General features: G+C 46.1%; 2 protein-coding genes across 2 annotated transcripts; both read right to left on the minus strand.

Moving 5' to 3' along the window:
- Positions 1–14,474: 14,474 nt before the first annotated feature.
- Positions 14,475–63,930, minus strand: LOC143929579 (vomeronasal type-2 receptor 26-like). The gene is made up of 7 exons (XM_077453459.1): positions 63,923–63,930; positions 63,529–63,663; positions 55,081–55,372; positions 50,734–51,543; positions 49,066–49,293; positions 17,522–17,645; positions 14,475–15,379 (listed from the first exon to the last, which is right to left on the minus strand). Exons 1-7 carry the CDS (start codon positions 63,928–63,930, stop codon positions 14,475–14,477), a joined length of 2,502 nt encoding a protein of 833 aa, XP_077309585.1.
- Positions 63,931–94,862: 30,932 nt separating this feature from the next.
- Positions 94,863–95,753, minus strand: LOC143929580 (vomeronasal type-2 receptor 26-like). Its single transcript, XM_077453460.1, has one exon. It carries the CDS (start codon positions 95,751–95,753, stop codon positions 94,863–94,865), a length of 891 nt encoding a protein of 296 aa, XP_077309586.1.
- Positions 95,754–144,179: the final 48,426 nt, after the last annotated feature.

The following is a 144,179-nucleotide window of genomic DNA, read 5'->3' on the forward strand; positions in this document are numbered from 1 at the left end:
TCCTGCTTCTCCTCCCTATCTGCTGGTCCATATCTCCCTCTGAACTCCCCTCCTCTTCCTATCTTGTGGGCACCCACGTGACATCACTAGACACGTCATCATCAACCTCACCTTCCCCACCGCTATAAGTAGGGATCTCGGAGTAGGCAGCAACACCAGGGAAGAACCTCCTCCTTGGGCTGATCTGGGTACTGTCGTCAGACTGCTGAGTAGCGGTTGTTGCTACCTCCTCTTCCTGATCCAATGCCAAGAGTGGCTGCGCATCAGAAATGTCCTCTTGATATGGATCGGAAAATAATTCCTGTGACTCAAGCGGAAGGTATGTGGTGGTGGTGGTGGTGGTGTTGTTGGTGGTAGTGTCTTTGGGGGTGCACATAGCAGAGAGTAAAGAAGAGGGTGCAGATCGAGAGGATGAGGAGGGTGCAGAAGAGTAAGGCTGAGCGAGACACTCAACCAAGTCTGGTGCTTCCTTTAAAGTAATTGAACGCACCGTCTGCAACTTCCCACTTTGGCTCAAGCCTGTTGCTCCTGCCCTACCCCTACCACCCCTGCAGAAGTGCCAGCCTCTTCCTCTGCCTGTCATTTTTTAAATGACCTTGTGACAAAACTCTCAGTCCCTATACCGATGAAGGACTGCTGCAGTATAGGGCAGCGGTCAGCAGTAGTGCACCTCAACCCTATGTATTGTGGACCTATACCAGTCCCTATAGAATAGCAGACTGTACCTCGCTCAACCCTATGTACTGTAGCACCCTACACCAGGTTACCAGTCCTTATAAGGACCTTTGAGGAACAAGTAGGTTGTGTGTGACTGATTAGCAGACTGTACGTCAGTCCCTATACTGCTGAAGGACTGCTGCAGTATAGGGCAGCGGTCAGCAGTAGTGCACCTCAACCCTATGTATTGTGGACCTATACCAGTCCTTATAGAATAGCAGACTGTACCTCACTCAACCCTATGTACTGTAGCGCCCTACACCAGGTTACCAGTCCTTATAAGGACCTTTGTGGAACAAGTAGGTTGTGTGTGACTGATTAGCAGACTGTACGTCAGTCCCTATACTGATGAAGGACTGCTGCAGTATAGGGCAGCGGTCAGCAGTAGTGCACCTAAACCCTATGTATTGTGGACCTATACCAGTCCTTATAGAATAGCAGACTGTACCTCACTCAACCCTATGTACTGTAGCACCCTACACCAGGTTACCAGCCCTTATAAGGACCTTTGTGGAACATATAGGTTGTGTGTGACTGATTAGCAGACTGTACGTCAGTCCCTATACTGATGAAGGACTGCTGCAGTATAGGGCAGCGGTCAGCAGTAGTGCACCTCAACCCTATGTATTGTGGACCTAAACCAGTCCTTATAGAATAGCAGACTGTGCCTCACTCAACCCTATGTACTGTAGCACCCTACACCAGGTTACCAGTCCTTATAAGGACCTTTGTGGAACAAGTAGGTTGTGAATGATTAAAATACTGTACGTCAGTCCCTCTACTGATGAAGGACTGCTGCAGTATATGGCAGCGGTCAGCAGTAGTGCACCTCAACCCTATGTATTGTGGACCTATACCAGTCCTTATAGAATAGCAGACTGTACCTCACTCAACCCTATGTACTGTAGCACCCTACACCAGGTTACCAGTCCTTATAAGGACCTTTGTGGAACAAGTAGGTTGTGTGTGACTGATTAGCAGACTGTACGTCAGTCCCTATACTGATGAAGGACTGCTGCAGTATAGGGCAGCGGTCAGCAGTAGTACACCTAAACCCTATGTATTGTGGACCTATACCAGTCCTTATAGAATAAAGACTGTACCTCACTCAACCCTATGTACTGTAGCAACCTACACCAGGTTACCAGTCCTTATAAGGACCTTTGAGGAACAAGTAGGTTGTGAATGATTAGCAGACTGTACGTCAGTCCCTATACCGATGAAGGACTGCTGCAGTATAGGGCAGCGGTCAGCAGTGTTGCACCTAAACCCTATGTATTTTGGACCTATACCAGTCCTTATAGAATAGCAGACTGTACCTCACTCAACCCTATGTACTGTAGCACCCTACACCAGGTTACCAGCCCTTATAAGGACCTTTGTGGAACATATAGGTTGTGTGTGACTGATTAGCAGACTGTACGTCAGTCCCTATACTGATGAAGGACTGCTGCAGTATAGGGCAGCGGTCAGCAGTAGTGCACCTCAACCCTATGTATTGTGGACCTAAACCAGTCCTTATAGAATAGCAGACTGTGCCTCACTCAACCCTATGTACTGTAGCACCCTACACCAGGTTACCAGTCCTTATAAGGACCTTTGTGGAACAAGTAGGTTGTGAATGATTAAAAGACTGTATGTCAGTCCCTCTACTGATGAAGGACTGCTGCAGTATAGGGCAGCGGTCAGCAGTAGTGCACCTCAACCCTATGTATTGTGGACCTATACCAGTCCTTATAGAATAGCAGACTGTACCTCACTCAACCCTATGTACTGTAGCAACCTACACCAGGTTACCAGTCCTTATAAGGACCTTTGTGGAACAAGTAGGTTGTGAATGATTAGCAGACTGTACGTCAGTCCCTATACCGATGAAGGACTGCTGCAGTATAGGGCAGCGGTCAGCAGTGTTGCACCTAAACCCTATGTATTTTGGACCTATACCAGTCCTTATAGAATGGCAGACTGTACCTCACTCGGTATTGGAAAGAACACACTGCTGACAAGAGCGAGAAGGGTGCTGCTCAACCCTATAAATCGAAAAGATTATAACAAATTCCCCCACCAACGGGGTTTTTAGGCAGCAATAAACAATAAGCGTAACGTGATATAAAAAAAGATTATTTTATTGTATGGTAAAAACATGAGCTTCACCCAGGTATTTAAAACAAAAAATATATAGAGCCAAGCTTTTGTATACAAAAAATACAATAACATCAATGGGCATACACTAAGCAGACCTAACTATAAATATACTGTATAAAATTAGTAACAGCAAAAAAGTATAGTGCTAACGCGTTTCAACGACTAGGGTCTTCTTCAGAGATAGTCTGTTGATAAAGAAACAAAATAAAACTTAATAAATCTATCGAAAGTATTAATATTAAAGATATTCTAAATTTGTTAGTGTAGTTACCCAATATAGTGTTGCCGAGAGGTTCACGTAAATTATAATGCTTAATGGTGGAGTTTACCCAGGTTCATGCTTAGACGTCCCTCACAAATTAAAGAAGGTACATGGTCCATACATGTCGCCACAGAATCCAGCAGAGGGGTGAGGGTCGGAAGCCCAGAAGCACGGCTCACGAGCGGTCACACGACGAACCCCTAAGCCCCACAAAGTTTGCAGGAAGTAGGTGCAAACGTAGGCAGCCTGCCCGTATGGTAAGCCACGCCTGTGATAGAAATCCCAACAGGATCGGAATTAGACATATATATTTCATATATAGACCCACATATGTGGTGTGAAGATATCATGCACATGATTTATGTGCATATAGAGGGAATATCCCCAGATATCTGCATCCATATCTACATCGGAAGAAAAAAAAAAAAAGGGGGGGGAAAAGACAGAACTCAAAAACCAACACACACTAAAAACTAAAAAGGAAGGACAAAATAATAAAATAATAAAACAAACGTAACTATAATCAAAAGAAAACAAGCGTGAAATGACATGTAATAGAGATAGTGTGTATAATGACATACCAAATACTAGGTGACTAGAGTGACTGAAGTGAGTGAATTGTGTGCACGGAAGGTGAACTGTAAGGTGAAAGGTGTGGGTGTTAATGTAGTGAAAGGAATTTGAAAGATGACATATAGGAAATCGGGGTGACAATGAAAAGAGTGCATTGAGGTGCTGGTGACGGGTAAAAATAAGAAGATTACATGAAGTGCTGATGGGGAACAAAAAATAAAAAATAAAAAAAATAAATAAAAAAAATTTTTTTTTTTACAATAACTATTCAGATGTAGTAAACCATGTTTGTACTGAGGGTAATAACAGTTACCTGGATAGCTAGGCTGGACAGAAGATTCCCAGAGTGGAAAAGGAGAGACAGTAGCTGGAAAACTATCCCGGGAAACTATGTCCGTGACCGTGTCTGGCACTCTTCCCGGGATAGTTTTCCAGCTACTGTCTCTCCTTTTCCACTCTGGGAATCTTCTGTCCAGCCTAGCTATCCAGGTAACTGTTATTACCCTCAGTACAAACATGGTTTACTACATCTGAATAGTTATTGTAAAAAATTTATTTTATTTTATTTATTTTTTTATTTTTTATTTTTTTGTTCCCCATCAGCACTTCATGTAATCTTCTTATTTTTACCCGTCACCAGCACCTCAATGCACTCTTTTCATTGTCACCCCGATTTCCTATATGTCATCTTTCAAATTCCTTTCACTACATTAACACCCACACCTTTCACCTTACAGTTCACCTTCCGTGCACACAATTCACTCACTTCAGTCACTCTAGTCACCTAGTATTTGGTATGTCATTATACACACTATCTCTATTACATGTCATTTCAGGCTTGTTTTCTTTTGATTATAGTTACGTTTGTTTTATTATTTTATTATTTTGTCCTTCCTTTTTAGTTTTTAGTGTGTGTTGGTTTTTGAGTTCTGTCTTTTCCCCCCCCTTTTTTTTTTTTTTTTTTTTCTTCCGATGTAGATATGGATGCAGATATCTGGGGATATTCCCTCTATATGCACATAAATCATGTGCATGATATCTTCACACCACATATGTGGGTCTATATATGAAATATATATGTCTAATTCCGATCCTGTTGGGATTTCTATCACAGGCGTGGCTTACCATACGGGCAGGCTGCCTACGTTTGCACCTACTTCCTGCAAACTTTGTGGGGCTTAGGGGTTCGTCGAGTGACCGCTCGTGAGCCGTGCTTCTGGGCTTCCGACCCTCACCCCTCTGCTGGATTCTGTGGCGACATGTATGGACCATGTACCTTCTTTAATTTGTGAGGGACGTCTAAGCATGAACCTGGGTAAACTCCACCATTAAGCATTATAATTTACGTGAACCTCTCGGCAACACTATATTGGGTAACTACACTAACAAATTTAGAATATCTTTAATATTAATACTTTCGATAGATTTATTAAGTTTTATTTTGTTTCTTTATCAACAGACTATCTCTGAAGAAGACCCTAGTGGTTGAAACGCGTTAGCACTATACTTTTTTGCTGTTACTAATTTTATACAGTATATTTATAGTTAGGTCTGCTTAGTGTATGCCCATTGATGTTATTGTATTTTTTGTATACAAAAGCTTGGCTCTATATATTTTTTGTTTTAAATACCTGGGTGAAGCTCATGTTTTTACCATACAATAAAATAATCTTTTTTTATATCACGTTACGCTTATTGCTTATTGCTGCCTAAAAACCCCGTTGGTGGGGGAATTTGTTATAATCTTTTCGACTGTACCTCACTCAACCCTATGTACTGTAGCACCCTACACCAGGTTACCAGTCCTTATAAGGACCTTTGTGGAACAAGTAGGTTGTGAATGATTAAAAGACTGTACGTCAGTCCCTCTACTGATGAAGGACTGCTGCAGTATATGGCAGCGGTCAGCAGTAGTGCACCTCAACCCTATGTATTGTGGACCTATACCAGTCCTTATAGAATAGCAGACTGTACCTCACTCAACCCTATGTACTGTAGCACCCTACACCAGGTTACCAGTCCTTATAAGGACCTTTGTGGAACAAGTAGGTTGTGTGTGACTGATTAGCAGACTGTACGTCAGTCCCTATACTGATGAAGGACTGCTGCAGTATAGGGCAGCGGTCAGCAGTAGTACACCTAAACCATATGTATTGTGGACCTATACCAGTCCTTATAGAATAACAGACTGTACCTCACTCAACCCTATGTACTGTAGCAACCTACACCAGGTTACCAGTCCTTATAAGGACCTTTGTGGAACAAATAGGTTGTGAATGATTAGCAGACTGTACGTCAGTCCCTATACCGATGAAGGACTGCTGCAGTATAGGGCAGGGGTCAGCAGTGTTGCACCTAAACCCTATGTATTTTGGACCTATACCAGTCCTTATAGAATAGCAGACTGTACCTCACTCAACCCTATGTACTGTAGCACCCTACACCAGGTTACCAGTCCTTATAAGAACCTTTGTGGAACAAGTAGGTTGTGAATGATTAGCAGACTGTACGTCAGTCCCTATACTGATGAAGGACTGCTGCAGTATAGGGCAGCGGTCAGCAGTAGTGCACCTCAACCCTATGTATTGTGGACCTATACCAGTCCTTATAGAATGGCAGACTGTACCTCACTCAACCCTATGTACTGTAGCACCCTACACCAGGTTACCAGTCCTTATAAGGACCTTTGTGGAACAAGTAGGTTGTGTGTGATTAATTAGCAGACTGTACGTCAGTCCCTATACTGATGAAGGACTGCTGCAGTATAGGGCAGCGGTCAGCAGTAGTGCACCTAAACCCTATGTATTGTGGACCTATACCAGTCCTTATAGAATAGCAGACTGTACCTCACTCAACCCTATGTACTGTAGCACCCTACACCAGGTTACCAGTCCTTATAAGGACCTTTGTGGAACAAGTAGGTTGTGAATGATTAGCAGACCGTACATAGGTCCCTACACTGATAAAGGACTGCTGCAGTATAGGGCAGCGGTCAGCAGTAGTGCACCTCAACCCTATGTATTGTGAACCTATACCAGTCCTTATACAATAGCAGACTGTACCTCACTCAACCCTATGTACTGTAGCACCCTACACCAGGTTACCAGTCCTTATAAGGACCTTTGTGGAACAAGTAGGTTGTGTGTGACTGATTAGCAGACTGTACGTCAGTCCCTATACTGATGAAGGACTGCTGCAGTATAGGGCAGCGGTCAGCAGTAGTACACCTAAACCCTATGTATTGTGGACCTATACCAGTCCTTATAGAATAGCAGACTGTACCTCACTCAACCCTATGTACTGTAGCAACCTACACCAGGTTACCAGTCCTTATAAGGACCTTTGTGGAGCAAGTAGGTTGTGAATGATTAGCAGACTGTACGTCAGTCCCTATACCGATGAAGGACTGCTGCAGTATAGGGCAGCGGTCAGCAGTGTTGCACCTAAACCCTATGTATTTTGGACCTATACCAGTCCTTATAGAATAGCAGACTGTACCTCACTCAACCCTATGTACTGTAGCACCCTACACCAGGTTACCAGTCCTTATAAGGACCTTTGTTGAACAAGTACGTTGTGAATGATTAGCAGACTGTACATCAGTCACTATACTGATGAAGGACTGCTGCAGTATAGGGCAGCGGTCAGCAGTAGTGCACCTCAACCCTATGTATTGTGGACCTATACCAGTCCTTATAGAATGGCAGACTGTACCTCACTCAACCCTATGTACTGTAGCACCCTACACCAGGTTACCAGTCCTTATAAGGACCTTTGTGGAACAAGTAGGTTGTGTGTGACTGATTAGCAGACTGTACGTCAGTCCCTATACTGATGAAGGACTGCTGCAGTATAGGGCAGCGGTCAGCAGTAGTGCACCTCAACCCCATGTATTGTGGACCTATACCAGTCCTTATAGAATAGCAGACTGTACCTCACTCAACCCTATGTACTGTAGCACCCTACACCAGGTTACCAGTCCTTATAAGGACCTTTGTGGAACAAGTAGGTTGTGTGTGACTGATTAGCAGACTGTACGTCAGTCCCTATACTGATGAAGGACTGCTGCAGTATAGGGCAGCGGTCAGCAGTAGTGCACCTCAACCCCATGTATTGTGGACCTATACCAGTCCTTATAGAATAGAAGACTGTACCTCACTCAACCCTATGTACTGTAGCACCCTACACCAGGTTACCAGTCCTTATAAGGACCTTTGTGGAACAAGTAGGTTGTGTGTGACTGATTAGCAGACTGTACGTCAGTCTCTATACTGATGAAGGACTGCTGCAGTGTAGGGCAGCGGTCAGCAGTAGTGCACCTCAACCCTATGTATTGTGGACCTATACCAGTCCCTATAGAATAGCAGACTGTACCTCACTCAACCCTATGTACTGTAGCACCCTACACCAGGTTACCAGTCCTTATAAGGACCTTTGTGGAACAAGTAGGTTGTGTGTGAGTGATTAGCAGACTGTACTTCAGTCCCTATACCGATGAAGGACTGCTGCAGTATAGGGCAGCGGTCAGCAGTAGTGCACCTCAACCCTATGTATTGTGGACCTATACCAGTCCTTATAGAATAACAGACTGTACCTCACTCAACCCTATGTACTGTAGCAACCTACACCAGGTTACCAGTCCTTATAAGGACCTTTGTGGAACAAGTAGGTTGTGAATGATTAGCAGACTGTACGTCAGTCCCTATACTGATGAAGGACTGCTGCAGTATAGGCCAGCGGTTAGCAGTGTTGCACCTAAACCCTATGTATTTTGGACCTATACCAGTCCTTATAGAATAGCAGACTGTACCTCACTCAACCCTATGTACTGTAGCACCCTACACCAGGTTACCAGTCCTTATAAGAACCTTTGTGGAACAAGTAGGTTGTGATTGATTAGCAGAATGTACGTCAGTCCCTATACTGATGAAGGACTGCTGCAGTATAGGGCAGCGGTCAGCAGTAGTGCACCTCAACCCTATGTATTGTGGACCTATACCAGTCCTTATAGAATGGCAGACTGTACCTCACTCAACCCTATGTACTGTAGCACCCTACACCAGGTTACCAGTCCTTATAAGGACCTTTGTGGAACAAGTAGGTTGTGTGTGACTGATTAGCAGACTGTACATCAGTCCCTATACCGATGAAGGACTGCTGCAGTATAGGGCAGCGGTCAGCAGTGTTGCACCTAAACCCTATGTATTTTGGACCTATACCAGTCCTTATAGAATAGCAGACTGTACCTCACTCAACCCTTTGTACTGTAGCACCCTACACCAGGTTACCAGTCCTTATAAGGACCTTTGTGGAACAAGTAGGTTGTGAATGATTAGCAGACTGTACGTCAGTCCCTATACCGATGAAGGACTGCTGCAGTATAGGGCAGCGGTCAGCAGTGTTGCACCTAAACCCTATGTATTTTGGACCTATACCAGTCCTTATAGAATAGCAGACTGTACCTCACTCAACCCTATGTACTGTAGCACCCTACACCAGGTTACCAGTCCTTATAAGGACCTTTGTGGAACAAGTAGGTTGTGTGTGACTGATTAGCAGACTGTACGTCAGTCGCTATACTGATGAAGGACTGCTGCAGTATAGGGCAGCGGTCAGCAGTAGTACACCTAAACCCTATGTATTGTGGACCTATACCAGTCCTTATAGAATAGCAGACTGTACCTCACTCAACCCTATGTACTGTAGCAACCTACACCAGGTTACCAGTCCTTATAAGGACCTTTGTGGAGCAAGTAGGTTGTGAATGAGTAGCAGACTGTACGTCAGTCCCTATACCGATGAAGGACTGCTGCAGTATAGGGCAGCGGTCAGCAGTGTTGCACCTAAACCCTATGTATTTGGACCTATACCAGTCCTTATAGAATAGCAGACTGTACCTCACTCAACCCTATGTACTGTAGCACCCTACACCAGGTTACCAGTCCTTATAAGGACCTTTGTTGAACAAGTACGTTGTGAATGATTAGCAGACTGTACATCAGTCGCTATACTGATGAAGGACTGCTGCAGTATAGGGCAGCGGTCAGCAGTAGTGCACCTCAACCCTATGTATTGTGGACCTATACCAGTCCTTATAGAATGGCAGACTGTACCTCACTCAACCCTATGTACTGTAGCACCCTACACTAGGTTACCAGCCCTTATAAGGACCTTTGTGGAACAAGTAGGTTGTGTGTGACTGATTAGCAGACTGTACGTCAGTCCCTATACTGATGAAGGACTGCTGCAGTATAGGGCAGCGGTCAGCAGTAGTGCACCTCAACCCCATGTATTGTGGACCTATACCAGTCCTTATAGAATAGCAGACTGTACCTCACTCAACCCTATGTACTGTAGCACCCTACACCAGGTTACCAGTCCTTATAAGGACCTTTGTGGAACAAGTAGGTTGTGTGTGACTGATTAGCAGACTGTACGTCAGTCCCTATACTGAAGAAGGACTGCTGCAGTATAGGGCAGCGGTCAGCAGTAGTGCACCTCAACCCCATGTATTGTGGACCTATACCAGTCCTTATAGAATAGCAGACTGTACCTCACTCAACCCTATGTACTGTAGCACCCTACACCAGGTTACCAGTCCTTATAAGGACCTTTGTGGAACAAGTAGGTTGTGTGTGACTGATTAGCAGACTGTACGTCAGTCTCTATACTGATGAAGGACTGCTGCAGTGTAGGGCAGCGGTCAGCAGTAGTGCACCTCAACCCTATGTATTGTGGACCTATACCAGTCCCTATAGAATAGCAGACTGTACCTCACTCAACCCTATGTACTGTAGCACCCTACACCAGGTTACCAGTCCTTATAAGGACCTTTGTGGAACAAGTAGGTTGTGTGTGAGTGATTAGCAGACTGTACTTCAGTCCCTATACCGATGAAGGACTGCTGCAGTATAGGGCAGCGGTCAGCAGTAGTGCACCTCAACCCTATGTATTGTGACTGATTAGCAGACTGCAGCCGAAGGGCCTCAGTCAAGTATAACATTCTTTCTATATTTGGAAGAAAGAATATTACACGTGTACAAACCTATTACCATACCAGTCCTGAAATGAACCTTTGTGGAACTAATAGTAACAGCTACTGATTAAACTGACCCTCACTGCCTGACACACTGCTTCCTGCCTGTCCCTATATAAACTGACAAAACAGAGGCTACTGGAACAATAACTGGTTACTGGAATAGCACTTTTGTGGACCTGATAGTAACAGCTAATGATTAAACTGACTCTCCCTGCAGCAGACACAGCTCTCTGTCCCTTTCTCTAAACTGACAAAAGACACTCAGGCTGCTGCAACAATCAGTAGCACAGCAAACCTATATACACCTAACACCTATACCAGTCCTGAAAAGAACTTTTTATGTACCAAATAGCTAGCGATTTGGGTCACTGAAATCTCTCCCTGCTTCACACAGCAACCTCTCCCTATAGTGACAGAAGAAAGAATGTAAAATGGCCGCCGGATCGGGTCTATATATAAGTTAGGGGTAATGTCCAAGTGTCCATGTGCTGTAATGTCTCAATTGGCTGTCCTGTATCCCATGATGGATGTGTCATCATAGGTCAAAGTTCTTTTTCACAGAAAACACGGAAGTCCGCGAAACGACCACCAGGCGAACTGTTCGGCCATCACTACAAGTGATCGCTTTGTCATTTGACGGAGCGATCACATGGTAAACGGCCACGATGATCGGATGCTCTAGAGTGCGCTCCCCAGGGGCGAGCGAGAGCGGAATTCTGGGAGGACGTCATATGACAGCCTTCCAGAGTTAAGCAACCGCCCTGTAGCCGTCATTCGGCTATGGGCCGGTTGTTAACTGGTTAATAAAGTAATTGTCCCAATGCATGTCTTGTCTTTTTTTATCTTTGTACCTGTTACCATTTCACATGGAGGTGCCAGGATCTGGGGGTCCCCTTGTTAAAGGGGGTTTCCAGATTCCGATAAGCCCCCGCCCACAGACCCCCACAACCTCCGGGCAAGGGTTGTGGGGATGAGGCTCTTCTCCCCATCAACATGGGGACAAGGTGCTTTGGGGGGCTACCCCAAAGCACCCTCCCAATGTTGAGGGCATGTGGCCTGGTACGATTTAGGAAGGGGGCGCTCTCTTATCTCCCCTCTTTTCCTGCGGCCTGCCAGGATGCGTGCTCAGATAAGGGTCTGGTATGGATTTTTGGGTGGACACCACGCCATTTTTTTTCAATTTTTGGCAGGAGGTTCCCCCTAAAATCCATACCAGACCTGAAGGGTCTGGTATGGATTTTGAGGGGGACCCCACTCCATTTGTTTTTAATTTTGGCGCAGGTTCCCCTTAATATCTATACCAGACGTGAAGGGCCTGGTATGGGATTTGGGGGGACCCCCACACATTTTTTTTTTATTTAGTTCGGGGTTCCCCTGTGGGGAAATTCTATGCCATTTTTATTAATGAACCTTTATGTGTATTACTTAACCGACCATTTATTATAGCCACGAGTAGTTTTAAAGCGGTTCTGCACCTAAAATAAAAATATTAAAAGCCAGCAGCTACTAATATTGCAGCTGCTGACTTTTAATAAAATCACACTTACCTGTCCCAGGGTCCAGCGATGTCGGCGGCAGATGACGAGCGATCGCTCATCTCGCTGCTGCCCCCGCCACCATCCTCTGTCAGGGAATCGGGAAGTGAAGCATTACAGCTTCACTGCCCGGTTCCCTACTGCGCATGCGCGAGTAGCGCTGCGTGTCTCTTATGGTCCCCCGCTGTGTCTCTGGGAACTGTGTGTTTCATAGAACACAACGGGGGGGCGGGGCGTCTGCGGCGGTCTGCCTGGAAGTGGGTGCAGATAACTGGATTATCCAGGTAACTGCACCCCCTCCCACCTGAAAGGTGCCGATTGTGGCACCGGAGGGGGGGAGGGATCAGATTAGCGGAACTTCCCCTTTAGGGTTAAGAACTGCTTTAAATTACTTTTTTCCTTTAGAAATGTAATTTTGCTCTCGGACTGTTCTAAACACGGGAAACATGCGCCCCTTTACAGGCATACTATAGACACCCCCCAGGTATGAAATTTAAAGGAATATTACACTTTTATTGTTTCACTTTAAGCATTCTTAACCCTTTCATGACTGGGCCTATTTTTGACATTTGGCGTTTACAAGTTAAAATCCGTATTTTTTGCTAGAAAATTACTTAGAACCCCCAAACATTTTATATATATGTATATATATATATATATATATATATATATATATATATATATTTTTTTTTTTCGAAGAGAATCTAGAGAATAAAATGTCGATTGTTGCAATATTTTATATCACACAGTATTTGTGCAGCCGTGTTTTAAACGCAACTTTTTGGGAAAAGGGACATTTTCATGAATTTTTAAAAAATGAAACAGTAAAGTTAGCCCAATTTTTTTTGTATAATGTGAAAGATGATGTCACACCGAGTAAATAGATACCAAACATGTCACGCTTTATAATTGCACGCAATCATGGAATGACGACAAACTATGGTACCTTGAACACCGTTTACATTGTGTTTTCTTTGCTGCGAGAGCTTGCAGCGACTGGGGTGCTTTAAACATTTTTTTCTTATTTATTTTATTTATTTTAAAATGAATAAATTTAAATAAAAAATTTGATCACTTTTATTGCTGTCACAAGGAATGTAAACATCCCTTGTGACAGTAATAGGTGGTGACAGGTACTCTTTATGGAGACCTCCAATCCCTCCTTTACACTTCAATGTATTCAGATCACCATTTTCGGTGATTCTGAATACTGTATATTTTTTTTAAACCGGCACCATTGGCAGCCGAGTAAACGAGAAGTAACGTCATGACGTCGCTTCCATGTTTACAATCAGGAGACTGGAATGAAGCCGCCAGTCTCTCCTTAGCCGCCAGAAGCGGCAGTTTGTTGATCAGTGGGAGGGGGGGCATCCCCTCCCGCTTCTCCGGTATAACAGCAGAGTGGGAAAGCCGATCGCCGGCTCTAAAAACGGTACGGGGATGATGCCTGCAGCTGCAGGCATCATCCCGGTATAACCCCCAAAAAGCCAAGTTCAAACATCTGCGTACGCTCGGCGGCAAGGGGTGAAAATCACTGCTCCCCCAAAACACTTTTTAACACAACAACTTGCATATAAGCCTATATAAGCACTTTTAATTTTTCATGTTCGTGTCCCATAGACTTTAACGGTGTTCATGAGTTCAAACAAAGTTTTTGCCTGTTTGCATGTTCACGGGGGGGGGGGTGGGGGGGGGTGTTTGACCCATCCCTAGTGAATAGTGAAAACAGAGATCCGTGTTTCTGCTCAGCAGAAACAAAACATCTCTATATCTTCTTCCCTGTCTATGTAAACAAGGCAGATCGCCGTTCTGACAGTGAAGAAGATATAGAGATCTTGTGTTTCTGCTGAGCAGAAACACGGATCTGTGTTTTCACTAGGAATGGATTGAACTGCCTCTCTGGGGAACAATCGCGGGTGGCCGGTGCACATCCGGTCCACCGGACCTGCTGATTGGCTCCTCCTCCATCCAATCAGCACACACGCCTCCGGCCCCCAGTGTCTATTGCACAAAATGACGTGCGGGTACGTAGTTTCGTGCAATAGAACTGACCTGCTGCAGTATATCTGTGGTAGGTGGTCGGCAAGTAGTTAAAGTAACATGTAATTGGGGGTTAGAGGGCCAGCAATGAAACCGACATTTCATTTTCATGACTTTAATCAGTAGGTACAAATCTTTAATGTCATCGTAAAAAAATTTTTTATTATTTGCATCTGTTGTCAAGCAAAATCTTCCTTGAATTTAAATCGGGATGACAAAGAATTATGTAACATTTTGAAAAAAATATACAAACTAGAAGTCCAGCATTGGAGGTCAGGATGGCGAAAATCTCCACAGCCACCATGTATTTCCCTTTGGTGCTCAGATAGGCCGGGATCATGGCAATCCAGACACTGCAGAACACCAGCATGCTGAAGGTGATGTATTTGGCTTCATTAAAACTGTCCGGTAATGTCCTTGCTAAAAACGCTGTACTAAAACTGACAGCAGCCAGGATCCCCATATATCCCAGGACAGAGTAGAACCCGATAACTGACCCTTCATTACACTGAATGATGATCTTTGATTGATATGATCGTTTGTCCAACTCCTGGAAGGGGGGAGAGATCGACAACCATGCAATGCAGATTAAAACTTGCAATGATGAGCAGATGAAGACAACAGAATTGGGCAGCTTTACTCCAACCCATTTCTTCCACACACTGCCCGGTTTGGTGGCTTTGAAAGCAAGCCAAACCATCACAGTCTTGCCCAACACAGAGGAGACCGCTATGGTAAAAAGAAATCCAAAAGATGTTTGGCGCAGCCAGCAGGTTGTATCCAAGGGACGACCCAGGAACAAGAACACACAGAGGAAACCCAACATGATGGAGACCAGGAGGACAAAGCTGAGGCTCTTGTTATTGGCTCTGACAATGGGGGTGTCTCCATATGAGATAAATACAATCATTATCAAAAATGTTAAAATGCAAAGGAATAAAGAGATAACCATGAAAAATAAAGACAAGTCATCGGTATAAGACAAAAACTCTATCTGCTTGGGATTACATTGAGTTTTGTTCTCATTTGGCCATTCGTGGTCCAGACACTTCATGCAGTTCTCACTTCCTGAAAAATAAAATCAACTTTGAACTTTTAGAACGTGTTCACAATTTTTTAAATACATAAATTAGAGTATATTGAAGAAACATTATAGAGGTCTACACAGTTTGTTCATTTGGAAAAAGGAAATGTAATAGACAGTAACCTCTTCCTAGCAGCCAAAAGCAGATATGCAACATCTCGGCGGGTGTACTTTACTGCCAAGAGGCCTCACATATGCCGCCCAGTGTAAAACACAAAACGATGGCCCTGTGCATTCTCAGCACAATCACTGGCGAGGACCTGAAAGCTTCTGATGCATACTTGCAATTGGGAGCTTTCTAATCATGTGACTGCTGTGACAGCCTCATCACAGCGGTCACATGACCCGAATGCCCGCCTCCACCTTCCGGCAACTAGAAGTTCTTCAAAGGTTGGGAGGTGGCAGCGGGAAGGGGTTAATAATTCTCTCCATTAGGTATAGTGTGGTGGAGTAATTTTATTATTTTCTGCCCATAGCAAAATACTGTAGACATGTGCAGTTAATTCTATTCTGAATTGAAATTCTGACAAATTTCTTGTTATTCGGAAATTTGGATGCCCCTGCTCTGTTTGCACATAGTGTCAGAGGCAGCAGAGGATTGTGTCTGTGTCCCGAATCCCAAATGAATGGAAGCAAGCAAACATTCATTGATGGGCACTGGTGAGGCTGCAGTGATGGGCACTGGTGAGTCTGCATTGATGGGCACTGGTGAGGCTGAATTGTTGGGCATTGGTGAGGCTGCATTGATGGGCACTGGTGAGGCTGCATTGATGGGCACTGGTGAGGCTGCATCGATGGGCATTGGTGAGGCTGCATTGATGGGCGTTGGTGAGGCTGCATTGATGGGGGCTGGTAAGGCTGCATTGATGGGCATTGGTGAGGCTGCATTGATGGGCGTTGCTGAGGCTGCATTGATGGGCGTTGGTGAGGCTGCATTGATGGGCACTAGTAGGCTGCATTTGATGGGCACTTCATTAAAAAAGGTGGGGCATACATGGTCAGGGCAAAGAGGGTGGAGCCTAAGGTGGAACCAGGGGGGGTGGCAAAATGAGGTTTCACCTAGGATGTCAAAAATCCTTGCACCAGCCCTGTATACATGTGACATCATCAAAGTAGGCTGACAACTGCAGGAAAAAATATAATAAAGGTATATGTTTTTAACCAGTTCCCGACCAGCGCACGTCAATGTACGTCGGCAGAATGGCATGGGCAGGCATATTGGCGTACAGGTATGTCCAATCTTTAATGCCGCCCTGCCATCGCAAGTGCACCACCGGCGGTGCGCTCACATGCTTGTCGGGACCCCCGTGAGTCCAGTCACGGATCCCGTGGACTCGATCGCCGCGGGCATACCTGCGATCGTCTCACGGGGCGGCTGAACGGAGAGATGCCGTTGTAAACAGCATCTCCCCGTTCTGCCTAGCAACAAGTGGTGCTGATCTCTGCTCCATGTGATTGGAGCAGAGATCAGTGTTCACTAAATGAAAGCCCAGCCCCCACCTACTGGTTAACCCCTTCACTGCCAGTGTCATTTACATAGGAATCACTGCATTTGTATAGCAGTGATTGCTGTATAAATGACAATGGTCCCAAAAATGTGTCAAAAATGTCCGATGTATCCGCCATAATGTTGCAGTCACAATAAAAATCGCTGATCGCCGCCATTACTAGTAAAAAAAAAATATTAATAAAAATGCCATAAAACTATCCCCTATTTTGTAAACGCTATAACTTTTGCGCAAACCAATCAATAATCGCTTATTGCGATTTTTTTTTTTTACCAAAAATATGTAGAAGAATACGTATCGGCCTATACTGAGTGACAAAAATGTTTTTTTATATATTTTTGGGGGATATTTATTATAACAAAAAGTAAAAAATAATGTGTTTTTTTTCAAAATTGTTGCTCTATTTTTGTTTATAGCGCAAAAAAAATAAAAAACGCAGGGGTGATCATGCACCTCCTTGGACTTAACTCATAGTGTGTCTTCACTTTTTATAAAGGAGCTGAATTCCTGGAATTCAGCTTTAATATAATAATGACTTTATTTCCAATGCCTGCTATGGGTTTCCTTGCATTGCTTTTACCACCAACAGAAGTTCTAGAAAGTAATAAGAAATTCCACCTGTTTCATTGGACATCTCTCCTTCTGAGCACGGGACACAACCATGACAGCATTCATGTCTATCTGAGCTCGGCACTTCTCTGTTTCCCGGTAAACAGTCTTCAGAACACTGCGATCTCGGGATCTAGACAAAAGATTTTTCAAGTAATATTTTTATGTAACAAGATGTTCCCTTGTACTTGGGCATGGAAAGTCATTTTAAATTTAACTGGGCAAACTGGGATAGATTTAACCACTTGCCGACCAGCCGCCACAGTTATACTGTGGAAAGGATGGCTCGGCTGTGTAAATCACTGTACCGGTACGGTGGTCCCTTTAATGGTTATAAAAGAAATGGGTGGTGGTGCGCCACTCTGAGTGTAGTATTAAAATTTAGACATTTATTGCACAAGATTAAAAACACAGAATGCAAGTTAAAGTCATGGTCATCGAAAGGTGTGCAGTCCTGGCAGTTCTAATGCATCCCAATGACTCCACACTAGGGATGAGCTTGGTGTTCGAGTCAAACGTATGTTCAACTTGAAAACCGGCTGTTCGCCCGTTCGGCAAAGCCAGAACTTTGTGGGCTGTTCGCGCCATATTCGTGTGGCGCTCATGGCCCACAATGCACTGCGCCATCGCAGTGCATTGCTGGCTCATGATTGGCCAAGCATGCACTGTGACCCCGCATGCTTGGCCAATCACAGCGCCGGTAGCGAGGAGAGCCATGATTGGCCACAGGCAGGAGGCCTGTTTCCAATTATAGCACAGGCTGTGTAGGACACGCCCCACACTATATAAGGCCGCCAGTGCGGTGGCCTTGTGTAGTGTTCCGGCGTCTGCAGGAGATAGAGGATGTTGTGTGTGTGCCTTCACCGCACAATACATCTGTATCTACCCTTCATTGCTGTTCTGAGTGTTCTCTAATTGAGCCATCTGCCATCTGCAGTAGTTAGTGAGCGACTGGGTGTTGTCTTTGTGCCAGCACCGCAGAATACACCTGTATCTACCCATTGTTGCTCTTCCCTAATTGAGCCATCTGCCATCTTCAGTAGTTAGTGGGCAACTGGGTGTTGTCTATGTGCCTGCACCGCAGAATACACCTGTATCTAGCCATTATTGCTGTTCTCTACCTCCAGATAGCAGCCCCCCACCCTATGTGAATGAGTATGCGGTACAATGTACCCCTACCCATTCACCTGTGAAAAAAATGTAAAAAAAACACAACACAGAAGGGTTAAAATAGTTTATTGCACAGCTCCGGGGGTCTTGTGTGACCCTTGTGTGTTGTGTTTTTATTTTTATTTTTTTCACAGGTGAATGGGTAAGGGTACATTGTACCCCATACTCGTTCACATAGGGTGGGGGGCCGCTATCCAGAGGCCCCCTTATTAAAGGGGGCTCCCGGATTCCGATAAGCCCCCCCGCCCACAGACCCTGACAACAAATGGCCAGGGTTGTCGGGAAGAGGCCCTTGTCCTCATCAACATGGGGACAAGGTGCTTTGGGGTGGGGGGCCGCGCGGCCCCCTTCCCCAAGGCACTCCCCATGTTGAGGGCATGCGGCCTGGTACGGCTCAGGAGGAGGGGGGCGCTCGCTCATCCCCACCCCCTTTCCTGACCGGCCGGGCTGCGTGCTCGAATAGAAGTCTGGTATGGATTTTGGGGGGACCCCACGCCGTTTTTTTCGGTGTGGGGGATTCCCCTTAAAATCCCTACCAGACCTAAGGGCCTGGTATGCCCCCGAGAAGGCATGCAGGCTTCATGAGTGAGGCGACATTATCGCCACTCTCCCGCTCTCGCTACTATAGGAAAATGACATTTTCCTATTGCAGCCAGAGCGAGAACCAGCGCAACGGGATTGCGCTGGTTAGAGAAGCCTGTCGCCGGGAACCAGCGCGACAGTATTGCGCTGGAAACACAATATCGGCGGCACCTACTGTATCTACCCATTGTTGCTGTTCTCTAATTGAGCCATCTGCCATCTGCAGGAGTTAGTTGGTGTTGTGTGCCTCCAGCACAGCACAGTATACACCTGTATCTGCCCTTTTTTGCTGGTGTTCTATAATAAAGGCATCTGCAGGAGTTAGTGGGTGTTTTGTGCCTCCAGCACAATATACATTACGCAATTGCTGGTTTTCCCATCTCCCTTCAGGCCATTACCATGTCTGGAAGGCCAACAAGGAGAGGCAGACAGGCACGAGCCAATAAAAGAGGGCAAGCAGGCTCTGTGTCTAGAGACAACAATGCTGGTCATGGACGCGGTGCATTGTCATCCGCACATGGCCATGGTACACGGTTGTCCTTGTTTTCAGAAGCTGGACGTGTTGAGCCGCATCATGCCGAAGACTTGGTAGAGTGGATGACCAAGCCCTCTTCATCCTCCTCATCCTCTCTCACCGAGGCTCAGGGTACTAGCAAAGCAGCTGCCAACGCATCCTCTTCCCTCGTCTCAATGTCATCATCCCTAGACCCACCACGTCCTCCTGAGGAGTCCCCCAAACTGTTTGAGCACAGTGTTGGGTACATGCTCCAGGAGGATGGCCAGTGTTTTGTAGGCTCTGATGATGATACTCAGCTAGAGGAAGGCAGTGGCGTGAGCACAGAGAGAGGGGATGCTCAAGAAGGACAGCAATCTAGCAGTCATGTTCCACAAGCTGCAGCATACTGCCAGGTTTGCTTCAGTGATGAAGAGGTAGGGGATGATGAGGGCACTGACTCCACGTGGGTGCCTGGTAGGAGGAGGCACATGTCCAACTAGGCAGGATGCCCTCCGGGGGCCAGCTTAGGGGCAGCACACCGACTGAATCACACTGCCTCTGCGCGTTATACTAAAAGTTCTTTGGTGTGGGCCTTTTTTGAGATGAGTGCATCAGATCGCACCACTGCTATTTGCAACATATGTCTCAAGCGTATCTCGCGTGGCCAAAACATCAGCCGCTTGGGCACCACATGCTTGACCAGACATATGTTGACCTGCCATGCAGCTCATTGGCAAGCATACCTCAAAGACCCACACCAAAGAACAAAGCGGACCTCTCCTTGCTCCTCATCAGCTGGCATCTCCAACCCCACTAGACCTTCAGTCCTCTCTAGACATGTGCAAAAGGAAAAAAATTGTTTAGTTTCATTTCGTTTTAATGCGTTAATTAATTTATTTTGTTTAGTTATATTCGTTAAATTCGTTAAATTCGTTTTCGGATTTAGTTTCTTTTTCTACCGAATTCGAAAAATCGGTCACATTCGAAAATATTTCAACCAAATTCGAAAATATTTCTACCGGATTCGAAATGATTTCAACATGATTCAAAATTATTTCAACCGCATTCAAAACTATTTCAAACGGATTCAAAAATATTTTGCGACCCGACTTTAGGGCCATGTATCTTGGGGTCACTTGGTGCTAGAAACCCCAAATGGAGATGTTGTAGTGCTAGGTCTATTGTGTTTGCATACCTAATTTGGGGTTTCGAGCTATAAGTGGCCCTGTGAAATTCAAATTTCAAATAGAATACATTTGAATTTCGAATAGTATGAATTCAATTCATTTTTTAATTAATTAATTTTAAATCTGGATAGAAAATATTATAATAAAATAGTAAATAGACTAGAAAAACGATAGAACAGAACAGAATAGAATATATTATATTTTATTCTGTTCTGTTCTATTGTTTTTCTAATCTATTCTTTTATATTCTATTAAAATCGTTTCTATTTAAATCAAAATCATTATACACTAAATTCGAATTTCGAAAGATGTCGGTTTTATAACATATATATAAATTTCTTTCCGACATTCAAATTTCATATAGAATTAATTCAAATTTGAATAGAAAAGATTAGAATAAAAATAGAGAATAGGCTAGAATAATAGCACAGAATAGAATATATTATATTTTATTCTATTCTGTTCTATTGTTTTTCTAGTCTATTCTTTTATATTCTATTAAAATCTTTTCGAAATCATTATATACTGTGAGTTTCGGAAGATATATATATATATATATATATATATATATATATATATATATATATATATATATATATATATATATATATATATATATATATATATATATATATATATATATATATATATATATATATATATATATATTATTATTATTTTTTTTTTCTATTCTATTAAATTATATTTTTTTTCTATTCTGTTCTAATCTTTTCTATTTGAATTAGAAGTTTTGGAAGATGGTTAGTTACTTATACTTACTTATATACATCTGTCACATCAACTTTTCATACTTACAGTGTACCAGTGCAAAAAAACCTCACACATCTTATTTCATTAATATTTATGGTATCAATGAAGTTGTCAGCATGCCTGATTGAAGAAGTCACGGATGTCGATCGCAAGGCAAGTGCATATGCTTTGTCATTGTCCACTTGCCACAAGTTGTGTATTGTATTTTTCCACTTGCCACGTCACCTGCCACAAGTTGTGTATTGTCCACTTGCCACGACACCTGCCACTAGTGCCACGTGGCCGGCCACGAGTGCCACGTGACGGTGACCAAGTTGTGGATTGCCCACTTGCCACGTCACCTGCCACCAAGTGACCCCAGATATGGGCAATATGCCAAGTACTTTTCTGCAGCAGAGAATGACATTTTGCGACCCGACTTTGGGGCCACGTATCTCGGGGCCACTTGTAGCTAGGAACCCCAAATATGGTATGCAAACACAGTAGAACTAGCACTACAAAATCACCATATTGAAATGATTGCAACATGATTCTAAATTATTTCAACCGCATTTGAAACTATTTCAACCAGATTCGAAAATATTTGGAGATGTTGTAGTGCTAGTTGAATTGTGTTTTCATACCAAATTTGGAGTTTCTAGCACCAAGTGACCCCGAGATACGTTTCCCCAAAGTCAGGTCGCAAAATGTCATTCTCTGCTGTAGAAAAGTGCTTGGCATTTTGCGACTCAAATTTGGGGCCTCGTAACTCGGGGTCACTTGGAGCTAAAAACCCCAAATTTGGAGATGTTGTAGTGCTAGTTCTACTGTGTTGGCATACCATATTTGGGGTTTTTAGCTACAAGTGGCCCCGAGATACGTGGCCCCAAATTCTGGTCGCAAAATGTCATTTTTGATTCAAATTTCGTCCGAATTCGGTTGAATTTGTTAGCATTGTAATTCGGTCATTCGGATACATCCGAATGTCCGAATAATGAAAATTCGTCCGAATCTCAATTCGGAACAAAACGGAATGCACATGTCTAGTCCTCTCTGAAACCTGTGCTGAGAGGAATGAAGGTGTAGAACTAGGTGTGTCACAGCAAAGTGCTTGCAGTCACTCTGCTAGCAGTACACCCACGTCCGATAGTAGCAGGCAAATTTCCCTGCCCCAGCTGCTGGACCGTAGAAAGAAGTTCACTCCCAGCCATCCACATGCCCAGCGGTTGAATGCTAGCTTGGCTAAATTGCTAGCACTTCAACTGCTGCCTTTTCAGTTGGTAGACTCGTCCCCCTTCCATGAGTTTTGTGTAATGTGTGGTTCCTCAGTGGCAGGTCCCAAAATGCCACTTTTTCTCACAAAAGGCGATTCCGGCTCTCTACCGGCATGTGGAAGGCAATGTCCTTGCCTCGCTGGACAGGGCGGTCAGCAGTAAGGTGCATATTACCGCTCACTCATGGTCCAGCAGGCATGGACAGGGACATTACCAGTCTTTCACGGCCCAATGGGTCACTCTTCTGGTAGCTGGAAAGGATGCAGGATAAGGTGCAGTAGTGTTGGAGGTTGTTCCACCAACACGCCTCCAAAATGCTACTACTGGTTGTGACACACCTCTCTCCTCCACCCCCTCCTCTTCTTTTTCCTCCATGGCCTCTTCCAGTGCTCTGTCCTCGGAACCAGCGGTGTTCCGTAGGTGTTCAAGGGGCTACGCAAGTACGCAGGCAAAACAGTGCCATGCCGTGCTTGCGCTGGTGGTTGATGCCAAGCCAGCTTAAGCTAGGATTGGTGGTTTGCAACAATGGCACCAACCTCCTCTCAACAGGGACAACTGACCCATGTGCCCTGTGTGGCTCATGTCCTTAACCTGGTGGTGCAGCGGTTCTTGGGCAGGTACCCGGGCTTACAGGATGTCCTGAAGCAGGCCAGGAAAGTCTGTGTGCATTTCCGCCGATCATTTAATGCCTGTGCTCGGCTGGCTGAGCTCCAAAAGGCGTTGAACCTGTCCAAGAACTGCCTTATATGTGACATGCCCACCAGGTGGAACTCAACGTTGGCCATGCTGCACCGGTTGCACATGCAGCAGAGGGCCATCAATGAGTACCTGTGCGACTAATGCACCAGGACAGGGTCAGGGGAGCTTGGTTTTTTCTCACCATGCCAGTGGAGCATGATCAGGGATGCATGCACTGTCCGTTTGAGGAGGCCAAAAGGATGTGAGCAGTGCATGCATCAGTGACACTGTACCTCTTGTCCACCTGTTGGAGCATACGCTGCGTGGAATAGTGTACAGGGCACTTGAGGCAGAACAGAGGCAGGAAGAGGAGGACTTCCTTGCCTCTCAAGGCCCCCTTTATCCAGACAATGTTCTTGCTGTCCCGCCCATCACACAGGAAGAGGACGAGGAGGAGGAGGATTGTCAGGGTCCCGCTTGCACTTTGCAAGCGGACCACCGTTCGCGCATGTGCACTCGCGCCGCTAGTCAGCCTGGGCATCGGCGCGATAGGCGCTAGTGGCCCTATTTAAAGGTACAGCCGCAGATGCTCTGTGCTGTTTGTCTGCAGCTAGTACCTGAAGAACCCCGTTTTCTGCCTGTTGATCCCGATTACTTGACCCGGCTCCCGTCTGACTTCGCTGATCTCTCCCACCCCGACCTAGGCTTGCCTGACCCTGTTTTGGACTGCTTACTGTTGCTGCCTGTTTTGGCGTTGCACTATCTGCCACCTGTCTGCTGGTTCCTGCCTGCCTGACCTGTCTTGCCTAGGAGGAGGTAGCTGCGGATCATGTTGTCCTTAGTGACCCAGAGAACTCCAAACCGAATGCCTCAGCTAACCTACGTTGCATGGTCCTGGACAACGTGTTGCTGAGGCATCGGTCAGAAGGAGTGGTGGAGAAGGTGGCCGTCTGACCGATGCGTTCAGACAATTTTTTAGTCCGCAGCCCCAAGGTATGATCAGTTCCAGCAACCATCGCCAGCGTCTGATTTACATGGTGCAGGAATACCTAGGGGCAAGGTCAGACTTGGACACCTTTCCCACCGAAAATCCTCTGGCTTACTGGGTCTTGAGGATGGATCACTGGCCAGAGCTTGCACAGTATGCAATTGAGCTACTGGCCTGTCCTGCATCCAGCGTTCTTTCGGAACGCACCTTCAGTGCTGCTGGTGGCTTTGTAACCAATCACAGGGTGCACCTGTCCACCGACTCGGTTGATCGACTTATCTTCATAAAGATGAATCAGTCTTGGATCACCACCCCCTACCAAGCACTTGAAGCTGATGTAACCGAATATTTTTTTTTAAATATCACATCCCTTCAAGACTGCCTATGCTGATGCTGAGTGACTGTCCTGTTATGTTGACTGCCATCTTCCTCCTCCGCTGATAACGTGGAAGAACATTTTTGGTTCTGGGTGATGCCACCAGCCCAATTTTTCAGCCCCTGTTTAACAGGGGCGTGTAATTAAAATTTTTGATGCAATGCTTTGCAGCAGGGCTCATTCCTGCACTACAAATAGAGTATATGGGAGAGGTTGCAGTATATAGGCCCAATTTTTCAGCCCCTGTTTAACAAATTTTGATGTAATGCTCTGCAGCAGGGATCATTCCTGCACTACAAATAGAGTATATGGGAGAGGTTGCAGTATATAGGCCCAATTTTTCAGCCCCTGTTTAACAATTTTTGATGCAATGCTTTGCAGCAGGGCTCATTCCTGCACTCCAACTAGAGTATCTGGGAGAGGTTGCAGTGTTGTGGCACCAGCAAGCAGTGCCTAAGGCCCAATTTTTCAGCCCATGTTTAACAATTCTTGATATAATATTTCAGAGCAGGGCCCATTCCTGCACCCACCGAGAGTAACTGTGAGGACTTACACTGTTGTGGCACCAGCACCACTACCACCACCACAACCACCAAAGGCCAAATTTTTCTACCACTGTTCAACAATGGCATTTAATTACAATTTTTGATACAATCATTCACAGCAGGGCGCTCCAGCACCCACCAAGTGTAACTTTGAGGGCTTACAGTGTTGTGGCAACACCAACACCTTGTTCCGCCATTTCTGCAGAGCATATAGTGCAGGCCCCTACTTTCAAACATCCAACTTACAAACGTCTCCTATTTGCAAACGAAAGGAGACAACAGGAAGTGAGATGAAAAAAGACGGACGGCAAAACAAATTATACAGGGGTGATTACCCTTCCCTATATTTTCCAAAAAGCTTAAAAATAGATTTTTTGAGTGGAGTAACACTTTAAAAATGTACCAGTTCAAAATTACAAACAGATTCTACTTAACACAACAAACCTACACAGTCCCTGTCCTGTTTTCACCGCCTGTATACTCCTGTTCTGAGTATATAGGGCCTGCGTGCCCCACACCTTTTCTTTTTTTAGGGGTACGGGGTTCCCCTTAATATCCGTACAAGACCCAAAGGGGCTGGTAATGGGCAGGGGGGGCTACCTATGCCATTTTTCTCAATGATTTTCATCCATATTGCCGGAACCAGATATTACATTAAAACCGCAAGCAGTTTTAAATTACTTTTTTTCCATTAAATGTCATTTTGTGCAGGGACTGTTCTAAACACAGGAAATACATGCCACTTCACAGGCATACTATAGACACCCCCCAGACCCGATATTTAAAGGAATATTTTACTTTACTATTTTACTATTTTTTTTTCACTTTAATCGTCATTAAAATCAGTGCTCCCGAAAAAACAGCCGTTTTTCATTTTAGGCATTGACCCATGTCCCCTGGGGCAGGAGTCAGGTCTCCAAACCCTTTTTAGGACAATATCTTGCATATTAGCCATTAAAATTAGCACTTTTTATTTTGAACATTCGAGTCCCGTAGACTTCAATTTTCGGTCCGTTCAAAAGTTCTGGTGCGAACCGAACCGGGGGGGGTGTTCGGCTCATCGCTACTCTACACATGTTCCAGTTTGCTGGTGGAAGGCGTCTGGTGGTTAATTTGCTGGATGTATAGGAACAGATTGAAAACTAAATAATTGCACTTTAAAGGCACACTGGTAGGTAATCTAAAAGGTATTAGAATTTATTCATTAAATGCAAAGATAAAATACAAAATTTGCTGGATGGCTGTGCTTCAGGAGAACCGGAAAGTCAGAAGCTCCTCGCTGACCAGCTTGAACCGCGGAAGCGGAAATGGCGTCACCAGCTCGGGGCAGGAGGAAGGGATCAGTGCTGTCTGTATGAAGAAAAGGCTTAGCTCTTTGAGCTCACAGCTCCTTCTACTGGCCAGAAGTGGAAGTGGAGGAGCCAGGAGAGCCATTGGGGGACCCCAGAAGAGGCGGATCTGGGCCTCTCTGTGCAAAACCAACTGCACAGAGGAGGTATGTATGATATGTTTGTTATTTGAAAACAAAACAAACTTTTACAACCCCATTAATGTGGATCTGAATTCAATAAGTAAAGATTTTCTGTTCTGTTAGAGAATAGTGATGGACTAAACTTCCGACGGGACGTTTCACGAACGCGAACCGTGAACGTGGCCAAAAGTTTGCGAACCGCAAGGTTCGTGGCGGGCCCTATTGACTTTAATGGCAGGCGAACCTTAAAAACCTCCAGGTCATATTTTCAGCCACAAAATACTTACTAGCTGTGTACACATAGTCCCACAACATTGACACTGACATAACAAAAATATTAAGTGAATCTGGGATCGACAACGACAAGCATTCTTTTTTTATCTGTGAAATTTTGACAATTCAGGAGCGCATGAGGGCCATGGAGGAGAGGCAAGGTCAGGGCAGGCTATGAAGGGGGTGCAGGAGATGATCAGTGCCACAGGCAGGGCAGCGCAGTCCTGTGCCAGTGTCCCAGTGTGCCACCCTGTGCTTGAGCCCCTCCCTCTGCCCGGCCCTTACCCCCACCTATGCAGGGCTCCCCTGCGGTGGTCCGGAGGTGCCAGTCCAGTGCTGATCCTCAACCATGGTGCTGGCACTGCCTGCTGATTGGCTTCTCTGCTGCTATCTCCCTCACTGTCTGAAACCAGCACCGCGATAGAGAGCATTGAGCACTGACACCAGCACCGTGATAGAGAGCACTGAAACCAGCACCGAGATAGAAAGCACTGACACCAGCACCGAGATAGAGAGCACTGACACCAGCACCGAGATAGAGAGCACTGACACCAGCACAGAGATAGAGAGCACTGACACTAGCACCGTGAGAGCACTGACACCAGCACCATGATAGAGAGCACTGACACCAGCACCGTGATAGAGAGCACTGACACCAGCACAGAGATAGAGAGCACTGACACCAGCACCAAGATAGAGAGCACTGAAACCAGCACCGAGATAGAGAGCACTGACACCAGCACTGAGATAGAGAGAGAGCACTGACACCAGCACCATGATAGAGAGCACTGACACCACACCAGCACCGAGATAGAGAGCAGTGACACCAGCACTGATACCAGCAACTCGCTGCGGGACCCAAAAATATGACACCACTCAACCTCTTCAAACAGGAGGGTACGGGCATACAGTACGGTGTGCTTTTTTTGTACAAGGAAGTGAGCCAAAGGTAGAAAAAAGGTCCGTGTGTTAGATTAAATAAATAGTTTATAGAGTTATGCATATACATGGTCTACTGGTCACATGTGTTGAATTCCTCTGAGATCCATGCCTCATTCATTTTTAGAAATGTGAGGTAGTTAACACTGTCGTGAGCTAGGCGAGTGTGCTTATCGGTCACGATCCCCCCTGCTGCGCTGAACGTCCTTTCGGACAGGACACTGGACGAGGGGCAAGCCAACAGTTCCATTGCAAATTGGGCAAGCTCTGGCCAGAGATCAAGCCTGCCCACCCAGTAGTCCAGGGGTTCATCACTTCTCAGAGCGTCCACATCGGCCGTTAACCCGATGTAGTCAGACACCTGTCGGTCTAGGCGTTCCCTGATACTGGATCCGGATGACACCTGTCGATGGGTCGGCTGAAAGAATGATCTCATATCAGGAGTCACCAACACATCTTCAAAACGCCTTCTTCTTGCAGGCGCTGTTGGACTCTTTCTCTGGGAGTGGGAATTCCTCCTCTGCCAGCGCACGCAAAAGCAGAATGCAGCATTTCTCGAAGCAAGACCTGTAAGTGCTCCATTCTGACAGCCCTCTGTGATGGTGGTAACATTTCCGCCATTTTGTGTTTTTACCGGGGGTCTAAGTATGTTGCCCCCCAGTACTGGTCCTTGACCTTTATGCTTTTTATACGGGGGTCCCTGTTAAAACACTGGAGCATGAAGGCCCCCATTTGCACTAAACTGGAAGCGGTGTGGTGGCCTGGCTCCTGCTCATCATCCAGGATAATTTCGTCCTCCTCGTTTTCCTCTCCCCATCCACGGACAACAACAGGGATCCCAGAAAGGTTTAAAGCATGAAAAAAAAAAACTCACGTCATGCGGTGCACGTGAGAGGGGAGGAGCCTGACTGCGGCTTCCACGCGAGCGGATGGAGGAGGACCCACCGTACCGATCGGAGCTGAGCGCGGTGAGAGAGCGCAGCGCTCCGTAATGAAGCCTGCATCAACCCCTTCGCCTGCAATTGAACGCTCGCACCTACGAGTCTGAGTACTCCCCCTGCGGGATTCGAGGCGCACCGCCGGCAGACGGAGCTGAGGATCTCGCTGGAGTGAACAGAGCCCCCGGGTCTCCCCCCCCCCCCCCCCGATCGTCCACCTGATGCTGTTAGTGTAGTAGTTTAAAAAACGGCAGGTAAATTTATTAAAAAGCAGTAAAGACTCTCACATTTTAATTGCAAAAACAAGCACAATCAGGAAGAGGGTATAATAAGGATCCCCATGAAGAAGTCACATGACGTAATGCGTAGGGATTGGCCAGAGGACGAACCGGAAGTAGAGTAAGGCGGGAGGAAGTTGTCATTATACCCTCTTCCTGATTGTGCTTGTTTTTGCAATTAAAATGTGAGAGTCTTTACTGCTTTTTAATAAATTTACCTGCCGTTTTTTAAACTACTACACTATGGAAGTCTCCTGTTTCTCTCTCTCCCCCTCCTCTCTCTTATTTTGAGCCATACACTGTGAAATAGAAGTGAAGATCCATTTCAGCTATTCTGGAAGCTGGGACTGGCCCTCTAGTGGCGGAATTGTATCATTGCATCCCTCCTTTGGATTTCCTGATGGCTATTATTTATTATTTATGAATGAAATAAGAGAATCCTGGAGTTTGTTTGATTTGCTTATTCACTTCGTTTAAAGGTGAGAGTTCTGGGAGCCTTGAGTAGCGGACATTTTATTATTGTTCTATCATTAAACCTTTTTTCCATTTTTTTATATATTTTTTATATATTTTTATGCGTGCTGTTTTTTGGACTATATTTTTTTCACGGCATTGTATGTATGCACATATTTATATTATTTTGAATTTGTGTATTTTATTTGAGTGGCACGATTTGCGCAGGACCCACCCCTTTATATTCATTATTTGATAGTTTGTGCTTACTATTTTGTCCTGCTGCATTTTTTAGTTAGCATTTGCACTTTATATCACTCAGGCTCTTTTTCACAGCATCTGTGTTTCATTATATCTGATTTTGGATTTTGTTCCACTTTAGTCACTTATTACCACTTAGCGGCGCAAAGGCTGACCACTTTTACAGATTAAACATGCCATCAGATAATCTTGGATGACTGAGGTAAAATTTTTGTCATACAATGTAAAAGGATTAAACTCTCCTAACAAAAGGTACAAAGTCTTAAAGGAACTGCAGCAATACAGTGCAGAAGTGGTATTTTTGCAGGAGACCCATTTAACCCAGGATACGAATATCAATTTATATTCAGATAGGTTTCCGATCTGATTCTATGGGGACTCCCCAATAAGGAGGGCGAAGGGAGTGGCGATTGGATTTGAGAAACATACAAGATTCACTCTGCTCGATAGGCTGACTGATCCCGAGGGCCAATATTTGTTCCTTAACCACTTGCCGACCGCCGCACGCCGATGTACGTCGGCAGAATGGCACGGGCAGGCATAAGGGCTTACATGTACGTCCTTGCCTGCCCGCCGGTCGGGGGCCCGATCGGGCGACCCCCCGGTGCCTGCGGCGGTCGGTAATCGTTCGGGAGCGATCCCGGACGAGGGGACGGCCATTCATTCATGGCCACCCCCTCGCGATCACTCCCGGCGAATGAAAATGTCCGGTGACATCACTTCCTCTCCTGTAATGTAAACACAGGAGAGGAAGTGATGTATTCTCTCCTCCGTGTCGGTAGTTTTCGTTCCGGCACCGAGGAGAGAGGTTCGGTGAGTTGCACCAACACACCCCACATACAGTAGAACATGCCAGGCACACTCACACCCCCCCTTTACCCCCCGATCACCCCCCAATTACCCCTGCCCCCCCAGTCACAGTGACACCAATTGCTTTTTTTTTTTTTTTTTTTTGCATTGGTGTCATTTGTGACTGTAATAACTGTTAGGGCAGTTAGGGTTAGCCCCCTTTAGTTCTAATGTGCCCCCCTAACCCCCCCAATAAAGGTTTAACCCCGTGATCACCCCCCGTCGCCAGTGTCACTAAGGCTGGGTTCACATTGCAGCGGTTTATGAGAACGAATGTGATTCGCACCGCACTGCAGTGCAAATCACATCCGATCTCTGTGCGATTCGAGTTCAGCCATACAGATAGTATGGCTGAATTCGTGTCGCACCCGCCGCACCCGCCGCAAATTCGCACGGGACCCTTTTTTTGGCCCGCAGCAGAATCGGATCGCATGGGTGTTCACACCATGCGATCCGGGTTTGCAGATCGCACTGCGATATGCGAACTGATCTGGGGGTGTCATTAACATTTCACTGACACTCCCAGCAGTTCGCATAGGGCAGTGTGAACTGCCGCCGGGAGGCATGCGATGCGGGAACCCGCCGCGGATTCATGGCGTTCCCGCATCGCTCCAGTGTGAACCCAGCCTAATAAGCGATCATTTTTCTGATCGCTGTATTAGTGTCACAGGTGACGCTAGTTAGGCAGGTAGGTATTTAGGTTCGCCGCAGCTTTTTATAGCGCCAGGGACCCCCATATACTACCGCATAAAGCCCCCTGATTGCCCCCTAGTTAACCCTTTCACCAGTGATCACCATATAACTGTTACAGGTGACGCTGGTTGGTTAGTTATTTTTTTATAGTTTCAGGGCACCCGCCATTTATTACCTAATAAAGGTTTAACCCCCTGATCACCCGGCGGGTGTCATTTGTGACTGTAATAACTGTTAGGGCAGTTAGGGTTAGCCCCCTTTAGTTCTAAGGTACCCCCCTAACCCCCCCAATAAAGGTTTAACCCCGTGATCACCCCCCGTCGCCAGTGTCACTAAGACTGGGTTCACATTGCAGCGGTTTATGAGAACGGATGTGATTCGCACCGCACTGCAGTGCAAATCACATCCGATCTCTGTGCGATTCGAGTTCAGCCATACAGATAGTATGGCTGAATTCGTGTCGCACCCGCCGCACCCGCCGCAAACTCGCACGGGACCCTTTTTTTGGTCCGCAGCAGAATCGGATCGCATGGGTGTTCACACCATGCGATCCGAGTTTGCAGATCGCACTGCGATATGCGAACTGATCTGGGGGTGTCATTAACATTTCACTGACACTCCCAGCAGTTCGCATAGGGCAGTGTGAACTGCTGCCGGGAGGCATGCGATGCGGTAACCCGCCGCGGATTCGTGGCGTTCCCGCATCACTCCAGTGGGAACCCAGCCTAATAAGCGATCGTTTTTCTGATCGCTGTATTAGTGTCACAGGTGACGCTAGTTAGGCAGGTAGGTATTTAGGTTCGCCGCAGCTTTTTATAGCGCCAGGGACCCCCATATACTACCGCATAAAGCCCCCTGATTGCCCCCTAGTTAACCCTTTCACCAGTGATCACCATATAACTGTTACAGGTGACGCTGATTGGTTAGTTATTTTTTTTATAGTTTCAGGGCACCCGCCATTTATTACCTAGTCTCACTAGTGTACCCCTAAATTTAGGGGTGTCTACTTTCCAAAATGGGGTCATTTGGGGGGGGTTTGTGCCATCTTGGCATTTTATGGCCTTCAAAACTGTAACGCCCTTAGAAAGCCTGAAGGCGGTGCTTGGTTTTCGGGGCCCCGTACGCGGCTAGGCTCCCAAAAAGTCCCACATATGTGGTATCCCCGTACTCAGGAGAAGCAGCAGAATTTATTTTGGGGTGTCATTTCACATATGCCTATGGCATGCGTGAGCAATATATCATTTAGTGACAACTTTGTGAAAAAAAAAAAAAAAAGTTTGTAATTTTCCCGCAACTTGTGGCAAAATATAAAATATTCCATGGACTCAACATGCCTCTCAGCAAATAGCTTGGGGTGTCTACTTTCTAAAATGGGGTCATTTGTGGGAGTTTTGTGCCATCTTGGCATTTTATGGCCTTCAAAACTGTAATAGGTAGTGAGGAGTGAAGTCAAATATTTACGCCCTTAGAAAACCTGAAGGCGGTTCTTGGCTTTCGGGGCCCCGTACGCGGCTAGGCTCCAAAAAAGTCCCACATATGTGGTATCCCCGTACTCAGGAGAAGCAGCAGAATTTATTTTGGGGTGTCATTTCACATATGCCCATAGCATGTGTGAGCAATATATCATTTAGTGACAACTTTGTGAAAAAAAAATAAAAAAAAATTAAAGTTTGTAATTTTCCCGCAACTTGTGGCAAAATATAAAATATTCCATGGACTCAAAATGCCTCTCAGCAAATAGCTTGGGGTGTCTACTTTCTAAAATGGGGTCATTTGTGGGGGTTTTGTGCCATCTTGGCATTTTATGGCCTTCAAAACTGTAATAGGTAGTGAGGCGTGAAATCAAAAATTTACGCCCTTAGAAAGCCTGAAGGCGGTGCTTGGTTTTCGGGGCCCCGTACGCGGCTAGGCTCCCAAAAAGTCCCACATATGTGGTATCCCCATACTCAGGAGAAGCAGTAGAATTTATTTTGGGGTGTCATTTCACATATGCCCATAGCATGTGTGAGCAATATATCATTTAGTGACAACTTTGTGTAAAAAAAAAAAAAAAACTTTTTTTTTGTCATTATTCAATCGCTTGAGGCAAAAAAATAAAATATTCAATGGGCTCAACATGCCACTTATCAATTTCCTTAGGGTGTCTACTTTCCAAAATGGGGTCATTTGGGGGGGTTTTGTACTGCCCTGCCATTTTAGCACCTCAAGAAATGAGATAGGCAGTCGTAAACTAAAAGCTGCGTAAATTCCAGAAAACGTACCTTAGTTTGTAGATGTGACAACTTTTGCGCAAACCAATAAATATACAATTATTGACTTTTTTTTTACCAAAGACATCTGGCTGAATACATTTTGGCCTAAATGTATGACTAAAATTGAGTTTATTGGATTTTTCTAATAACAAAAAGTAGAAAATATCATTTTTTTTCAAAATTTGCGGTCTTTTTACGTTTATATCGCAAAAAATAAAAGTCGCAGAGGCAATCAAATACCATCAAAAGAAAGCTCTATTTGTGGGAAGAAAAGGACGCAAATTTTGTTTGGGTACAACATTGCATGACCGCGCAATTACCAGTTAAAGCAGCGCAGTGCCAAATTGTAAAAAGACCTCTGGTCATTTACCAGCAAAATGGTCCGGTCTGAAGGTGGTTAAGGGAGAACTAGGAAATAGGGTGTTTACTCTTGCAAATGTATATTGTCCAAATAAAAACCCAGTAGGATACTTGAAACAAATATTACGGAGACAAGCAGACTTTAAATCAGGGGATGTAATTTTGGCAGGGGATTTAAATTTTTGTATGGATCCGGCCATGGATAGCACATCCCGTGCAAGGGGGACGAATGAGAGGACTCTGAAAATAATTAAACATCGCCTGAAACAACATCAAATGATGGATGCTTGGAGGATCCAACATGAAAAAATAAAAGATTATACTTTTTTTTCCCCCGTGCACGGGACGCACTCCAGGCTGGATTACATATTGGTGGATCATAGGCTGTTAGAAGAAGTCTCTGAAACAAGGATAGGAATAGTGTCTCTGTCAGATCACTCCCCAGTGATAATGAAGATGAGGATACCCGGAATACATAGAAAACCTTTTACATGGAGATTAAATGAAAATCTTTTACAGGATAAAGAAACCGTAGAGATAATTCGGAAAGAAATAGAATTCTACTTCTCGATGAATGATGTAGGGGAAATTTCGGGTGCCTCCCTATGGGAAGGACATAAAGCATACAACAGGGGTATCCTCATCTCCATAGGAGCAAAAAAGAAAAAAAGATAGAATAGAGAGAAGGGAGAATCTGATAAAAGAAGTTTATAGATTAGAGCAAGAGCATAAAAAACACAAGGGTCAAAAGCAGGAACCCTTTCATCTATTGATCAACATGAGAGAGGAACTCAAGGACTTGATGGATCAGGAAGCAAGGAGGGCATACGAGGGGAGAGCCAGAGAGAGATACTATGGGAAAAATAAAACAGGTAAATATCTAGCGAGACAGCTAAAAGGGAAGAGGGGGACTAACTTTATTGATAAAATTCAGGATAAGAATGGGAAGATGGTCCACACTACCAAGGAAATTGCGGAGGTATTCAGGCAATACTGCGAAGCCCTGTATAATGTAGGCCAAAAAGGGGGGCGAGGTAAAGGGGAAGAGGAAATCATTAAAGAATTTTTGTATGATACTAAATTACCGCACTTACATGAAAGCGACAGATATAATATAGATAGACCTATCACAGAAGAGGAAATTAAAGCGTTAAAGGATACGGCATCGGGTAAAAGTCCGGGACCTGATGGGTACACGACTTTTTACTTTAAAAAATTTAAGGAGATATTAGTTCCCAGATTATGTAAATATATGAACGGATTAGGTACAAAATATGAAATGAATGCAGAGGCTTTGCAGGCCTCCATCACGGTAATACCAAAGGAGGGAAAGGATCACTTGCTCTGCTCCAGTTATAGGCCGATAGCATTATTGAATGCTGATACAAAACTATTCGCCAAAATTCTGGCGTCTAGATTGAAGGAAAAGATGAATGAACTAGTGCATCCAGATCAGGTCGGATTTATACCCGAAAGAGAAGGTAGGGATAATGGAGTAAGGGCATTGCTCCTCCTCCAGGCTCTAAAAAATAGTGGGACCCCAGGTCTATTCCTGTCTATAGATGCGGAGAAAGCATTTGACAGGGTAGACTGGGGACTCATGATAGAAACGTTAGAAGTAATGGGTATAGGACAGAGAATGATCCAATGGATCCAGGTACTTTATAATCATCCGCAGGCCTCAGTAAAGATTAATGGAGAATCCTCCACCCAATTTCAAATGGGAAACGGCACCAGACAGGGGTGTCCGTTGTCCCCGCTCCTTTTTGCTTTATCCCTGGAGCCATTACTGACCTTTATCCGAAACAACCAAGACATAAAGGGGATCGAGATGGGAAGGGATGAACACAAACTCGCAGCCTATGCGGACGATGTGCTCTTTTTTATTACCAATCCTAGGATTACGATTCTGAACTTGCTGAGGACGTTGGAAAAATTCGGCAAAATATCGAATTTGAAAATAAACCTCGGCAAATCCGAAGTCTTGAATGTTAATATCAGCACCCAGGAAGAGGAGAAACTCCGGGCAGAATTCCGCTTCCCCTGGCGTAAGGCAATCAAATATTTGGGAGTCTATCTTACGGATACGATTAGGAAAATATACACGAATAATTATATCCCATTACTTGATGAAATAAAAAAAGAAATAAAAAAAATCTCAACATGTCCCCTCTCCTGGTTAGGACGGATTAACGCAGTCAAAATGTTTCTGGCCCCGAAGATTATATATAAGTTTCAAATGTTGCCCATCCCGCTCTCTCAGGCCTACTTTAGAACATTGAAAAATATAATCTCTAAATATATATGGCAATTTAAAAAGCCGAGAATTACTTTGGCGGTGTTAAGCAGGGGGAAAAGACAAGGGGGACTGGCAGTTCCGGATCTAAAAAGATACTACAATGCAGTAGTTTTGTCACGAGTGGTGGAATGGGCGAAAGAGGTTAATGAAAAGAGATGGGTGAGTTTAGAAAATGTAATGAGTCAAGCACTTTTAGGACGCGTAATATGGAATCCCCCACAGTACAGGTCAATAGGACTAAATGCACACGCGATAACACGTTTAGCATTTAAGATATGGGACCGCACTCATTCACAAAATAACTGGGGGTATAATTCACCTTTGATTTTTCTCAAAGAAAACGATTATTTTACACCGGGAAAACAGGAAGTAGGGGGTAATTGGATAATAAAAGGAAATGCTCAATTAAAAGATATACTAGTTAACGGTAAAATAATTTAATTTCAAGCACTGAGCGTACACACAGAACTTATGAAGATCGATGTATGGCGGTTCCTCCAGTTAAGTCACTTTATCTCAAAGTTACCTCAGCCAATCCGAAGTGAAGAGGATTTGAGACCTTTGGAGCGGCTATGTTTGAGAGAAAAATCAAAAAAAAATATAACTCGAATATATAAGATTCTCTCAGAGAGAGACGAGCGGGAGGACCCGCCATACATCGAAAAGTGGGAAAAGGACTTGGGGTCACAATGTAGCACTCAAATTCGCAAGAAGATTTTTAAGTTAATTCACACCGGGGTGGTAGATAATAAGCTGATAGAGACAAACTACAAGTGCTTATCAAGGTGGTACGCCACTCCTGACAAAACGGACAAATTTGTGGTAGCGCAATCTGCGGATTGTTGGCGCGGGTGTAAAAAAATTGGGACTATGGCCCATATTTGGTGGGACTGCCCCATTATTAAAAAATATTGGAGGAAGATCATAGAGATAATAAAGGTTGTAACTAAAAAGGAAATAAGAGAAGATCCTTGGACGGTTCTATTTCATGGGACAGATGAACCCATAAAGCAATACAAAACCTCGTTAATTCCCATTCTTCTAGACACCGCCAACAATTAATCCCAAAAAAATGGAGAGAGAACGAAAGCCCTAAAATATCGGAATGGATTTTTCGTGTAAACGAAATACAAAAAATAGAACACTATAAGGAAGGAGACGAAGACCTAATAGTAGAAGAGGGAGGCTTAGATAAATGGACTTCGTGGGAGGAATTTAAAAACTCTTGGAGATATGTAGAGGAAATCACACAATAAATATAAGAAAAAAAAAACAAAACTAATACCCGGTCAGAAATAATGGATACAACTATGGCACCCATGAGCAACCTGCAAGGAAAGGGGGGGGGGGGGGCGGGCGAAGGCAGAGGGGTATCTAACGTTTGGATGGCATAGGCCTAATTTATAAAGATTTCAAGAAATGTTAGTATTTATGTGTAATAAGGTTTTTTTTGTCTTTTTTTTCTCTTTTGTTAAATTGTTTTATATACTCTTTGCTGAAAAAAAAATTGAGATAAATAAAGAATAAAAAAAAAAAAATAAAGCATGAAAAGAAGAAGGAGTTTCTTGCTCCTCCTCATCCGCTCCGGCACTGTCCTCCTCTGACTCCTCTTCAGACTCCTGTTGTTGACTTGTTTCTGATAGAGTAGCCCCCCCTGGGAATTCATCCAGCATTGCGACTTCCTCATCTTCCTGCTCCTGCTCCTCCACGGCTTGATCAATGACATGATGCAATGCACGCTCCATAAAGAAGGCATAAGATGCAATGTCACTGATGGCGCCATGGCTGCGACTGACCAGTTTGGTGATCTCATCAAATGGCCGCAGAAGTCTGCATGCGTCGCGCATGAGCAGCCACTGGCGCGGTGAAAAAAACCAAGCTCCCAGAACCTGTTCTGCCGCAGAGTTCGTACAGGTAGTCATTAACTGCACGTTTCTGCTGGAGCAGCCTATCAAGCATATAGAAGTTTGAGTTCCATTGCGTCGGCAATCGCAAATAAGACGCCTGAACAACAGATTGTGTCGCCGCTGAATGTCAGTAAGGCGAGCCATGGCCGTGTAAGATCTTCTGAAATGGCCCGAGATTTTCCTTGCCTGCCACAAGATGTCCTGGACCCCAGGGTATTTGACAATGAATCGCTGCACGACCAAGTTTAAGACATGTGCCATGCATGGCACGTGCGTAATTTTGCCCTGTTTCAATGCGCTAAGCAGATTGGCACCGTTGTCACACACCACTTTACCAACTGTCAAATTGAGCGGTGTTAGCCACTGATCTGCCTGTGAACGCAAAGCTGAAAGGAGTGCAGGGCCAGTGTGGTTCTTGGCTTCCAGGCACAACAGACACAGCCCAGCATGGCAACGTCTCACCTGGCATGTCGAATAGGTTCTGGGGATCTTGGGCGGCGCAGCGGAAGAGACGCTAGCAGCGGAAAAGCTAGCAGAGTCAGCCGAGGAGGAGAGGGAGGACGGAGTAGGAGGAGAAGAAGAACCAGGCCTGCATGCAATCTGTGGTGGTAAAACCAAATCTACACAGGTGCCACGGGTTACATGCTTGACGGCCGTCAGAAGGTTCACCCAGTGGGCAGTAAAAGTTATATACCTTCCCTGCCCATGTTTGCTAGACCACGTGTCTGTGGTTAGATGTATCTTGGCACTGACACTGTGTGCCAGAGATACATTCACTTGCAGCTGAACATGGCCATATAGCTCTGGGATGCCCTTCTGTGAGAAATACTTCCTTCCTGGGACCTTCCATTGTGGTGTTCCAATGGCCACAAATTTTCGAAAGGCCTCCGAGTCCACCAGTTTATATGGCAGCTCATGTGCCTTCTGAAGGCGGTCGTCCCTAGGTGAGTGTTGGGCTTACCGTGACTTATGCATTGACTGCAAAGGCTGCAGATAGCAACACTATTGTCAGCAGCGGACACATTAAAAAAAGCCCACACTGCGGAGCCACGTGCCGGCGTCCTGGGGGCGCCAGATTGAGTAGGGCTTTATGAGTTCCGTTGCTCCCACTGGGCTCAGTGATGGCAGCTCATGTGCCTTCTTAAGGCGGTCATCCCTAGGTGAGTGTTGGGTTTAACGCGACTTATGCGTTGACTGCAAAGGCTGCAGATGGCAACACTATTGTCAGCAGCGGACACATTAAAAAAAGCCCACACTACGGAGCCACGTGCATCCTGGGGGGCCAGATGTGACCGTACATGGTTGATGCCTCGCTCCTGATACATTAGCAGTCTGCTTTGTCCCTCCTGTGCAATGTAAGTTTTGCCTGCTTCTCCTCCCTATCTGCTGGTCCATATCTCCCTCTGAACTCCCCTCCTCTTTCTCTCTTGTGGGCACCCACGTGACATCACTAGGCACGTCATCATCGACATCACCTTCCCCACTGCTATAATTAGAGATCTCAGAGTAGGCAGCAACACCGGGGATCAACCTCCTCCTTGGGCTGATCTGGGTACTGTCGTCAGACTGCTGAGTGGCGGTTGTTGCTACCTCCTCTTCCTGATCCAATGCCAAGAGTGGCTGGGCATCGGCAATGTCTTGTGATGGATCGGAAAATAATTCCTGTGACTCAAGCGGAGCGTATATGGTGGTGGTGGTGTTGGTGGTAGTGTCTTTGGGGGTGCACACAGCAGAGAGTGAAGAAGAGGGTGCAGATCGAGAGGATGAGGAGGGTGAAGAAGAGTAAGGCTGAGTGAGCCACTCAACCAAGTGTGGTGCATCCTTTGATGTAATCGAACGCATGTTCTGCAATTTGCCACTTTGGCTCAAGCCTGTTGCTCCTGCTCTACCCCTACCACCCCTGCGGAAGGGCCTGCCTCTTCCTCTGCCTATCATTTTTTAAATGACCCTGTGACAAAAGTCTCTAGAGAAGTGCAGTATGTATGTGGAAGAAGGTATATAACACCCTGCTTCAATCTGTCGTTTTGTGGGGCCACTGGTCTATCACACCAGTTATAATACTTTTTTCTAATTGCGTTTGTCACTCTTTGTAGTATCGCTGCTGAACCGCTCAGCAGTCACAATGCTGCACAGTGGGAATGCACTATACTATGCTTTCTATATGTGCAAGTATTTTATATGTGTATTACACCCCTATATACAGCACACCAAATAGTACAGCTATACCATTCCTTAAAAGGACCTTTGTGCACCTAATAGTAGCTAGCTAGTAGCTAGTGAATTGCAGACTGTCCCTGCTCCAAACACCAAACTGTCCCTACCTACACTGAGAAACGACAGCTTCAGAATCGGTCAGCAGCACAGCAGTGCACTATAATATGCTTTCTATATTTGAAAGAAAGTATATTATACGTGTATTACAACCCTATATACTGCACACCTATACCAGTCCTTAAAAGGACCTTTGTGGACCTAGTAGTAGCTAGTAGTGATGGCCCGAACCTCCGACGGGACATTTCGCGAACGCAGACCGCGAACGAGGCCGACCGTTCGCGAAACCGAACGTTCGCCGCGGGCCCCATTGACTTCAATGGGAGGCGAACGTTTCAAACCTTTAGGTCGAATTTGCAGCCACGAGGTAATTATTAGCAGGGAAAACATAGTCCCACCACCTGGCTAATGACATAATACATGTATGAGGTGAATTTGGGATCGATAACTACAAGCATTCTTTTCTTATTTGGGAAATTGTTCTGACAATTCAGGACTGTGGAGCGCATGAAGGCAATGGAGGAGAGGGAAGGTCAGGGACCAGGGTAGGCAAAGAAGAGGGTGCAGGAGATGATCACCAGCAGCGTGACATACAGCAATGACACATGCACCGTGATAGAGGCATCTGACAACAGCACCGTGATAGAGGGCACTGACATCAGAAGCGTGACATACAGCACTGATATCAGCACAGTGATATACAGCACTGACAGCAGTACCGTGATAGAGAGTACTGACATCAGAAGCGTGACATAAAGCATTAACACCAGCACCGTGACATACAGCATTGACAGCAACACCGTGATAGAGAGTACTGACATCAGAAGCGTGACATACAGCACTGACATCAGCACCGTGATATACAGCACTGACAGCAGCACCGTGATAGAGGGCACTGACATCAGAAGCGTGACATACAGCACTGACATCAGCACAGTGATATACAGCACTGACAGCAGCACCGTGATAGAGAGTACTCACATCAGAAGCGTGACATTAAGCATTAACACCAGCACCGTGACATACAGCATTGACAGCAACACCGTGATAGAGAGTACTGACATCAGAAGCGTGACATTAAGCACTGACATCAGCACCGTGATATACAGCACTGACAGCAGCACCGTGACATTAAGCACTCACACCAGCACCGTGATATACAGCAATGACAGCAGCACCGTAAGCAGCCCCAGGAGTAAGTCAGCACAGCACAGGGATGGTGTGATCCCCTCATAATAAGAACCCCCAGGAGGAAGTCAGCACAGCACAGGGATGGTGTGATCCCCTCATAATAAGAACCCCCAGGAGGAAGTCAGCACAGCACAGGGATGGTGTGATCCCCTCATAGTAAGCAGGCCCAGGAGAAAGTCAGCACAGCACAGGAATGGTGTGATCCCCTCATAATAAGAAACCCCCAGGAGGAAGTCAGCACAGCACAGAGATGGTGTGATCCCCTCATAGTAAGCAGGCCCAGGAGAAACTCAGCACAGCACAGGGATGGTGTGATCCCCTCATAATAAGAACCCCCAGGAGGAAGTCAGCACAGCACAGGGATATCATAAGCAGCCCCAGTAGAAATATGACACCGCTCAACCTCTTCAAAGAGGAGGGTAGGGGCATATAGTACGGTGTGCTTTTTTGGGAAAAGGAAGTGAGCCAAATGAAGAAAGAAGGTCTGTGTGCTTGATTAAAAAAATTGTTTATAGACATATACATGGTCTACTGGTCACATGTGTTGAATTCCTCCGAGATCCATGCCTCATTCATTTTTATAAATGTGAGGTAGTTAACACTGTCGTGAGCTAGGCGAGTACGCTTATCGGTCACGATCCCCCCTGCTGCGCTGAACGTCCTTTCGGACAGGACACTGGATGAGGGGCAAGCCAACAGTTCGATTGCAAATTGGGCAAGCTCTGGCCAGAGGTCAAGCCTGCCCACCCAGTAGTCCAGGGGTTCATCACTCCTCTGAGCGTCCACATCGGCCGTTAACCCAATGTAGTCGGACACCTGACGGTCTAGGCGTTCCCTGATGCTGGATCCGGATGACACCTGTCGATGGGTCAGCTGAAAGAATGACCTCATATCCGAAGTTACCAACACATCTTCAAACCGGCCTCTTCTTGCAGGCGCGGTTGGATTGGTACCCGCAAATCCTTCTCTGGGAGTGGGAATTGCTCCTCTGCCAGCGCACGCAAAAGCAGAATGCAGCATTTCTCGAAGCAAGGCCTGGAAGTGCTGCATTCTGACAGCCCTCTGCGACGGTGGTAACATTTCCGCCATTTTGTGTTTGTACCGGGGGTCTAAGTACGTTGCCACCCAGTACTGGTCCTTGACCCTTATGCTTTTTATACGGGGGTCCCTATTAAAACACTGGAGCATGAAGGCCCCCATTTGCACTAAAGTGGAAGCGGTGTGGTGGCCTGGCTCCTGCTCATCATCCAGGATAATGTCGTCCTCTTCATTCTCCTCTCCCCATCCACGCACAACAGGGATCCCAGAAAGGTTTAAAGCACGCTCTTCTTGCTCCTCCTCATCCGCCCCGGCACCATCCTCCTCTGACTCCTCTTCAGACTCCTGTTGTTGACTTGTCTCAGATAGAGTAGCCCCCCCTGGGAATTCATCCAGCATTGCGACTTCCTCATCTTCCCGCTCCTGCTCCTCCACAGCCTGATCAATGACACGAGGCAATGCACGCTCCATAAAGAAGGCATAAGGTACCATGTCACTGATGGCGCCATGGCTGCGACTGACCAGTTTGGTGATCTCCTCAAATGGCCGCAGAAGTCTGCATGCGTCGCGCATGAGCAGCCACTGGCGCGGTGAAAAAAAACCCAGCTCCCCAGAACCGTTTCTTTTGCAGAGTTCATACAGGTAGACGTTAACTGCACGTTTCTGCTGGAGCAGCCTATCAAGCATATAGAAGGTTGAGTTCCATCGCGTCGGGCAATCGCAAATAAGACGTCTGACCGGCAGATGGTGTCGCCGCTGAATGTCAGCAAGGCGAGCCATGGCCGTGTAAGATCTTCTGAAATGGGCCGAGATTTTCCTTGCCTGCCGCAAGATGTCCTGGACCCCAGGGTATTTGACAAGGAATCGCTGCACGACCAAGTTTAAGACGTGTGCCATGCATGGCACGTGCGTGATTTTGCCCTGTTTCAATGCGCTAAGCAGATTGGCACCGTTGTCACACACCGCTTTACCAACTGTCAAATTGAGCGGTGTTAGCCACTGATCTGCCTGTGAACGCAAAGCTGAAAGGAGTGCCGGCCCAGTGTGGCTCTTGGCTTCCAGGCACAACAGACGCAGCACGGCATGGCAACGTCTCACCTGGCATGTGGAATAGGTTCTGGGGAGCTTGGGCGGTGCAGCGGAAGAGACGCTAGCAGCGGAAAAGGAGGAGGCAGCTGAGGAGGAGAGGGAGGAGGATGGAGTAGGAGGAGGAGGAGAAGAAGAGTCAGGCCTGCATGCAATCCGTGGCGGTAAAACCAAATCTACACGGGTGCCACGGGTTACATGCTTGACGGCCGTCAGAAGGTTCACCCAGTGGGCAGTAAAAGTGATATACCTTCCCTGCCCGTTTTTGCTAGACCACGTGTCTGTGGTCAGATGTATCTTGGCACCGACACTGTGTGCCAGAGATACATTCACTTGCCGCTGAACATGGCCATATAGCTCTGGGATGCCCTTCTCTGAGAAATACTTCCTTCCTGGGACCTTCCATTGTGGTGTTCCAATGGCCACAAATTTGCGAAAGGCCTCAGAGTCCACCAGTTTATATGGCAGTAGTTGGCGGGCTATGAGTTCTGACAAGCCAGCCGTCAACCGTTGGGCAAGAGGGTTATCCGGCGTTTTCTTTTTTTTACGCTCGAACATTAGGCCCACGGAAGCCTGCCTTTTTGCAGAAAAACGTGAGCTTGGCGTGATGGAAGGTGGAGTGGAGGACAATTGTGAGGAGAGAGGAGAAGGAGAAGTAGAAGACGAGGCTGGACGGTGAGAGCCTGCAGTGTGGCTTTGTGTGTTCCGTTGCTCCCACTGGGCTCGGTGATGGCTGCTCATGTGCCTTCTTAAGGCGGTCGTCCCTAGGTGAGTGTTGGACTTACCGCGACTAATGCGTTGACTGCAAAGATTGCAGATGGCAACGCTATTGTCAGCAGCGGACACGTTAAAAAAAGCCCACACTGCAGAGCCATGTGCCGGTGTCCTGGGAGCGCCAGATGTGACCGTACATGGTCGATGACTCGCTCCTGATTCATTTGCAGTCTGCTTTGTCCCTCCTGTGCAATGTAAGTTATTCCTGCTTCTCCTCCCTATCTGCTGGTCCATATCTCCCTCTGAACTCCCCTCCTCTTCCTCTCTTGTGGGCACCCACGTGACATCACTAGACACGTCATCATCAACGTCACCTTCCCCACCGCTATAAGTAGAGATCTCGGAGTAGGCAGCAACACCGGGGACCAACCTCCTCCTTGGGCTGATCTGGGTACTGTCGTCAGACTGCTGAGTAGCGGTTGTTGCTACCTCCTCTTCCTGATCCAATACCAAGAGTGGCTGCGCATCAGAAATGTCCTCTTGATATGGATCGGAAAATAATTCCAGTGACTCAAGCGGAAGGTATGTGGTGGTGGTGGTGGTTGTGGTGGTGTTGTTGGTGGTAGTGTCTTTGGGGGTGCACATAGCAGAGAGTGAAGAAGAGGGTGCAGATCGAGAGGATGAGGAGGGTGCAGAAGAGTAAGGCTGAGCGAGCCATTCAACCAAGTCTGGTGCGTCCTTTAAAGTAATTGAACGCACCTTCTGCAACTTCCCACTTTGGCTCAAGCCTGTTGCTCCTGCCCTACCCCTACCACCCCTGCGGAAGGGCCTGCCTCTTCCTCTGCCTGTCATTTTTTAAATGACCCTGTGACAAAGCTCTCAGTCCCTATACCAATGAAGGACTGCTGCAGTATAGGGCAGCAGTCAGCAGTAGTGCACCTCAACCCTATCTATTGTGGACCGATAGCGGTCCTTACAGAACAGCAGACTGTACCGCACTCAACCCTATGTACTGTAGCACCCTAGACCAAGTTACCAGTCCTTATAAGAACTTTTGTGGACCAAGCAGGTTGTGTGTTAGTGATTAGCAGACTGTACGTCAGTCCCTATACCAATGAAGGACTGCTGCAGTATAGGGCAGCGGTCAGCAGTAGTGCACCTCAACCCTATCTATTGTGGACCGATAGCGGTCCTTACAGAACAGCAGACTGTACCGCACTCAACCCTATGTACTGTAGCACCCTAGACCAAGTTACCAGTCCTTATAAGAACTTTTGTGGACCAAGCAGGTTGTGTGTTAGTGATTAGCAGACTGTACGTCAGTCCCTATACCAATGAAGGACTGCTGCAGTATAGGGCAGCAGTCAGCAGTAGTGCACCTCAACCCTATCTATTGTGGACCGATAGCGGTCCTTACAGAACAGCAGACTGTACCGCACTCAACCCTATGTACTGTAGCACCCTAGACCAAGTTACCAGTCCTTATAAGAACTTTTGTGGACCAAGCAGGTTGTGTGTTAGTGATTAGCAGACTGTACGTCAGTCCCTATACCAATGAAGGACTGCTGCAGTATAGGGCAGCAGTCAGCAGTAGTGCACCTCAACCCTATCTATTGTGGACCGATAGCGGTCCTTACAGAACAGCAGACTGTACCGCACTCAACCCTATGTACTGTAGCACCCTAGACCAAGTTACCAGTCCTTATAGGAACTTTTGTGGACCAAGCAGGTTGTGTGTTAGTGATTAGCAGACTGTACTTCAGTCCCTATACCGCTGAAGGACTGCTGCAGTATAGGGCAGCAGTCAGCAGTGGTGCACCTCAACCCTATCTATTGTGGACCGATAGCGGTCCTTACAGAACAGCAGACTGTACCGCACTCAACCCTATGTACTGTAGCACCCTAGACCAAGTTACCAGTCCTTATAAGAACTTTTGTGGACCAAGCAGGTTGTGTGTTAGTGATTAGCAGACTGTACGTCAGCCCCTATACCAATGAAGGACTGCTGCAGTATAGGGCAGCAGTCAGCAGTAGTGCACCTCAACCCTATCTATTGTGGACCGATAGCTGTCCTTACAGAACAGCAGACTGTACTCAACCCTATGTACTGTAGCACCCTACACAGACCAAGTTACCAGTCCTGATAAAGAGCTTTGTGGAACAAGTGAGTTGTGAATGATTAGCAGACTGCAGCAGAAGGGCAGCAGTCAAGTATAATATTCTTTCTATATTTGGAAGAAAGAATATTATACGTGTACAAGCCTATTACCGTACCACTGATACCAGTCCTGAAAAGAACCTTTGTGGAACTAATAGTAACAGCAAGTCTTTAAACTGACCCTCACTGCCTGACACAATGCTTCCTTCCTGTCCCTATACAAAGTGGCAAAAAAGAGGAGCCTGGAACAATTAGTGGTTACTGGAATAGCTCTTTTGTGGACCTGATAGTAACAGCTAATGATGATGATGATGATGACGACTAATCTGGCTGTCCCTGTAGCACACACCGTCCTTTCCCTTTCTCTAAACTGACAAAAGACACTCAGGCTGCTGCAAGAATCAGTAGCACAGCAAACCTATATACACCTAACACCTATACCAGTCCTGAAAAGAACTTTTGTGTACCAAATAGCTAGCGTTTTATCTGTCCCTACTCCACACAGCAACCTTTCCCTATAGTGACAGAAGAAAGAATGTAAAATGGCCACCAGATCGGGTATATTTATAGGTTAGGGGGAATGTCCAAGTGTCCATGTGCTGTCATATCTCAATTGGCTGTCCTGTACCCCATGATGGATGTGTCATCATAGGTCAAAGTTCTTTTACACATTAAACACGTAAGTCCGCCGGCGCGAACGACGGGAAAAGGCGAGCGAACGAGCGGACCGCGAACCACCAAAATTCGCTGCGAAACGACCGCCGGGCGAACCGTTCGGCCATCACTAGTAGCTAGCTAGTGAATTGCAGACTGCCCCTGCTCCAAGAACCAAACTGTCCCTCCCTACATTGAGAAACAACAGCTGCAGAATCCGTCAGCACTCAGCAGCACAGCAGTCAGCAGTGCACCATAATATACTTTCTATATTTGAAAGAAAGTATATTATACATGTACAACCCTATATACTGTACACCTATACCAGTCCTTAAAGGGACTTTTGTGGACCTAATAGTAATAGCTAATTAGCTAGCCAGTGATTAGACTGACTGTCCCTGCTCCACACAGCGTCCTTTCCCTACACTGACAAAAGACAGAATGTAAAATGGCCGCCAGATCAGGTCTATTTATAAGGTAGGGGGTATGTCCATGTAATGAAATGTCTCAATTGGCTGTCCTGTACCCCATGATGGATGTGTCATGGGTCAAAGTTCTTCACAATGTAAACGAATATGGCCGCTGCGAACAGCGTCAGAAGGCTGCCGGTTTGGCAAATTGCGAATGAGCAAAGTTTGCCGCAAACCGACTGCCAGGTGAACCGCAAGGCCATCGCTATTAGAGAACATCTAGAAAGGTTAGTAGCACCTCAGTAGCTCCCTGAAAATTAAACTTTTGTCTCCTGTTTTTTTTTTGTTTTCAGAGCTGTATGTTTGCAGTGTGAGATCATCTAAGGAGCTGCGGCATCTGACTGATGATTTGGAGTGAGGTTTGGTGATGTCACTAATCCATCATGTCCCCTGTTAGAACGGGGATCTGCCTTATGTACATAGGCAGATTCCCATTCTGCCTTTGTATAACGCGATTGCAGGTCACATTAAGTCCGCTGGACCCGTGGACGAGCTCCCGCGTTGCACACCTGCTGTATCACATGCATGGACTGCCATACACCTATGGCGATTTCCGCTATCCAGCCACCTTGCCGCAGTATGACTGCAGCGGGTGGTCGGGAAGCGATTAAATATTTTCCCACTAGCCATCATTCATCAAGGGGTTAGCTCTGACATTTGAATGAAAAACCCTGCTCCTCTTGACCACCTTTACCGAGACATGACAAAGCATGATAGGCCATTACAAAAGAGAAATGGGTGGCCCCTGGAAGTTGCTCATCCAAGATATCCTAGAGAAGTGAAGAGAGTGGCAACCTCAGCCTGGATTCCAACCAGGCCATGCCCTAAACGCGTTTCACTCAGTGCCCCCCCCCCCCCAGAGATTAGTCATGGGGAGGCCAGTGATAGGGAAAAGATCAGCATCAAGAAGACCACAGGCATCTTCCTCAATACGGGTCCTTGTTACTCTCACCTCTTCCCGGTCATTCTTCCATTTTATTAAGCTTGCATTGATAAAAATGTTCTCATCACTAGAATTAGATTGCTCAAATAATCCAACATCGTTAGTGAGAATAACTTTGTTGACTAATAAATGGTTTTGAATAACATAATGCGACACAAATTCTCCATCTTCATTAAAGTATTTTTGTGAAGTGTTTTCTGAGAAGTAGTTTGAAGCTTGTATATATCGGTACAACTTCTGTGGGAGGACAAAAATTGAATTGAAGCTAAAATGCATTTTTCATGGACCCTTTTTTTCAATGATGGACCTCGTTTTTATGGAAGGCTGGACCTCTTCCATACCCTCACCATCAATGCTGCTACTATCTTTAATGCTGCCACCCATCTTGTCAGTATGCCTGGTATGTACTAAAATTGGCAAATTACTCTAAAGTCCAACCTAATATTTTAACTTTATGTAGACCTCAGTGGTTATTTGGGACAAGGGCCTCATCCTCACATATCTGTCCCAGTGGACATGGAGGTCTTTGGGGGGGGGGGACTTATCAGAAACTGGAAGCCCCATTAGAATAAGTAGACCCCAGATATCCAGGTCATTGCTTTTGAATAAATAAGGGGATTACTAAACAAAAATTTGGATTTGTCAAGTGCAACAAGAGTAGTGGCTGGAAGTTCTGTTGGGCATCTTGATATCATTGATCATGACGGATGTTGGATCTACATTCCTAGACAATGCAATTGAAGTTGGATTTCATAGATGGACAATGTTTTCCATTTATTTATTGTTTATTTATTTTTAATACAAGACTTTTCACATTATCTTTTTGTTAACTTTTTTTGTGAATAGGCAACAAGACGTACTATGCATTCCTTGCTTACTCACATGAGGGGGCAGGGCATCTGGAGGGACACCTTATTGTAAAGGGGGCTTTCAGATTCTGATAAGTCTCCTTCACAGCCCCTCACATCCACTGAACTAGGGAAGTAAGCATGAGGCCATTGTTACCATCAAAATGGAGACCAAGTGCCCTTACAGTGGGATCTTGGCAGGGAACCATTCTAATGGTGATAACATGTGGCCTGGTATGGCTCAATTCAAATTTGGATTGGTCAGAAAATAATCGGCCAATTCAAATTCTGAGTGAAGAATAGCTGGTTCTTAAGGAGCAGACCAGGAAGTTGGCCGCCATGTCCTTGACAACCGATGACTCATCAGCTGTCAATTGGCTTCCCCACTAACAGCTGAAATATAATCCAAAGAATGCCGGCAATTAATAATTCGGTAAAAAAAACAGCACGTTGTCCCCCCAATCCATATCAGGTCCTTATCTGAGCATGTAAGCTGGCAGGCCAGAAAAGAGGGAGGAAAATTAGTACCACCCTCTCCTAAACCATACCAGGCCACATGTCCTCAACATGGGGGAGTGATTTAGAACAGAAAGGGTTTATCTCCAACCCAAAGCACCTTGTCCCCATGTTAACCCTGTTCGGTGGTTGTAGGGCTATGCAAGAAAGGGGATTATTGCAATCTAGAAGCCCCCTTTAACAGGGTAGGGGGTATAGAGTAGTATAGCAGTGTGTTATTTACTGGATTACCAAGTAAGTTAAAATGAAAAAAAAAATGCATTCTTCACCTCTAAGGTTTAGATATGATTACTTTTATCTAGGATTCACTCACCTGGTGTTTAATGATAAATAACTGACTTCCAGATGTTGGTGTCTTCATGAATCCAAGCATATCATGTAAGGCGGCGGCCATAGAGTAAACCGCCAGATACACCTGGTGGGCATTACCGCCATGGAAGAAGTGTTGGATATCACTAATACGTTCTGTGCCATTGCACTCATGAAGTGTCCTTTTATATAAATATTCAAAGAGATCATTTCTTGTTTTATCTATAGTGGAACAACCAAATTCACTCATCCACAGATCTTCAAGTAATTTGTCTTTTGGTTTCTTATGAGGTTGGAATTCATTAGCAAAATTCAGAAATTCTGAAATATTTGCAGACTTGGCCCCAAAGGACAAACTACAATTAAATATTTCTGGGTGTTTACCAATGAGGACAATGTTTGTTGCCCAAGTAGGGTCAAGGATGACTGTTCTGTCATCTATATAACCTCTTAGAAAATGTAAAATGCCAACCCCAAATTCAAACAATGTCCCAAAAAGTACAATGACATTGACAGATGTTTGTTTAATAGAATGTGCTTGTTCATCCAATTGTGTAATTCGGGGTGCGTGGCTATTAACTGATAAATCAAAATAAATACAAATTTTATAGAAATTCATGACGTTCCTCAAAATTATGAACTCTTCGCTCCCGCTGTCATCACCAGATCTAATGATTCCTATCCAGTTCCACCCAAAGTACTTCAGCATTTGAGCCAATTTAGAGTAAATTACTAAATTATTTCGTACCATCCGGAACAAGGTTGGGAAAACCCTCTTGTCATTCAGTATTGGACTGGTTGCACCATAACTGATCTATAAAACATGAATTGACATTGATAAAAGTATAAAAAAAAACATGGTGGACCTGGCTGAGCAAACATTACATTTCAGTTTTCAGCAGAATATTTTTTATAAACAGAGATGACAATGACACGTTACACTCTAATCCCCATGATGACTACCAGGCCACGTGTGGATATGCTGATAATCAATGGGTTTTGTAAAAAAAAAAAAAAAAATACAGAAGAACCCAAAAGAATATTAGACCTGCTCACAATGTAAACTGTGTTTGTCAACTCAAATTCTGGAGTAAAAAAGGGTTTAAGGCTTGGTTTACATCTATGCAGGATGCGGTCAATTTTGTTTTTTAGTACGTACTGCGGTGCATTTTGAACGTGTGTTTTTTTTATACACATTTGATGCATTTTGCTATATTTAATGTAAACAAGGCAGATTGCCAAGGCCACAATGTTGCGGCCCCTCTAAAAATTGCTGATTGCCACCATTACTAGTAAAAAAAAAATGCCATAAAAATATCCCATAGTTTGTAGACGATATAACTTTTGCGCAAACCAATCAATATATGCTTATTGGCATTTTTTGTTTTTACCAAAAATATGTAGCAGAATACATATTGGCCTAAATTGATGAAGAAATTAGATTTTTATTGGATGTATTTTATAGCAGAAAGTAAAAAATATTGTTGTTTTTTTTTTTCAAAATTGTTCGTCTTTTTTTTTGTTTATAGCCAAAAAAGAAAACCGCAGAGGTGATCAAATGCCAACAAAAGAAAGTTCTATCTGTCGGAAAAAAAGGGAAATCAATTTGATTTGGGTACATCATCACACAACCGTGCAATTGGCAGTCAAAGCAATGCAGTGCCGAATCACAAAAAATGGGCTGGACATTAAGGGGAAAAATTTATTCATTCTCTTCAGAAAGTCAGGTGACCTGTGACGCAACACGTTGGGAGGAGTCGGGGATGATACGTCCGGTGGCTTATATCATAGGAAGTATAGTGAGGAGGAGAGCTGTCATGATCAATTGATTATACAAGGCTTTTTACAAGATGATACAAATGTGAGTGAATCTATTTATTTTAATAAAAAGCAATTTTACAATCTTGCACGGTGATGATCTTTCGTTTGCTTTGAGAATAAAAATTTGGAGAATTTGATTCCAAATATACGGGGAGAAGTTTGCAGTATCCTGGATCAAACAGGCTGCCGGGATCCCCGCAGTGTCTCCTCCAGTGGAGACAGAAGATGGATGGATTCGCTGTGCTGGACAGAGAGATCACCCGTTGCTGGATCAGATCAGCCATTGCTGGACCCCGGAGAGATGATCATACGTTGCTGGATAGCAAGAGTGGATTACCACTGCTGGAATCTTTTTTTTATTTTTAATAAAGGACTTTTTCAAAAGTGTGTTTGTCTTTTTTAACATTCTTTTACACTTTCTTTGTGAAATGGTAGGGGTACTTTTGTACCCCCTTACCATTTCAAACAAGGGGGAGCTGGGATCTGGGGGTCCCCTTGTTAAAGGGGGCTTCCAGATTCTGATAAGCCCCCTGCCCGCAGACACCCACAACCACCGGCCAGGGTTGTGGGAATGAGGCCCTTGTCCCCATCAATATGGGGACATGGTGCTTTGAGGGGTCACAGACTCCCAAAGCATCCTCCCAATGTTGAGGGCATGTGGCCTGGTACGGTTCAGGAGGGGGGCGCTCTCTCGTCCCCCCCTCTTTTCCTGGGTCCTGCCAGGTTGCGTGCTGGGATAAAGGGTCTGGTATGGATTTTTAGGGGGAACTCCATGCCATTTTTTTTTTTAAATTTGACGTGGAGTTCCCCTTAAAACCCATACCAGACCTGAAGGGCCTGGTAATTGAATTTGGGGGAAACCCACGCTTTTTTTTTTAATCAATGACTTTCAATGACTTCTCTGTATTATCGGGAGTCAACAATTCATTATAGCCGTGAGTGATTTTAAATGACTTTTTTTCCTGCAAAAATGACACTTTGTGCAGGGACAGATCTAAGCACGGGAAACATGCGCCCCTTCACAGGCATATTATACACACCCCCAGGTACGAAATTTTAAGCTTCGTACACACAATACAAAAATTGGATGAAAAATACCACTTTTGAAGCGTTCGTGCATATGAGCGTATCATTTTTTTTTTTTTTGGTGGGGGAGTGGATCTTGGGTGGGAGTTCCCACACGTTTTTTCCCCAGGACTTGACCCTGATGGGAAACATGTGCCCCTTTACAGGCATACTATACACACCCCCCAGGTACGAAATTTAAAGGATATTACACTTTTATTGTTTCACTTTAATCATTATTAAAATCACTTTTATTGTTTCACTTTAAAGGGGTTGTAAAGGTAAATGTTTTTTCACCTGAATGCATTCTATGCATTCAGGTGAAAAAACAGCTGATAGTGCCTGCATCCCCAGCCCCCCCCCCCCCTTTTACTTACCTGACCCCTCGAAAATTCCGCGCTCGCCCCCACCATCCTTTCCACCGTTCAGCCTGGCCGCTGATTGGCTGGAGTGGATGGATGAAAAGCAGCGCAGCCATTGGCTCGCGCTGCTGTCAATCACATCCACTGACGCGGAGCGCCGGGGGGCGGGGCCGTGTGATACAGCGAGCAGCTATAGCCGTCGGCTGTATCACAGGAGCGCGCCCGCAGATGCTTCTCACCATGCGAGGGAGCTCGCATGAACGTGAGAAGCACTTGCGGGAGGAAGCCGAGACAGCCGCCGAGGGACCCCAGAAGACCAGGTTCGGGGCCACTCTGTGCAAAACGAGCTGCACAGTGGAGGTAAGTATAACATGTTTGTTATTTAAAAAAAAAAAATTCACTTTACAATCCCTTTAAGCATTATTAAAATCACTGCTCCAGAAAAAAACGGCAGTTTTTAAAACTTGTTTTTGCATTGATCCATGTCCCCTGGGGCAGGACCCGGGTCCCCAAACACTTTTTAGGATAGTAACTTGCATATTAGCCTTTAAAATTAGCTCTTTAGATTTTGAACATTCGAGTCCCATAGACTTTAATAGGGTTCTAAAGTTCACATGAAGTTTAGGTCTGTTCGCAGGTTCTGGTGTGAACCGATCCGGGGGGTGTTCGGCTCATCCTTAATCCTAGCCATTAACCCTAACCCTAACATGCGTCTTTGGACATATAAAGGTTCCTGCACTACTTTGTTGTGACCTTGATGCTATTGGAGTGCCAGAGAATGTAAAGAGTGCATCAAAATTGCACTGCATGAACAGAATTGTCATATTTTCCTATTAGCAAAAAAGAAAAATGCAGAACGCATCAAAACCATGTAAAAAAAGCATCAAAAACACAACACTTGCATTTTTATGGTCCATTGAAGTCTATTCCATGCAAAACGCAACGTGCTGTGGGTAAAAAAAAAAAAAATCGCTGATCCTTCCCCTTTTGAAAAATGCAGCGGCGGAAAAAATGCATAGATGTGAACGTGTCCCATGTTAAATGGACTGCAAAATGTAAAACCCACAAAAAAAATGCATAGGTGTGAATATAGCCTTACTGACCTGTACATAACGATATAAAGCCAATATCTGTGCTATAGATGTGGTGGTTGCAGAGCTCTGGTCTCCAATGAAGCCCAGTATTTTTTTACGTTCTCTGCAGGAGTAATTTGGGACCATCTTTCCCGGTCCGGATAAAATCTGCAATGTGTTTTTTATCGCCTTCCTGGTTTCCGCACAGGAGTCATATACGTGATATCCAAGAGTAATATTTGGTAACATTGTAGGGTTCTTGTTAATTTCATCAATGGCAAAAAAGAAAGTCAACAGATCCTTATAAAATTGTGGCTGAGGACTGCAAAACGAAACAGGAAGCTGAGAAAAAAATGTTTATAGTGGACACATATATTTCCAGCACATGTTGGATTTTCTAAATAGCGCCAGGCGGTTGTTTCCTTTCAGGCGATCTGTCTCTAATTGCAACTTCATATGCAGCAATTGAGTAGTTTATTAGTAACTTTGTAGAGGAATTGAAAGATATTGGTCTAATGCCGCGTACACACGATTGGATTATCTGGCGGACTTGGTCCGGCAGACCAGAGTCCGCTGGACAATCCGCCCGTGTGTGGGCTCCGGCTGACTTTTTGTTCCCAAAAGTCCGGCGGACTTATGCCGCGTACACACGATCAAACAATCGGGTGGAAAAGTCCGGCAAACTCAAGTCCACCAGACAATCCCCCCGTGTGTAGCCTCCGGCGTACTTTTTTAACCCGAAAGTACGGCGGACTTAGAAAGTAGTTTTGCACTCCAATCTTCCCGCTGGACTCGCATTTCGGCCGACAATCTGGCCGTGCGTATGCCAGTCCGCCGTACTTTTGAAATTAACAAACTTTTCCCACCCGGAGAAAAGTCCGCTCATTTTGAGCACGTCTCCAGGTAGGCGGGGACCTGGTATGGACTTAAAGGGGAACCCCAACGCCGAAAAAATCGGCGTGGGGGTCCCCCCCAGGTCCACATCAGACCCTTGTCCGAGCACGCTACCCGGCCGGCCAGGAAAGGGGGGGACGAGCGAGCGCCCCCCCCCTCCTGAGCCTTACCAGGTCATGTGCCCTCAATATGGGGGGGTGCCTTGGGGAAGGGGGGCTGCGCGGCCCCCCCACCCCAAAGCACCTTGTCCCCATGTTGAGGAGGACAAGGGCCTCTTCCCGACAACCCTGGCCGTTGGTTGTCGGGATCTGCGGGGGCGGGGGGCTTATCGGAATCCGGGAGCCCCCTTTAATAAGGGGGCCCCCGGATACCTCCCCCCCACCCTATGTGAATGAATATGGGGTACAATGTACCCCTACCCATTCACCTGTAAAATAAAGTACAAAAAAACACAACACACAAGGGTTAAAATAGTTTATTGCACAGCTCCGGGGGTCTTCCATCTTTGGTGGGTCTTCTCGCAGGACTCCTCCACTATCTTCTTCTAGCTCTTTTACTAGCGGAGGAGCCTGGCTTTCTTCCTCGCCGCCACCCTCTTCTTCCGACTTTGTGGGTCTTGTCCCCCTCTTCGGTTCTTCTGCCGGGCCACAGCGCCTTCTTATAGCTCTTTTACAGGCGGTGGCCCGGTCTTCTGTCGCCGCTGTCATCGCTGTTGTCGCCACCTTCTGTTCTTCTCTTCTTCTCTTCTTCTCTTCAGATGTTGCCTCGTCGCTCCCTCCGCTCACAATGAAGGGGACCGGGCGCGCGGCGACTTATATAGGGACATCGCCGGATGATGTCCCCGCCTATTATGATGTCACAGTCCCAGCATCCTCTGGGACTGTGACACCATAATGGGCGGGGACATCATCCGGTGATGTCCCTATATAAGTCGCCGCTCGTCGCGTCGGAGCCATTGTGAGCGGAGGGAGTGACGAGGTAACATCTGAAGTTGAAGAAGAGAAGAACAGAAGAACAGAAGGTGGCGACGACAAGAAGAACCGAAAAGGGGGACAAGACCCCCGAAGTCGGAAGAAAGGCTGGGGCAAGGATGAAAGCCAGGCTCCTCCGCTAGTAAAAGAGCTAGAAGAAGATAGCGGAGGAGTCCGGCAAGAAGACCCCCGAAGACGGAAGACCCCCAGAGCTGTGCAATAAACTATTTTAACCCTTGTGTGTTGTGTTTTTTTTACTTTATTTTACAGGTGAATGGGTAGGGGTACATTGTACCCCATACTCATTCACATAGGGTGGGGGGCCGGTATCCGGGGGCCCCCTTATTAAAGGGGGCTCCCAGATTCCGATAAGCCCCCCACCCGCAGACCCTGACAACCAACGGCCAGGGTTGTCGGGAAGAGGCCCTTGTCCTCATCAACATGGGGACAAGGTGCTTGCTTTGGGATAGGGGGGCCACGCGGCCCCCCCTTCCCCAAGGCACCCCCCATGTTGAGGACACGTGGCCTGGTACGGCTCAGGAGGGGGGGCGCTCGCTCGTCCCCTCCTTTCCTGGCTGGCCGGGTAGCGTGCTCGGACAAGGGTCTGATGTGGACCTGGGAGGTACCCCCACGCCCATTTTTTCAGTGTTGGGGTTCCCCTTTAAGTCCATACCAGGTGGCGGGGCCAGCGACGTCTCCTTCAGGGGCCCTGCCTACCTGGAGATGTGCTCAAAATGAGCGGACTTTCCTCCGCGTGTGTGGGCGAGTCCGTTCATTTCAAAAGTACGGCGGATAGTACGGCGTACTTAGTACGCCGTATTAGTCCGCTGAAAAAGTGCCGTGTGTGGGCAAGTAGCTCGTTCAGAAAGTCCGGCGGACAGTCCGACGGGAAGTCCGTCGGACTAAGTCCGCCGGGAAGTCCGTCGGACTAAGTCCACCGTATAGTCGGCTACGTGTGTACGCAGCATTAGAAAGAAGTCTTGACTCAAAATTGTCCGCCAGATTCGACAGTCCAGTGGACAATCTGCCCGTCTGTGTGCTAGTCCGCCGGACTTTTGAAATGAACAGACTTGTCCACACACGGAGTAAAGTTCGTTCATTTTGAACGTGGCTCCAGGTAGACGGGACTAGTGAAGGAAATCAATATTGCCGCCTCCATCGGCGAGATTGACACCTTTCTATCCCCATCACCTGTCACCCGTCACCTGTATGGATTTAAAGGGGAACCCCTACGCTGGAAAAATGGCGATCCCCAAACTGGATCCCCCCAAAGTCCATAGCAGACCCTTATCCGAGCACGCAGCCCGGCTGGTCAGGAAAGGGGGTGGGGATGAGCGAGCGCCCCTCCTCCTGAGTCGTACCAGGCCGCAAGTCCTCAACATGGGGGGGTGCTTTGGGGAAGGGGGGGCCTGCGGCCCCCCACCCCAAAGCACCTTGTCCCTATGTTGATGAGGACAAGGGCCTCTTTCCGACAACCCTGGCCATTGGTTGTCGGGGTCTGCGGGCGTGAGGCTTATCAGAATCCAGGAGCCCCCAGATTCTGGCCCCCTACCCTATGTGAATGAGTATGGGGTACAATGTCAAAGAAAGTCAACAGATCCTTATAAAATTGTGGCTGAGAACTGCAAAACAAAACAGAAAGCTGAGAAAAAATGTTTATAGTGGACACATATCTTTCCAGCACACTGTGGTGGTAGAATGTTTCCCTTCAGGCTATCTGTCTCTAATTGAAACTTCATATGCAGCCATTGAATACTTTATTAGCAACTTTGTAGAGGAATTTGTACAAATTTGCCTAATAGATGCTGAAAATGTATTTTTGTGCTCTCAGATCAATATGGATCAATGTAGAGCTGTGCATGTATAGTAATAGCATGAAAAGATTACATCATTTAGTGGAAATAAAAAAAAAAAAACAAGAAGCATGATCGGGGCATTGTTAGGGATGGCCTCCTGTTCTTAGTGATCAGTGTCCAGACTAGCGATAAGGTTCGGGTTCAAGAGGAATCCTGAGAGTGTGGGATTTGCAGTTCCTGTGAGATTTACCTGTGAAGATTTGCAAGGGGGCCCCCAGATCCCACCCCCCCATGTGAATGGGTAGAGGTACATTGTACCCCTACCCATTCACCAAAAAAAGTAAAAATGACAGGAGACAGTTTTGGACAATTCCTTTATTTAAAAAAAAAGTGTCCTGTGATGTCCCTTCATCTTCAATCACAGCACAGATGACCCGGAAAAAACTCCGCCTCCATGGGAGGCATCCCCCCAACTGCAGCCTTTTCATGATGAAAGCTGTTATATAGCTAAGGGCAGGGCCACCCGGTGACGTAAATGGGTGACCCCGCCCCTCTCTGACATCACGTGATGTCATATGACGTTGGAAGGGGGCACGGTCACCCAGTTACGTCACCGAGTGGCCCCGCCCTCAGCTATATAAGAGCTGTCATCGTAAAAAGACTACAGTCACGGTGGCGTCTCTCATGGAGGTGGAGTTTTTCAGTTTTTTTTATTCTCTGGACCATCAGTGCTGTGATTGAAGATCAATGAACATCGCGGGACACTTTTTTTTTAAATAAAGGAATTGTCAAAAACTGTCTCCTGTCTTTTTTACTTTTTTTACACTTTTTTTGGTGAATGCACAGGGTGACATTGTACCCCATACCCATTCACAATGGGGGGGATCTGGGGGCACCTTGTTAAAGGGGTCTTCCCGATTCTGATAAGCTCCCCACCTGCAGACCCCCACAATCACTAGGTAAGGGTTGTGGGGAAGAGGCCCCTGGGGACATCAACATGGGGACAAGGTGTTTTAGTGGAGACCGCAAAGCACCATCCCCATGTCGAGGGCATGTGGCCTGGTTTGGTTAAGGGGGGGGCACTCTCTCATCCCCCCTTTTTCTGCAGCCTGCCAGGCTGCGCGTTTGATAAGGGTCTGGTATGGATTTTAGGGGGACCCTGATGCCTTTTTTTTATTTTGGCATGGGGTTCCCCTTTAATATCCATACCAGACCCAAAGGGCCTGTTAATGGACTGGGGGGGGACCCATGCTGTTTTTTTCAATGATTTTCATCTATATTCACGGGATTTGACAATACATTATAGCCGCAAGCAGTTTTAAATTACATTTTTTCCTTTAGAAATGTCATTTTGCTGTGGTACTGTTATAAACACGGGAAATATGCTCTACTTTACAGGCAGACTAAAGAGATCCCCCTGGCACGATATTTAAAGGAATATTTAATTTTTATTGTTTCACTTCAAGCATTATTAACCACTTGCCGCCTGCCCTATAACAAATTGACGGTGGGAAAGTGGTTGCATAATCCTGATCGGACGTCATATGACGTGATCAGGATTATGAGCCCCCGGGGGTGCGCATCGCGGCGATCGTTATTGCGGGGTGTCAGTCTGACACTTTACATTTTACTGTGTAAAATAGAAAAAATGCAACCATCACCATTTTATTCCTTAGGTTCTCTGCTAAAATGTATAATCTTAGTTTTTATAAATGATTTTCTAGCAAGAAATACAGATTTAAACTAGTAAACAAAATGTGCCAGAAAAAGCCTGGTCTTCACGTGGTTAACTAACATTGATAAAAGTAGAATTGTCGTTACATTTTATGTCTATAGGTTGCATAACAAATTCATTCTTTTTTTTGCAAGACAATATCAGTAAAGGAATACATTTTTTGTCCTTTAAAAACAATATATGTATTACTTTGTTATCTTCAGTAAGTGCTGGATGAACAGGCTCATAGCACAAATGTAAAAATTGGTTTTGGAGGTGTGAGAGCTGAACTGATTGAATGATAATGATGTATTGATTTGTGTCTTTAACCACTTTCAGACCGGACCAATTTGCTGGTCAAAGACCAGACCACTTTTTGCGATTCGGCACTGCTTCCCTTTAACTGTGGCTCCCAAACAAAATTGACGTTCTTTTTTTCCCACAAATAGAGCTTTCTTTTGGTGGTATTTGATCACCCCTGCGGTTTTTATTTTTTGCGCTATAAACAAAAATAGAGCGACAATTTTAAACATTTTTTTTTTGACACATTTTTGGGACAATTGTCATTTATACAATAATCACTGCTATATAAATGCAGTGATTCCTGTGTAAATGACACTGGCAGTGAAGGGGTTAACCAGTGGGTGGCAGTGTAGGGGTTAAGTGTTCCTAGGGGTGTGTTACTAACTGTGGGAGGGTTGGGCTTTCATTTAGTGAACACTGATCTCTGCTCCAATCACATGGAGCAGAGATCAGCGTCACTAGTTGCTAGGCAGAATGGAGAAATGTTGTTTACAACGGCATTTCTTCATTCGGCCGCTCCGTGAGGCGATCGCAGGGATGCCCGCAGCGATCGAGTCCGCGGGTCCCGCGACCGGACTCACGGAGGTCCCGACCAGCGCGGGAGCGTGCCACCGGTGGCGTGCTCCCGATGGCAGGGCGGCAAATTTAAAGGGACGTACATGTACGCCCATTTGTCTGCCCGTGCCATTCTGTTGACGTACATCGTCGTGCGCTGGTCGGCATGTGGTTAATATCTACAAGGAGATGAATTGTGCTTCATATAATATTTGTACATCTTAGAAGTTTGAATCCTATGGGTAATAGGTCTGTGAAGGTTCTCATTTATCCAGGTCATGGTATAGCTCAGCCATTCTCAACCAGGGTTCCGTGGAATCCTGGGGTTCCTCCAGAGGTTGCTAGGGGTTCCTTGAGCTGTGGCTGATGAACCACCTATTTGATGATGCCTACAGAGTTCAAGGTTCAGGACCACTTAGCAAAGCCAACAGCGTGACACCAAATATCTTTTTAGTTGCCTTTTAGGTGGCATTCTAAACACCACTTTATGGGGGACGTTCTTCCTATTGACCACTAATATAAGGAGCATTGTTCCTATTGAGCCCTGATGATTTGGTTTTGGTAAGGGTTCCTCAAGACATGAAAATTATTTTTGGGGTTCCTCTAGGGTTAAAAGGTTGAGAAAGCCTGGTATAGCTTGTCATAGTCACATTCATTCATGTAATGGTGAGGACAATTCATAGCTTATCAAAGCCACTTTATTACTGATATCTGTAAGCCCTTGTACACAGTCGGACATTCTGACAACAAAATCCGTCGGATTTTGTCCGAAACTTGTGTTGCATACACACGGTCAGAAAAAGTTGTCGGAAAATCTGATTGTTCGGAACGTGGTGATGTTCAGGCTAGTAGCCAATTGCTTTGGTCAAGGAATTTGATCTGAGCATGCGTGGCACTTTGTCCGATCGGAATTCTTTACAAACGATTGGAAAAAGTCAGATCGGACCATGTTGTTGGAAAATTTTATAGCCCAGCTCTAAAACGTTGTCAGTTGGATATTCTGACAGAAACAGTCTAATGGAGCCAGGGCTGGACTGGGATAAAAATTTGGCCCTGGACTTCATCCAGACTTTAATTTTGCAAACACGCAAAAAACAGTATATAAACTGTACGCAATTGGGCAAAAAAGCCCCAAGAGAGCCCCCCTTACATCAGGGTCCCCAGAGAGCCCCTCCCTACATCTGGGTCCCCAGAGAGCCCCTCCTTACATCTGGGTCCCCAGAGAGCCCCCCACTTACATCAGGGTCCCCATATAGCCTTCCCCTTACATCAGGGTCCCCATATAGCCTTCCCCTTACATCAGGGTCCCTAGAGAGCCCCTCTTACATCAGAGTCCCCAAAGATCATCTGCCTTACATCAGGGTCTCTATAGAGCCAACCCCTTACATCCAGGTCCCCGCAGAGCCCCCCCTTACATCCGGGTCCACAGAGAGTCTCTCTCTTACATCAGGTTCCCCAGAGAGCCTCTGGCTTACATCAGGGTCCCCAGAGAGCCCCTCCTTACATTAGGGTCACCAGAAAGAGGGCAGGTAGTGGGCTGGGACCCTGTGGTTGGGGACTCCTGGACTGACCCGGGGCTATGGGCCCTAGATTCGGGGCTATAGCCCCAAAAGTCCCCCCCAGCGATGCCACTGGCTGTCACTGAAACCAGCCCACTGAGCCATTGGCCCACCGGAAAACTTCCTATAGTCCCTATGGCCAGTACATGCCTGAATGGAGCCCACACACGGTCGGATTATCCGACAACACGGTCCGATCGGACATTTTCCATCGGAATGTCTGACCGTGTGTAAAAGGGCTAACAGGGGAAATAATTCAGGAGAAGAATTAGGAAACAAGGACAGACCTTTCCATCCCATCATATCTTTGAACTGAAAATGACTTTTGACATTAACATGTTAAAGCTTCTATGAGATTGTAGTGATTGGGATCACATCTATTCTAATACCAGGTTACGTCTGATTGCCTTCCTGTGTGTGAAGTCTAACACGGCGTTGCTCGAGTTTCAGCTCTTACATTGTATCCTCAGCATTGATCCCGGCTTTGTCTGCTTTGTCTCCGATCTCACAGTGTGCGGGATTCCTGTCTCCCAACCTTGTTATTGGGTGCGCTTGTTTGACAGAAAGGCTTACGATCTAAATGAAATTCCGACCTTCTGCAACCCAAAACCCCTACTTAGGAAGCAAAGGTGTCTGCGTATGTTTGTGACGACACCGGTCTGCTGCCGGCGCGGTCTTCACCGTACCCGGGGATCCCGCACACCGCGAGATCAGAGACAGAGCAGACAAAGCCGGGATCAATGCTGAGGATACAATGTAAGAGCTGAAACTCGAGCAATGCCGTGTTAGACTTCACACACAGGAAAGCAATCAGACGTAACCTGATATTAGAATAGACGTGATCCCAATCACTACAATCTCATAGAAGCTTTAACATGTTAATGTCAAAAGTCATTTTCAGTCTTTGTAGATCTGCAGCTTTCATGAAAATAAAGCCTGGTGATCCTGCCATGGAGGTCCTTGCTCAGGGTGTTATGGGGTGGTAAAGCTCTGTCCCTGTCTCCTAATTCCTTCCTTGTGTTGTCTCCCCTGTCAAAGCTTTTAATGGAAGCTACAAGTGACCCTTACAACACACATTACCCAGACATCGCTGGAGTGTATGTAGACATGATATTGCTGCAAAGGGGCTGCTGGAGATCAGAATCGCCGAGGTGCAACAACGGGTGAGAAAAAGTGAAAACAAGGGTTGTGATTTAGCAAAGGGCACTTACCGGTGACACACAGCGATTTAGCAAAGCTAAATGTCATTCAGTTTATTTTACATTAAGACCCCCTTCACGCTAGGGGCGTTTTGCAGGCGCTATGACGTTAAAAATAGCGCTTACAAACCGCCCTAAAACAGCTGCCAAATTCACTCCAGTGTGAAAGCCCAAGGACTTTCACACTGGAGCGGTGCGCTGGCAGGGCGTCAGAAAAAGTCCTCCCAGCAGCTTTTTTGGAGCGGTGAAGGATCGGTGAACTCACTCACTTGCTCCTCCATTGCTCCCCGCCATTGAAACCAATGGGGCAGCGCTGCGATACTGCTGCGGCGGCGTTTTGCAGGCAGATTTAACCCCTTTACAGCCGATAGTGAGGGGTTAAAACCACCCCACTAGCGGCCGAATAGCACCGCTAAAATGCCGGTGTCGTCACAGCGTGAAAGGGGAGTTCTAACAATCTTTTTTGGTAGTGTTTCTCTTTTGAATATGCGGCAGGATACTCACTTCAAACACAACATTGTTACATAGAATCTGGATATAGTAATATAGTCTAAGTATGCTCCTCTTAAAAAGCTATTGACAGTGAAGACCCCTCCGATTATAATGTCTCCATCCTGATAATACTCATAGTCTTCAAATACGGCGGCTGCCTCCGGCACGTAGATTGGTGCCGGTCTTGGGTCTTCGGTGTCAGCGGTACAAGGTGTCACATACAGAAGGAGCACACACAATTCTCCAATCAGTGTATGAGATGTCAGTATAAATCTACACAATACAACAACAAGGAGATGAATGGAGGTCACTATAACCCGGTATAACATTATCTGGGAATACACAAGGCTACAGATCATGTCTATGGAATAAAACTGCGTCCTCTTATATAGAGTGTAACGTAAGACAAGACAAAGAACCCTGCATTTAGAAACAGGTGATATGGTTATATAAAATACAATTTTACTTGCTGTTAATATCACACTTTTCTAGCATGACTAGCATAAAGTAATATTTAAAAGTATTGGATGAAGTTTAGTTCCTCTAAGACAACATCCCAATTTTAAAAGAAAATGAAAAAGAATTGGAGACGTATTTTCAGATAATGTCTCCTGCTGGTAAGATTTAAAAAAAGACCCGCCTACAAATGCTTGTCCTTTATTTTCATTACTTTATGCTAAAGAAAATAAAAAAGAATTGGAGATACGGGACTTTAATGATACCAACATATAAAAGACACAAGGTACAAAAAAATGAATAAAATAACAATGAAATATTTATTGAAACAAATTTTAAAGAACATATGTGATGCCTGAGAGCATATTTGTTATTATAAGCCTATACATGTAGCCCATTGCAAATGTGACAGAGACTACAATGTTCGAAATAGCTAAGTCATTCTGTTCCCATTTTTCGACATGCTTCGCCCATAGGGCTTCCTCAGGAAAAAAAACACAAACTGCTTTATCTGAGTATATAAGAGTAAATCCACAAGATGTATATAACTAGAAAAGAACACAACAATTAGTACATCAAGATATTTGAACATATATTAATATAAACACAAGTTTGCAGGTGCGTGGCTTCAGAACCCCACAGCCCCAACAAAATTTCTATCAGCCCCTGTACACACGGTCGGAGATTTCCACAACCAAATCCGTTGGATTTTGCCTGTCGGATTTTGTCAGTCGGATCTTGTTTGAAACTGTTGCATACACACGGTCGGGCCAAGTTGGCGAAAAATCCGATCTTTCAGAACGTGATGACATATGTTCATTACAATGGGACTACGTTCAGGCTAGTAGCCAATAGCTTTGATGTAGGAACTTGATCAGAGCATGCGTGGCACTTGGTCCGATGAAAATGCTCTACACATGATCAGATTAGGTCCGTCCGGCCCAGTTGGTCGGGAAATATTTCCAACATGTTGGAAAATTGGGTCGGACGGAGATTCGGACGGAATCAGTCCGATGCATACCACACACACACAGTCGGATTATCTGACGACACGGTCCGATTAGACTCATTCCGACAGATTCTCCGACCGTGTGTACAAGGGCTTACAATTTGGTGCTGTAGCACACAATTACACATGGAAAAATGAATATTGCCTGTATTTGGCCACAATAAGAGATCTCTCACCTTTTAAAGACTCCCACACCACCAATATGGGGTATCACGATGGATCCCCCCCAAAGGAGGAGGGGCAAATACAAACGAATGCCCACACCATTGGACAAAAGTGAGGCGCCTCCACAAAAGAAAGTCAAATTGTTCCCAAAAGGTAAGCTGGTTTAAGAAATAATGGTGCAAATCAACACATGGCAAATATACCAAGTTAAAGTGTTGCCTATTAAGAGGTTCCCAACTGCCGCCATACAAAGATATATTCTATACTAGGGATGAGCTTCGTGTTCGAGTCGAACCTACGTTCGACTCGAACATTGGCTGTTCGTCTGTTCGGCGAAGTCCGAACATTTTGGTCCGTTCGCGCCAAATTCGTGTGGCGCTCACGGCCCACAATGCACTGCGATGGCGCAGTGCATTACTGGCTCATGATTGGCCAAGCATGCACTGTGACCCCGCATGCTTGGCCAATCGCAGCGCCAGCAGCGAGGAGAGCCATGATTGGCCACAGGCAGGATGCCTGTGGCCAATCATAGCTCAGGCTGTGTAGTGCACGCCCCACACTATATAAGGCCGCCAGCGCGGCGGCCTTGTGTAGTGTGTTGGCGTCTGAAGCAGTGGGTGTTCTGTTTACCTTCAACACAGTACACACCGATCGTTTTCGGCCGATTTTTGATCTTGCTGTTGTGTAGTGGTTATTGTCTGCGTGCCCTGACCGCAGTATACACCGCTATATTCACCTCACCTATATAGCTAGTGATCTATCTTTTATAATAGAGCTTGCAGTCAGTAGTGTTAGGAGATAGTGCGTGCTGTCTGCGTGCTCTGTACCCAGTACATACCGCTATATCCACCTACATAGCTCTTCTCTATTTGAGCCCACTTGTCATCTGCAGGAGTTATTGGAAGTTGTGTGTGCCTCCAGCACAGCACAGTATAGATCTGTATATACCCCTTTATCTCTGGTGTTCTATAATAAAGGCATCTGCAGGAGTTAGTGGGTGTTCTGTGTACCTTCAACACAGTACACACCGATCATTTTCGGACAATTTTCGATCTTGCTGTTGTGTAGTGGTTGTTGTCTGCATGCCCTGACCGCAGTATACACCGCTATATTCACCTCACCTCTATAGTGATCTATCTTTTATAATAGAGCTTGCAGTCAGTAGTGTTAGGAGATAGTGCGTGCTGTCTGCGTGCTCTGTACCCAGCACATACCGCTATATCCACCTACATAGCTGTTCTCTATTTGAGCCCACTTGCCATCTGCAGGAGTTATTGAAAGTTGTGTGTGCCTCCAGCACAGCACAGTATACATCTGTATATACCCCTTTATCTCTGGTGTTCTATAATAAAGGCATCTGCAGGAGTTAGTGGGTGTTCTGTGCCTCTAGCACAATATACACTACCCAACTGCTTTTTTACCCAACTCCCTTCAGGCCATTACCATGTCTGGAAGGCCACCAAGGAGAGGCAGACAGGCGCGAGCCGATAAAAGAGGGCAAGCAGGCTCTGTGTCTAGAGACAACAGTGCTGGTCGTGGACGTGGTGCATTGTCATCAGCACGTGGCCATGGGACACGCTTGTCCTTCTTTTCGGCAGCTGGACATGTTGAACCGCAACATGCCAACGACTTGGTAGAGTGGATGACCAAGCCCTCTTCATCCTCCTCATCCTCTCTCACCCAGTCTCAGGGTACTAGCAAAGCAGCTGCCAACGCATCATCTTCCCTCCTCTCAATGTCATCATCAGTGACTCCTTCCCTAGACCCACCACGTCCTCCTGAGGAGTCTCCTGAACTCTTTGAGCACAGTGTTGGGTACATGCTCCAGGAGGATGCCCAGTGTTTTGTGGGCTCTGATGATGACACTCAGCTAGAGGAAGGCAGTAGCGTGAGCGCAGAGAGAGGGGATGCTCAAGAAGGACAGCAATCTGGCAGCATACTGCCAGGTTTGCTACAGCGATGAAGAGGGAGGGGATGATGAGGGCACTGACTCCACGTGGGTGCCTGGAAGGAGAGAGGAGGAGGAGGAGGAGGCACATGTCCAACGAGGCAGGATGCCCTCCGGGGGCCAGCTTAGGGGCAGCACACCGACTGAATCACACCGCAGAGCTCCGCCTGTGCAGAGCGCTGCCTCTGCGCGTTATTCTAAAAGTTCTTTGGTGTGGGCCTTTTTTGAGACGAGTGCATCAGATCGCACCGCTGCTATTTGCAACATATGTCTCAAGCGTATCTCACGTGGTCAAAACATCAGCCGCTTGGGTACCACATGCTTGACCAGACATATGTTGACCTGCCATGCAGCTCGTTGGCAAGCGTACCTCAAAGACCCACACCAAAGAACAAATTGGACCTCTCCTTGCTCCTCATCAGCTGGCATCTCCAACCCCACTAGACCTTCAGTCCTCTCTGAAACCTGCTCTGAGAGGAATGAAGGTGTAGAATTAGGTGTGTCACAGCCAAGTGCTTCTGGGAACTCTGCTAGCGGTACACCCACGTCCGATTATAGCAGGCAAATGTCTCTGCCCCAGCTGCTGGACCGGCGAAAGAAGTTTAGTCCCAGCCATCCACATGCCCAGTGGTTGAATGCTAGCTTGGCTAAATTGCTAGCACTTCAACTGCTGCCTTTTCAGTTGGTAGACTCGGCCCCCTTCCGTGAGTTTGTACAATGTGTGGTTCCTCAGTGGCAGGTCCCCAAACGCCACTTTATCTCACAGAAGGCGATTCCGGCTATCTACCAGCATGTGGAAGGCAATGTCCTTGCCTCGCTGGACAGGGCGGTCAGCGGTAAGGTGCATATTACCGCTGACTCATGGTCCATCAGGCATGGACAGGGACGTTACCTGTCTTTCACGGCCCATTGGGTCACTCTTCTGGCAGCTGGGAAGGATGCAGGACAAGGTGCAGTAGTGTTGGAGGTTGTTCCGCCACCACGCCTACAAAATGCTACTATTGGTTGTGACACACCTCTCTCCTCCACCCCCTCCTCTTCTTCTTCCTCCATGGCCTCTTCCAGTGCTCTGTCCTCAGAACCAGCGGTGCTCCGTAGGCGTTCCAGGGGCTACGCAAGTACGCAGGCAAAGCGATGCCATGCCGTGCTTGCGCTGGTTTGTTTGGGGGACAGGAGCCACACTGGGGCGGATGTTTTGTCAGCTCTGCAGGGGCAGGCCAAGAGGTGGTTGACGCCACGCCAGCTTAAGCCAGGAATGGTGGTTTGCGACAATGGCACCAACCTCCTCTCCGCCCTCCGACAGGGACAACTGACCCATGTGCCCTGTGTAGCTCACGTCCTTAACCTGGTGGTGCAGCGGTTCTTGGGCAGGTACCCCGGCTTACAGGATGTCCTGAAGCAGGCCAGGAAAGTCTGTGTGCATTTCCGCCGATCATTTAATGCCTGTGCTTGGCTGGCTGAGCTCCAAAAGGAGTTGAACCTGCCCAAGAACCGCCTTATATGTGACATGCCCACCAGATGGAACTCAACATTGGCCATGCTGCAGCGGCTGCACACGCAGCAGAGGGCCATCAATGAGTACCTGTGTGACTACAGCACCAGGACAGGGTCAGGGGAGCTTGGTTTTTTCTCACCACGCCAGTGGGACATGATCAGGGATGCATGCACTGTCCTGTCACCGTTTGAGGAGGCCACAAGGATGGTGAGCAGTGACAGTGCATGCATCAGTGACACTGTACCTCTTGTCCACCTCTTGGAGCATACGCTGCGTGGAATAATGGACAGGGCACTTGAGGCAGAACAGAGGCAGGAAGAGGAGGACTTCCTTGCCTCTCAAGGCCCCCTTTATCCAGACAGTGTTCCTGCTGTGCCACCCATCACACAGGAAGAGGATGAGGAGGAGGAAGAGGAGGAGGAGGATGATTGTGTCAGCATGGAGGTGGAGGCTGGCACTCAGCATCAGCATCAGCAGCAGCAGCAGCAGTTTTGTAGGGATGATTTACAGTCCCAAGAAACACGTGGACTTGTACGTGGCTGGGAGGAGGTAGCTGCGGATCATGTTGTCCTTAGTGACCCAGAGGACTCCGGACCGAATGCCTCAGCTAACCTACGCTGCATGGCCTCCCTGATCCTGCAAAGCCTGCGGAAGGATCCTTGTATTCTTCGGATCAAGGAGAGGGACCATTACTGGCTGGCCACTCTCCTTGATCCACGGTACAAGGGTAAGGTTGCCGACCTTATCTTGCCATTGCAGAGGGAGTAGAGGATGAGACATCTCCGGGAGGCCCTGCAGAAAGCTCTGTGCAACACGTTCCCAGAGACTGGGAGGTTACAAACTCCTGGTCCTGGACAACGTGTTGCTGAGGCATCGGTCAGAAGGAGCGGTGGAGAAGGTGGCCATCTGACTGATGCTTTCAAACAATTTTTTAGTCCGCAGCCCCAAGGTATGATCGGTTCCAGCACCCATCGCCAGCGTCTGATTTACATGGTGCAGGAATACCTAGGGGCAAGGTTAGACTTGGACACCTTTCCCACCGAAAATCCTCTGGCTTACTGGGTCTTGAGGATGGATCACTGGCCAGAGCTTGCACAGTATGCAATTGAGCTACTGGCCTGTCCTGCATCCAGCGTTCTTTCGGAACGCACCTTCAGTGCTGCTGGTGGCTTTGTTACCGATCACAGGGTGCGCCTGTCCACCGAATCAGTTGATCGACTGACCTTCATCAAGATGAATCAGTCTTGGATCACCCACAGCTACCAAGCACCTGAAGCTGATGTAACAGAATAATTTTTTTTGAAATATCACATCCCTTCAAGACTGCCTATGCTGATGCTGAGTGACTGTCCTGTTATGTTGATTGTCTATCCTCTTCCTCCTCCGCTGATATGTTGGAAGAACATTTTTGGTTCTGGTTGATGCCACCAGCCCAATTTTTCTGCCCCTGTTTAACAGGGGCGTTTAAGTACAATTTTTGATGCAATGCTTTGCAGCAGGGCTAATTCCTGCAATCAAACAAGAGTATATGGGAGAGGTTGCAGTGTGGTGGCACCAGCACCAGTGCCTAAGGCCCAATTTTTCTGCCCCTGTTTAACAGGGGCATTTAATTACAATTTTTGATGCAATGCTTTGCAGCAGGGCTAATTCCTGCAATCAAACAAGAGTATATGGGAGAGGTTGCAGTGTGGTGGCACCAGCACCAGTGCCTAAGGCCCAATTTTTCTGCCCCTGTTTAACAGGGGCGTTTAATTACAATTTTTGATGCAATGCTTTGCAGCAGGGCTAATTCCTGCAATAAAACTAGAGTATATGGCAGAGGTTGGAGTGTGGTGGCACCAGCACCAGTGCCTAAGGCCCAATTTTTCTGCCCCTGTTTAACAGGGGCGTTTAATTACAATTTTTGATGCAATGCTTTGCAGCAGGGCTAATTCCTGCAATAAAACTAGAGTATATGGCAGAGGTTGCAGTGTGGTGGCACCAGCACCAGTGCCTAAGGCCCAATTTTTCTGCCCCTGTTTAACAGGGGCGTTTAAGTACAATTTTTGATGCAATGCTTTGCAGCAGGGCTAATTCCTGCAATAAAACTAGAGTATATGGGAGAGGTTGCAGTGTGGTGGCACCAGCAGCAGTGCCTAAGGCCCAATTTTTCTGCCCCTGTTTAACAGGGACATGTAATTACAATTCTTGATATAATATTTCACAGGAGGGCCCCTTCCTGTACCCACCCAGAGTAACTGTGAGGACTTATAGTGTTGTGGCACCAGCACCACAACCACCAAAGGTCAATTTTTCTACCACTGTTCAACAATGGCATGTAATTACAATTCTTGATATAATCGTTCACAGCAGGGCGCTCCAGTGCTCACCAAGAGTCACTTTCAGGGCTTACAATGTTGTGGCAAAACCAACACCTTGTTCCGCCATTTCTGCAGAGCATATAGGGCAGGCCCCTACTTTCAAACATCCAACTTACAAACATCTCCTACTTGCAAACGGAAGGAGACAACAGCAAGTGAGATGAAAAAAGATGGACGACAAAACAAATTATACAGGGGTGATAACCCTTCCCTATGTTTTCCAAAAAGCTTAAAAATAGTTTTTTTGACTGGAGCTACACTTTAAAAATGTACCAGTTGAAAATTACAAACAGATTCAACTTAACACAACAAACCTACACAGTCCCTGTCTTGTTTGCACCGCCTGTATACTGCTGTTCTGAGTATATAGGGCCTGGGGGCCACACGCATTTCCTTTTTTTAATATGGGTACGGGGTTCCCCTTAATATGCGTACAAGACCCAAAGGGGCTGGTAATGGGCAGGGAGGGCTACCCATGCCATTTTTCTCAATGATTTTCAACCATATTGCAGGAGCCAGATATAACATTAAAACCGCAAGCAGTTTTAAATGGTGTTATTTCCGTTTAATGTCATTTTGTGCAGGGACTGTTCTAAACACGGGAAACACGTGGCACTTCACAGGCATACTACAGACACCCCCCAGGCACCATATTTAAAGTAATATTTCACCTTTTCTTTTTCACTTTAATCGTCATTAAAATCAGTGCTCCCGCCAAAACGGCCATTTTTAAAAAACATTTTAGGCATTGACTCATGTCCCCTGGGGCAGGAGCCAGGTCCCCAAACCCTTTTTAGGACAGTATCTTGCATATTAGCCGTTAAAATTAGCACTTTTCATTTTGAACGTTCGAGTCCCATAGACTTCAATGGGGTTCTAACGTTCGTACGAATTTGGGGTCCGTTCGAATGTTCTGGTGCAAACCGAACCGGGGGGTGTTCGGCTCATCCCTATTCTATACCTTAACGTCACGATCCGAGAATATCCCAAGCTCTTCTGTACTCCACAGCCGACTGCAAATGACGGCCCCTCTCCATGGCGCCAAACACCGGTGTGTGACATTTATTTTTCCATGTGAAATTGTGTGCTACAGCACCAGATTGTAATAAACCTTCATATATACTGTTTGTATACAGATCACATTGATGTTATATTATCATCTATCAGACAATTGTCTAGTGTATGGCCAACCCGAGCCCCTGAACCTTTTTTGACGTTTCTGGTTATCTATTAGTGGGAGGTAGGTTTTGGTCGGTATCAGAAGCCTGTTTTGGTCCTTTTCCTCCTTCCCCCTGTTTATGTTTGGTAAAAAGTTTTCTCTTTGTCTTTTATGACTTTGTGTTTTTACAGGCAATGTATTTCTATGACATTGAAGTAAGGTTGCAGTAAACACTACCCCTCTCTGCGGGCTATCTGGCACTTTATGGACCGTTTCTCTGCTGTATGTGTAAAACAGGACCTTTTTCTTTGGGAGCCACTTCTGCATTGGATTTGATCCCTATGCCCCCCTATTTTGGAGGTAGGGGTTACATGTAATATCATGTGGTATATTGGAACATATACTCTCTGAAATTTTGTTGGGTCTATGGGGTTCTGAAACCACGCACCTGCAAACTTGTGTTTATATTAATATATGTTCAAATATCTGGATGTACTAATTGTTGTGTTCTTTTCTAGTTATATACATCTTGAGGATTTACTCTTATATACTCAGATAAAGCAGTTTGTGTCATTTTCCTGAGGAAGCACTATGGGCGAAACATGTTGAAAAATGGGAACAGAATGACTTAGTTATTCAAACATTGTAGTCTCTGTCATGTTTGCAATGGGCTACATGTATAGGCCTATAATAACAGATATGCTCTCAGGCGTCACATATGTTCTTTTAAATTTGTTTCAATAAATATTTCATTGTTATTTTATTCATTTTTTGTACCTTGTGTCTTATATATGTTGGTATCATTAAAGTCCCGTATCTCCAATTCTTTTTCATTTTCTTTAGCATAAAGTAATGAAAATAAAGGACAAGCAGTTGTAGGCGGGTCTTTTTTAAAATCTTACCAGCAGGAGACATTATCTGAAAATACGTGTCCTTCCTCACTACTAGTGAGGGGAGTTAATTGAATGTTACTGAATTTTAGGATCTAAATGTTTTTTATGCTGCAGCATAAAAGGGTTTATTTAACACCGATGATGCCACAACCACTAATGCAGCACAAAGGGGTTAATACATTTTCACTGGTCACTAAGCATGAGATGAACACCCCCCCCCCCCCCCCCCCCCCCGGTTCGGTTCGCACCAGGACCTGCGAACAGACCTAAACTTTGTGTGAACTTTAGAACCCTATTAAAGTCTATGGGACTCGAATGTTCAAAATCTAAAGGGCTAATTTTAAAGGCTAATATGCAAGTTACTGTCCTAAAAAGGGTTTGGGGACCCGAGTCCTGCCCCAGGGGACATGGATCAATGCAAAAAAAAGTTTTAAAAACTGCTGTTTTTTCCAGAGCAGTGATTTTAATAATGATTAACGTCTGCGTTACATCAGAGGGGGGCAAGGTCACCCATACGTCATTGGGGAACCCCTTGCTTTCCTCACCAGCGTCAGAGGGGGCGGGGTCAGGCAACGGGTGGCCCCGCCCTCCTAATATAAGAAACGTCAGCGCTGGAATCCCCGCAGTGTCTCCTCAGCGGAGACAGAAGACGGATGCATGGATGGACTGCGTTGGACTGAAAATCACCCGTCGCTGGATCAGATCAGCCATCACTGGACCCCGGAGAGATGATCATCCATCGCTGGATAGCAAGAGTGGATTAGCACCGCTGGAATCTTTTTTTTATTTTTAATAAAGGAATTTTTCAAAAGTGTGTTTGTCTTATTTAACCATTTTTTACACTTTCTTTGTGAAATGGTAGGGGTACTTTTGTACCCACTTTCCATTTCAAACAGGGGGGGGCGGGATCTGGGGGTCCCCTTGTTAAAAGGGGCTTCCAGATTCTGATAAGCCCCCTGCCCGCAGACCCCCACAACCACCGGCCAGGGTTGTGGGGATGAGGCCCTTGTCCCCATCAACATGGGGACATGGTGCTTTGAGGGGTCACAGTCACAGACTCCCAAAGCATCCTCCCAATGTTGAGGGCATGTGGCCTGGTACGGTTCAGGAGGGGGGTGCTCTCTTGTCCCCCCCTCTTTTCCTGTGGCCTGCCAGGTTGCGCGCTTGGATAAAGGGTCTGGTATGGATATTTAGGGGGACCCCCACGTCAATTTTTTTTTTATTTGACACGGGGTTCCCCTTAATATCCATACCAGACCTGAAGGGCCTGGTAATTGAATTTAGGGGAACCCCACGCTTTTTTTTTTTTATCAATGAATGAATTGTCTGCTCCATAATACAGAGAACACTCATTAAGTGTTCTCAGTATTACGGGAGCTGACAATTCAAAGTGAGTTTTAAAGGCTTTTTTTCCTTGCGAAATTACACTTTGTGCAGGGACAGTTCTAAGCACGGGAAACATGCGCCCCTTCACAGGCATACTATAGACACCCCCCAGGTATGAAATTTAAAGGAATATTACACTTTTATTGTTTCACTTTAATCATTATTAAAATTACTGCTCCCGAAAAAACGCCCGTTTTTAAAACTTTTTTTGCATTGATACATGTCCCCTGGGGCAGGACCCGGGTCCCCAAACACTTTTTAGGACAGTAACTTGCATATTAGCCTTTAAAATTAGCACTTTAGATTTCTCCCATAGACTTGTATAGGGTGTTCCGGCTTTTTGAATTTGCCGCAAACAGCCCAAATTGTTCACTGTTCGCTGAACGGGCGAACAGGCAATGTTCGAGTCGAACATGAGTTTGACTCGAACTCGAAGCTCATCCCTACTGGTCACTAACGTATCAGTGAGTACATTAACCCCCCTCCATGCTACATATTACAATTATCATTGTAACTGAATTAACCTCCCCAAGTGTTAACCACTTCAGCGAGTTCACACTGCTAAGACAGCTAAGGCAGAATTGTGTTAAGGAAGTTAAGTGATCACTCACTTGCAGTGCACATGGGCTCTGGCTACAGGTCGGCAGCATCTTGCCTTCAATCCCGCACTCCCAGCCTCTGAATCGTGATGTCACGCCATCCGGGACGAGGGAGCTCCTGTCGGTTGGAGATCACACCACCTTACAGGGAGCTACAGCTTAGAAAGGCAGGAGTATGCTGGGCACACTTGCACCGCTCTGCTGCAGCTCTGCCAATAATAGTACAGTGTGTAGCAGCATCCCCGGTATCTCCGCTGTCTGCACCCCCATAGCCTCTGCATCCCAGTAAGCATGCTTTGCTCCCTGCACGGTCCTTGGAGCCTTCCAGCTGTTTTGAGCACCGCTCGAGGCTGCCATCATCAGACTTCCTCGCCCTGGGGCTGCCTGTAGGACAGAACATGGCTTCAGCCTAGATCCCAGAGTTCCGGCCATCTTGCTGCATCCGGCGGTGGCCCCTGAATGTCTCCCTGGCCTGCCTGACTGCCCCAAGACTAATCTCTGCTTGCCCTGGCCACGTATCACCTGTAACCACCGGTACAGTGCCTCTTCACCCTGAAGCAGCCGGTGAGATGGTCTGCGGCTCCGGCCTGGTCCCATCTTGCTCCACTCAGTGTGGGCTTGTACAGGTACTGTAAGTCTCCCTGACCACCGTGAGCCCAGCTTCTTCCTGCTGCAATCACCGGCCTCCTCAGCCAGCTGGCCAGTACTTAGAGCCCCTATTGTGCAACTCTAAAACTGTGGCGGGAGGGGGATATTGAGGATTCGGCCTAGCAAGCACCGGCCATATTTGTGCACCCCGGGACCCCCCCGACCACCTCTGGAATATATATCCACAGAAAAAGACTTCCGAGGCTGCCAACAAGCTTGCCAAGTACCGTCGCTTTCAGGAAGACCAACAGGCCAAAGATGGCGCCGTGCCTCCTCGGACACAGAACACTCCGTGGTGGCCACTGACAAAGTAATTGATGTTATTGCACTGTGCCAGAGCATGCTCACCACCAAAATAGAGGAGGTAAATTTTGACATGTCCCTCATCCAACAAGATCTCTCTACCCTGCAGGATCGCGTGGCAGAGAGTGAGACCCACATTAGCAGAGTGGAAGACATCCTACACCCCCTGCAACATACTATTGATGAGGTGTGCCGCCAGATACAACAGATTAGTGCAAAACAGGACGACATGGAGAATCGCTTCTGGAGATGTAATCTCCACTTTATCGGCCTCCCTGAGAATGCTGAAGGCATTGACCCAGCGAGTTTCCTAGAAAACCTTCTGACCACCACCTTCAGCAGAGATGCATTCTCGGTAATGTTCACAGCGGATAGAACTCATCGAATCCCTGCCCACCCTCCTCCCCAAGGGGCTCCACTGTATACCCTGACAGCGAAATTCCTCAACTTCAAGGACCGTGACAAGATCCTCTGCCTGACCAGAGAGAAGGCAAAGATCCCCTACACCAATGTGCATGTGGTTGTATTCCTAGACTTCTCCAATAAGGTACAATGACAGCGGTCCTGGTTTCAGGATGTTAAGTGGCACCTCCGCATGCTATATGCTGTGCTGTACCCTGCAAAGCTTTGTGTGGCGTGCGAGCACCTAGCCCACTTTTTTGAGGACCCTGAGCTAGCATCCACTTGGATTGATCAGAGGGATCGCTGAGACTGAGCATATCACCCTGCCTACAAGCTGTGGGTACTTCTCTCTTCTTTCCCCTGCCCTGCCCCCCGTAGCCGCGGTGCTGCCTGTTGGCATACAGATGCTTAGCCCCTCAATGGGTACATTGCATGTACATGTCCTCTGTCGGAGAAGGGGGGTAGACTTGGGAATCCTTCTCTGCCCTACACTGGACCTTGCAGCATACCTACGGTCTCTGGGTGACTTTACTGACTCATGATCCCCGTCCCCCTCACACCTGAGATGCCTGTGAAGGACAGTAGGTCGAACGTCACTATTTTTTGTACCTTACTTTATCTACCACCGTGATGGCAGGCGGAGCACCCCCCACACAGCTGTAATGGTGCTACACCTTTATGGCTCCTACTTCCCATGCACTTCTCTGAGAAGAAGTTGCCCCCCTAGGATCTTTGTGAACTTTCTCATACCCCATTTGCTTGACTGTTTTCTTTTCCCCTTTGTTTTTTTTCCTTTTATCATGAGTATCTATGCTCCTCTGAAAGTTCCTTGCCTCCAATGAGTCTTAAACGTTGGATGTCCCCAGTTGATACCTGGTTATGAGGTACTATGTCCATGCTTAGTTGGGGTGGCACTGGACAGGGAGGGAAGGGAAATGTTGTGGTTATTATTTTTCTTACACCACCATGTTTGCAACTGTTCACTTATGCTAAGAGTGCTATGTTATTGTCATACGTGCACTATTGTTATTGGTTACCACTGTGTTTTATGCTATCTGATGTGGCTATGTCTGCTCTGCCAGGCCTTGTTCAGCTGCGGGTTATCATATACACCCTATATCCACCATAGATTCTCTAACGTTCCTCACGTGGAATGTTAAACTCACAGCTGCCCTGGCATTCCTTAAGTCCCAGCGTGCTGACATCATCACACTAGTTGAGACCCACGTCACGGGCCACTTACAATCCTCTCTTAAAAAACCTTGGATAGGTTGGGCATACCACACCACCCACACCTCATACTCGGTCCTGATTGCTAAAAGGGTTCCATTTGAGCTAGTACTGCTCCAGAAGGACCAGCAGGGCAGATATGTGTTTATACACACCACTATTAACGGATCCTCTATCTTGATACTAGCCTGCTACATCCCCCCCATCCCCCCCAAACAACTCAGTTGTAATTAAGGAGGGCCTTGCCTTTATGACACAATACACATCTGTACCGGCATTGTGGATGGGAGACTTTAATATGACCATTATTCCTGTTTTAGACCGAATGGGCACACTGAACCTCCCCGTTGACCCGCCGGCCCATACTAGACTACACCGCATATTGACTGACTATGTTCTTGACGACACTTGGTGCCACAAATATCCGCATACTAAAGTCTTCTCGTGCTTCTCAGCCAGCCATAACATGATGTCATGAATCAATTTCATTCTAATTTCAAAGATCCTGACAACTAAACTGGGAGATGTGGGCTTTGCTACTCTCGGATCCCACCCCTTAGCTCCTGAAAGCCTCCCCTGCTCTTCCTTGGCTGCTGAACCCATTTTAGCTGACTGCTCTGCAGGACCAGGATGACATCCCCATGGAATTGCAATACTATTTAACAGCCAACAGGGACTCAACATAGTGTGGGAGACTTTTAAGCTCCACACCCGCTCCCTGCTCTCCACACATATCAACAGACTTAAGCGATCATCGAAACTAATTGTCCAACGGGCTACAAAACAACAGGTGCTGGAGGAGGCGTTCCATAAAGACCCCTCGCCCAGCACTGCCAACAACCTTAAGATTCAGATGCAACAGGTCTCCCAATTGCATATTGAGAAGGCCGAGCAAAGCATCTTTTTCTGTAGGCAGCAAGGATGGGAAGTGTTATCATAATGGGGGATTTTAATTATCCAGACATAGACTGGGCAGAGGGAACCGCGCATTCATCTAAGGCCCGCCAGTTCCTAAATGTCTTGCAGGACAATTTCATGGGTCAGATGGAAGAAGAAGAAGAAAGAACATGGAGGAGAGATGGGTTTGCTTTAAGAGCATATTAAATAAGGGCATTAGCCAATGCATCCCATTGGGTAATAAATTTAAAAGAGTGAAAAAAAGTCCTGGATGGCTTAACTCCAATGTAAAAATGTACATAAAAGCAAAGGAGAAGGCCTTCAAAAAATACAAGGCTGAGGGATCATCATCAGCATTCAGACTTTATAAACAATGCAAAATGGGGGGAAAACACTGCGCTAAAATAAAAATAAAAATGTACAAAAAGCTGCTGACGCTCTAACAAAGTCAAACAGGAATGAGAAAACACTTTTTGTTCTCATTTATAAAGAATGCAACAAGAAATGTAAGGGTGCAATAAGGATGGCTAAGATAGGACATGAAAGACACATAGCGGAGGAGAGCAAAAAAAAATCCCAAGAAATTCTTTAAGTATGTAAACAGTAAAAAAGGGAGGACAGACCATATTGGCCCCATAAAGAATGAAGAAGGGAATCTGGTTACAAAGGATGGGGAGATGACGAAGGTATTGAATTTATTCTTCTCCTCAGTCTTCACGAGGCAATCGGGGGGCTTTCAGTAACCAAAATTGCAATGTTTATCCTCATGACACATCACAGGAAGCACCTCTATGGTTAACAGGGCACAGAATTAAAATTATACTTGGGAAACTTAACATTAATAAATCACTGGGACCAGATGGCTTGCACCCGAGGGTACTTAGGGAACTCAGTCAAGTAATTGCCAAACCAATGTTCCTAATTTTTACTGACAGTCTACTGACTAGAATAGTACCAGCTGATTGGAGAAAAGCCAAATTAGCACCAATATTTAAGAAGGGCCCAAAATACATCCCTGGGAATTACAGACCCGTTAGCCTAGCATCAATAGTATGTAAACTCTTAGAGGGGATGATAAGGGACTATATACAAGATTTTAGTAATGAGAACGGTATCATAAGCAGTAATCAGCATGGATTCATGAAGAATCTTTCTTGCCAAACCAATCTACTAACCTTCTATGAGGAGGGGAGTTGCTATCTAGATAAAGGAAGGCCCGTAGACGTGGTGTATCTGGATTTTGCAAAAGCATTTAACACAGTTCCCCATAAATGTTTACTGTACAAAATAAGGTCTATTGGCATGAACCATAGCATGAGTACATGGATTAAAAACTGGCTACAAGGGAGAGTTCAGAGAGTGGTGATAAATTTGGAGTACTCAGAATGGTCAGGGGTGGGTAGTGGGGTCCCTCAGGGTTCTGTGCTGGGACCAATCCTATTTAATTTGTTCATAAACGACCTGGAGGATGGGGATGGGGTAAACAGTTCAATCTCTGTATTTGCAGACAATACTAAGCTAAGCAAGGCAATAACTTCTCCGCAGGATGTGGAAACCTTGCAAAAATATCTGAACAAATTAATGGGGCAAGCAACTACATGGCAAATGAGGTTCAATGTTGAAAAATGTAGCATAGTGCATTTGGGTAGCAAAAATATTGATGCACTGGGGGGAAACCTTTGGGGGAATCTAGGATGGAAAAGGGCCTGGGGGTTTTAGTAGATAGGAATGGCATGCAATGCCAAGCTGCTGCTAACAAAGAAAAGAGAATATTGGCATTAAAAATGGGATCAAGTCCAGAGATAAAACAATAATTCTCTTGCTCTATGAGACTCTGGTCCGGCCGCACCTGGAGTATGCTGTCCAGTTCTGGGCACCAGTCCTCAGGAAGGATGTACTGGAAGTGGAGCGACTACAAAGAAGGGCAGCAAAGCTAAGTAAATAAATTGAAATAAATATAATCTAAATAAATATATAAATATTTATTTATTATATATATATATATATATATATATATATATATACATACACAGTGCCTTGTGAAAGTATTCGGCCCCCTTGAACTTTTCAACCTTTTGCCACATTTCAGGCTTCAAACATAAAGATATAACATTTTTATTTTTTGTGAAGAATCACCAACAAATGGGACACAATTGTGAAGTGGAACGAAATCTATTGGATTTTTGAAACTTTTTTAACCACTTAAGGACCGCCGTATTGCCATTGTACGTCATCACAATGGCACAGGCAGGCAGAAGCACGTACATGTACTTGCCTGCCTTCCAGCAGGTGGGGGGTCCGATCGGACCCCCTCCCACTGGATACGGCGGTCCAGTTCGCTGCAGGAGTGATCCGTGATGAGGGGATGGCCGTTGGTTTCTGGCCACCCCCTCTGGATCGCTCCTGGCCAATGAGAAGCTTCCTCCCCTGTGTATTGTATACACAGGAAGGAGGAAGTGATGTCATTCTCCTCGGGGCGGTCTTTTTGACCATACTACGAGGAGAAGACAGAAAGTAAGTGTGCACCAACACTACACTGACATGTAGGTACACACAGGCACACAAACCCCCCCCCGATCGCCCCCCGCCCCCCCTCCCCCCCAGTCACAGTGTCACTGATTGCAGTGGTCATTTATTTACTGATCACTGCATTCAGTGTCAGTTGTAAAAGTAAAAACTGTCAGGGCAGTTAGTGTTAGGTCCAGGGTAGCCCCCTATCACCCCCCAATAAAGATTTAACCCCCTGATTGCCCCTAGAGTTAACTCTTTCACCCCCTTTTGCCAATGTCACTAAGCGATCATTTTTCTGATCGCTGCATTAGTGTCACTATTGTCGCTAGGTAGCTAGTTTTTTTTTAGGTTCAACGCCAGGTTTTTATAGCACTAGGTACCCCGATATACTACCCAATAATGGTTTTAACCCCCTGATTGCCCCTAGAGTGAACCCTTTCACCCCCTTTTGCCAATGTCACTAAGCGATCATTTTTCTGATCGCTGCATTAGTGTCACTATTGTCGCTAGGTAGCTAGTTATTTTTTTAGGTTCACCACCAGGTTTTTATAGCGCTAGGTACCCCAATATACTACCCAATAATGATTTTAACCCCCTGATTGCCCCTAGAGTTAACCCTTTCAGCCCCTTTTGCCAGTGTCACTAAGCGATCATTTTTCTGATCGCTGCATTAGTGTCACTATTGTCGCTGGGTAGCTAGTTTTTTTTTAGGTTCACCGCCAGGTTTTTATAGCACTAGGTACCCCGATATACTACCCAATAATGGTTTTAACCCCCTGATTGCCCCTAGAGTGAACCCTTTCACCCCCTTTTGCCAATGTCACTAAGCGATCATTTTTCTGATCGCTGCATTAGTGTCACTATTGTCGCTAGGTAGCTAGTTATTTTTTTAGGTTCACCACCAGGTTTTTATAGCTCTAGGTACCCCAATATACTACCCAATAATGATTTTAACCCCCTGATTGACCCTAGTTAACCCTTTCACCCCCTTTTGCCAGTGTCACTAAGCGATCATTTTTCTGATCGCTGCATTAGTGTCGCTATTGTCGCTAGGTACCTAGTTATTTTTTTAGGTTCACCGCCAGGTTTTTATAGTGCTAGGTACCCCGATATACTACCCAATAATGGTTTTAACCCCCTGATTGCCCCTAGTTAACCCTTTCACCAGCGATCACAGTATAAGTGTCACTGGTGACGCTGGTTAGCCAGTTAGTTATTTAGGTTCGCCGTCAGGTTTTTATATAGCGCCAGGGACCCCCATATACTACCTAATAAAAATTTGAACCCCCTGATTGCCCCTAGTTAACCCTTTCACCAGTGATCACCGTATTAGTGTTATGGTGACTCTGGTTAGTTTGCTTTTTATAGCATCAGGGCACCCGCCATTTATTACCCAATAAAGGTTTAACCCCTGATCACCCGGCGGGTGATATCAATTAGGTTTTAGGGTCAGGGTCTGCATCTCCCCAGGCAGCGCTAGGTTAGTGCCAGTACCGCTAACACCCACACGCAAAGCATAAACCTCCCGTAGTGGTATAGAATCTGAACAGATCAATATCTGATCTGATCAGATCCATACTAGCGTCCCCAGCAGTTCAGGGTTCCAAAAAAACGCATTGTTAGCGGGATCAGCCCAGATACCTGCTGGCACCTGCATTTTGCCCCTCCGCCCAGACCACTCAAGTGCAGTATCGATTGATCACTGTCACTTACAAAACACTAAACACATAACTGCAGCGATCGCAGAGTCAGGCCGGATCCCTGCGATCGCTAAGTTTTTTTTGGTAGCATTTTATATTTAAATCCGGAAGGCAGTGCTTGGGTTTTTGGGGTCCCGTACGTGGCTAGGCTCCCAAAAAGTCCCCCACATGTGGTATCCCCGTACTCGGGAGAAGCAGCAGAGTTTATTTTGGGGTGTAATTTGACTTATGCCCATAGCATGTGTGAGCAATATATCATTTAGTGACAACTTTGTGCAAAAAAAAAAAAAAAAAATTTAAATTCCTGCAACTTGTGGCAAAATATAAAATATTTCATGGACTCAACATGCCTCTCAGTAAATAGCTTGGGGTGTCTACTTTCCAAAATGGGGTCATTTGGGGGGGTTTGTGTTATTTTGGCATTTTATGGCCTTCGAAACTGTGATAGGTAGTGAGGAGTGAAATGAAAAATTTGCACCCTTAGAAACCCTGAAGGCAGTGATTGGTTTTCGGGGTGCCGTACGCAGCTAGACTCCCAAAAAGTCCCACATATGTGGTATCCTCGTACTCAGGAGAAGCAGCAGAATATATTTCGGGGTGCAATTCCACATATAACTATGGCATGTGTGAGCAATATATCATTTAGTGACAACTTTTTGTAAACTTTTTTTTTTTTTTTGTGTCATTATTCAATCACTTGGGACAAAAAAAAATATTCAATGGGCTCAACATGCCTCTCCACAACTTCCTTGGGGTGTCTTCTTTCCAAAATGGGGTCATTTGGGGGGGTTTTGTGTTATTTTGGCATTTTATGGCCTTCGAAACTGTGATAGGTAGTGAGGAGTGAAATCAAAAATTTGCACCCTTAGAAATCCTGAAGGCAGTGATTGGTTTTCGGGGTGCCGTACGCGGCTAGACTCCCAAAAAGTCCCACATATGTGGTATCCTCGTACTCAGGAGAAGCAGCAGAATATATTTTGGGGTGCAATTCCACATATAACTATGGCATGTGTGAGCAATATATCATTTAGTGACAACTTTTTGTAAACTTTTTTTTTTTTTGTGTCATTATTCAATCACTTGGGACAAAAAAAAAAAAAATATTCAATGGGCTCAATATGCCTCTCCACAACTTCCTTGGGGTGTCTACTTTCCAAAATGGGGTCATTTGGGAGGGATTTGTACTGCCCTGCCATTTTAGCACCTCAAGAAATGAGATAGGCAGTCGTAAATTAAAAGCTGAGTAAATTCCAGAAAATGTACTCTAGTTTGTAGACGCTATAACTTTTGCGCAAACCAATAAATATACGCTTATTGACATTTTTTTTTACTAAAGACATGTGGCTGAATAAATTTTGCCCTCAATGTATGACTAAAACTGAGTTTATTCGATTTTTCTTATAACAAAAAGTAGAAAATATCATTTTATCTCAAAATTTTCGTTTTTTTCCATTTATATCGCAAAAAATAAAAATCGCAGAGGCAATCAAATACCATCAAAAGAAAGCTCTATTTGTGGGAAGAAAAGGACGCAAATTTCGTTTGGGTGCAAAATTGCATGACCGCGCAATTACCAGTTAAAGCAGCACAGTGCGAAATTGTAAAAAGACCTCTGGTCCTTAAGGTGTTTATTGGTCCGGGGCTGAAGTGGTTAACTAATAATAAAATGAAAAGTGGGGCGTGCAAAATGATTCGGCCCCCTTGCGTTAATACTTTGTAGAGCCACCTTTTGCTGCGATTACAGCTGCAAGTCGCTTGGGGTATGTCTCTATCAGTTTTGCACATCGAGAGACTGAAATTCTTGCCCATTCTTCCTTGCAAAACAGCTGGAGCTCAGTGAGGTTGGATGGAGAGCGTTTGTGAACAGCAGTTTTCAGCTCTTTCCACAGATTCTCGATTGGATTCAGGTCTGGACTTTGACTTAGCCATTCTAACACCTGGATACGTTTATTTGTGAACCATTCCTTTGTAGATTTTGCTGTATGTTTGGGATCATTGTCTTGTTGGAAGATAAATCTCCGTCCCAGTTTCAGGTCTTTTGCAGACTCCAACAGGTTTTCATCCAGAATGGTCCTGTATTTGGCTGCATCCATCTTCCTCTCAATTTTAACCATCTTCCCTGTCCCTGCTGAAGAAAAGCCCAAACCATGATGCTGCCACCACCATGTGTGACAGTGGGGATGGTGTGTTGAGGGCGATGAGCTGTGTTGCTTTTACGCCAAACATATCGTTTTGCATTGTGGGCAAAAAGTTGGATTTTGGTTTCATTTGACCAGAGCACCTTCTTCCACATGTTTGGTGTGTCTCCCAGGTGGCTTGTGGCAAACTTTAGACGAGACTTTTTATGGATATCTTTGAGAAATGGCTTTCTTCTTGACACTCTTCCATAAAGGCCAGATTTGTGCAGTGTACGACTGATTGTTGTCCTATGGACAGACTCTCCCACCTCAGCTGTAGTTCTCTGCAGTTCATCCAGAGTAATCATGGGCCTCTTGGCTGCATCTCTGATCAGTCTTCTCCTTATCTGAGCTGAAAGTTTAGAGGGACGGCCAGGTCTTGGTAGATTTGCAGTGGTCTGATACTCCTTCCATTTCAAAATGATCGCTTGCACAGTGCTCCTTGGGATGTTTAAGGCTTGGGAAATCTTTTTTGTATCCAAATCCCGCTTTAAACTTCTCCACAACAGTATTACGGACCTGCCTGGTAGTGATGGACGAACTTCCGATGGGACGTTTCGCGAACGCGGTCGATAGTTCGCGAACCGGAACGTTCGCGGCGGGCCACATTGACTTCAATGGGAGGCGAACTTTGCAAACCTACATGTCAAATTTGCAGCCACAAAAGAATTAATAGCTGTGCAAACATAGTCCCACCACATGGCCAATGACATAACACATGTATGAGGTGAATCTGGGATCGACAACTACAAGCATTCTTTTTTTATATGGGAAAATGTTGTGACAATTCAGGACTGTGGAGCGCATGAAGGCAATGGAGGAGAGGGAAGGTCTGGAACCAGGGTAGGCAAAGAAGAGGGTGCAGGAGATGATCACTAGCAGCGTGACATACAGCAATGACACCTGCAACGTGATAGAGTCATCTGACAACAGCACCGTGATAGAGAGCACTGACATCAGCACCGTGACATAAAGCACTCACACCAGCACCGTGATATACAGCACTGACAGCAGCACTGTTACAAAGAGCACTGACATCAGCAGCGTGACATACAGCAATGACACCTGCACCGTGATAGAGTCATCTGACAACAGCACCGTGATAGAGAGCACTGACTTCAGCAGCGTGACATACAGCAATGACACCTGCACCGTAAGCAGCCCCAGGAGGAAGTCAGCATAGCACAGGGATGATGGGAGCCCCTCATAATGAGCATACCACAGGGATGGCGGGAGCCCCTCATAATAAGCAGCCCCAGGAGGATGTCAGCATAGCACAGGGATGGTGGGAGCCCCTCATAATGAGCATAGCACAGGGATGGTGGGAGCACCTCAAAATATGCACAGCAGAGGTACAGCCCCAGGAGGAAGTCAGCACAGCACAGGGATGGTGGGAGCCCCTCATAATAAGCAGCCCCAGGAGGATGTCAGCATAGCACAGGGATGGTGGGAGCCCCTCATAATATGCACAGCAGAGGTACAGTCCCAGGAGGAAGTCAGCACAGCACAGGGATTGTGGGAGCCCCTCATAATAAGCAGCCCCAGGAGGAAGTCAGCTCAGCACAGGGATGGTGGGAGCCCCTCATAATAAGCAGCCCCAGAAGAAATATGACACCGCTCAACCTCTTCAAACAGGAGGGTACGGGCATATAGTACCGTGTGGTTTTTTTGGACAAGGAAGTGAGCCAAATGAAGAAAGAAGGTCTGTGTGCTCGTTTAAAAAAATTGTTTCTAGATATACACATGGTCTACTGGTCACATGTGTTGAATTCCCCCGAGATCCATGCGTCATTCATTTTTAGAAATGTAATGTAGTTAACACTGTCGTGAGCTAGGCGAGTACGCTTATCGGTCACGATCCCCCCTGCTGCGCTGAACGTCCTTTCGGACAGGACACTGGATGAGGGGCAAGCCAACAGTTCCATTGCAAATTGGGCAAGCTCTGGCCAGACATCAAGCCTGCCCACCCAGTAGTCCAGGGGTTCATCACTCCTCAGAGCGTCCACATCGGCCGTTAATCCGATGTAGTCGGACACCTGGCGGTCTAGGCGTTCCCTCATGCTGGATCCGGATGACACCTGTCGATGGGTCGGCTGAAAGAATGACCTCATATCCGAAGTCACCAACACATCTTCAAACCGGCCTCTTCTTGCAGGCGCTGTTGGATTGGTACCCGCAACTCCTTCTCTGGGAGTGGGAATTGCTCCTCTGCCAGCGCACGCAAAAGCAGAATGCAGCATTTCTCGAAGCAAGGTCTGGAAGTGCTGCATTCTGACAGCCCTCTGTGACGGCGGTAACATTTCCGCCATTTTGTGTTTGTACCGGGGGTCTAAGTACGTTGCCACCCAGTACTGGTCCTTGACCCTTATGCTTTTTATACGGGGGTCTCTATTAAAACACTGGAGCATGAAGGCCCCCATTTGCACTAAAGTGGAAGTGGTGTGGTGGCCTGGCTCCTGCTCATCATCCAGGATAATGTCATCCTCTTCATTCTCCTCTCCCCATCCACGCACAACAGGGATCCCAGAAATGTTTAAAGCATGCTCTTCTTGCTCCTCCTCATCTGCCCCGGCACCATCCTCCTCTGACTCCCCTTCAGACTCCTGTTGTTGACTTGTCTCAGATAGAGTAGCCCCCCCTGGGAATTCATCCAGCATTGCGACTTCCTCATCTTCCCGCTCCTGCTCCTCCACAGCTTGATCAATGACACGACGCAATGCACGCTCCATAAAGAAGGCATAAGGTACCATGTCACTGATGGTGCCATGGCTGTGACTGACCAGTTTGGTGATCTCCTCAAATGGGCACAGAAGTCTGCATGCGTCGCGCATGAGCAGCCACTGGCGCGGTGAAAAAAACCCCAGCTCCCCAGAACCGGTTCTGCCGCAGAGTTCATACAGGTAGACGTTAACTGCACGTTTCTGCTGGAGCAGCCTTTCAAGCATATAGAAGGTTGAGTTCCATCGCATCGGGCAATCGCAAATAAGACGTCTGACCGGCAGATTGTGTCGCCGCTGAATGTCAGCAAGGCGAGCCATGGCCGTGTAAGATCTTCTGAAATGGGCCAAGATTTTCCTTGCCTGCCGCAAGATGTCCTGGACCCCAGGGTATTTGACAAGGAATCGCTGCACGACCGAGTTTAAGATGTTTGCCATGCATGGCACGTGCGTGATTTTGCCCTGTTTCAATGCGCTAAGCAGATTGGCACCGTTGTCACACACCACTTTACCAACTGTCAAATTGAGCGGTGTTAGCCACTGATCTGCCTGTGAACGCAAAGCTGAAAGGAGTGCCGGGCATGCGTGGCTCTTGGCTTCCAGGCACAACAGATGCAGCACGGCATGGCAACATCTCACCTGGCATTTCGAATAGGTTCTGGGGAGCTTGGGCGGCGCAAAGGAAGAGACGCTAGCAGCGGAAAAGGAGGAGTCAGCCGAGGAGGAGAGGGAGGAGGATGGAGTAGGAGGAGGAGGAGAAGAAGAAGAGTCAGGCCTGCATGCAATCCATGGCAGTAAAATCAAATCTACACGGGTGCCACGGGTTACATGCTTGACGGCCGTCAGAAGGTTCACCCAGTGGGCAGTAAAAGTGATATACCTTCCCTGCCGTGTTTGCTAGACCATGTGTCTGTGGTCAGATGTATCTTGGCACCGACACTGTGTGCCAGAGATACATTCACTTGCCGCTGAACATGGCCATATAGCTCTGGGAAGCCCTTCTCTAGGAAATACTTCCTTCCTGGGACCTTCCATTGTGGTGTTCCAATGGCCACAAATTTGCGAAAGGCCTCAGAGTCCATCAGTTTATATGGCAGTAGTTGGCGGGCTATGAGTTCTGACAAGCCAGCCGTCAACCGTTGGGCAAGAGGGTTATCCGGCATCATAATTTTTTTACGCTCGAACATTAGGCCCACGGAAGCCTGCCTTTTTGCAGAAAAACGTGAGCTTGGCGTGATGGAAGGTGGAGTGGAGGACAATTGTGAGGAGAGAAGAGAGGGAGAAGTAGAAGACGAGGCTGGACGGTGAGAGCCTGGAGTGTGGCTTTGTGTGTACCGTTGCTCCCACTGGGCTCGGTGATGGCTGCTCATGTGCCTTCTTAAGGCGGTCGCCCCTAGGTGAGTGTTGGGCTTACCGCGACTAATGCGTTGACTGCAAAGATTGCAGATGGCAACGCTATTGTCAGCAGCGGACACGATAAAAAAAGCCCACACTGCGGAGCCATGTGCCGTTGTCCTGGGAGCGCCAGATTTGACTGTACATGGTCGATGACTCGCTCCTGATACATTTGCAGTCTGCTTTGTCCCTCCTGTGCAATGTAAGTTATTCCTGCTTCTCCTCCCTATCTGCTGGTCCATATCTCCCTCTGAACTCCCCTCCTCTTCCTATCTTGTGGGCACCCACGTGACATCACTAGACACGTCATCATCAACCTCACCTTCCCCACCGCTATAAGTAGAGATCTCGGAGTAGGCAGCAACACCGGGGACCAACCTCCTCCTTGGGCTGATCTGGGTACTGTTGTCAGATTGCTGAGTAGCGGTTGTTGCTACCTCCTCTTCCTGATCCAATGCCAAGAGTGGCTGCGCATTAGAAATGTCCTCTTGATATGGATCGGAAAATAATTCCTGTGACTCAAGCGGAAGGTATGTGGTGGTGGTGGTGGTGTTGTTGTTGGTGGTAGTGTCTTTGGGGGTGCACATAGCAGAGAGTAAAGAAGAGGGTGCAGATCGAGAGGATGAGGAGGGTGCAGAAGAGTAAGGCTGAGCGAGCCACTCAACCAAGTCTGGTGCATCCTTTAAAGTAATTGAACGCACCTTCTGCAACTTCCCACTTTGGCTCAAGCCTGTTGCTCCTGCCCTACCCCTATCACCCCTGCGGAAGGGCCAGTCTCTTCCTCTGCCTGTCATTTTTAAATGACCCTGTGACAAAACTCTCAGTCCCTATACCGATGAAGGACTGCTGCAGTATAGGGCAGCGGTCAGCAGTAGTGCACCTAAACCCTATGTATTGTGGACCTAAACCAGTCCTTATAGAATAGCAGACTGTACCTCACTCAACCCTATGTACTGTAGCACCCTACACCAGGTTACCAGTCCTTATAAGGACCTTTGGGGAACAAGTAGGTTGCGTGTGACTGATTAGCAGACTGTACGTCAGTCCCTATACTGATGAAGGACTGCTGCAGTATAGGGCAGCGGTCAGCAGTAGTGCACCTCAACCCTATGTATTGTGACTGATTAGCAGACTGCAGCCGAAGGTATAATATTCTTTCTATATTTGGAAGAAAGAATATTATACGTGTACAAGCCTATTACCATACCAGTCCTGAAAAGAACCTTTGTGGACCTAATATAGTAACAGCTACTGATTAAACTGACCCTCACTGCCTCACACACTGCTTCCTGCCTGTCCCTATATAAACTGACAAAACAGAGGCTACTGGAATAGCACTTTTGTGGACCTGATAGTAACAGCTAATGACTAAACTGACTGTCCCTACAGCAGACACAGCGTCCTGTCCCTTTCTCTAAACTGACAAAAGACACTTAGGCTGCTGCAACAATCAGTAGCACAGCAAACCTATATACACCTAACACCTATACCAGTCCTGAAAAGAACTTTTGTGTACCAAATAGCTAGCGATTTGGGTCACTGAAATCTCTCCCTGCTTCACACAGCAACCTCTCCCTATAGTGACAGAAGAAAGAATGTAAAATGGCCGCCGGATCGGGTCTTTTTATAAGTTAGGGGGAATGTCCAAGTGTCCATGTGCTGTAATGTCTCAATTGGCTGTCCTGTACCCCATGATGGATGTGTCATCATAGGTCAAAGTTCTTTTTCACAGAAAACACGGAAGTCCGCGAAACGACCGCCGGGCGAACTGTTCGGCCATCATTACAAGTGATCGCTTTGTCATTTGACGGAGTAATCACATGGTAAACGGCCACGATGATCGGATGCTCTAGAGTGCGCTCCCCAGGGGCGAGCGAGAGCGGAATTCTGGGAGGACGTCATATGACAGCCTCCCAGAGTTAAGCAACCACCCTGTAGCCGTCATTCGGCTATGGGCCGGTTGTTAACTGGTTAATAAAGGAATTGTCCCAATGCATGTCTTGTCTTTTTTTATCTTTGTACCTGTTACCATTTCACATGGAGGTGCCAGGATCTGGGGGTCCCCTTGTTAAAGGGGGCTTCCAGATTCCGATAAGCCCCCCGCCCACAGACCCCCACAACCTCCGGGCAAGGGTTGTGGGGATGAGGCTCTTCTCCCCATCAACATGGGGACTAGGTGCTTTGGGGGGCTACCCCAAAGTACCCTCCCAATGTTGAGGGCATGTGGCCTGGTACGATTCAGGAAGGGGGCGCTCTCTTATCCCCCCTCTTTTCCTGCGGCCTGCCAGGATGCGTGCTCAGATAAGGGTCTGGTATGGATTTTTGGGGAGACACCACGCCATTTTTTTTCAATTTTTGGCACGAGGTTCCCCCTAAAATCCATACCAGACCTGAAGCGCCTGGTATGGGATTTGGGGGGACCCCCACACATTTTTTATTTTTATTTAGTTCGGGGTTCGCCTGTGGGGAAATTACATGCCATTTTTATTAATGAACCTTTATGTGTATTACTTAACAGACCATTTATTATAGCCACGAGTAGTTTTAAAGCGGTTCTGCACCTAAAATAAAAATATTAAAAGCCAGCAGCTACTAATATTGCATCTGCTGACTTTTAATAAAATCACACTTACCTGTCCCAGGGTCCAGCGATGTCGGCGGCAGATGACGAGTGATCGCTCATCTCGCTGCTGCCCCCGCCGCCATCCTCTGTCAGGGAATCGGGAAGTGAAGCATTACAGCTTCACTGCCCGATTCCCTACTGCGCATGCGTGAGTAGCGCTGCGTGTCTCTTATGGTCCCCCGCTGTGTCTCTGGGAACTGTGTGTTTCCCAGAACACAACGGGGGGGCGGGGCGTCTGCGGCGGTCTGCCTGGAAGTGGGTGCAGATACCTGGATTATCCAGGTAACTGCACCCCCTCCCACCTGAAAGGTGCCGATTGTGGCACCGGAGGGGGGGAGGGATCAGATTAGCGGAACGTCCCCTTTAGGGTTAAGAACTGCTTTAAATTACTTTTTTCCTTTAGAAATGTAATTTTGCTCTCGGACTGTTCTAAACACGGGAAACATGCGCCCCTTTTCAGGCATACTATAGACACCCCCCAGGTACGAAATTTAAAGGAATATTACACTTTTATTGTTTCACTTTAAGCATTCTTAACCCTTTCATGACTGGGCCTATTTTTGACATTTGGCGTTTACAAGTTAAAATCCGTATTTTTTGCTAGAAACTTACTTAGAACCCCCAAACATTTTATATATATGTATATATATATATATATATATATATATATATATATATATATATATATATATATATATATATATATAAATATATTTTTAGAAGAGAATCTAGAGAATAAAATGGCGATTGTTGCAATATTTTATATCACACAGTATTTGTGCAGCCGTGTTTTAAACGCAACTTTTTGGGAAAAGGGACATTTTCATGAATTTTAAAAAAATGAAACAGTAAAGTTAGCCCAATTTTTTTTGGTATAATGTGAAAGATGATGTCACACCGAGTAAATAGATACCAAACATGTCACGCTTTATAATTGCACGCAATCATGGAATGACGACAAACTATGGTACCTTGAACACCGTTTACATTGTGTTTTCTTTGCTGCGAGAGCTTGCAGCGACTGGGGTGCTTTAAACATTTTTTTCTTATTTATTTTATTTATTTTAAAATGAATAAATTTAAATAAAAAATTTGATCACTTTTATTGCTGTCACAAGGAATGTAAACATCCCTTGTGACAGTAATAGGTGGTGACAGGTACTCTTTATGGAGACCTCCAATCCCTCCTTTACACTTCAATGTATTCAGATCACCATTTTCGGTGATTCTGAATACTGTATATTTTTTTTAAACCGGCACCATTGGCAGCCGAGTAAACGAGAAGTAACGTCATGACGTCGCTTCCATGTTTACAATCAGGAGACTGGAATGAAGCCGCCAGTCTCTCCTTAGCCGCCAGAAGCGGCAGTTTGTTGATCAGTGGGAGGGGGGGCATCCCCTCCCGCTTCTCCGGTATAACAGCAGAGCGGGAAAGCCGATCGCCAGCTCTAAAAACGGTACCGGGATGATGCCTGCAGCTGCGGGCATCATCCCGGTATAACCCCCAAAAAGCCAAGTACAAACATCTGCGTACGCTCGGCAGCGGCAAGGGGTAAAAATCACTGCTCCCCCAAACACTTTTTAACACAACAACTTGCATATAAGCCTATATAAGCACTTTTAATTTTTCATGTTCGTGTCCCATAGACTTTAACAGTGTTCATGTGTTCAAACAAAGTTTTTGCCTGTTTGCATGTTCACGGGGGGGGGGGGGGGGGGGGTGTGTTTGACCCATCCCTAGTGAATAGTGAAAACAAAGATCCGTGTTTCTGCTCAGCAGTAACACAAGATCTCTATATCTTCTTCCCTGTCAGAACGGCGATCTGCCTATGTAAACAAGGCAGATCGCCGTTCTGACAGTGAAGAAGATATAGAGATCTTGTGTTTATGATGAGCAACACGGATCTGTGTTTTCACTAGGGATGGATTGAACTGCCTCTCTGGGGTACAATCGCGGGTTGGCCGGTGCACTTCGGATCCACCGGACCTGCTTATTGGCTCCTCCTCCATCCAATCAGCACACACGCCTCCGGCAGCACTTGTGCCCCCAGTGTCTATTGCACAAAATGACGTGCGGGTACGTAGTTTCATGCAATAGAACTGACCTGCTGCAGTATATCTGTGGTAGGTGGTCGGCAAGTAGTTAAGGTAACATGTAATTGGGGGTTAGAGGGCCAGCAATGAAACCAACATTTCATTTTAATGACTTTAATCAGTAGGTACAAATCTTTAATGTCATCATAAAAAAAAAATTTATTATTTGCATCTGTTGTCAAGCAAAATCTTCCTTGAATTTAAATCGGGCTGACAAAGAATTATGTAACATTTTGAAAAAAATATACAAACTAGAAGTCCAGCATTTGAGGTCAGGATGGCGAATATCTCCACAGCCACCATGTATTTCCCTTTGGTGCTCAGATAGGCCGGGATCATGGCAATCCAGACACTGCAGAACACCAGCATGCTGAAGGTGATGTATTTGGCTTCATTAAAACTGTCCGGTAGTGTCCTTGCTAAAAACGCTGAAATAAAACTAACAGCAGCCAGGATCCCCATATATCCCAGGACAGAGTAGAACCCGATAACTGACCCTTCATTACACTGAACGATGATCTTTGTTTGATATGATCGTTTGTCCAACTCCTGGAAGGGGGGAGAGATCAACAACCATGCAATGCAGATTAAAACTTGGATTGATGAGCAGATTAAGACAACAGAATTGGGCAGCTTTACTCCAACCCATTTCTTCCACACACTGCCCGGTTTGGTGGCTTTGAAAGCAAGCCAAACCATCACAGTCTTGCCCAACACAGAGGAGACCGCTATGGTAAAAAGAAATCCAAAAGATGTTTGGCGTAGCCAGCAGGTTGTATCCAAGGGACGACCCAGGAACAAGAACACACAGAGGAAACCCAACATGATGGAGACCAGGAGGACAAAGCTGAGGCTCTTGTTATTGGCTCTGACAATGGGGGTGTCTCCATATGAGATAAATACAATCATTATCGAAAAAGTTAAAGTGCAAAGAAATAAAGAGATAACCATGAAAAATAAAGACAAGTCATCGGTATAAGACAAAAACTCTATCTGCTTGGGATTACATTGGGTTTTGTTCTCATTTGGCCATTCGTGGTCCAGACACGTCATGCAGTTCTCACTTCCTGAAAAATAAAACCAATTGTAGAATTTTAGAACATGTTCACATTTTTAAATACATAAATTAGAGTCTATTGAAGAAACATTATAGAGGTCTACACAGTTTGTTCATATGAAAAAAGGAAATGTAATATACAGTAACCTTTTCCTAGCAGCGGCAAGCAGATATGCAACATCTCGGCGGGTGGGCTTTACTGCCAAGAGGCCGCACATGCCGCTCAGTGTAAAACACAAAACGATGGCCCTGTGCATTCTCAGCACAATCACTGGCGAGGACCTGAAAGCTCTTGATGCATACTTGCAATTGGGAGCTTTCTAATCATGTGACTGCTGTGACAGCCCATCACATCGGTCACATGACCCGAATGCCCGCCTCCACCTTCCGGCAACTAGAATTTCTTCAAAGGTTGGGAGGTGGCCGCAGAAAGGGGTTAATAATTCTCTCCATTGGGTATAGTGTGGTGGAGTCATTTTATTATTTTCTGCCCATAGCAAAATACTGTAGACACGTGCGGTTAATTCTATTCTGAATTGAAATTCTGACAAATTTTTTGTTATTCGGAAATTTGGATGCCCCTGCTCCATTCGCACATAGTGTCAGAGGCGGCAGAGGACTGTGTCTGTGTCCCGACTCCCAAATGAATGGAAGCAAGCAAACATTCATTGATGGGCACTGGTGAGGTTACATTGATGGGCGTTGGTGAGGCTGCATTGATGGGCGTAGGTGAGGCTGCATTGATGGGCGTTGGTGAGGCTGCATTGATGGGCACTGGTGAGGCTGAATTGATGGGCGTTGATGAGGCTGCATTGATGGGCGTTGGTGAGGCTGCTTTGATGGGCGTTGGTGAGGCTGCATTGATGGGAGCGTTGGTGGGGCTGCATTGATGGGAGCGTTGGTGAGGCTGCATTGATGGGCGTTGGTGAGGCTGCATTGATGGGCACTGGTGAGGCTGAATTGATGGGCGTTGGTGAGGCTGCATTGATGGGCGTTGGTGAGGCTGCATTGATGGCCGTTGGTGAGGCTGCATTGATGGGCATTGGTGAGGCTGCATTGATGGGCATTGGTGAGGCTGCATTGATGGGAGCGTTGGTGGGGCTGCATTGATAGGCACTGGTAGGCTGCATTTGATAGGCACTTCATTAAAAAGGTGGGACCTACATAGGCAGGGCAAAGAGGGTGGAGCCAAATGTGGAACCGGGGGGTGGCAAAAGGAGGTTTCACCTAGGGTGTCAAAAATCCTTGCACCAGCCCGGTATACATGTGATATCATCAAAGTAGGCTGACAACTGCAGGAAAAAACACAATAAAAGTATATGTTTTTAAAGTGCAAAGGACTAGGATCTAGGAGGATGCTGGGGTGGGCTACACCCACCCAGATTTCAGATGTGTCCCCCAAAAGCTAACAGCCACCCTCTTCCACCCTGGACACTGTGCTTGACTGCTGAACACTGACTTCAGACAGGTGCACCTTCCCTGTGTGTGTCGCATTGTAAACAGTGATGATTGGCTGAGCAGGGAGCCTATCACTTCTCTAGTGTGAGGCCGGGTTGCTGAGAGGGCGTCCCTTGCGGCTGAGTGCAGCGCTTCCCTGGGAGTGATACAGGGAATGCAGTTCCCAAAGGTGCACGGGTTGCCAGAGATGCTGCAGGTTGGCGGATTGGCTGTAGACAGCTGGAGCGTGCTGAGTTGCAATATGGCAGCCATGCGGAAAGAAGTCTTGACCCGAAAACAGCAGGGTAAACCGGGAGCAGGGTCCGCAGCCAGGCCAGGGGTCAGGTACTAGAAGACAGTCCGAGAGGAGTACAGGAACAAGCCAGGTCATACACAGGGGACAGAGGAGATAAACAGGATGACAGGTCAGGTCAAGCAGAGGTCAAGCCAGGGGTCGTCAGAGTATACAGGCACAGGAACACAGGAAGCTGTTGATAATCCATCAAACTACAAGTGTCTCTGATCGGTTTAAATAGGCGGGGGGTGTGCCTAAAATCGTGCACACCCATGCACGCTCATGTGCGTCGGCACGCACATATTGCCGTGTCCTGGCTGTTGTGCATCTGTGTGGTTGCAAGCGCACAAAAACATGTCTAGTGCAACCATGATGGTTACTGGCGGAGTTGCCAACAAGACGCCCATTTCCCTGACAGAGCCCATCAGAGTGGGGGAGGGTGCCTTTAACACTCCCCAGTCAGCTATAATACCTCCCAAGGCAGCTGGAGATGGTGGGTGGAGCTGGGGGTGTGGCTGCCTCCTCTACTCGTCCCACAAACTCCTTTTCTATGGCTGATCCCATAGATGAAGAAGAGGAGAGTGGAGGAGGACACAACAGCCTGGGGAGATTCTGATTACATGTCATGGGGTAATACCATGACACCACATACTGCCCTAACCTACCACTATACTGCCATAACCTACCACTTTAATTCCCAAAACTGCCCCCATACTGTACTATACTGCCCTAACCTGGCACTATACTGTACTACCCTAACCTGCTACTATACTTCCCAAACCTGACACCATACTATACTATACTGCCCTAACCTGACACCATACTGTACTATACTGCCCTAATCTGCCACTATACTTCCCAAACCTGCCACCATACTGTACTATACTGCCCTAACCTGACACCATACTGTACTATACTGCCCTAACCTGCCACTATACTTCCCAAACCTGACACCATACTATACTATACTGCCCTAACCTGACACCATACTGTACTATACTGCCCTAACCTGCCACTATACTTCCCAAACCTGACACCATACTATACTATACTGCCCTAACCTGACACCATACTGTACTATACTGCCCTAACCTGCCACTATACTTCCCAAACTTGCCACCATACTGTACTATACTGCCCTAACCTGACACCATACTGTACTATACCGCCCTAAACTGCCACCATACTGTACTGCCCTGATCTGCCACTATACTTCCCAAACCTACCACCATACTATACTATACTGCCCTAACCTGCCACCATACTGTACTATACTGCCCTAACCTGCCACTATACTTCCCAAATCTGCCACCATACTATACTATACTGCCCTAACCTGCCACTATACTTCCAAAACCTGCCACAATACTGCCCTAACCTACCACTATACTTTGCCACCATACTATACTTCCCAAACCTGCCACCATACTATACTATACTGCTCTAGCCTGACACCATACTGTTCTATACTGCCCTAACCTGCCACTATGCTTCCCAAACCTGACACCATACTGTACTATACTGCCCTAAACTGCCACTATATTGTTCTAGCCTGCCACTATGCTATACTGACCCCTTCCTCAGTTCTGCGGACCCCTGCGCACTGCCCTAGATCTGGCCGCCTCAGAGTTCTAATAATAATAATAGAGGATACATGATGTATAAAGAGAATAATTGTTAAATATGGTTTATCATATTATAGATTATCAAGCAAATAAAAATAAAAACAGGTTTCAAGTCACTATGCAGCTATAATGAAAATTTAAATCACAAAAAATTCAGTTCTGTGCAATATACCATATGATTTCTATAACATATTTCTGGGCTGTATATGTCAGTATCACCTCTAGTGAAGTGATGATTAGAGGTGGCCTTGCGGTTCGCCCGTCGGTCGGTTCGTAGCGAACTTTTCTTTTCTCGTTCACGATTCGCCAAACCGGCGGACTGCTGGCGCTGTTCGCGGCGGACATATTTGTTTACATTGTGAAGAACTTTGACCCATGACACATCCATCATGGGGTACAGGACAGCAAATTGAGATATTTTAGCACATGGACATTCCCCCTACCTTATAAAAAGACTTGATCTGGCGGCCATTTTACATTTTGTCTTTTGTCAGTGTAGGGAAAGGATGCTGTTTGGAGCAGGGACAGTCAGTCTAATCACTAGCTATTACTATTAGGTCCACAAAAGTCCTTTTAAGGACTGGTATAGGTGTACAGTATATAGGGTTGTAATACACGTATAATATACTTTCTTTCAAATATAGAAAGCATATTATAGTGCACTGCATGCAGTGCTGCTGACTGATTCTGCAGCTGTCGTTTCTCAGTGTAGGAAGGGACAGTTTGGTTTTTGGAGCCGGGACAGTCTACAATTCACTAGCTACTAGCTAGCTACTATTAGGTCCACAAAGGTCCTTTTAAGGACTGGTATAGGTGTACTATTTGGTGTGCAGTATATAGGGTTGTAATACACATATAAAAAAGCATAGTATAGTGCATTTCCACTCTGCAGTATTGTGACTGCTGAGCGGTTCTGCAGCGATACTACAAAAAGTGACAAACGCAATTAGAAAAAAGTATTATAACTGGTGTGATAGACCAGTGGCCCCCCCAAAACGACAGATTGAAGCAGGGTGTTATATACCTTCTTTCACATATACTGCACTTCTCTAGAGACTTTTGTCACAGGGTCATTTAAAAAATGACAGGCAGAGGAAGAGGCAGGCCCTTCCACAGGGGTGGTAGGGCAGGAGCAACAGGCCTGAGCCAAAGTGGCAAATTGCAGAAGGTGCGTGCGATTACGTCAAAGGAAGCACCAGACTTGGTTGAGTGGCTCTCTCAGCCTTACCCTTCTGCACCCTCCTCATCCTCTCGATCTGCACCATCTTCTTCACTCACTGCTGTGTGCACCCCCAAAGACACTACCATCAACACCACCACCATATACCCTCCACTTGAGTCACAGGAATTATTTTCCAATCCATCACAAGCAATTGCAAATGCGCAGCCACTCTTGTTATTGGATCAGGAAGAGGAGGTAGCAACAACCGCCACTCAGCAGTCTGACGACAGTACCCAGATCAGCCCAAGGAGGAGGTTGGTCCCCGGTGTTGCTGCCTACTCCGAGATCTCTAATTATAGTGGTGGGGAAGGTGACCTCGATGATGACATGTCTAGTGATGTCACGTGGGTGCCCACAAGAGAGGAAGAGGAGGGGAGTTCAGAGGGAGACATGGACCAGCAGATAGGGAGGAGAAGCAGGCGGAAGTTAGATTGCACAGGAGGGACAAAGCAGTGCTAATGTATCGGGAGCGAGGCATCAGCCATGTACAGTCACATCTGGTGCTCCCAGAACCCCGGCACATGGCTCCGCAGTGTGGGTTTTTTTTAACGTGTCCGCTGCTGACAATAGTGTTGCCATCTGCAGCCGTTGCAGTCAACGCATAAGTCGTGGTAAGTCCAACACTCACCTAGGGACGACCGCCTTAAGAAGGCACATGAGCTGCCATCACCGAGCCCAGTGGGAGCAATGGAACCCACAAAGCCACACTGCAGGCTCTCACTGTCCAGCCTCGTCTTCTACTTCTCCTTCTCTTCTCTCCTCATAATTGTCCTCCATTCAACCTTGCATCATGCCGTCCTCACGTTTTTCTGGAAAAAGGCAGGCTTTCATGGGCCAAATGTTTGAGCGTAAAAAAATGATGACGCCAGATAACCCTCTTGCCCAACGGTTGACGGCTGGCTTTTCAGGACTGATAGCCCGCCAACTACTGCCATATAAACTGGTGGACTCGGAGGCCTTTCTAAAATTTGTGGCCATTGGAACACCACAATGCAAGGTCCCAGGAAGGAAGTATTTCTCAGAGAAGGGCATCCCAGAGCTACATGGCCATGTTCAGCGGCAAGTGAATGTATCTCTGGCACACAGTGTCGGTGCCAAGATACATCTGACCACAGACACTTGGTCTAGCAAACACGGGCAGGGAAGGTATATACATTTTACTGCCCACTGGGTGAACCTTCTGACGGCCGTCAAGCATGTAACCCGTGGCACCCGTGTAAATTTGGTTTTACTGCCATGAATTGCATGTAGGCCTGCCTCTTCCTTTCCTCCTCCTACTCCATCCTCCTCCCTCTCCTCCTCGGCTGACTTTTCCCGCTGCTAGCATCTCTTCCGCTGTGTCGCCCAAGATCCCAAGAACCTAATTGACATGCAAGGTGAGACGTTGCCTTGCTGTGCTGTGTCTGTTGTGCCTGGAAGGCAAGAGTCACATTGGCCCTGCACTCCTTTCAGCTTTGCGTTCACAGGCAGATCAGTGGCTAACACCACTCAATTTGACAGTTGGTAAAGTGGTGTGTGACAACGGTGCCAATCTGCTTAGCGCATTGAAACAGGGCAAAATTACACACGTGCCATGCATGGCACACGTCTTAAACTTGGTCGTGCAGCGATTCCTTGTCAAATACCCTGGGGTCCAGGACATCTTGCGGCAGGCAAGGAAAATCTTGGGCCTATTTCAGAAGATCTTACAAGGCCATGGCTCGCCTTGCTGACATTCAGCGGTGACACAATCTTCCGGTCAGATGTCTTATTTGCGAAAGCCCGATGAGATGGAACTCAACCTTCTATATGCTTGATAGGCTGCTCCAGCAGAAACGTGTAGTTAACGTCTACCTGTATGAACTGTGCGGCAGAACTGGTTCTGAGGAGCTTGTTTTTTTTTACCGCGCCAGTGGCTGCTCATGCGAGACACATGCAGACTTCTGCGGCCATTTGATGAGATTGCCAAACTGGTCAGTCGCAGCCATGGCGCCATCAGTGACATGGTACCTTATGCCTTCTTTATGGAGCGTGCATTGCGTCCTGTCATTGATCAAGCCGTGAAGGAGCAGGAGCAGAAAGATGAGGAAGTCGCAATGTTGGATAAATTCCTGGGGGGGCCTACTCTATCTGAGACAAGTCAACAACAGGAGTCTGAAGGGGAGTCAGAGGAAGATTGTGCCGGGGAGGATGAGGAGGAGCAAGAAGAGCATGCTTTAAACTTTTCTGGGATCCCTGTTGTTGTCCGTGGATGGGGAAAAGGAGAATGAAGAGGACGACATTATCCTGGATGATGAGCAGGAACCAGGTCACCACACTGCTTCCAGTTTAGTGCAAATGGGGGCCTTCATGCTCCAGTGTTTTAATAGGGACCCCCGTATAAAAATCATAAGGGTCAAGGACCAGTACTGGGTGGCAATGTACATGGACCCCTGGTACAAACACAAAATGGTGGAAATGTTACCACCATCACAGAGGGCTGTCAGAATGGAGCACTTACAGACCTTGCTTTGAGAAATGCTGCATTCTGCTTTCGCGTGCGCTGGCAGAGGAGGAATTTCCACTCCCAGAGAAAGAGTTGAGAGTACCAATCCAACAGCGCCTGCAAGAAGAGGGCGGTTTGAAGATGTGTTGGTGACTTCTGATATGAGATCATTCTTTCAGCCGACCCATCGACAGGTGTCATCCGGATCCAGCATCAGGGAACGCCAAGACCGTCAGGTGTCCGACTACATCAGGTTAACGGCCGATATGGACGCTCTGAGAAGTGATGAACCCCTGGACTACTGGGTGGGCAGGCTTGATCTCTGGCCGGAGCTTGCCCAATTTGCAATGGAACTGTTGGCTTGCCCCTCGTCCAGTGTCTTGTCCGAAAGGACGTTCAGCTCAGCAGGGGGGATCGTGACCGATAAGCGCACTCACCTAGCTCACGACAGTGTTGACTACCTCACATTTATAAAAATGAATGAGACATGGATCTTGGAGGAATTAAACACATGTGACCAGTAGATCATGTAAATGCATAACTCTATAAACTATATATTTATTTATATTTATTTAACTATTTATATTTATTAACTATTTATTTATTTATATTTATTTAAATATATTCATTTTATTTATTTATCGAGCACACAGACCTTTTTTCTACCTTTGGCTCACTTCCTTGTACAAAAAAAGCACACCGTACTATATGCCCGTACCCTCCTGTTTGAAGAGGTTGAGCGGTGTCATATTTTTGGGTCCCTCAGCGAGTTTCTGGTGTCAGTGCTGGTGCCAGTGCTCTCTATCTCGGTGCTGGTGTGGTGTCAGTGCTCTCTCTATCATGGTGCTGGTGTGGTGTCAGTGCTCTCTATCACGGTGCTGGTGTCAGTGCTCTCTCTCTATCTCAGTGCTGGTGTCAGTGCTCTCTATCATGGTGCTGGTGTCAGTGCTCTCTATCTTGGTGCTGGTGTCAGTGCTCTCTATCACGGTCATGGTGTCAGTGCTCTCTATCACGGTGCTGGTGTCAGTGCTCTCTATCTCAGTGCTGGTGTCAGTGCTCTCTATCACGTTGCTGGTGTCAGTGCTCTCTATCACGGTGCTGGTGCCAGTGCTCTCTATCTCGGTGTTGGTGTCAGTGCTCTCTGTCTCGTTGCTGGTGTCAGTGCTCTCTATAACGGTGCTGGTGTAAGTGCTCTCTATCTCTGTGCTGGTGTGGTCTCAGTGCTCTCTCTCACGGTGCTGGTGTCAGTGCTCTCATGGTGCTGGTGTCAGTGCTCTCTATCATGGTGCTGGTGTCAGTGCTCTCTATCACGGTGCTGGTGTCAGTGCTCTCTATCTCGGTGCTGGTGTGGTCTCAGTGCTCTCTATCACGGTGCTGGTGTCAGTGCTCTCTATCACGGTGATGGTGTCAGTGCTCAGTCTCTATCGCGGTACTGGTTTCAGACAGTGAGGGAGATAGCAGCAGAGAAGCCAATCAGCAGGCAGTGCCAGCACCTTGGCTGAGGATCAGCACTGAACTGGCACCTCCGGACCACCGCAGTGGAGCCCTGCATAGGTGGGGGTAAGGGCTGGGCAGAGGGAGGGGCTCAAGCACAGGTTGGCACACTGGGACACTGGCACAGGACTGCGCTGCCCTGACTGTGGCACTGATCATCTCCTGCACCCCCTTCATAGCCTGGCCTGACCTTGCCTCTCCTCCATGGCCTTCATGCGCTCCTGAATTGTCAAAATTTCACATATAAAAAAAGAATGCTTGTCGTTGTCAATCCCAGATTCACTTCATACTTTTGTTATGTCAGTGTCCATGTTGTGGGACTATGTGTTCACAGCTAGTAAGTATTTTGTGGCTGAAAATATGACCTGGAGGTTTTTAAGGTTCACCTGCCATTAAAGTCAATGGGGTCCGCCGCTAACTTTGCGATTCGCAAACTTTTGGCCGCGTTCACGGTTCGCGTTCGCGAAAAACGTCCCGTCGGAAGGTTGTCCATCATTAGTGATGATATCGGATGCACCTCTGTATCACCTAAAGGGAAATCACTTCTCATTACCCTTGTGCTTAATATGATATAAACGCATGTACACCAAAATAAAGTATTTAAAACAAACAATCCCAAAACAATTTCACTTATATTGTGTACATCTATTATCATTGTGCCATATCCATAGTGTATCCTTGTGCCTTGTGAACAGTACTTTTTTAGTGATGTGACTCCAAACTGGAGTCTTCCGGGAGTACCAAACCTGTCATATATAAATAAAAGAGATACGTTCAGGGGATGTCATGCACTTCCTTGGACTTAACTCATAGTGTGTCTTCACTTTTTATAAAGGAGCTGAATTCCTGGAATTCAGCTTTAATACAAAAATGACTTTGTTTCCAGTGCCTGCTATGGGTTTCCTTGCATTGCTTTTACCACCAACAGAAGTCTTACAAAGTAATAATAAAATCCACCTGTTTCATTGGACATCTCTCCTTCTGAGCACAGGACACAACCATGACAGCATTCATGTACATCTGAGCTCGGCACTTCTCTGTTTCCAGGTAAACAGTCTTTAGAACACTGCGATCTCGGGATCTAGACAAAAGATTTTTCAAGTAATATTTTTAAGTAACAAGATGTTCCCTTTAACATAAGGTCGTGGTGCATTATCACCTATAATACTTGGGCATGGAAAGTCATTTTAAATTTAACTGGGCAAACTGGGATAGATTTAACTACTTGCCGACCAGCCGCCACAGTTATACTGCGGCAGGTTGGCTCGGCTGCGTAAATCACCGTACCGGTACAGTGGTCCCTTTAATAGTTATAAAAGAAATGTGGGGGGGAGGGGGGCGCCACTCTGAGTGTAGTATTAAAATTGAAACATTTATTGCACAAGATTAAAAACACAGAATGCAAGTTAAAGGCATGGTCATCGAAAGGTGTGCAGTCCTGGCAGTTCTAATGCATCCCAATGACTCCACACATGTTGCAGTTTGCTGGTGGAAGGCGTCTGGTGGTTAATTTGCTGGATGTATAGGAAAAGATTGAAAACTAAATAATTGGACTTTAAAGGCACACTGGTAGGCAATCTAAAAGGTATTACAATTTATTCATTAAATACAAAGATAAAATACAAAATTTTCTGGATGGCTCTGCTTCAGGAGAACCGGGAAGTCAGAAGCACCTCGCTGACCAGCTTGAACCGCAGAAGCGGAAATGACGTCACCAGCTTGGGGCAGGAGGAAGGGATCAGTGCTGTCTGTATGAAGAAAATGCTTAGCGCTCTGATCTCACAGCTCCTTCTACTGGCCAGAAGTGGAAGTGGAGGAGCCAGGAGAGCCGCTGAGGGACCCCAGAAGAGGCGGATCTGGGCCTCTCTGTGCAAAACCAACTGCACAGAGGAGGTATGTATGATATGTTTGTTATTTAAAAAACAAAACAAACTTTTACAACCCCATTAATGTGGATCTGAACTCAATAAGTAAAGATTTTCTGTTCTGTTTTTTTTGTCTTCAGAGCTGTATGTTTGCAGTGTGAGATCACCCAAGGAGCTGCGGCATCTGACTGGTGATTTGGAGTGAGGTTTGGTGATGTTACTAATCCATCATGTCCCCTGTTAGAACGGGGATCTGCCTTATTTACATTTAGATTCCCTTTCTGCCTCTGTATAATGTGATCGCAGGTCACATTAAGTCCTCTGGACCCGTGGACGAGCTCCCGCGGCGCACACCTGCTGTATCACATGCATGGACTGACATACACCTATGGCGATTTGCGCTATCCAGCCACCTTGGTGATCACCCGCTGCAGTATGACTGCAGCGGGTGGCTGGGAAGCGATTAACTATTTTCCAACTAGCCATCATTCATCAAGGGGTTAGCTCTGACATTTGAATGAAAAACCTTGCTCCTCTTCGAAGATGACCACCTTTACCGAGATATGACAAAGCATAATAGGCCACTACAAAAGAGAAAAGGGTGGCCCCTGGAAATCACACATCCAAGATATCCTAGAGAGGTGAAGAGAGTGGCAACCTCCACCTGGACTCCAACCAGACCATGCGCTCAACGCGTTTCACTCAGCGCCCCCACCCCCCCAGAGATTAGTCATGGGGAGGCCAGTAATAGGGAAAAGATCAGCATCAAGAAGACCACAGGCATCTTTCTCAATACGGGTCCTTGGTAATCTCACCTCTTCCCGGTCATTCTTCCATTTTATTAAGCTTGCATTGATAAAAATGTTCTCATCACTAGAATTAGATTGCTCAAAAAATCCAACATCATTAGTGAGAATAGTTTTGTTGACTAATAAATGGTTTTGAATAACATAATGTGACACAAATTCTCCATCTTCATTAAAGTATTTTTGTGAAGTGTTTTCTGAGAAGTAGTTTGAAGCTTGTATATATCGGTACAACTTCTGCGGGAGGACAAAAATTGGATTGAAGCTAAAATGCATTTTTCATGGACCCTTTTTTCAACTATGTTCCCCCGTTTTTCTGGAAGGCTGGACTTCTTCCACACCCTCACCAGCTATGCTGTTACTATCTTTAGTGCTACCACCCATCTTGTCAGTATGCCTGGTATGTACTAAGATTGGCAAATTACTCTAAAGTCCAACCAACCTAATATTTCAACTTTATGTGGGCCTCAGTGGTTAATTGGTACAAGGGCCTCATCCTCACATTTCTGTCCCAGTGGTCATGGAGGTCTTTGGGGGGGGGGACTTATCAGAAACTGGAAGCCCCATTAGAATAAGTAGACCCCAGATATCCAGGTCATTGCTTTTGAATAAATAAGGGGATTACTAAACAAAAATTTGGATCTGTCAGGTGCAACAAGAGTAGTGGCTGGAAGTACTGTTGGGCATCTTGACATCATTGATCATGACGGATGTTGGATCTACATTACTAGACAATGCAATTAAAGTTGGATTTCATAGAGGGACAATGCTTTCCATTTATTTATTGTTTATTTATTTATTTTTAATACAGGACTTTTCAGATTATCTTTTTGTTAACTTGTTTGTGAATAGGCAACAAGGGGTTCTATACACTCCTTACTCACTCACATGAGGGGGCAGGGCATCTGGGGGAACACCTTATCCTAAAGGGGGCTTTCAGATTCTGATCTCCTTCACAGCCCCTCACATCCACTGAACTAGGGAAGTGAGAATGAGGCCATTGTTACCATCAAAATGGAGACCAAGTGCCCTTACAGTGGGATCTTGGCAGGGAACCATTCTAATGGTGATAACATGTGGCCTGGTATGGATCAGGAGTTTCAGAACAATTCAAATTTGGATCAGTCAAAAAATGATCGGCCAATTCAAATTCTGAGTGAAGAATAGCTGCTTCTTAAGGAGCAGACCAGGTAGTTGGCCGCCATGTCCTTAACAACCGATGACACATCAGCTGTCAGTTGGCTTCCCCACTAACAGCTGAAATATAATCAAAAGAATCAAAAGAATGCCAGCAATGAAAAAATATGTAAAAAAACAGCATGTTGTCCCCCCAATCCTTATCAGGTCCTTATCTGAGCATGTAGGCTGGCAGGCCAAAAAAGAGGGAGGAAAATTTGCACCACCCTCTCCTAAACCATACCAGGCCACATGCCCTCAATATGGGGGAGTGATTTAGAACAGAAAGGGTTTACCTCCAACCCAAAGCACCTTGTCCCCATGTTAACCCTGTTCGGTGGTTGTAGGGCTATGCAGGAAAGGGGCTTATTGCAATCTGGAAGCCCCCTTTAACAGGGTAGGGGTATATAGTACCCCCTACCCATTCACCAAAAAAAGTGTAAAATGTGAATAAAGACACAACACAATTTGTTTGATAATTCCTTTATTTAAAAAAATGTCCCCCAGTGTAGATCTATCGTTAATCATGACACCAGCTGCACCGCTGGACCCGAAAATAGAAAAAAAAATAAACCTTCCAGTCTCGTTGAAGGCTCCTGCCATCTGACATTTTTTAAATAACTAAGAACTGCAGTCACCCAATGATGTCATCAACCCAGCATGCCTTGGTCGATGACATCACAAGAAGGTTAGGCCACTCAGTGATGTCCCACCCAAAGCTATTTAAGAACTGTCAGGAGGCGTAGAAGGCAGATGGTGGGAGCCTTCAAGAAGACCGGAGGTTTTTGCTTTTTTTCTCTTTTTCGGGTCCAGTAGTGCAGCAGACATCAAGATTGAGGATGGATCTACATTGGAAGATTTTGTTTTTGATTTTTTTAATAAAGGAATTGTAAAAAACTTCTGTTGTGTCTTTACTTTTTACACTTTTTTAGGGACTAGGTAGGAGTACTATGTACTCATACTCATTCACATAAGGGCTGTGGGATCTGGGCCCCCCCTTCTTAAAGGGGGCTTCCAGATTTTAATAAGCCCCCATCTGTAGACAGCCACAACCACTGCCCAGGGTTGTGGTGAATAGGCCCTTATCCCCATGGGGACAATGGGCTTTTGGGGTGAGGGGCAAACTCCCTCCTGAACCACACCAGGCCACATGCCCTCAATATAAGGGGACCATGGCAGGGGGCCCAGTAGTTTTTGGGCTCTGTGGGCAAAGGATATATCATAATCTGGAAGGCCCCTTATATACAGGCCTCTTCTATGTGAATGCCAGGTTTTCCATCTACAAAATAGCTTTTTGGAGATGTGGACTTTAAATATTCTATGACAGTTGACCATCCCCTCCTCAAAAAAAATAAATAAATTTGCTTGGTCACCATGGTTGCACTCTCCGTTGGTTTGAATCTTACCTATCTCATCGTGCCTTCAGTGTCACTTACAACTCCACTTCATCCTCTCCAACTCCTCTTACCAGTGGGGTCCCCCAAGGTTCTGTCCTTGAATCTCTACCATTCTTGATCTACATGGCCTCCTTGGATCAGCTGATCAGCCTCCCATGGCTTCCACTACCATTTATATGCCGATAACACCCAAATCTATATATCTGCCCCTCAGTTCACCCTATCAATCTCCTCATGCATCACTGATTTACGAACAGACATATCAGCCTGGATGTCAAACCACTTCCTCAAACTGAATCTTCCCCCACGTGCCCCTTCCCCTGACTTCTCTGTCAAGATCAATGGCACATCTATCAGTCCATCCCCACATGCCAGGGTGCCAGGGGTAACCTTAGACTCTGAACTGTCCTTTCAGGCCCACATACAATCCCTGTCCAAATCATGCCGCCTTAGCCTCTGCAACATTTCCAGAATATGCTCCTTTTTAACTAATGACACCACCAAGCTTCTATTTCACTCCCTGGTTATCTCTCGCCTCGACTACTGCAACTCCCTCCAACATTCTTTTAGGAGTTTGTCCTATTCTCTAGTTTACCTGTTGAACTTGTCAGAAATTAGGTGCCTTTGTGAAGCATAAACAATGTTATCTTTCTTATGTAAACTGATAATTCTATGAACCCCCGTTAAAAAGGGGCATTAACAATGTCAGGCATGTTTAAAGTCCAGCCTAGCCGGCAAACATGGCTTCCTCCATAGCTACAGTGGAGGAGTGAGCAAAGTCACCCATGCAGAAGTGGTGTGTTATTTACTGGATTACCAAGTAAGTTAAAATGAAAAAAATAAATCATTCTCCACCTCTAAGGTTTAGATATGATTACTTTTATCTAGGATTCACTCACCTGGTGTTTAATGCTAAAAAACTGACTTCCAGATGTTGGTGTCTTCATGAATCCAAGCATATCATGTAAGGCGGCAGCCATAGAGTAAACCGCGAGATACACTTGGTGGACATTACCGCCATGGAAGAAGTGTTGGATATCACTAATACGTTCTGTGCCATTGCACTCATGAAGTGACCTTTCATATAAAAATTCAAAGAGATCATTTCTTGTTTTATCTATAGAAGAACAACCAAATTCACTCATCCACAGATCTTCAAGTAATTTGTCTTTTGGTTTCTTATGAGGTTGGAATTCATTAGCAAAATTCTGAAATTCTGAAATATTTGCAGACTTGGCCCCAAAGGACAAACTACAATTAAATATTTCTGGGTGTTTACCAATGAGGACAACGTTTGTTGCCCAAGTAGGGTCAAGGATGACTGTTCTGTCATCTATATAACCTCTTAGAAAATGTAAAATGCCAACCTCAAATTCAAACAATGTCCCAAAAAGTACAATGACATTGACAGATGTGTTTTTAATCGAATGTGCTTTTTCATCCAATTGTGTATTTTGGGATGCGTGGCTATTAACTGATAAATCAAAATAAATACAAATTTTATAGTAATTCATGACTTTCCTCAAAAACATATACTCTTCTCTCCCACCGTCATCACCAGATCTAATAATTCCTATCCAGGTCCACCCGAAGTACTTCAGCATTTGAGCCAATTTAGAATAAATGACAAAATCATTTCGTACCATCCGGAACAAGGTTGGGAAAACCCTCTTGTCATTCAGTGTTGGACTGGTTGCACCATAACTGATCTATAAAACATGAATTGACATTGATAAAAGTATATAAAAACATGGTGGACCTGGCTGAGCAAACATTACATTTCAGTTTTTCAGCAGAATATTTTTTATAAACAAGCGATGACAATGACACGTTACACTCTAATCCCCATGATGACTACCAGGCCACGTGTGGATATGCTGATAATCAATGGGTTTTGTAAAAAATAAAAAAAATAAATAAATACAGAAGAACCCAAAAGAATATTAGACCTGCTCACAATGTAAACTGTGTTCCCTGAGTCAACTCAAATTCTGGAGTAAAAAAGGTTTAAGACTTGGTTCACATCTATGCAGGATGCGGTTAATGTATTTTTTTAGTACGTACTGCGGTGCATTTTGAACGTGTGTTTTTTATACACGTTTGATGCATTTTGCGATATTTAATGTGAACAAGGCAGATTGCCGTTCTGACAGGGGAGCAGATGGAGATCTTGTGTTCCTGCTAAGCAGGAACACCGATCTCTGTCTTCATCCAGTCAGAGCAACCCCCACACAGTTATCAAGCACCAGCTAGGCGCACAGTTAACAGTTTGATTGCCACTGATGTTAACCCCTTCCCTGCCAGTGTCATTAGCACAGTAAGGCCGCGTACACACGGGCGGATTGTCTGCCCAACTTAGTTCGGCAGACAATCCGACAGACAGTCCGTTCAAAATTTGAATGAACGGACTTGACCTCACACGATGAGCAGACAGTCCGCTGAAAGCGTGCGTGATGACGTGTACAGCACGTACGACGGGACTAGAAAAACGACATCCTATACACTGCAATGCAACCTTCGGCCGTGTAAACCCTTTCTGAGCATGCGCCATACTTAGTTCGTCCAACTTGCCTACACACGAGCGGACTGTCCGCTGAAACCAAGTTTGGACGGACAAAACCAAGTTTAAACGGACTGTCTTACGGAAATTCCGTAAGACTTTGTACGTCAGATTGTCCGCTGAAAAAGTCCGCTGAAGCCCACACACGAGCGGATTGTCCGCTGAAACACGGTTCAGCGGACTAAGTTGGACAGACAATCCGCCCATGTGTACGCGGCCTAAGACCTCTTTCACACTGGGACAGGGGCAGAGTCGGTGGTAAAATGGCGCTATTTTTAGCGCTGCTTTACCGTCGCTTTAACAGCGGTATTTGGCTGTCAGCATGAAAGGGTTAAAACCATCGCAAAGCGCTGCTGCAGCAGCGATTTTCTGTCAGTATAGTCCCAGAGCAAGTATGCAGGAGACTGGGGAGTAGGGGGGAGATGAGGAGACAGAAAATCAGGAGGGGCCGGCAGTCAGGAGCATCACGAGAGGTCTGACTAAATACAATCTCTTAGCAGCAGGGACCTGATCTACCCGTCAGCTAGCTGTGATTGACAGGTAGATCGAAGAGGAAGCTGTCAAGGGGCCCCCTACCAGCAAGGCCTGAATGGTCAGTCCACCCCTGGTGTGCGGCACTTATTATTGCGAGCTGTGTCGGTGGCTGCTGGTGTAGCACCTGCCACACAGCTTGCATACTTCAAAGTCTTACAGGATGTGGCTGCTAACGGGAACTGCATTCCTGTTGTGAACAAAGTACAGGAACGCCGTTCCCATGCATTGGGGACTTGAGCTCTGTTTCCCGTGCTTAGAACTGTCCCTACACAAAGTGTAATTTCTGCAGGAACAAAAAGTCATTTAAAATCACTCGTGGCTATAATGAATTGTCGGCTCCCCGTAATACAGAGAACAGTCATTGAAAAAAAAAACGTGAGGTTCCCCCAAATTCAATTACCAGGCCCTTCATGTCTGGTATGGATATTAAGGGGAACCTCGCATCAAATTTTAAAAACAAATGATGTGGGGTTCCCCCTAAATATCCATAGCCGACCCTTCAGGTCTGGTATGGCTTTTAAGGGGAACTCCACGCCAAATTTAAAAGAAAATGGCGTTCCCCCTAAAAATCCATACCAGACCCTTTATCCGAGCACGCAACCTGGCAGGCCGCAGGAAAAGAGGGGGGACAAGAGAGAGCCCCCCCTCCTGAACCGTACCAGGCCACATACCCTCAACATTGGGAGGATGCTTTGGGGGTCTGTGACCCCTCAAAGCACCTTGTCCCCATGTTCATGAGGACAAGGGGCTCATCCCCACAACCCTGGCCATTGGGGGGCATGTGGCCTGGTATGGTTCAGGAGGGGGGGCGCTCTCTCATCCCCCCCTCTTTTCCTTCAGCCTGCCAGGTTGCGTGCTCGGATAAAGGGTCTGGTATGGATTTTTAGAGGGAACGCCATGTCATTTTTTTTCTTTGACACGGAGTTCCCCTTAACATCCATACCAGACCTGAAGGGTGGGAACCCCACGCTTTTTTTTTAATCAATGACTTTCAATGAGCGTTCTCTGTATTACGGGGAGCCGACAATTCATTATTGCCGCGAGTGATTTTGAATGACTTTTTTTTCTGCAGAAATTACACTTTGTGCAGGAAACATGTGCCACTTACTATAGGCATATACTATAGACCCCCCCCTCCTACGGTACGAAATTAAAAGGAATATTACACTTTTATTGTTTCACTTTAAGCATTATTAAAATCACTGCTCCTGAAAAAACGGCAGTTTTTAAAACGTTTTTTTGCATTGATCCATGTCCCCTGGGGCAGGACCCGGGTCCCCAAACACTTTTTAGGACAGTAACTTGCATATTAGCCTTTAAAATTAGCACTTTAGATTTTGAACGTTCGAGTCCCATAGACTTTAATAGGGTTCTAAAGTTCACATGAAGTTTAGGTCTGTTCGCAGGTTCTGTTGTGAACCGATCCGGGGGGTGTTCGGCTCATCCTTAATCCTAGCCAGTAACCCTAACCCTAACATGCGTCTTTGGACATATAAAGGTTCCTGCACTACTTGGTTGTGACCTTGATGCTATTGGAGTGCCAGAGAATGTAAAGAGTGCATCAAAATTGCACTGCATGAACAGAATTGTCATATTTTCCTATTAGCAAAAAAGAAAAATGCAGAACGCATCAAAACCATGTCAAAAAAGCATCAAAAACACAACACTTGCATTTTTTTGGTATGGGTCCATTGAAGTCTATTCACGCAAAACGCAACGTGCTGTGGGTAAAAAAAAAAATCGCTGATCCTTCCCCTTTCGAAAAAAGCAGAGGCTGAAAAAACGCATAGATGTGAACGTGTCCCATGTTAAATGGACTGCAAAATGTAAAACCCACAAAAAAAAAACCCACAAAAAAATGCATAGGTGTGAATATAGCCTTACTGACCTGTACATAACGATATAAAGCCAATATCTGTGCTATAGATGTGGTGGTTGCAGAGCTCTGGTCTCCAATGAAGCCCAGTATTTTTTTACGTTCTCTGCAGGAGTAATTTGGGACCATCTTTCCCGGTCCGGATAAAATCTGCAATGTGTTCTTTATCGCCTTCCTGGTTTCCGCACAGGAGTCATATACGTGATATCCAAGAGTAATATTTGGTAACATTGTAGGGTTCTTGTTAATTTCATCAATGGCAAAAAAGAAAGTCAACAGATTCTTATAAAATTGTGGCTGAGGACTGCAAAACGAAACAGGAAGCTGAGAAAAAAATGTTTATAGTGGACACATATATTTCCAGCACATGTTGGATTTTCTAAATAGCGCCAGGCGATTGTTTCCTTTCAAGCGATCTGTCTCTAATTGCAACTTCATATGCAGCAATTGAGTAGTTTATTAGTAACTTTGTAGAGGAATTGAAAGATATTGGTCCAATGCCGCGTACACATGATCGGATTATCTGGCGGACTTGGTCCGCCGGACCAGAGTCCGCTGGACAATCCGCCCGTGTGTGGGCTCCGGCTGACTTTTTGTTCCCAAAAGTCCGGCGGACTTATGCCGCGTACACACGATCAAACAATCGGGTGGAAAAGTCCGGCAAACTCAAGTGCGCCAGACAATCCCCCCGTGTGTAGCCTCCGGCGTACTTTTTTTTACCCGAAAGTACGGCGGACTTAGAAAGTAGTTTTGCACTCCAATCTTCCCGCCTGACTCGCATTTCGGCGGATAATCCAGCCGTGCGTATGCCAGTCCGCCGTACTTTTGAAATTAATGAACTTTTCCCACCCGGAAAATTTTGAGCACGTCTTCAGGTAGGCGGGGCCCGCAAAGGATGCATCGCTGGCCCCGCCACCTGGTATGGACTTAAAGGGGAACCCCAATGCCGAAAAAATCAGCATGGGGGTCCCCCCCAGGTCCACATCAGACCCTTGTCCGAGCACGCTACCCGGCCGGCCAGGAAAGGGGGGGACGAGCGGGTGGCCCCCCTCCTGAGCCGTACCAGGTCACGTGCCCTCAACATGGGGGGTGCCTTGGGGAAGGGGGGGCCGCACGGCCGCCCCCACCCCAAAGCACCTTGTCCCCATGTTGATGAGGACAAGGGCCTCTTCCCGACCATCCTGGCCGTTGGTTGTCCGGGTCTGCGGCCGGGGGGGCTTATCGGAATCTGGGAGCCCCCTTTAATAAGGGGGCCCCCGGATACCGGCCCCCCACCCTATGTGAATGAGTATGGGGTACAATGTACCCCTACCCATTCACCTGTAAAATAAAGTACAAAAAAACACAACACACAAGGGTTAAAATAGTTTATTGCACAGCTCCGGGGGTCTTCCGTCTTCGGGGGTCTTCTCGCCGGACTCCTCCACTATCTTCTTCTAGCTCTTTTACTAGCAGAGGAGCCTGGCTTTCTTCCTCGTCGCCGCCCTCTTCTTCTACTGACTTCGGGGTCTTGTCCCCCTCTTCGGTTCTTCTGCTGGGCCACCGCGCCTTCTTATAGCTCTTTTACAGGCGGTTGCCCGGTCTTCTGTCGCCGCTGTTGTCGCTGTCATCGCCACCTTCTGTTCTTCTCTTCTTCTCTTCAGATGTTGCCTCGTCGCTCCCTCCGCTCACAATGACGGGGACCGGGCGCGCGGCGACTTATATAGGGACATCGCTGGATGTTGTCCCCACCTATTATGATGTCACAGTCCCAGCATCCTCTGGGACTGTGACACCATAATGGGCGGGGACATCATCCGGTGATGTCCCTATATAAGTCGCCGTGCGTCACGCGGGAGCCATTGTGAGCGGAGGGAGCGACGAGGCAACATCTGAAGAGAAGAAGAGAAGAACAGAAGGCAGCGAAGGCAGCGACGGCAGCGACGACAGGGGCGACAGAAGACCGGGCCACCGCCTGTAAAAGAGCTATAAGAAGGCGCGGTGGCCTGGCAGAAGAACTGAAGAGGGGGACAAGACCCCCAAAGTCAGAAGAGAGGGCGGCGGCGAGGAAGAAAGCCAGGCTCCTCCGCTAGTAAAAGCTAGAAGAAGATAGCGGAGGAGTCCGGCGAGAAGACCCCTGAAGACGGAAGACCCCCGGAGCTGTGCAATAAACTATTTTAACCCTTGTGTGTTGTGTTTTTTTTACTTTATTTTACAGGTGAATGGGTAGGGGTACATTGTACCCCATACTCATTCACATAGGGTGGGGGGCCGGTATCTGGCGGCCCCCTTATTAAAGGGGGCTCCCAGATATCGATAAGCCCCCCACCCGGAGACCCCAACAACCAACGGCCAGGGTTGTCGGGAAGAGGCCCTTGTCCTCATCAACATGGGGACAAGGTGCTTTGGGGTGGGGGGGCCGTGCGGCCCCCCCTTCCCCAAGGCACCCCCAATGTTGAGGACACGCGGCCTGGTACGGCTCAGGGGGGGTACTCACTTGTCCCCCCCTTTCCTGGCAGGCCGGGTAGTGTGCTCGGACAAGGGTCTGATGTGGACCTGGGAGGTACCCCCACACCGATTTTTTTGGCATTGGGGTTCCCCTTTAAGTCCATACCAGGTGTCGGGGCCAGCAAAGGAGACGTCTCCTTCGTGGGCCCCGCCTACCTGGAGACGTGCTCAAAATGAGCGGACTTTCCTCGGCATGTGTGGGCGAGTCCGTTCATTTCAAAAGTACGGCGGATAGTACGGCGTACTTAGTACGCCGTATTAGTCGACTGAAAAAGTGCCGTGTGTGGGCAAGTAGCCCGTTCGGAAAGTCCGGCGGACAGTCCGACAGGAAGTCCATCGGACTAAGTCCGCCGTATAGTCGGCTACGTGTGTACGCGGCATTAGAAAGAAGTCTTGACTCAAAATTGTCCGCCAGATTCGGCAGTCCAGTGGACAATCTGCCCTTCTGTGTGCTAGTCCGCCGGACTTTTGAAATGAACAGACTTGCCCACACACGGAGTAAAGTCAGTTTGTTTTGAACGTGGCTCCAGGTAGACGGTACTAGTGAAGGAATTCAATATTGCCGCCTCCATCGGCAAGATTGACACCTTGCTATCCCCGTCATCTGTATGGATTTAAAGGGGAACCCCTACGCTGGAAAAATGGCGATCCCCCAAACTGGATTCCCCCAAAGTCCATAGCAGACCCTTATCCAAGCACGCAGCCCGGCTGGTCAGGAAAGGGGGTGGGGATGAGCGAGCGCCCCTCCTCCTGAGCCATACCAGGCCGCGTGCCCTCAACATGGGGGGGTGCTTTGGGGAAGGGGGGGCCCTGTGGTTTGGGGTGGGCGCCGCCATTTAAAAAAAAAAAAATTATTAATAAAAATGCCATAAAACTATCCCCTATTTTGTAAACGCTATAACTTTTGCTCAAACCAATCACTAATCACTTATTGCAATTTTTTTTACCAAAAATATGTAGAAGAATACCTAAACTGAGGAAATAAAAACATTTTTTTTTTTCGGGGAGGGGGGGGGATATTTATTATAGCAAAGTAAAAGAAAATGCATTTTTTTCAAAATTTTTGCTTTTCTTGTTTATAGCACAAAAATATAAAAATACAGAGGTGATCAAATACCACCAAAAGAAAGCTCTATTAGTGGGGGAAAAAAGGACGTCAATTTTGTGTGGGAGCCACGTTGCGCGATCGCGCAATTGTCAGTTAAAGTGACGCAGTGCAGAATCGCAAAAAGTGCTCTGGTCAGGAAGGGGCTGAAGTGGTTAAATAATAATCCATGTATGTTTTTTTTCCAGACGGCTTTTTTTCAGTGACTCTTGTACAAAGGTTTTCGGCCATGAACTTGTTAAGCATACACACAATCTGGCTTTTTCAGCCAACTTTCACAAAATCACGTGTTTTTTCTGCTCTTTACCGCCACCTTTGGTCAACTTCTGTATTGTTGTCTGACCTTTTGCATTGGTTCTGAGCATGCGTGTTTGTAAAGTCCGATGGCTTTCTGTACACGCAATCGGACTTTGCTCCCTCGGACTTATGTTGTTGAAAAGTTTGTCCGTTCGCGCGGCCAACAAAAGTCAGATGAAAACCGAATAAAGTTTGTACAATGGAGCGTACACGCGGTCGGATGTTGCCTTAAAACAGCTAATTTGCATGTTTGTTGTCAAAAAGTCAGATCGTGTGTATGGGCCTTAACATCATCTTTCATTTTATGCAAAAAAAAAAAAAAAAAAACGTGGTATACTTTGTGGGTTATTTTATTCTTTAAAAAAAAAAATCCCCCAAAAATTTGCGTTTGAAAGACCGCTCCACAAATACCGTGTAAAATAAAAAAAATGCAACCATCACCATTTTATTCCTTAGGTTCTCTGCTAAAATGTATAATCTTTGTTATAATTTTTTGTTTATAAATTTTATTATTTTTTGTTTATAAATGATTTTGTAGCAAGAAATACAGATTTAAACTAGTAAACAAAATGTACCAGAAAAAGCCTGGTCTTCACGTGGTTAACTAACATTGACAAAAGTAGAATTGTTGTTACATTTTGTTACATTTTATGTCTATAGGTTGCATAACAAATTCATTCTTTTTTTTTGCAAGACAATATCAGTAAAGGAATACATTTTTTGTCCTTAAAAACAATATATGTATTACTTTGTTATCTTCAGTAAGTGCTGGATGAACAGGCTCATAGCAGAAATGTAAAAATTGGTTTTGGAGGTGTGAGAGCTGAACTGATTGAATGATAATGATGTATTGATCTGTGTCTTTAACAACTTCAGCCCCGGACCAATAAGCACCTTAAGGACCAGAGGTCTTTTTCCAATTTCGCACTGCGCTGTTTTAACTGGTAATTGAGCGGTCATGCAATATTGCACCCAAACGAAATTTCGTCCTTTTCTTCCCACAAATAGAGCTTTCTTTTGATGGTATTTGATTGCCTCTGCGATTTTTATTTTTTGCGATATAAATGGAAAAAGAGCGAACATTTTGAAAAAAAAAAGATATTTTCTTTTTTTGTTATAAGAAAAATTGAATAAACTAAATTTTAGTCATACATTGAGGGCAAAATTTATTCAGCCACATGTCTTTAGTAAAAAAAATGTCAATAAGCGTATATTTTTTGGTTTACGCAAAAGTTATAGCGTCTACAAACTAGAGCACATTTTCTGGAATTTACACAGCTTTTAATTTATGACTGCCTATCTCATTTCTTGAGGTGCTAAAATGGCAGGGCAGTACAAATCCCTCCCAAATTACCCCATTTTGGAAAGTAGACACCCCAAGGAAATTGCTGATGGGTATGTTGAGCCCATTGAATATTTATTTTTTTTGTCCTAAGGGATTGAATAATGACAATAAATAAAAATTTATTTTTTTTTTACAAAAAGTTGTCACTAAATGATATATTGCTCACACATGCCATGGTTATATGTGGAATTGCACCCCAAAATATATTCCGCTACTTCTCCCGAGTATGGGGATACTACATGTGTGGGACTTTTTGGGAGTCTATTCGCGCACGGCACCCCGAAAACCAATCACCACCTTCAGGATTTCTAAGGGTGCAAATTTTTGATTTCACTCCTCACTACCTATCACAGTTTCGAAGGCCATAAAATGCCAAAATAACACAAAACCCCCCCAAATGACCCCATTTTGGAAAGTAGACATCCCAAGCTATTTACTGAGAGGCATGTTGAGTCCATGGAATATTTTATATTTTGCCACAAGTTGCGGGAATATTACAAACTTTTTTTTTTTGCACAAAGTTGTCACTAAATGATATATTGTTCACACATGCTATGGGCATAAGTCAAATTACACCCCAAAATAAATTCTGCTGCTTCTCCCGAGTACGGGGATAAGACATGTGGGGGACTTTTTGGGAGCCTAGCCACGTACGGGACCCCGAAAACCAAGCACTGCCTTCCGGATTTAAATATAAAATGCTACCAAAAAAACTGTTAGCGATGGCAGGGATCAGGCCTGACTCTGCGATCGCTGCAGTTATGTGTTTAGTGTTTTGTAAGTGACAGTGATCGATCGATACTGCACTTGGGTGGGCTGGGCAGAGGGGCAAAACGCAGGTGCTAGCAGGTATCTGGGCTGATCCCGCTAACAATGCGTTTTTTTGGAACCCTGAACTGCTTGGGACGCTAGTATAGATCTGATCAGATCAGATATTGATCTGTTCAGATTCTATACCACTACAGGAGGTTTATGCTTTGCGTGTGGGTGTTAGCGGTACTGGCACTAACCTAGCGCTGCCTGGGGCGACGCAGACCCTGACCCTAAAACCTAATTGATATCACCCGCCGGGTGATCAGGGGGTTAAACCTTTATTGGGTAATAAATGGTGGGTGACCTGATGCTATAAAAAGCAAACTAACCAGAGTCACCCGTAACACTTATACGGTGATCACTGGTGAAAGGGTTAACTAGGGGCAATCAGGGGGTTAAAATCTTTATTAGGTAGTATATGGGGGTCCCTGGCACTATATAAAAACCTGATGGGGAACCTAAATAACTAACTGGCTAACCAGCGTCACCAGTGACACTTATACTGTGATCGCTGGTGAAAGGGTTAACTAGGGGCAATCAGGGGGTCAAAACCATTATTGGGTAGTATATCGGGGTACCTAGCGCTATAAAAACCTGGCGGTGAACCTAAAAAAATAACTAGCTACCTAGTGGCACTAGCGACACTAATGCAGCGATCAGAAAAATGATTGCTTAGTGACACTGACAAAAGGGGGTGAAAGGGTTAACTAGGGGCAATCAGGGGGTTAAAACCATTATTGGGTAGTATATCCAGGGTACCTAGCGATAAAAAAACCTGGCGGTGAGCCTAAAAAAATAACTAGCTACCTAGCGACAGTAGCGACACTGATGCAGCAATCAGAAAAATGAATGCTTAGTGACACTGGCAAAAGGGGGTGAAAGGGTTAACTCAGGGGCAATCAGGGGGTTAAATCTTTATTGGGGGGTGATAGGGGGCTACCCTGGACCTAACACTAACTGCCCTGACAGTTTTAACTGTTACAACTGACACTGAATGCAGTGATCAGTAAAGAAATGATCAATGCAATCAGTGACACTGTGACTGGGGGGGCGATCGGGGGGGGGATCGGGGGGGGGGGGGGGTTTGTGTACCTATGTGTACCTATGTGTCAGTGTAGTGTTTTGGTGCACTTACTTTTAGTCTTCTCCTCGTAGTCCGGTCAAATAGACCGCCCCGAGGAGAATGACATCACTTCCTCCTTCCTGTGTAAACAATACACAGTGGGAGGAAGCTTGTCATTGGCCAAGAGTGATCCAGAGGGGGTGGCCAGAAACCAACGGCCATCCCCTCATCACGGATCGCTCCTGGAGCGAACCGGACCGCCGTATCCAGCGGAAGGGGGTCCGATCGGACTCCCCACCCGCTGGAAGGCAGGCACGTACATGTACGTGCTTGTGCCTGCCTGTGCCATTGTGATGACGTACAATGGCAATACCGCGGTCCTTAAGTGGTTAATATCTACAAGGAGATGAATTGTGCTTCATATAATATTTGTACATCTCAGAAGTTTGAATCCTATGGGTAATAGGTCTGTGAAGTTATCATTTATCCAGGTCATGGTATAGCTCAGCCATTCTCAACCAGGGTTCCGTGGAACCCTGGGGTTCCTCCAGAGGTTGCTAGGGGTTCCTTAAGCTGTGGCTGAAGAACCACCTATTTGATGGTGCCTACAGAGTTCAAGGTTCAGGACCACTTAGCAAAGCCAACAGCATGACACCAAATATCCTTTTAGCTGTCTTTAAAGGTGGCATTCTAAACACCACTTTATGGGGGACATTCTTCCTATTGACCACTAATATAAGGAGCATTGTTCCTATTGAGCCCTGATGATTTGGTTTTGGTAAGAGTTCCTCAAGACATGAAAATTATTTTTGGGGTTCCTCTAGGGTTAAAAGGTTGAGAAAGCCTGGTATAGCTTGTCATAGTCACATTCATTCATGTAATGGTGAAGACAATTCATAGCTTATCAAAGCCACTTTATTACTGATATCTGTAAGCTCTTGTACACAGGCGGATTTTGTCCGACGGATTTTGTCCGAAACTTGTGTTGCATACACACGGTCGGAAAAAGTTTTCAGAAAATCCGATCGTTCGGAACGTGGTGACGTTCAGGCTAGTAGCCAATAGCTTTGGTCCAGGAATTTGATCTGAGCATGCATGGTGCTTTGTCTGATCGGAATTCTTTACAAACGATTGGACAAAGTCAGATCGGAACATGATGTTGGAAAATTTTATAGCCCAGCACTAAAACTTTGTCAGTTGGATATTCTGACGGAAACAGTCTAAGCCCTTGTACACACGGTCGGAGAATCCGTCGGAATGTGTCCTATCGGACCGTTTTGTCGGATAATCCAACTGTGTGTGGTATGCATTGGACTGATTCCGTCGGAATATCCGTCGGACCCAATTTTCCAACTTGTTGGAAATATTTTCCGATCAACTGGTTTGATCGGACATACTCCGATCATGTGTAGAGAATTTTGATCGGACCAAGTGCCACGCATGCTCAGATCAAATTCCTACATCAAAGCTATTGGCTACTAGCCTGAACGTAGTCCCATCGTAATGAAATTATGTCATCACGTTCTGAATGATCGGATTTTTCGACAACTTAGTCCGACTGTGTGTATGCAACAGTTTCGGACAAGATCTGACGGACAAAATCCGATGGACAAAATCCGACGGATTTGGTTGTCGAAATCTCCGACCGTGTGTACAGGGGCTAAGCCCTTGTACACACGGTCGGAGAATATGTCGGAATGTGTCCTATCGGACCGTGTCGTCGGATAATCCTACTGTGTGTGGTCTGCATCGGACTGATTCCATCGGAATATCCGTCGGACCCAATTTTCCAACTTGTTGGAAATATTTTCCGATCAACTGGTTTGATCGGACATACTCCGATCATGTGTAGAGAATTTTGATCGGACCAAGTGCCACGCATGCTCAGATCAAATTCCTACATCAAAGCTATTGGCTGCTAGCCTGAACGTAGTCCCATCGTAATGAAATTATGTCATCACGTTCTGAATGATCGGATTTTTCGACAACTTAGTCCGACTGTGTGTATGCAACAGTTTCGGACAAGATCTGACGGACAAAATCCGATGGACAAAATCCGACGGATTTGGTTGTCGAAATCTCCGACCGTGTGTACAGGGGCTAAGCCCTTGTACACACGGTCGGAGAATATGTCGGAATGTGTCCTATCGGACCGTGTCGTCGGATAATCCTACTGTGTGTGGTCTGCATCGGACTGATTCCATCGGAATATCCGTCGGACCCAATTTTCCAACTTGTTGGAAATATTTTCCGATCAACTGGTTCGATCGGACATACTCCGATCATGTGTAGAGAATTTTGATCGGACAAAGTGCCATGCATGCTCAGATCAAATTCCTACATCAAAGCTATTGGCTACTAGCCTGAACGTAGTCCCATCGTAACGAAATTATGTCATCACGTTCTGAATGATCGGATTTTTCGACAACTTAGTCCGACCGTGTGTTGGCACCCCACATTGCTTTTAATTTTATTTTGTTTTTTATGTGATCACCAAGTCATTAATTATCTTTTGACTTCAATAAACCAACATTTTTTATACCGTTTGACCCGCACCATGTGGAGCCTTTTTTTCTTTTTCTTTTTCTCCATTCTTTTGGTTTAAAACTTCACAACATCCCCCTCCCCATTCGGGGGAGATTGGAGTATTGGCACAACGGGCTGCGTCTGAGCTTGATTACTTTGACGTTCCATCTGAAAGGATCCATCATTGAGCCTGCAACCGCCCGGAGCTCTTCCATCAGCTCAACAGACCTCCCTCCTTACACTCCTTGGTCCCAGATTGTGACCTCAAGCCTTCTAGACTCAACCGTCATATGACTGTGTGAGTCCAACTGTTCCGGTAAGAAGTATTTATCTACTTTTCTCTGATGTTTACAGTCAAGCAGATCCACATGAATACATTCGCCTAGTACACCATTTTCCTCCTCTGTGACGGTTTGGTCACCCCTATGCCAGCTACATAGTGGAATGAGCGCCTAATGTTGGACTTTTTTCTCTAGGCATTTATATTTATGCGATTTTTGTCATATTATTATTTCTATAATTTATGTTGATCACATTTATTATTATTGAAGCGCTACACTGTTTTTACTATTCGACCGTGTGTATGCAACAGTTTCGGACAAGATCCGACAGACAAAATCCGACGGATTTGGTTGTCGAAATCTCCGACCGTGTGTACAGGGGCTAAGCCCTTGTACACACGGTCGGAGAATATGTCGGAATGTGTCCTATCGGACCGTGTCGTCGGATAATCCTACTGTGTGTGGTCTGCATCGGACTGATTCCGTCGGAATATCCGTCGGACCCAATTTTCCAACATGTTGGAAATATTTCCCGACCAACTGGTTCGATCGGACATACTCCGATCATGTGTAGAGAATTTTGATCGGACCAAGTGCCACGCATGCTCAGATCAAATTCCTACATCAAAGCTATTGGCTACTAGCCTGAATGTAGTCCCATCGTAACGAAATTACGTCATCACGTTCTGAAAGATCGTATTTTTTGACAACTTAGTCCGACCGTGTGTATGCAACAGTTTCGAACACAATCCGTCGAACTAAATCCGACGGACAAAATCCGACGGATTTGGTTGGCAGAATCTCCGACCGTGTGTACAGGGGTTTATGGAGCCCACACACGGTCGGATTATCCGACAACACGGTCCGATCGGACATTTTCCATCGGAATGTCCGACCGCGTGTACAAGGGCTAACAGGGGAGATAATTCAGGAGAAGAATTAGGAAACAAGGACAGAGCTTTCCACCCCATCACATCTTTGAAGAAGGACCTCCGTGGCAGGATCACCAGGCTTTATTTTCATGAAAGCTGCAGATCTACAAAGACTGAAAATGACTTTTGACATTAACATGTTAAAGCTTCTATGAGATTGTAGTGATTGGGATCACGTCTGTTCTAATATCAGGTTACGTCTGATTGCCTTCCTGTGTGTGAAGTCTAACACGGCGTTGCTCGAGTTTCAGCTCTTACATTGTATCCTCAGCATTGATCCCGGCTTTGTCTGCTTTGTCTCCGATCTCACCGTGTGCGGGATTCCCGGGTACAGTGAAGACCGCGCCCCGGCAGCAGACCGGTGTCGTCACAAACCTACGCAGACACCTTTGCTTCCTAAGTAGGGGTTTTGGGTTGCAGAAGGTCGGAATTTCATTTAGATCGTAAGCCTTTCTGTCAAACAAGCGCACCCAATAACAAGGTTGGGAGACAGGAATCCCGCACACTGTGACAAAGCAGACAAAGCCGGGATCAATGCTGAGGATACAATGTAGGAGCTGAAACTCGAGCAATGCCGTGTTAGACTTCACACACAGGAAAGCAATCAGACGTAACCTGATATTAGAATAGACGTGATCCCAATCACTACAATCTCATAGAAGCTTTAACATGTTAATGTCAAAAGTCATTTTCAGTCTTTGTAGATCTGCAGCTTTCATGAAAATAAAGCCTGGTGATCCTGCCATGGAGGCCTTTCTCAGGGTGTTATGGGGTGGTAAAGCTCTGTCTCTGTCTCCTAATTCCTTCCTTGTGTTGTTACCCCTGTCAAAGCTTTTAATGGAAGCTACAAGTGACCCTTACAACACACATTACCCAATACCGTGCAGACATCGCTGGAGTGTATGTAGACATGATATTGCTGCAAAGGGGCTGCTGGAGATCAGAATCGCCGAGGTGCAACAAAAGGTGAGAAAAAGTGAAAACAAGAGTTGTGATTTAGCAAAGGGCACTTACCGGTGACACACAGCGATTTAGCAAAGCTAAATGTCATTCAGTTTATTTTACAATAAGACCCCCTTCACGCTAGGGGCGTTTTGCAGGCGCTATCGCGTTAAAAATAGCGCCTACAAACCGCCCTAAAACAGCTGCCAAATTCACTCCAGTGTGAAAGCCCAAGGACTTCCACACTGGAGCGGTGCGCTGGCAGGGCATCAGAAAAAGTCCTGCCAGCATCTTTTTTGGAGCAGTGAAGGATTGTTGAACTCACTCACTCGCTCCTCCATTGCTCCCTGCCATTGAAACCAATGGGGCAGCGCTACGATACTGCCGGCAAAATGCTGCGGCGGCGTTTTGCAGGCAGATTTAACCCCTTTACGGCCGATAGTGAGGGGTTAAAACCACCCCACTAGCGGCCAAATAGCGCAGCTAAAACGCCGGTGTCAGCACAGCGTGTAAGGGGAGTTCTAACAATCTTTTTTGGTAGTGTTTCTCTTTTGAATATGCGGCAGGATACTCACTTCAAACACCACATTGTTACATAGAATCTGGATATCGTTATAGAGTCAAAGTATGCTCCTCTTAAAAAGCTATTGACAGTGAAGATCCCTCCGATTATAACGTCTCCATTCTGATAATACTCATAGTCTTCATGTACTTTGGCTGCCTCCGGCACGTAGATTGGTGCCGGTCTTGGGTCTTCAGTGTCAGCGGTACAAGGTGTCACATACAGAAGGAGCACACACAATTCTCCAATCAGTGTATGAGATGTCAGTATAAATCTACACAATACAACAGCAAGGAGATGAATGGAGGTCACTATAACCCGGTATAACATTATCTGGGAATACACAAGGCTACAGATCATGTCTATGGGATAAAACTGCATCCTCTTATATAGAGTGTAACGTAAGACAAGACAAAGAACCCTGCATTTAGAAACAGGTGATACGGTTATATAAAATACAATTTTACTTGCTGTTAATATCACACTTTTCTAGCATGACTAGCATAAAGTAATATTTAAAAGTAAAACTAGAGGAGAACAAAGGGGGATTATTACGGTGCTAATCAATTAATTTGAAAAAAAAGAGACCCAGATGGAGGGTACAAAGACATAAATGATATATGGTTGTTAAAATTGAAAAAACATTTTATTTATTTTTGTATAGTATTAAAAAATCCAGAGCGAGTATTCAAGGTTACAAAAAAAACAATATGATAATAACAAAATATTTAGTCAATTAATTCAATTGGAATTACACTTGGCTGTTCTGATGGAATCTCAACATGTTTCACCTAGATATAGGCTTCTTCAGGGGAGCCAGTAATTGACATGAAGTGGTTACAGGAAATGAGAGATTCACTAAGGGTAAAACACAACAAAAACTGTAAAGAAGGTCTCAAGAGTAAGTGCAGCCCAAAGACTCCTCAAATTAGCATAAATATGAAAAATAAATATAGACACAACTATGTAATGAGAATGGAATGAGAGAACTTGTGTATAAGTAGAGTATATATATATATATATATATATATATATATATATATATATATATATATATATATATATATATATATATATATATATATATATATATATATATATATATATATATATATATATATATGTATATGTATATATATATATATATATATATATATATATATATACCCCCGACCAAGGGCCCTGCCACAACGATGGATTAAAGGAGCCTCCAGGACATGAGAAAGCGGACCTCATGAATAACCCCCAGGTGGTGGCTGCAGGGGATAAATGGAATGGACAAATACCCATTGGTGTAAAAATATATATATATGGGGCCCATTGGCTCCCATTTCTGAACTACATTTTATAAATGGTTTGTGAAAACCTACATGAATGGGTGGATCTGTGATATATCTCAAGAATGAGACAAAGTGCCCAAGTGGAGGTTGGGTAGTTCCCTATTAGCGGTAGACTGGGAACATGAAAACCTACAATGTGTATGAGAAATATTTTTTTTATTATTAAGATAATTTTTTCCATTAGTCCTCCAATGTTCAACTAGAAATTAAACTTTTAAAATAATCTATTGAAATTAAATTAATGTTTATCTTATAAGCTGGCATAATGCTCTACTTGCTTGGGTAAATATCAAAAACGCTTACCCAGTGCTAAAGGGTGTTCAAGGTACAAGTGCTTCACTATGATGCAGTCTGCGAAGCACTGCGGCTAGAGGGTGTATCAATGGATCAAGTGCGTGAGAAGTCATGCAGCAGGCACAGACAGATCCTGTTAGATGCAATTGTAATTAAACGAGATTAAAAAGCTAAAGTGGCCAGGTTATGGGGGAAAAAGTTATGGACAGTGTGGAGCAGTCCAGACTAGGACCCTTAAGCCCCGTACACACGAGAGGACTTATGTCCGACAGACTTCCAAAGGAGTTCCGTCGGAGTTCTGCCGGCGTTCCGACAGAGTTCTGACGGACTTTTCGGCTGAGCGGACTTGGCCACACACAATCACACTAAACTCTGACGGATTCGAACGTGATGACGTACGACTGGATTAGAATAAGGAAGTTCATAGCCAGTAGCCAATAGCTGTCCTAGCGTCGGTTTTAGTCCGTCGGAATAGCATACACACGAGCGAATTTTTAGAAGGGACCGGATCCGGCGGAGTTCCTTCGGAAAAATTTGAAGCATGTTCCATATTCTAAAGTCCTTCGGACTTTGGCGAGTCAAAAGTCCGTTGCAGCCAACACACGATCAAATAGTCTGACGGAATCAGTCCGTCGGACTTTGGATGTTGAAAAGTCCGCTCGTGTGTACGGGGCTTTAAACTGACCTTAGAGTAGCGTTGTCCAGGCGACAATGTCCAGTGGAGCCAGCACAGGCTCACAGCGTGGGTGTTCCTTATCTCCCCCATTCACTCTGCGTCATGTCACGTACGCCGAGTGAAGGCGGACAGGAGAGCGACGCATTTGCACCACGTGGTAGAGCCTACAATCCCCATAATGCCTGACGGCGGAGGCTCCGTTTCCATGGCAACCTCCACGCCTCTACGGGCCCTAACGGGGACTGCAAAGGTAGCAGCAAAAGATGTTTTCTGTCGAGCAGCAAAATGCTGCAAGTAGCCAGCCAAATGGGACAAGTAGATGGTTTTGGCAGCCTGCATACTATTGGGTTTCCACATAACCCGACCCGTGTGTCCATACAGGCACTCATCATGGGGAGGTAAAAGGTCCGCTTCTGGAGAACTCCCTATTGAGGGGCTGGGCATTAAGAGATAATTGATGAGACTGGTGAGTGCTAATATAAAATGAATAAAGAGTATTATAATCAAATTATATGAATGAGTGGAATAAATCATTTGAGCCAACAAGAGAGGCAATGGGCTGCACCCACTTATCAAGACCTGCATGATTGCAAACACAGTTATATAGAGAATTTACAGCATGATTACATTGTGAAGTATTGAAATTAAACATAGTTTGATATGATAGAGTGAAAAAACGAATTGAACAATGTAATTTTTATACAATAAAGTTCAAGAACGTCGATACAGCACAAATATGATTCACATATGAAGCCTGATTGTAACGAGTGAAATTGAAACGCAGACAATATCCACAACATTCTAGACATCAATGTGGTGCTGTGTAACCATGTTTATAGTAATTTAACCTAAACAAAGAAATATATTTGAGAGAAATACCAGAAAGGAAAAGAAAAGAAGGATAGGGAAAGGGAGAATAGTGTGGATATTAGATGGAGGGAATAGAAAAACCGTATAGCAGTTAATGAGGAGAGCTGGTTATGGATTCGATGGAAAAGCACGTCTTAATTCAAAGTTGCTTAAAGAAAAATGTTTATAAATATATATTCATGTGCTGCTGGGTACAAACTACAGGTGTTATGTGTCAAAGTCACGTTAAAGGAAATGTTTATAGGTTATGTATTAGTTTAATCCCGAATATTTTGTGGCATCCAAGATGTATATCCATCTAGTTTCCAGTTGTAAAAGACGAGTGTCAATTAGACATGTGCAAAAGGAAAAAATTTGTTTAGTTTCGTTTCGTTTTAATTCGTTAATTCATTAATTTCGTTTAGTTATATTCGTTAACTTCCTTAAATTCGTTTTCGGATTTCGTTTAGTTTTCTACCGAATTCGAAAAATCGGCCACATTCGAAAATATTTCAACGAAATTCGAAAATATTTCAACCGGATTCGAAATGATTTCAACATGATTCGACATTATTTCAACCACATTCGAAAATATTTTGTGACCCGAATTTAGGGCCATGTATCTCGGGGTCACTTGGTGCTAAACACCTCAAATTTGGATATGTTATAGTGCTAGTACCATTGTGTTTGCATACCAAATTTGGGATTTCTAGCTATAACTGACCCCGAGATATGTGGCCCCAAAATCGGGTCGCAAAATGTCATTCTCTGCTCTAATAACTAATAACATTTTGCGACCCGATTTTGGGGCCACATATCTCGGGGTCACTTATAGCTAGAAACCCCAAATTTGGTATGCAAACACAATAATACTAGCAATACAACATATCCAAATTTAAAGTGTCTAGCATCAAGTGACCCCGAGATACATGGCCCTAAATTCGGGTCACAAAATATTTTCGAATGCGGTTGAAATAATGTCGAATCATGTTGAAATCATTTCGAATCCAGTAGAAATATTTTCGAATTTCGTTGAAATATTTTCGAATGTGGCCGATTTTTCGAATTCGGTAGAAAACTAAACGAAATCCGAAAACGAATTTAAGGAAGTTAACGAATATAACTAAACGATATTAATGAATTAACGAATTAAAACGAAACTAAACTAAACGAATTTTTTCCTTTTGCACATGTCTAATTGACACTCGTCTTTTACAACTGGAAACTAGATGGATATACATCTTGGATGCCACAAAATATCCGGGATTAAACGAATACATAACCTATAAACATTTCCTTTAACGTGACTTTGACACATACAGTGGTGTGAAAAAGTGTTTGCCCCTTCCTCATTTACTGTTCCTTTGCATGTTTGTCACACTTAAGTGTTTCGGAACATCAAACCAATTTAAGCAATAGTCAAGGACAACACAAGTAAACACAAAATGCAATTTGTAAATGAAGGTGTTTATTAATCAGGCCTGGGTGTGGCTAGAGAAATTGAACTCAGGTGTGGACAACCACAGTTATAGTATGTTTTAACAAGGGGGGCAATCACTTTTTCACACAGGGCCATGATGGTTTGGATTTTTTTTTCACCTTTAATAATAAACACCTTCATTTACAAATTGCATTTTGTGTTTACTTGTGTTGTCCTTGACTATTGTTTAAATTGGTTTGATGTTCCGAAACACTTAAGTGTGACAAACATGCAAAGGAACAGGAAATGAGGAAGGGGGCAAACACTTTTTCACACCACTGTAACACCTGTAGTTTGTACCCAGCAGCACATGAATATATATTTATAAACATTTTTCTTTAAGCAACTTTGAATTAAGACGTGCTTTTCCATCGAATCCATAACCAGCTCTCCTCATTAACTGCTATACGGCCCCAAAATCGGGTCGCAAAATGTCATTCTCTGCTCTAATAACTAATAACATTTTGCGACCCGAATTTGGGGCCACATATCTCGGGGTCACTTATAGCTAGAAACCCCAAATTTGGTATGCAAACACAATAATACTAGCACTACAACATATCCAAATTTGAAGTGTCTAGCACCAAGTGACCCCGAGATACATGGCCCTAAAGTTGGGTCACAAAATATTTTAGAATGCGGTTGAAATAATGTCGAATCATGTTGAAATCATTTTGAATGCGGTTGAAATAATTTCGAATCATGTCGAATTCATTCGTTATATTTCTTTCGTATTCGTTGTAATTTGTTATTTTTTTATTCGGACATTCGGATGCATCCGAATGTCCGAAAGATGCAAAATTCGGCCGAATTTCGATTCATTACGAAACTAATTGCACAAGCCTAGTGTCAATTTCACCCCCTCGGACATGAGAAGGTACATGTTCAAGAGCAGAAAAGTGCACAACATTGGGATCAAAATTCTGAAACTGACCTATATGCCTATTCAAAGCTGTAGTGCATAACCTTTTAGATAGTGGTAACATATGGTCCCTGATCCGTTTAAAAAACGGACGTTTCGTTTTTCCGATGTAGAAACAGCCGCAGGAGCAGCTTGCAAAGTAGACTATTCCTACCGTTTTGCACGTTACATTGTGTTTGATAGTATGACAGAAACCATTGGGTAATGTGGTGTGTGACGAATTAGACACAAAGCGGCATACGTCACAGTGGCCGCAAGGATATGTACCATTGCGTATAGGTTTAGTAGGTTGACGCATGTCAAAATGGCTGGTGACTAATCTGTCTTTCATAGACGGTGATCTTCGGTAGGTGAGTTGGGGAAAATGGTTTGATGTATTTTTAAAAGTATTGGATGAAGTTTAGTTCCTCTAAGACAACATCCCAATTTTAAAAGAAAATGAAAAAGAATTGGAGACGTATTTTCAGATAATGTCTCCTGCTGGTAAGATTTTAAAAAAGACCCGCCTACAACTGCTTGTCCTTTATTTTCATTACTTTATGCTAAAGAAAATAAAAAAGAATTGGAGATACGGGACTTTAATGATACCAACATATAAAAGACGCAAGGTACAAAAAAAAATGAATAAAATAACAATGAAATATTTATTGAAACAAATTTAAAAGAACATATGTGATGCCTGAGAGCATATCTGTTATTATAGGCCTATACATGTAGCCCATTGCAAATGTGATAGAGACTACAATGTTTGAAATAGCTAAGTCATTCTGTTCCCATTTTTCGACATGTTTCGCCCATAGGACTTCCTCAGGAAAAAGACACAAAATGCTTTATCTGAGTATATAAGAGTAAATCCTCAAGATGTATATAACTAGAAAAGAACACAACAATTAGAACATCCAGATATTTGAACATATATTAATACAAACACAAGTTTGCAGGTGCGTGGCTTCAGAACCCCATAGACCCAACAAAATTTCTGAGAGTATATTTTCCAATATACCACATGATATTACATGTAACCCCTACCTCCAAAATAGGGGGGCATAGGGATTAAATACGAACTGCAGATGTCTAATGTGCATGTTTTGTGCACCTTAATTGGTGCCCCTGTTAGTGTAAATGTGCCCTCAAAGGTGGACAATGCATAAAGTTATGTGTGAAGAGGACACCAGAGGTGCAGATTTTCAAAATGTAGGTTAGGCAGTGTTTTCCAAAGGGCTTTATAGGCAAATCACAGGAATTCCAAGGGTGGTTGGATGCCAGTGGAAAGACTGGAAGGGAGGGATGGTGGATGAGGGGAGGTGGCAGGGATAGGTAAGGAACTGTTAATAATAGGAGCCGTTGTCATATACCCAACTATTTTTTTCTGTTGTTAAGCAAACACATTTTTGTGTTCAGTTTTGGTTTGCATACAATGATATAACATTTAGGAAAGAATATGCAACTTAGAAGTCCAGCATTTGAGGTCAGGATGGCAAAGATCTCCACAGCTACCATATATTTCCCTTTGGTACTCAGATAGGCCGGAATCATGGCAATCCAGACACTGCAGAACACCAGCATGCTGAAGGTGATGTATTTGGCTTCATTAAAACTGTCCGGTAATGTCCTGGCAAAAAAAGCTATAATAAAACTAACAGCAGCCAGGATCCCCATATATCCCAGGACAGAGTAGAACCCGATAACTGACCCTTCATTACACTGAACGATGATCCTTCCTTGGTAATATTGCGTGTCCAGCTCCTGGTATGGTGGTGAGAGTGTTGACCAAAGAAGGCATATCACCATCTGGACAGAAGAACAAGTGATGACTATATAACTGGGCAGTTTGGTTCCGATCCAATTTTTCCACCCACTGCCAGGTTTGGTGGCTTTAAAAGCAATGCAAACCGTAATAGTCTTGGCCAGTATAGATGATTCGGCTACTGAGAAGAGGACTGCAACTGACATTTGGCGTAGCTGGCAGGTTATATCCACAGGACGTCCCAGGAAGAGGAACACACAGAGGAAACACAACATGATGGAGGCCAGAAGGACAAAGCTGAGGCTCTTGTTATTGGCTCTGACAATGGGGGTGTCATGAAACAGAATAAAAACTGTGATTATCATAACTGTTTTTACATGAAACAGAACAGAGAATGATATGACAACAACGGTGATGGCCTCCATTCTGAAGGAAAGAAAATCTTCCAGTCTGGGAATACACAGATCCTTCTTCTGACTCGGCCACTCGTAATAAGCACACTTGATGCAGTTTTCACTATCTAAAAACATAAACATCCTTCATTAATCTTGTTTTATGTGTGATTATTTATTTACCCATGGTTCATTTTGGCCATTATTATTATTATTATACAGGATTTATATAGCTCCGACAGTTTACGCAGTGCTTTACAACATTGGGGGCAGACAGTACAATTACAATACAATTCAGTACAGGGGGGGAATCAGAGGGCCCGGCTCGCTAGAGCTTACAATCTAGGAGGGAGAGTCAAGTTATACAAAAGGGTAATAGCTGTGGGGGGGGGGGTGAGCTAATGGAGATGGAGGCAGGATAGGCTTCTCTGAAGAGGATTGCCTACATAGTTACATAGTTACATAGTTAGTCAGGTTGAAAAAAGACACAAGTCCATCCAGTTCAACCTTAAAAACAAATAAATAAAATAAAAAATAATCGTACAATCCAGATACCCAATTTTATGCCCACAATTGATCCAGAGGAAGGCGAAAAAAAAACCCAGCAGAGCATGCTCCAATTTACTACAGCAGGGGAAAAAAAATCCTTCCTGATCCCCCAATAGGCGATCGGATTTTCCCTGGATCAACTTTACCTATGTTAGTACCTAGTTATATTATGTACCATCAGGAAAGTATCCAAGCCTTTCTTAAAGCAATCTACTGAACTGGCCAGAACCACCTCTGGCGGGAGTCTATTCCACATTTTCACTGCTCTAACTGTGAAGAAACCTTTCCGTACTTGAAGCTGAAATCTCTTTTCCTCTAGACGTAAAGAGTGCCCCCGTGTCCTCTGGGTTGACCGTACAGAGAACAACTCAACACCAAGTTCACTATATGGACCCCTAATGTATTTGAACATGTTGATCATATCCCCCCTTAATCTCCTCTTCTCAAGAGTGAATAAATTCAGTTCCTCTAATCTCTCCTCATAGCTGAGTTCTTCCATGCCTCTTATCAGTTTGGTTGCCCTTCTCTGCACTTTCTCCAGTTCCCCGATATCCTTTTTGAGAACTGGTGCCCAAAACTGAACGGCATATTCCAGGTGAGGTCTTACTAATGATTTGAACAGGGGCAAAATTATATCTCTTTCTCTGGAGTCCATACCTCTCTTAATACAAGAAAGGACTTTGCTCGCTTTGCAAACAGCAGCTTGGCATTGCATGTTGTTATTGAGCTTATGGTCTACCAAAACCCCCAGATCCTTCTCCACTATGGATTCCCCCAGTTGTATTCCCCCTAGTATGTATGATGCATGCATATTCTTAGGCCCCAAGTGCATAACTTTACATTTATCAACATTAAACCTCATCTGCCACATAGTCGCCCAATTAGACAGTGTATTGAGGTCGGCTTGTAAATTGGAGACATCCTGTAAAGACGTTATTCCACTGCATATCTTGGTGTCATCTGCAAAGACAGAAATATTACTTTTGATGCCAGACCCAATATCATTTATAAAGATGTTAAAAAGTAAGGGTCCCAACACTGAACCTTGGGGTACACCACTGATAACCTTAGACCATTCAGAGTAAGAATCATTAACCACGACTCTTTGAATTCTGTCTTCTAGCCAATTTTCTATCCATCTACAAACTGATATTTCCAAACCTGTAGACTTTACCTTACACATGAGCCGTGTGTGCGGAACTGTATCGAATGCTTTTGCAAAATCCAAGTATACCACGTCCACCGCCACCCCTCTGTCCAAGGTTTTACTTACCTCCTCATAAAAAGAAATCAGATTTGTCTGACAACTTCTGTCTTTCATGAATCCATGCTGTCTGTTGCCTAAACGTGGATACATTTTTAAACAGTCTGACAGATTGGGGTAGAGAATTCCAGAGGATGGGAGAGGCTCGGGAGAAGTCCTGGAGGCGGATATGGGAGGAGGTGATGAGAGAGCTACAGAGCAGGAGGTCTTGGGAGGAACGAAGGTGATTAGGTTGGTATTTTGAGACTAAGCCGGTGATGTAGCTGAGGTTAGTATTTAGTTAGTATTTTGAATTTAATTCATTGGGCAAGTGGCAGCCAATGGAGGCATTGGCAGAGAGGGGTAGCAGACCCTGAGAAGTTTGAAAGGTGGATGAGTCTGGCAGCAGCATTCATGATGGACTGAAGGGGGATAGTCTATATAAAGGTAAGAAAAATGAGGGGGGAGTTGCAGTAGTCGAGGCGAGAGACAACCAGGGAGTGAATCAGGAGCTTTGTGGTTTCATTGGTTAGATTTGGTTTCATTGGTTCATTGTAATTATAAATTCTCGGTGAAAGGTTTTATAGTTTACATTTCTGTAATAAATTGTCTAAAGAATTGATTTTTAGTTGTGTCTAAATTATTATTCATTTTTTTTGGTTTAACTGGATGGACTTGTGTCTCTTTGTTCAACCTGACTAACTATGTAACTACCGTATGTAAATTTCATAATTTAGTCCTTGTACAAGGGAAAGTACAGCTGTTCAAGAGTATATGAATGGGCTTACAGTATGCAATAAGATGTACAGTACAAAGGATAATAGGAAATCTAATGGTTTGGGGTCATTTTGGATTGATCATCTTGTTTAACCACTTCCTGTCCGACCATATAGCAATATGACCTGTGCGAAGTGGCTGAGTTATCCTGACTGAACGTCATATGATGTCCAACAGGGTCAGCTGCTAGTGCGCGACCGCGGGTATGTGCAACGTGGCGATCGGTGGTGTGGCGTGTTAGTCTGACACACCGCAACTCCGATCTGGGTAAAGAGCCTCTGACGTAGGCTCTTTACCACATGATCAGCTGTGTCCAATCACAGCTGATCACGGTGTAAACAGGAAAGCCGTGTATCAGCTTTTCCTCTATGGCATCTGACAGACATAATTAGACACGATAAGTGGCTCTCCTGAAGGGGGGGCTGCACTGATTGTTTATCAGTGCAGCCCCCCCATGATGTCCACCGATGACCACCAGGTATGCCCACACATGAATATCCGGGATGTCAATTAGTGCCCATAAATGATGCCAATCAGTGCCCTTTAGTAATGCCTTCCAGTGCCTCCTCATCAGTAATGCTTATCAGTGCCTTCTATTAGTGTCCATCAGTGCCCCCCATCAGTGCCACCTATCAGTGCCCTTCAGGTCTGGTATGGATTTTAAGGGTAACACCACGCCAAATAAAAAAAAGGCGTGGAGTTCCCCCCAAAAATCCATACCAGACCCTTTATCTGAGCACGCAACCTGACAGGCCGCAGGAAAAGAGGGGGAGACAAGAGAGCACCCCCTCTCCTGAACCGTACCAGGTCACATGCCCTCAACATTGGGAGGGTGCTTTTAGGGTAGCCCCTCAAAGCACCTTGTCCCCATGTTGATGGGCTCTGAGGAAGAATGTATTCCTTCGAAATGTGTCAGCCGGCAGTGGTCCTTATAATCTTCTTCCCCAAATTCAATTACCAGGCCCTTCAGGTCTGGTATGGATTTTAAGTGGAACTCCATGCCAAATTAAAAAAAAAAGGCGTGGAGTTCCCCCCAAAAATCCATACCAGACCCTTTATCTGAACATGCAACCTGGCAGGCCGCAGGAAAAGAGGGAGAGACGAGAGAGCACCCCCTCTCCTGAACAGTACCAGGCCACATGCCCTCAACATTGGGAGGGTGCTTTGGGGGTAGCCCCCCAAAGCACCTTGTCCCCATGTTGATGGGCTCTGAGGAAGAGGGTATTCCTTCGAAACGCGTCAGCCGGCAGTGGCCCTTATAATCTTCTTAATTTTGTATTAAAGTTATATTATTTATTTTAATTCAATTAACTTTTTTAATAAAATACTTTAAAGGATAATGCACAAGGTTGGTGCTCCCCCTTTTTTCTATTTCTCCTTTGACTGCTAGGATATTCCTATCCTTAAGGGCAACAAGGCCTGAGACGTTGTCCATTACGAACTCTAGCGTACCTGGTTGGCCCACTAGTGCGCAGGAGTATTTGTTTTCTGCTACCAGACAATAGCGAATATTAAATTTGCTATTGTCACACAACTGGATTTGTTCGGGGTGCAGTGCTCTGGGCCCCGAGACCACCCCTTTTTTGAAGCCAATTAGAACCTCAGGCTCTAATCATGCTCTTCAAAAAAGAGAAAAATCCCATTGCAATGCTGCATTGCAGTAAAATGTTCATTCCTGCTGATAAGCAGTGGTGGCCCATCCATAGAGGATGCTGACTCCTCTAATTGTGCATCCGGCCATATGCGGCGGGGTGATTTTTTTTAAGCACCTGATTAGAGCCAGAGGCTCTAGTAGGCTTCAAAAAAGGGTGGATTCGGGGCGCAGAGCACTGCGCTCTGTGCCCACCCATTTGTGTGAGGCTAGCGAGTTAATTTTCACTATAATAACACTAAAGTTCCTCCCTGCCAATCAGGAGGCAGGTCTTTTTAGACCTGTTTCCCAATTGGCCAAAGCACCAGGCAATCCTATTGGATGCCTAGCGCTTAGGAGGAACAGAGAGGAGACACACGGCGGAGGAAGCTGGATGAGCGGACACCGGAGCCACCACGGCTACTGCCGGCACTCTAGGAGAAGACACCAAAGCCTCGCGAGCAGGTAAGTGCCGGTCCGCCCACGTGGGGGCAGGGGGGTGATGTTTCAGTGCCGTGCCGCCAGGGGGAGTTTGGTTTGTTTGCCACCCCCAACAGAAGAACCCACCAGCCGCCACTGCACATACCTGCACATACCTACTAGGAGAAGTTGTGTGACTCACACACTGTATGCTAGTTCCAGGGCAGTTACCTCACTATCAGTGATGCTGAGCAGCTGCTTCACTGCACTGCATTTGGCATGTAGATCACAAGTAAGAGAATCATAGCTCTTAGTTTTGGATGGCGTAAGGGATGGGTAGAGCCTCTGCCAAGGGTAATTGTCTGTTTGGAGAGATTCTGCTTTACTCATTGTCCCCACAGAAGAAGAGTTATACTATACAGCTATTACTTTTAACATACCGAATTTGTTGGATATTTCACCCTCAGAACATGGAGCACAGTCGTAGCAGCATCGATGGATTCCAGGTCTCATGACTTTTCTACTTCCTGGCAAACATGTCTCTGAGCACTGAGATTTCGGAATCTGGTTAGAAAAATAATTAAAGTGATTGGCGATACACAGAGATGAAACAGAACCCCCAAACATTATATATGTGTTTTTTTTAAGCAGAGACCCTAGAAAATAAAATGGCGATTGTTGCAAATTTTTATCTCACATGATATTTGCGCAGCAATTTTTCAAATGCGTTTTTAAAAAAAATGGCCAGCCGTAAATCTCTATGGTCATCATCCGGCATGGGTCGGTTCTTTCTCTGGGTCGCCGAATGCAGGGGTGAGCCGGGAGAAGCACCGGAAGGGTGAAGGGAATCGCCGGCTGTAAAAGAAGATATCTGAATGATGCCTGAAACCGCATCCATCATTCAGATATCACCGCTCAAAGTCCGCAATGTCCTATGACAGCGTGCGAGTAGAAAGTGGTTAAAGGGGTTGTAAAGACTCAATGTTTTCACTTCAATGCATTAAAGCAGGGTTCCACCCTAAAGTGGATGGATGGGAAGGCAGCAATCCCCCTCACCCCCCCATGGGAGATGGATGGGAAGGCAACGATCTCCCTCACATCCCCATGGGAGACGGATGGGAAGGCGGCAAACCCATCTCCCCCCCGTGGGAGATGGATGGGAAGGTGGCAATCCTCTCACCCCCCGTGGGAGATGGATGGGAAGGCGACGATCCCCCTGTGGGAGATGGATGAGAAGGCAGTGATCCCCCCCGTGGGAGATGGATGGGAAGGCGGCGATCCCCCTCACCCCCCATGGGAGATGGATGGGAAGGCGGCGATCCCTCTCACCCCCCCATGGAAGATGGATGGGAAGGCATCAAACCCCTCACCCCCCCACGGGAGATGGATGGGAGGCAGTAAACCCCTCACCTCCCCCCCCCATGGGAGATGGATGGGAAGGTGGTAAACCTCTCACCCCCCCCCGTGGGAGATGAATGGGAAGGCGATGATCCCCCCGTGGGAGATGGATGGGAAGGCGGAAATCCCCCTGTGGGAGATGGATGGGAAGGCGGCGATCCCCCCCGTGGGAGATGGATGGGAAGGCGGCGATCCCCCTCACCCCCCCATGGGAGATGGATGGGAAGGCGACGATCTCCCTCACACCCCCACGGGAGATGGATGGGAGGCAGTAAACCCCTCACCTCCCCCCCCATGGGAGATGGATGGGAAGGTGGTAAACCTCTCACCCCCCCGTGGGAGATGGATGGGAAGGCGATGATCCCCCCGTGGGAGATGGATGGGAAGGCGGCGATCCCCCCGTGGGAGATGGATGGGAAGGCGGCGATCCCCCCCGTGGGAGATGGATGGGAAGGCGGCGATCCCCCTCACCCCCCCATGGGAGATGGATGGGAAGGCGACGATTTCCCTCACACCCCCACGGGAGATGGATGGGAGGCAGTAAACCCCTCACCTCCCCCCCCATGGGAGATGGATGGGAAGGTGGTAAACCTCTCACCCCCCCGTGGAAGATGAATGGGAAGGCGATGATCCCCCCGTGGGAGATGGATGGGAAGGCGGCGATCCCCCCGTGGGAGATGGATGGGAAGGCGGCGATCCCCCCCGTGGGAGATGGATGGGAAGGCGGCGATCCCCCTCACCCCCCCATAGGAGATGGATGGGAAGGCGACGATCTCCCTCACACCCCCATGGGAGATGGATGAGAAGGCGGTCGGTGATCCCCCCCGTGGGAGATGGATGGGAAGGCGGCGATCCCCCTCATCCCCCATGGGAGATGGATGGGAAGGCGGCGATCCCTCTCACCCCCCCATGGAAGATGGATGGGAAGGCATCAAACCCCTCACCCCCCCACGGGAGATGGATGGGAGGCAGTAAACCCCTCACCTCCCCCCCCCATGGGAGATGGATGGGAAGGTGGTAAACCTTTCACCCCCCCCCGTGGGAGATAAATGGGAAGGCGATGATCCCCCCGTGGGAGATGGATGGGAAGGCGGCGATCCCCCCGTGGGAGATGGATGGGAAGGCGGCGATCCCCCCCGTGGGAGATGAATGGGAAGGCGGCGATCCCCCTCACCCCCCCTATGGGAGATGGATGGGAAGGCGACGATCTCCCTCACACCCCCATGGGAGATGGATGAGAAGGCGGTCGGTGATCCCGCCCATGGGAGATGGATGGGAAGGCAGCAACCCCCCTCACCCCCCCCATGGGAGATGGATGGGAAGGCAACGATCTCCCTCACACCCCCCGTGGGAGATGGATGGGAAGGCGGCAAACCCCTCACCCCCCCCCCCCCATGGGAGATGGATGGGAAGGTGGCAATCCTCTCACCCCCCCGTGGGAGATGGATGGGAAGGCGACGATCCCCCTGTGGGAGATGGATGGGAAGGCGGTGATCCCCCCCGTGGGAGATGGATGGGAAGGCGGCGATCCCCCTCACCCCCCATGGGAGATGGATGGGAAGGCGGCGATCCCTCTCACCCCCACATGGGAGATGGATGGGAAGGCATCAAACCCCTCACCCTCCCACGGGAGATGGATGGGAGGCAGTAAACCCCTCACCTCCCCCCACGGGAGATGGAAGGGGAGGCAGTAAACCCCTCACCCCCCCCCCCCCCGTGGGAGATGGATGGGAAGGTGGTAAACCTCTCACCCCCCCCCGTGGGAGATGAATGGGAAGGCGATGATCCCCCCATGGGAGATGGATGGGAAGGCGGCGATCCCCCCGTGGGAGATGGATGGGAAGGCGGCGATCCCCCCATGGGAGATGGATGGGAAGGCGGCGATCCCCCTCACCCCCCATGGGAGATGGATGGCAAGGCATCAAACCCCTCACCCCCCCACGGGAGATGGATGGGAAGGCATCAAACCCCTCATCCCCCCCGCGGGAGATGGATGGGAGGCAGTAAACCCCTCACCCCCCCGCGGGAGATGGATGGGAGGCAGTAAACCCCTCACCTCCCCCGTGGGAGATGGATGGGAAGGTGGTAAAACTCTCACCCCCCCCCCCTGTGGGAGATGAAAAGGAAGGCGATGATCCCCCCGTGGGAGATGGATGGGAAGGCGGCGATCCCCCCGTGGGAGATGGATGGGAAGGCGGCGATTCCCCCGTGGGAGATGGATGGGAAGGCGACGATCTCCCTCACACCCCCATGGGAGATGGATGAGAAGGCGGTCGATGATCCCTCCCGTGGGAGATGGATGGGAAGGCGGCGATCCCCCTCACCCCCCATGGGAGATGGATGGGAAGGCGGCGATCCCTCTCACCCCCCCATGGAAGATGGATGGGAAGGCATCAAACCCCTCACCCCCCCACGGGAGATGGATGGGAGGCAGTAAACCCCTCACCTCACCCCCCATGGGAGATGGATGGGAAGGTGGTAAACCTCTCACCCCCCCCCGTGGGAGATGAATGGGAAGGCGATGATCCCCCCATGGGAGATGGATGGCAAGGCGGCGATCTCCCCGTGGGAGATGGATGGGAAGGCGGCGATCCCCCCGTGGGAGATGGATGGGAAGGCGACGATCCCCCTCACCCCCCATGGGAGATGGATGGCAAGGCATCAAACCCCTCACCCCCCCATGGGAGATGGATGGCAAGGCATCAAACCCCTCACCCCCCCCCCACGGGAGATGGATGGGAAGGCATCAAACCCCTCACCCCCCCCGCGGGAGATGGATGGGAGGCAGTAAACCCCTCACCTCCCCCGTAGGAGATGGATGGGAAGGTGGTAAACCTCTCACCCCCCCTGTGGGAGATGAATGGGAAGGCGATGATCCCCCCGTGGGAGATGGATGGGAAGGCGGCGATCCCCCCGTGGGAGATGGATGGGAAGGCGGCGATCCCCCCGTGGGAGATGGATGGGAAGGCGGCGATCCCCCCCCGTGGGAGATGGATGGGAAGGCGGCGATCCCCCCCCGTGGGAGATGGATGGGAAGGCGGCGATCCCCCTCACCCCCCCATGGGAGATGGATGGGAAGGTGGCGATCCCCCTCACCCCCCCCCATGGGAGATGGATGGGAAGGCGGCGATCCCCCTCACCCCCCCATGGGAGATGGATGGCAAGGCATCAAACCCCTCACCCCCCCCATGGGAGATGGATGGGAAGGTGGCAGACCCCTCACCCCCCGTGGGAGATGGATGGGAAGGCGACGATCCCCCTCACAACCCCGTGGGAGATGGATGGGAAGGCGATGATCCCCCCGTGGGAGATGGATGGGAAGGCGATGATCCCCCTGTGGGAGATGGATGGGAAGGCGGCGATCCCCCTTAATCCCCCCGTGGGAGATGGATGGGAAGGCGACGATCCCCCTCACCCCCTTGTGGGAGATGGATGGGAAGGCAGCGATTCCCCTCACCCCCCCCCGTGGGAGATGGATGGGAAGGCGACGATCCCCCTCACCCCCTTGTGGGAGATGGATGGGAAGGCGGCGATCCCCCTCACCCCCCCGTGGGAGATGGATGGGAAGGCAACAATCCCCCTGTGGGAGACGGATGGGAAG

This window comes from Lithobates pipiens, unplaced genomic scaffold, assembly GCF_037356315.1.
Source record: "Lithobates pipiens isolate NorthernLeopardFrog02 unplaced genomic scaffold, aLitPip1_a1.2 Scaffold_24, whole genome shotgun sequence".
NCBI lineage: Eukaryota > Metazoa > Chordata > Amphibia > Anura > Ranidae > Lithobates > Lithobates pipiens.

Bases quoted from the DNA above. Each gene is read 5' to 3' on its own strand.
- LOC143929579 (XM_077453459.1), bottom strand. The intron at 17,646-49,065 runs GTGAGAGTAACA...TCTTTTGTCTAG, and splicing joins GGAAGAATGACCGGGAAGAG to ATCCCGAGATCGCAGTGTTC. The intron at 15,380-17,521 runs GTGGAATTTCTT...TTTATTTTTCAG, and splicing joins AGAGATGTCCAATGAAACAG to GAAGTGAGAACTGCATGAAG.
- LOC143929580 (XM_077453460.1), bottom strand. From the start codon at position 95,753: ATGACGTGTCTGGACCACGAATGGCCAAATGAGAACAAAACCCAATGT.